General features: G+C 42.6%; 5 protein-coding genes across 11 annotated transcripts; 2 read left to right on the top strand and 3 right to left on the bottom strand.

Annotated features, from left to right (window-relative positions):
• The first annotated feature begins 17,222 nt into the window (after window positions 1-17,222).
• Window positions 17,223-35,045, top strand: APCDD1L (APC down-regulated 1 like). The gene is made up of 4 exons (XM_051803098.1): window positions 17,223-17,590; window positions 29,427-29,556; window positions 30,019-30,577; window positions 32,975-35,045. The coding sequence occupies exons 1-4, from the start codon at window positions 17,554-17,556 to the stop codon at window positions 33,737-33,739; spliced, it is 1,491 nt and encodes a 496-aa protein (XP_051659058.1). The 5' UTR covers window positions 17,223-17,553; the 3' UTR covers window positions 33,740-35,045.
• Window positions 35,046-40,936: 5,891 nt separating this feature from the next.
• VAPB (VAMP associated protein B and C) lies at window positions 40,937-74,358 on the bottom strand. 3 transcript variants are annotated; one of them, XM_051803111.1, is made up of 7 exons: window positions 74,032-74,358; window positions 58,362-58,514; window positions 50,623-50,726; window positions 48,321-48,401; window positions 47,152-47,205; window positions 46,853-46,891; window positions 40,937-44,804 (listed from the first exon to the last, which is right to left on the bottom strand). In XM_051803111.1, exons 1-7 carry the CDS (start codon window positions 74,087-74,089, stop codon window positions 44,646-44,648), a joined length of 648 nt encoding a protein of 215 aa, XP_051659071.1. In that variant the 5' UTR covers window positions 74,090-74,358; the 3' UTR covers window positions 40,937-44,645. The 3 variants fall into 3 exon arrangements, with proteins under 3 accessions (XP_051659071.1, XP_051659072.1, XP_051659070.1); XM_051803112.1 differs by lacking the exon at window positions 46,853-46,891 and having other exon boundaries at window positions 74,032-74,357; XM_051803110.1 differs by lacking the exons at window positions 46,853-46,891; window positions 47,152-47,205 and adding an exon at window positions 46,920-47,096 and having other exon boundaries at window positions 74,032-74,349.
• A 3,519-nt stretch (window positions 74,359-77,877) lies between these two features.
• Window positions 77,878-96,992, bottom strand: RAB22A (RAB22A, member RAS oncogene family). Its single transcript, XM_051803513.1, has 7 exons — window positions 96,813-96,992; window positions 95,007-95,086; window positions 91,153-91,234; window positions 87,631-87,702; window positions 87,411-87,517; window positions 85,487-85,596; window positions 77,878-84,144 (listed from the first exon to the last, which is right to left on the bottom strand). Exons 1-7 carry the CDS (start codon window positions 96,846-96,848, stop codon window positions 84,047-84,049), a joined length of 585 nt encoding a protein of 194 aa, XP_051659473.1. The 5' UTR covers window positions 96,849-96,992; the 3' UTR covers window positions 77,878-84,046.
• Window positions 96,993-97,027: 35 nt separating this feature from the next.
• On the top strand, window positions 97,028-130,381 carry LOC127478204 (serine/threonine-protein phosphatase 4 regulatory subunit 1-like). Of its 5 annotated transcripts, XM_051803508.1 has the most exons (26): window positions 97,028-97,181; window positions 97,281-97,325; window positions 101,829-101,961; window positions 102,281-102,387; window positions 102,981-103,123; window positions 103,633-103,779; window positions 105,361-105,468; window positions 106,617-106,682; window positions 107,311-107,469; window positions 107,955-108,148; window positions 108,481-108,908; window positions 109,584-109,804; window positions 110,700-110,792; window positions 111,300-111,485; window positions 111,760-111,921; window positions 112,527-112,627; window positions 113,712-113,832; window positions 114,532-114,666; window positions 115,393-115,534; window positions 116,268-119,899; window positions 120,009-120,754; window positions 121,801-121,994; window positions 125,100-125,754; window positions 126,563-126,652; window positions 127,645-128,586; window positions 129,974-130,381. In XM_051803508.1, the coding sequence occupies exons 1-20, from the start codon at window positions 97,175-97,177 to the stop codon at window positions 116,420-116,422; spliced, it is 2,853 nt and encodes a 950-aa protein (XP_051659468.1). In that variant the 5' UTR covers window positions 97,028-97,174; the 3' UTR covers window positions 116,423-119,899; window positions 120,009-120,754; window positions 121,801-121,994; window positions 125,100-125,754; window positions 126,563-126,652; window positions 127,645-128,586; window positions 129,974-130,381. The 5 variants fall into 5 exon arrangements, with proteins under 5 accessions (XP_051659468.1, XP_051659470.1, XP_051659469.1 ...); XM_051803510.1 differs by having other exon boundaries at window positions 116,268-120,754; window positions 127,645-127,729; window positions 128,503-130,381; XM_051803509.1 differs by having other exon boundaries at window positions 116,268-120,754; window positions 127,645-127,729; window positions 128,478-130,381.
• Window positions 130,382-131,506: 1,125 nt separating this feature from the next.
• Window positions 131,507-137,334, bottom strand: CUNH20orf85 (chromosome unknown C20orf85 homolog). Its single transcript, XM_051803515.1, has 4 exons — window positions 137,012-137,334; window positions 136,361-136,442; window positions 135,300-135,395; window positions 131,507-133,191 (listed from the first exon to the last, which is right to left on the bottom strand). Exons 1-4 carry the CDS (start codon window positions 137,047-137,049, stop codon window positions 133,057-133,059), a joined length of 351 nt encoding a protein of 116 aa, XP_051659475.1. The 5' UTR covers window positions 137,050-137,334; the 3' UTR covers window positions 131,507-133,056.
• Between the last annotated feature and the right edge of the window lie 5,490 nt (window positions 137,335-142,824).

Here is a 142,824-nt window from a genome sequence, read left to right as displayed (position 1 = left end):
GCAGGTAGTTTCTGGGGATCACTCATCCAGGGACTGGGCATTTGATGCAATTCTTTGACTCTAACAGACTGTCTCTCTCAGACTTCTTCCTCATGTATATCAAGCTTGAAAACACAGCTAATGAAGGCCAGATGGCTGCAGGCTCCTTCTCACACCCATAATATTGATGGGAACATTCTGGAGGGAGTGGGTTCTGCCTGGGTTTGCCTTGTGCCTGACATGATGATAACCATATTTCAGCCTCTGCACTGCTTGGTCTTGACTCGATTCAAATGTTTCCTGCATTTCCAGCAAATGAATGAAGTGCAGCTGAAAATGAAATATGTGCAGCCCTTATTAGAAAAGGTTGTACTCATCACGAATCATCTAAATGCCTCATTTCTGACAGTGGGGAAATCCTTTTATTACTGAGTTTGTTTGGAAAGATTTTGAACAGTTCATTATAAAATTGCATTCATCTCTGCCAGGGTATATAGAAAGAACCAAAGTACAAAATCTGGCCCCACTCAAATCCATGGGATTTGGCATTAAATGGCAGAACTACTGGGCAGAATACTTTGTTCTGGATTAAAGTAGCACATCTTATCTGCTGATGTTACCCAATGAAGTGTGGTCTCCAACACTGCAAAGACCTTGCAATTAGGTTCTGTCTGACTACACTAATTAAGAGGAATAATTAATGCCGAAATATAATCCTCTGGAATGCTGCAGATATCACAGATATTTCACGATTGCACAGGATATTGCACAGGATTAGATACTGTCTCTGTTGGTAAATTCCTCGTGGTTAGTAATCTCGTCTTTTATATTTAGTTTTTAATAAGGAGCTGCCTTCATTCTGAAGCCAGCTCTGTTTAAAGCTGCAAGAAAAAAGTAATTAAATCTGACAGGACTTGCTTTCATGACATATATTGCAGGCTATCTCATGACACGCAGACCTGGTCATATTTTTGTTATAAGGAGCTGATTTATTTTCACCAAGTATCTCTCCTAGAATCAGAGTTTTCCCAAATTCTGTATTTCTTTGGCTAAACAAGCCCCACTGCCTGTCTCTGGCTCCGTGCTCTGCAGCAGTGCTGGCTGCACACCCTGGGTATGTTGACATGTAACTGTTTGAACATTTGACATTTATATGTAGCTGGCATTCGTTTTGTTGCCTTGCAACCATCTGGTTCCAGAAGAAGCTCATAAACTGATCCTGAATCATGCAACCACCAGACAACAAACAGATAGAGCTGTAGGACTCTGACAGCACATTTATCACCCTCCTGTGATAGCTGACACAAACCCTGCACTGCACTGTCTCCTCTGGTCTCCGTCACACAGAATGGCCAGGGCTGCATTTTAAAAAGAGGATTTGATTCTCCACAGCAGTGAGAGTTTTTGTTTTGCCCTGACTGTGGCCCATCCCGCGTGCAGGCTCTCTGTTAGCTCCCAAAAGCTCTGCATGTGCAGCTGGATCCCTGCATCCAGCATATGGGAACAAATCACCCTGAGCTAAAGGGGACTCCAAAGCCCAGACTTTGAGTTGAATTTTTCCAAACTGTGGAAGTACCAGGGGGCAGATTTCAAGTCAGAGCTTTTCATGCTTGTGCATGAAAAGAAAAGGACAAATTTATAGCCCATGCTGATCCTGGTGGTGTTGGCACAGCTCAGGAAAAGGGACTGGCAGTGCTGCCCTTCCCTGGCTCCATCACCCAGGCCAGAGGAAGGCAGAACAAACCAGCCTGTTCTACCAAACAGATACAATTTTGTTCCAAATATTCCTGCCACAAAAGCTATATTCTTCATCATCAAGTATTTTTCTCAGTAGATTAACTGATACATGAATGGAAAGTTTCTAGGAAAAAAGTGCATTCTTTAGAGCGGGGGGAGTGTGGTTGCATTTTTCTTGGCTATGACTAATTTAGGAGGACAGCAGCTCCCCTGTCATTCCATTTGCTTGTCCTCTCCTTTTTATTCCCAGTTCCTAAATCTCTGACACTGGTCTTGTGTCCACAAAGCAGAGAGATCATTTTTCTCAATAAAGAAGAGAACTGAAAAATGCAGGAAGACCAGGTTATTAAATCCAAAGAACTTTTACTCACACATTATGTAATACCAATTTAACAAGAATCTTGCTCTGTAATCAAATACCCATAACTCATCCTATAACTGGAACCTTCTCTTTCCAAATTAAACATTGCTTTTTCTATAATTGGATAATATGAGAGTACTGCAGCAATTTGGGTTAAGACTTTGTTATTGGAATCCATTTTTATTTTCAGCTTCCATAGATGTGTACATAAACACACATTATATACTAATGCAAAGGAATGACTTTTAAATTAAAAAAATCAGTAAATAATAATAGCAGACACTGGAGGGCACCTGCCTCAAATTCTCACCTGTCTAAGTAAGCCAGAAAGCAAAAGTAAGTACTTGAGGTGGCTGAAAATGCTTATTTTTCAATTCCTATTAAAATGTTTTACTAGGACCAAACTGGTTGTGTGAATCTTTAAGATATGTGTGTGTGTGTGTGTGTGTGTGTGAGTGATGGAAGAGGAACCAGACAGGTTCCAACCATCTGAGTGTGCAGCTGAGTGCCCAGGCTGGGAAACCAGGTATGGAGGACCAAGGACAGCCAGGTCAGCACCTACTTTAGTATTTACTCTGTTCACTATCCTTATGTTACCAAAGAAAAATGTAAAAATATGGGCTCTCTATGCTAAGGATTCCACAAACATATAACAAGAGGCCTTTCCTGTGCCAGGGATCCTTATATGTGTATGGACAAGACAGGGAAGGCAGGGAGGGATGCACAGGCAGTTAAGGATGCAAAGCAGGAGCAGAGCTTTGTTATCAAGGTTGCTCTGAACTTGACAGAGGCAGTGATTCCCAGTGCCCTTTAATGGTATTGGCTCTTCAGGTAGGGCTTAAAATCTTATTCTTCAAAACTGTGTCTGTGTAAGGGGTAGATAAAAAGAGAGGCATTGCAAAGAGCCAGGGAGCTGCATCCAAGTCCTTTGCACTATTTTCTACAGCCCACAGGAATGTTTCTGCCTTCTGCACTCCTCCAGGGCATCTGCCTCCTGCTCAGGTCAGCAGATTGAGCAGATTCTGTGCTTTTACTCTTTTACATTCTTTGTTAAAACACTGCAGGTCACAGCATCACTTAATGATGGCCCAGATTGCAAAGGTGTGAAATGCTGATCTATGTAAATGTTCAGAGTCTTGGACAGGAGAACTCTCCCAAACCAAGTCATGAAGAGTGACCTGTTCAGTTGTCTGATACACCCTGTCTCTCCCCAAACCTGAGTTGATTGCATCAATAAATACACTTCAAAAAACAGATTAAAGGGGTCAAAAGGATTTTACAGGAAAAATTTTCTGGAGAAAAAGAAAGACTGTTTCAATGGAAAGACCTTCACAAGATGAGTTATTTGAATGTCAGCTTTATTTTAAACTGCTGATTGATCATTCAAATTCTTCTAGTGCAGCAAAACCCGCGCTTTATTCTGTACACAGACATTGCACCAGAAACCTTATTAAAAAGCCAGTGGAGGATTCCAATCAGCAGGGTCATTTGGTAGACTAAGCTATCTTTAGGGAAAAACATGTTTACTGTGTTAAGATTAAAAGTTCTACGTTAGTGTCTGGGATATTGTCCAGCCCACCGTGGTGATGTGCAGTAGGCCTTGCTTGTGTTTCTGCACAGCATGAAGTGCTCTTTGCTCTCTGTGGAGTCAGGCAGAGCATTTCTGCCTCCACTGAGACCTGACTTCATATATGTTTAAGAAAAGCACTGAAAAATAAATTGGGCAAGTAAATTATTACAATATCTGAGTATCTGCTCCCACATAACCTAAGTAACAGGAGATTTGAGCCTGGCTTTTCTAAGCCAAAGCCTACATTACTCTCGTGCCACAGTTTGGTGCTCCAGCACCTACACTTCCCTCTTTTCTAGTTTTGTCTTCTTCAAGAGATGTTGCACAACTTAATTTAGTCTTTTCATGTAACAGAGCACACAACTGAACCACCTTCACTGGTGTTTTTTCCCCCTCAGGCTGCATTGAGAATATTCTAACACCATGTGTATGGTATTTTTTTTTTCCTGGCCCCTCAATTTACTGAAAAGCTTAGATGAAACTCTTCACAAAGAAATGCACTGAAATTCTTTTCCATGGAGAAATTCTTCCTCTTTAAAAAACAAGTTGAAAGGAAGAAGCTTTGTGAAAATGAAGCTCTGGGAGCTACTCCTATGGCTCCAGCTGTCCTGGGGCTGGCATGTAGAAATATCTGTGAGTAACGTGACAGGTAAGAACATCCAGGATAGAGGAGAATTACCCTGGCCCATTTTCCTCTGATTGCTGAAACTCAGTTCCTCACTAGGAGGAAACCACAGAAATGGGCAGGTTTTATAGTGTTATGCATTAGAATCCTACATAAATGAGCACGTTGTGTAAGCTTTGCTCTGAGAGCCATTATTGTCACTGCCAATATGTCTTAGAAGCTGGGACAGCCCTGGAATGATGGCAGATGATGATTTAAGGCATGACAGCGAGGGGCTCAAGGGGCACCCTGATCCTGAGGGCTGATGGCAGCAGCAACATCCCAAACACACCATGGGCTGGAAAAGCACCACCTCCCAGGGGCACTGCCAGCCAGGGAAAGGGAGGGTGGCTGCAAGCTCCTGCCCGGAGCAGTGCCATGGCACAGGGCTCTCACTGGTGCCATAGGAGCTCTGGCAGCAATGCCTGTTGCTCAGTAACTCCTGGTTGTTGATGGATCTCAGTGATCCCCCTGCAAAGTGCCGAGGGGGTTTTCCGGGGGAGGCTGGCACCGGGATCTCCCTGCGGGCAGTGCAGCTTGTCTGGCATTTAGAAGGACAAATGGTGCAAGAGGATTTCTTGCTGTTTGTCCCTGTGGCATGGAGGTTTCCCCTCCCGCATTTTTGTTTGTATTCCTATTTCTTTTCCAGCTTTATACTGAGGATAAAAAGCTGAATGCTTGTTCAATCTCCAGTAGCAGAATAAAATATCTATTGATGCAAACAAAGAAGTAAGTTCCAGATTTTTTTTAATCAACATTGCAAGAGGCAAAGCTGCAGTAATTTTTAGAAGGGATTTTTTTGGGGGGGTTGGGGGATTTTTTTGTATTTCTTTTTTCATTTGAACCGTCCAACACAAAAGTCATTCTTAGGCAATATTTAAGGAGACCTTTCACTCAAGTTCTGAACACTCTTGGAATGTTTTCAAAGGAGAAAATGAAAGAAAGTCCACTATTAACAGGCAGAGAAATTTTCAGATTACTTTCAGTTTCTTACTTATCTTGGCAGTCCATTAAAATAATTAATCTGCTGTAGTAACAGAGAGATTGATTAGACTGAAAACTTCATTGTTAGGCTGTTCAACATTGTATTTACCACACTTAGCAGCTTTTGATTCATAGTGAAGCATTAACAAAAAAAAAGAGAAAAGTAATTTCTCTGAGGAAGCTTCCATTTTAGTAGCTTTAGTCTAATCACTATAAACAGGAGCTCTGGTTTAATGTAGTTTTCTTGGGATTAGAAGACTTAATTACTGCTTGGAATCAAGCTTTCTAGCCTTGCATGAAGCAACACATTAAAGCTGGGATTTTAAAAGAGCCTAAGGAATATGTCTATCATTAAAATTCGATGACAGTGGCAGCTTAGCTCTCTGCCTCCTTTGAACATCTCAGGGTTCCCTATTAATGAAATAATACCTGTGAAATTTAGAAAATAATATTCATTCTGACCCCCTCTGGATTTTAAATGGCTCTATTGACCCAGTACAAACCCATCCTTCCCTCCCACAAGTCCTTCCTGTGTATTTCCCTGTCCTGTGAACGGTTTTTAGTCCCAGTATTTTTTTTTATTGCAATCTGATGTTTTTTTCAAAGTAGGAAACCTTCAGGGCCACAGTGAGTGGGTTGTCTAACCATTTCCTGAGACACAGGAGTGAGCATCAGCTTTGGCCATGGACCAGTGGCTGTAGAGCATCCCCGAAATGTCTTGTCCACAACATGGAGTGTGTGTGTGTGTGTGTGTGTGTGTTTGAGAGAGCCAGTGAGCCTGGAGGGCCTGAGCTGTGTCTGTGATAAACTCTTATCGGATAATGATAATTTTACACACTTGGTAAGTCACCTGGTGCTCTGGCAGAGGCCCCCAAAAGCAAACCAGCATTCTCCCTAGGCAGTACTACTGCTGACCTCAGAGCAGCCCCTAAGACTGCTCTGCCAAACCCTATGTAATTTGCTTAGACAAAGCTTCTGCACTAGAAGTGGCATTTATCTTTAATTCTTTCTCCCCCCCCCCAGATTTCCACTGGATTCCCATTACAGACAGAAAATTGGCAACTATTCAGATTAAACACCAGAGTGAATTTGCTTGGCTCCAAGGAAGACATTTCTGTGTCGAAAGCTAAATTATGTTGCTGTTTTTCCACCTGTTAATGTGTAGATTATATAATAGAGACATTTTTCAATTTATTTTTTTTCTTCTTGTGATTGCAATGACGTAAAAGATTTGATCTTCACTGCTTCTTCTTTGCTTCAGAGAATAACACAAATGCTTTTGTCAGGAAAGATCCAAAGTAGTATTTGAAACCATAAGGGTTTTGCTCACTGCTTACAGAGACGTTTTTAGTGGTAAATCTTACAGAAATTTTAGTCCAAAGCCATTTTTTAGGTTTAGATCTTTGGCAATACAAGAGCTCAGTCCTAAAATTTGGGTGGTTGTGGCTAGTGCTGTTGGAAACCCAGACATGTGGGTCCTGATTTGTGTTTGTTTTGGGATGCCTCGATTCCAGGGCAGCCAGGCTGTAACATTTTTTGAAACTCCCAACTTCCCCGGGGTAATGTAGTCAGAACATTGGAGGATCAGTCCCAAGACATAATGAAAGGGTGAGTAAAAGCAGTGAGACCCCCAAATCAACGGCCTTGCCTTGGAAGCTGAACACAGGCTGGGCTCTAACCAGTGCCTGATGATGTCCTGCAGAGGACTCCGGCTGCACAGCAGCAGGGATGTCACACACGAGTCCCCTGAAGCAGCTGGGCTTTATATTTTCTGGCTCCTATTGAATATTGCCATGGCAATTTCTGGTTGCTTTTTAATCTCTCCTTAAACAAAGTCATAGTTCTTACACAGTCACCTCTGAGACAGGGAGAGAAATATTTTCCTAACAATTACTGCAGTCAGCTTAGCTGGGCATTTGAAAGTAACAGACACTTAAAAATATACAATAACAGTAATCTTTAAAAAATACTTCATTTAAAAAATATTAGTTGGGAAAAAAAGTCCTTGTTCCCTTTATTCAGCAGGAAATGCCACACAATTATCTTTATTTTCTTACTGTTTGTGGGATGAATTGCAAATCAGTGCTTTAGATTAATTTACCTAGCAGCAATTAACATTTAATTTCCTTTAAAAATATAGAAACAAGATTAAAATGCCCGTTGGGGGTCATTTCTCCTTGATTACAGTTTAGAAGTGACCACAAAAAGTTGATTTTCAATGCACTAATCAAGAAATAAGAGAAGGAAAGCTTATGGTTGATATTCCAGAAGCGAACTCAGAAGTGGCTCAGGAACTGGCTTAGTTTATTTTTGTTATCAGAGAAATAAGTGTCTTGCAGGCACACAGGGGTGAGCACAGCCCACTGAAGCACAGCAGCCTTTCCATGGAGCCCAGAGAGCCTCGGATGGGGCACGGCCAGAGAGATGGGCCAATATTTGTACAGTCGGGACTTTCTATTTCCTCAGATGTCAAAGGAAAGAAGGAATTCCGAAGTGATAACCTGTGATAACTTACCATGATCTGTATTAATATATTATTTATTACTGTGATCATCTCACACAACCCCTGCTGTGACCCTGCAAGTCCTTGTCCTGGAGTTGCCTGGAAAAGGTAAATATTTCTGTGCGTGCCAGAGACCGTTTATCTCAAAGGCTCCGTGGGGAGATTTATGAAGGCCATTGTCTTCTGTTGTCCTTTATTTAGAAGCCTTACAAAGAGAAATAATAAGGAACAACCCTGTAAAAATTCCAGAAGGAAAGATATCACTACAGAGCACAATGATGCATTAAGGAAGGTGGCACTGCCAAGGGTAAAGAACGGCATTTTTCAAGGGAATTTATGGCTACACGCCCACAGCATTTATTTATTTAACAAGAAATAAGAATTTTACACCTTCCTAGTGACCTAGCTAAAAGGATTAAGCAGCATTTATATCCTCCAAGTTTAAAAAGACCTTTAGGGGTGGCTCTGTCCTTGCAGTCCCACTGTGCAGGGCAGGAAGTGCTGATCTCTCACCAATAACCGTGTTTGGCTGACCAGGATATCTCGAGTCAATCCAGGTCAAGTCCACACACGAGCACTCATTGATGGCTGTTTGCTGGTGCTGGTCCTCCTGGTGTGTTGTGACAGGGACAAAAACAGAGCTCAGCCTCAGAGGCAACACAGCTTGTACAGCTCTCAGCATCTAGGACTGGGACCTCTGTACACACAGCAGTTATGGAGTGGACTCATAAAGACGGAGACAGAACCATGACATTTTTATTGCATTTTGACTCTTTGCAGAATGTCTGAATAATTTGGAATCCCGTCCACTAAAAATAATACTCCAGATTGTTCAAAATGCATATGCAGTTGAATAATCAGTTCCTATGTCCAATTATTTGACTTGTGAGTAGATTGGGTAAAACTTGGCATATTTTTTCCACCATATGGTTGTACTAACTTGTTTGAAAGAAAAAAGGACTGAAAATCCACATAAATAACTGTCCCACAGTTTTTCCTGTCTGCCTAATTTTGTCTATTTTCCCCATTAGCAACTGGAGATCTAATAAACTATTGAAGGCTAAAGGCTGATGTAAGTCCCTTTTTAGGGCGGTGATTTCAACAACAGTGTATGAAGAGCTTTTTTTAAACTGGGGAAGAAGAGCAAACAGCTAGAAAAACAAAAATGTAAAGTGCTTATGCAAAAATCTGTCATGGACATCTGGACCACCCTTGTCCAGCTCAGGAAATGTAACACCAGTCATGCTTCTGAGTGAAGAGAATCAATCGCGCTTTCTGTTTTCAGGGGATCAAAGGTCCCCCGTCAGCTCTGCATCCAGGCTGGGTCTTGGTGCAGGTCCTGTCTCCCCTCTGTCCTGCAGCACATCCACGGTGTCACAAGGTGATTCCAGCCTTGGTGTAGCTGTGATTCCTCAAATCCATGAAATCAGGCAGCTGTGCACCGGGATGCTGCAGTGGTGATCCAGAAAAAGGGAAAATCTGGGGCAGGCAGTCACAGAAGTCACCTCTTCTGTGAACTCTTGACTCTTGAGCCCAGCAATATCACTGCTGCTGTAGCACACGTGCAACTCACTGAGATGCTGGGGTTTAAATCTTTCTTCTTTAAATGTAGAGTATCTCTGCTTTGTCCCTAGGATTTTGGGATGTAGGGGTACAGAGCACAGATTTATAATCATCTTATTTTTGGAATACCTAAACTGTCGCTGATGGGATAGACTGTATGGGCTCCAAAGGACTGGTATAACTAAACACAGTTTGATTTAAGATTAGATACTTTTGTAAAAACAAAGCTTTACAAAATATAAGATGAGGGGAAATTTGCCATATTTATAGTTCAAATACCAAAGAAATCTCTCTCCCCAACACTAATGGGTCTAGACATCTGTTTTTCATGCCTAAAATACAAATACTGTAACAGCAAACCAGTTCACAACTGCAGGAATTGAAGCTGTCTAGAAACAAGAATAAAAATTACTTGTCCTCCACAGCAAGCAAAAAGGAGGAAATAAAAACCTCTTGCAATTAGTGGTGGAAAATAAAATTATGTTTTCAAAATTATTACAGCCATAAGTAAGATGGACTCCCTCACCACTGAAGCCACAGGCAAAGCACAGTTTGGAGCACTCTTCATACACTGATCCCAAAATAGCTGGAGCAATTGGGACTTTCGGGGTCTAAACTATCCCATACAACCACATCAGAAAATACCAGGAGAGATCTTTCCCCCCACCACCCCTTCATTCCCTCAGCAGAAGGTTGTACATCAGTCAAAAAGCAATCCCAATCCACCATCACCTACCCAAGGTAACATCCATCTTCTCTCAGATCTTTTCTTTTTGTAATGAACCCTGCTCTCTGCTGACTTAATCCTCACGAGAGTAACTGATTCACAGTTTCAAATGTAACATAGATAACATGAAAAGAATCATCTGTAAAAAAATACATGTGGCCAAATTCCCTGGCTAACCTGGACAACGTTCCTTTAAGTCTAAAGCCTCTATTTGTGCTAAATACCCAGATGTTAACAATCTCTTCTAGAGGCTATTGAATGCAGGAAGGACATGTTTTTAGCAATTAGAAAAATAATAGTGCACTTACACATGGCAATATTTAGCAGAGTTTGTTTGGTTAATAGGTCAGCAGTTTGGGACAGTCGGTGGTTGTTATGGGGCAGCAAGGAGGGTTTGTGCAGTGAGACATCCTGCCAAGCACGCTGAACGCCAGGTACCCATGGGGCACCCTCAGCTGAACGTGTGCCATATAATCCAAGGCATTCAAAAGGCATCCCTCTTTCTCTGACTTCCTTCTGTATTTAAAAAAAAAAAAAAAAAGCTTTGGAAACATTTTGTGACAGGTTTGTACAGCGCCAGGGAAAACGCACACTTATGAACCAGAAAAAACACACCCGGTGCAATAACGTTTTGGGCACATGAGGGTATTCCTCGTGTAAGGCTTGAACTAAACTTCACATCCTTAAATACTTTCTAGGTAGAGCAAGAGCTGAAGGAGTGATTAAGAGCTTTCCTCGTGCTTTCCAGGAGTATGACATGCGAGGGGCTGGTCTCGGGCGGGAGCAGGTGCACGTTAACGTTGCTGCTGGGGCAGACACGTGTCTGCTGCAAGGATTTATGACCAGTTCCTCGCAGTAGCACCAGTTTGGCTGGTGGCCTTTGTAATTTATCTTTGCTGATATCATTATGTGCCGTGAGAACATTTATCTTCCCGAACCTAAAGAGTAAATGATTGTTTTAACGAGGAGAAAACAAGCCTTATTGTAACAGCCCTGGACTAGGGACCACAGAAAGGCTTGGATTTTTTAACACGCTCCAATCTGTTTTAACAGCTGCTTATGGTTACTACAGTCCCTGAACAAAGATAGGGTTATTTTACCTTTCTTTGCTGATGGCCCAAGTTGCCTCTTATTTTCTCTGTCTCTGCAGAATGGTCAAGGCCATGCTTGGAGCCACAGACCTCTGGAGTCAGACAGATCTGTGCAGTTTGCTGCATGCAGCGGTGCCACTGGCACATGGAAACCTCACACCGAAAATTGGATTACATAAAAGGATGTGAAAAAAGAGGCCACATCCAATCTAAATAATCCACCCATTAGTCTTCATGGTGGTTTCCAGTCTTTTTGGATTCATGGACCCCCACGGAGTCCCTGACAATAGACCTGCTTTTCTCGCTTATGTTTTTTTTGCAGAACCTTAGAATTAGTTCGCAGTCACCGCAAGGTCCATGGAAAACATACATAAAATCACACGTCTGAGGTATTTATAAGACACCACCACCTAAATTCCCACAATCCTAATGGGTGAACATTAAAAAACCTCGAGGAGGTTTTATTACTTGCCCAGCAATCAGACTAGATACATTATTAAGGTTCCTTGTTTCTAAGCCATGTGCTGCCTTAAAAAACCAGTTTCAGTACAGACTACACCTGTATCTATAGTAACTTCTCCTCTAGGAAAAGTCAGAGCTAGTGGTGATTTTGCAATTCACCAGAATAAAAGCAATTTCTTTCCAGATTGTTTTACTTCTCCCTTCCTGGGTATGGGCAGAAGCAGAAGAGAACTGGACCTCCTGCTAATTTGAAAAAGCTAAATGCTATAGAGAAGTCAAATGAGATTTTCATTAGAAATCATGGCTTTGGAGGTGTCAAGTGTTGGAGTATGACTGTCCCACCCCTCATGTCACGAGAAAGGAGAATGGAAATTAATGCTGGACTGCTGGGGTTGTGAAGGAAGCAGCATAACCACAGAATCAGCACCATTTTTTTTGAATACAGGCCCAGTTTTGGCTTTGGAACAAGAACTTGGACTCACATGAATTGTGTGAGGGCCTGGCCTTGGATAATCAATGGGTGCTCAGTATCTGGCAGGATCAAGTCCATGGTGAACAAGGAACTTGGCCTGGATTTGAAACACCACTTCTTGTGCTTTCCAACCCCATGGTGTAACCACCAGACCACAGATGTCTTTCCCACTTTCTGCTGTTAAGAAGCAAGCATCAGTTTTCAGGCTTGGAGAAATGTGGTGGACTGAGGGCAGGAAGGATCTGTCATTCATAAAAAAACGTGGGCTAGAATTTCAAGATTTATTTAAATTCTAAATTTCCTTAATGCTGATAGAGTCGGGGGGCAGAAGAAGGTTCTGTCACCCGTGGCTCTCACTGCAGCAGAAAGCTCCCTTCTCGAGCTGCAAGAACTAACGGCACACTTAATTCCTTCACACTTTGGGAAACAGTGGCACCTTGCACAAGATAGAAAGCTGGCTCATTTTTGATTCTTCCTTCTTCCCCAGGCCCCCAAAGCGACCTTGAATTAATGCGCATTCCTGATTAGCACGATGATATAAATCACAGCAAGTTGCTTTCATGTGGAGATGTGAAGCCTGTGCTCCTCAGGGCCCTGCAGTGCACACACTCCCAGCACCGTGTAGTGCAATGACACAAAACAAAGCTGCTTCTGGTGGAACGTGCTACACAAACTGTTGCAATTATCTCCGAGGATGTGGGAACTTTATCTGCTTCAACCCTTTGCTCTCAGACATTATGAAGTTAATTATACGATGTGCCAAGGGGGAGGGAAGGAGAAACCTTGTTAACCTTTTCTTTCTGTGGCTTTCCCCCCTCATTGCATTTACATTGGCCTTGAAGAACTGGGACATTTTGCAGATGGTTTAGGGTCTATAAATTCTTATTTAAATCATCATGAGCCAAGTATAACAGGTAGCAGTCCAGACTTCTCTAGAAAGGACAAACTCCAGCTAAGCATGTAAATAATACTCCAGTGCTTTTTAGTAGATAAATATATACACTGAGCCAGGTGCCCTGGAAGGTTTATTCACATTTTGCTATTGTTGCTCAGTAAAATGCCCTGGGTATGCATTGCATGACTCTGCAATATTTTTTTAAAATACTACTTCTCAGTGAATAGAAAAAACTGCAGGCTAAAGGAGGGTGAGGTTTCCTTCACTGCTCTGCTGTCAGAAAGTGCCCATCTCAGGTAAAGACAACCAAGACTCTGTCTTTATCCACCAAGCCTCAAATGGCTGAGTCCAATCAGGCTGTTGCCAATCATGGAAAAGCAAGAGGAAATTACCTGCTTGAGATCAGGTTGGTGTAAGGGTGATCAAGGAGGGCAATGTTTTCTTTACTAATGGTGAAGAGAGTGGCAACAATACAGCAGAGAATTATCTGTTCTGTGCTGAGCTGAGAGAAAGAGGGTGCTCAGTACTGCCAATTATAGCCAGGAAATGCCCTGAGACAGACACTGATGGCACCTTTTACTTGTCTGAGCAAGACATACCCCCCCATCCCAGTGTCCCTGTGGGGAAGATGCTGCTATCTTCCTTTAAAGGGCCATGTTTTGAGACTTAATGAATAAAGGCTCTGTACATTGGATTTCTGAAGAAGAATCCTCTGCACATATTAACTGTTTTTACTTAAGTGAAAGGAGTAGCATCTGCACCTTATTTTTTTTTTCCTGAGAAATCCAAGAATTTTTTACAGGTTTGTTTATTTCTATCACTTTTTAAAATCTTTTTTCAGTCCCCACCTGCCAACTGTGCATTATGGACCATCTGTTGGTGAGCCTAAGAGTGTTAAATGTATATAGCTCCCTCCAGAGTTTCCCAGTGAGATTCAGTGCAGTTCCATGAGGGACACTTAGGTCTTCTCCCACAAGTCCCCCAGAAGAGGGATATATTATTCAATTCCACCTATTCTTGGCTAAGACCTGACAAAAGAAGCCATAGATTGGAAGTCATTCACAAGCCCTGAGAAAGGTGTTGGTTGTTCCTTTAAAGTCCATCCTGATGCAGAACAACATTTTACAGCTGACCATCCACAGCAGTTGAAATCACCTGAAAGCAGAGTCTGAATGTCAAGAAAGATCTTTTTTAATACTGCACTTTCACTAATACTTTGTAGTAGTCTTGTGCCTAAACCTTGAGGCTGCCCTAGAAAGCTGCTAGGGCATACTAATTCCCATCACCCCATAAAACACACCCCTGAAAATGAAATAGAGTTCAAGTGGTTCTGCAGGGTAAATATTGGTTGCAAATGCACATACTCAGCACTTTCAGGTCACCCAGTATATCCCTTGGTATTACCCCTTGGAGACAGGACTTAGAAGCAGCACTGCTGTGGCTCATGGACATGGCTTTTTGGGGACTCAAGTATCTACTCAGAGGATGCCTTTCTTCAGACAAACAGTATTTTCAGAGCTGTTGGCTGATCAATCTTTGGTTTCCTGGCCTGCTGCCTTCATGTGTGGTTGCCTATCCTTGCTAGTCTGGCAAAGGGAAGAGAAAATATTTGGCCTTTGGGAACTGGACAACTCGTTGCCCTGTATAGCTGACATGAGTGCATGATTCTGAGTTCAAATATTCTGTACCTGTTTTGCACAGGAATGAATATTACACAAGGTGCCAGGCAAGTGAAGCATAGCTAATGTAAAAACACCTTGGTCTGGTTCCCAGTTACCCTGCAGCTGTGTTAGTATTTACAGCACCGTGAGTAAAGTGCCCCTGAATCAGAATAGGAACAACTTTTATTCTCTTTGAATGCATAAATCAGGCCACATATTTCTGCTGGAATTACAGGCCATTTGCAGTCATTTGTCTCCCTCCACGTGCTTTGCCCAGCAGGTAGCCTGTAATTATTTGATAATAAAAATTATAGGCATTTTTTGATTGCTGGTCCTCCGCAGGAGACGAAGATTACCCAGCAATTTTGACACGAGCTGAGAATTTAAGCCTGATGTCCTGGCAGGCTTCCAGGTTGGAAGAGTCGATCGCCTGTCTAAATCCTCCCGGAATTTCTGACAGGCTGTGGCACTCTTCTCATCCTCAGCAGAGGAACAGCTGTGTCTCTGCACTCAGGCAGCTCTGCAGCACGGTGGTGGCAGGAGGAATTCTTCCTCCCTGAAAAAGTGCTCATGACTTGGTTGCTTTGAGAACTGCCTTGGGAGCTGCAGGGATGAAAGAGGCCATAGGAATGAAATCTATCACTGTGCCCTGGGAGTCTGATATGGGATAAAAGCTCCTGATAGTTTAGATATGATTATTAAAATTTCCAAACACCTGTGTAAAAACTACTCTGCTTTGGTTTTATTCCTCCCCTCGAACAGATATTCCAAAAGAAATGAAGGAGATTATCATTAGAGGCTGGAAGTGTCATACAAGAGGTGCATAGCCAAAAAAGAAGTTTGTTAGTGGTAGAAGATTACCTGTTCCATCATTTTTCTCATTTTAAGTTGGCTACACCTGAAAAGAGTAAGTCTTGCTTTGTAAAGGAAATTTCTTGGGAAATTACTCCTTTCTCTCTAGCTTCATTATAAAGGACAACTTTTTTTGCCTGTGCATTTGATAATTTATGAATTTGTAAATATAATAAAACCGCAGTGGTTTGGACATTTACAGAAAATGACTGTTTTGGGGAATTTGAGAATCAAAAAGAGATAAAAACATCAGCTAGAAAAAGGAGTGCCTGCATTACAAATGAACTTTGTTATTTTTTATCTTGGCAAGTATCGTTAAAATTTAATTCTTTATGCACCCATGACAGATAAGTTTGTCCCACTTCGCATTAAAGATGTTATGCATTCATTTTGACAAAGTCATTAAACCCCCTGCACTAAGACCTCACCCCAGCTCTCTGAAGGCCCTGCTCAGCAAATATGGGACTATGGAATTGGGCCTTAACTTCTCCCCACTGCAATCAGCAGGATTACTGCCATGAACTTGGAGACAAGCTTCTTTTTTTACCTAAAGTCTCCTTTAATTCAGTGAAACCCCCAGTTTCACCAGGAAAAGTGAGTGTGCAGGGCTTGTGCTGGGGGCACACGTGTGATGTGATTTCTTTGCCTCACTTGTAAAAAGTGAACCTAGTTTTTAAGCTTGGAAGAATGCATTAAAGTCCATCCCTTAGTGCCAGCATCGGCATGGGGGTTGGCCTGGCAGGGCTGTGGCAGCTCGGCCTCTTCCCTCGCTGCTTCCAGAGGCAGCTGAGCCCTCACGCTGTGGGACACACATTGTTGAACGTGCTCAAGAGGAGTGAACAGGCTGGTTTGTGGTTAGTCACAACACAGAAGAGAAGAAGTGTTTTGTTCCAGACATGTCTGAGTTTAGGTTTGTGCTTCACTTCGTGCTGAGAGCCAGTTCTGAGCCCTTTATCGGCCACAGCTCTGTCGCATGGGCCTGGTTTGGGGAATGGAAGGGGAATGGATGGCATGGGTGAGCACTGCCTGAGGTGGGCGTTCAGAGTCGCCTCCAAAGGATCCCAGACTTTTTCCATGTGAAATATTGAGAGGATTTTTAGGGGATTTAGTCCCATCCTTTTGACAACTCTGGCAGCCGAGGCTGGAGATGAAGGAGGATTTGAGGGAGCCCTGGTCACAGAGGGCAGAAGAGCCAGGCCATGGGGATGTGGAGATGATCCCCTCATGGTGTGGGGATGTGAGAATTATCTCCTCATGGGGTGGGAATAGGGGGATGATCCCCTTATGGTGTGGGGATGTGGGAATGATCCCCTCATGGCATCGCACAAGGAAGAGCTGGCCCGAGCCCCACAGCTGAATCCAAGACCTCGGGGTGCCGGGGTAGTCCCTCAGCCGCAGGTGGGGTCCCTGAGGGAGAAGCGCCTGTCCCGCGGCGGGGGTGCGGGCTCTGCTCTGGGGGTGCGGGCTCTGCTCGGGGGTGCGGGCTCTGCTCTGGGGTGCGGGCTCTGCTCTGGGGGGTGCGGGCTCTGCTCGGGGGTGCGGGCTCTGCTCTGGGGTGCCCGTCCGCGGTCTGCGGTGCCGGGCCGGGGCTGCCCTTCTCCTCCTCCTCCTTTTCCTCTCCTCCTCCTCCTCCTCCCCCGCGTGTGCGGTGCGCGGCCGCATGTGGGGCGCAGGCGGCCGAGTCTCCACCTCTTCTGGCAGCGGGAACCTGTGGCTGCCAAGCTCCATTAAAGCCATCAGCAGCCGGGGGGACGCGCTGCGCGGCGGCGAAGGCGGGGTGGGCTGCGGGGTTTAAGTTTTTTTATTTTTTTTTTTTACTTTATTTTAAAATACATACTTTTTTTTTTTTTTTTCTCTTTTTCCCCCTTTCTCCCTCCGCGAGGCTCGGGCTGAGCAGGACGCCTGCGGGCTGGAGACGCGGTGCCGCCGCCGCGGGCACCGGAGCGCCGGAGGCGGCCCATGGCTGCACCGCCGGGCCCCGCGCCCCGCTGAGCTCCGCGGGCACCTCTGGCCGGGGAACACAGCGGGCACCATGGTCCGGTGCTGGTGGCTCGCGGGGCTGCTCGTAGGTAGGTGCCACCGGCCGCCGGTGCCGTCCCGGGGCGGCAGGAGGGTGGCGGAGCCGGGGTCGTCCCCTCCGAGTGCTCCCCGGCACCTCCCTCGCCCACCCGGGCGCTGCGAAGGGGCAGGAGGGTGCTGGGGGTGTGCAGGGAATTAGGGTGCAAGGGGACGGTGTGGGGAGCGCAGAGGAGCAGCGTGCAAGGAGTGTGAGAGGAGGGTGCGAGGAGAGCGCGGCGGACCGGGAAGGAGGATGCAGGAAAACTGCAAGGGGAGTGCAAAGAGGATGCAAAGAAACGGCAAAGGGACGGTGCGAGAGGGCTGCAAGAAGCGCGCGAGGAGGGGGCAAGTGGACTGCCCGGAGGGCGCAGGGAAGTCGCAGGGCGGGTCTCGGCGGGGCCGGCGCTGGGACGGGGCTCCCGGAGTGTCCTCACCCGGGCAGGAGGCACCTGGTGCTGGGACAGGGCCCCGCTCGCTCGGTCCCTGCCCGGCTCGCCCCCGGTGCCCGCCCGACCCGGGCAGGGTGTCCCCGCCGTGCGCACCCGCGGAGGAGCCGGGAGTGGTCCGGAGCGACCCCCGCGCTGCCCCGCGGCTCCCACCGCCCGCTGCCGGAGGAGGGGACGGGCGGGCAGCGCCCCGGAGGGACCCCGGCGCCCAGGGATGCTGCCCCCGAGCTGTGGGACCGGGAGGGGGGACTGACCCTTCCCGTGCCCCCCTCTGAGTGAGCGCCGGGCGGGGATGCCAGAAGGGCTGGCGGGACGGTGCTGAGCTGCCCAGGGCGGTGCTGGGCTGGGGCTCAGCCTCTGCCTCCCACCTGGGGCTTCCAAAGTGGTGGGGGTCGCTGCCCCCTCCCCAGAAACTCTGCCGGGCATCCCCTCTGCCGCCACAGCTTGCTCCGGTCCGGAGCGCGGTGCGCGGTGAGCGGAGTTTAGGGCAGGAAGGGCTTAGGGGTGATTCTCACTGAGAGTTCGCTATTACCCCCAGGAGGACCCAGCACCTGCCCCGGCAAGGGGTAACCTCATAAGTAGTCTCCTGTTCCAGGGACATGACACTGAGCCCCAGCTGTGCAGACAGACCCTCGGAGCAGCACAGGCTGCATCTTTGTGGCTCCCTTTCAAAAAGGCATCTTTCAACCCCACAGTTCTTGGACCAGTTTCAGAAGAAAAGGTTCTGGCTTAAGAGACCATATGGGAGAACAAAGGCAACTGTGCTGTGAAAAAAGCACAAAATTATTTCTGTTTACAACAAGGAGCAGAGCCTGAGGGAGGCTCCTCCATCCTCAGGCAGTATTTTCCTAAGAAATCCAAAGCAGAACTCAGTATCCCTGGACAGAAGGGGCAGGTGAAAGGAAGGGTGGGAGGATGTCCCTGAGGGCCCTGTGCAGTCTGGACACTGGAAATCCAGGCACCTGGGTTCCTGCTAGCTTCCTTTCTGCCACTTAGTTCACTCCTCTGAGGCTTTGGGCAGCAAAATATCACACTAACCTGCCTCTCCAACTCAGGGCTTAGTTTAATGGTCATTGCAAAACAATCATGTAGTGACAGCTATTGGATGTTACTTGCATAAAGTGTAAAGGACCAAACCAGAGGAAGAAATCTCTGAGCATGGCACTTCTGTAGGGTAACTTTTCTGTTCTCCTTTTGCAGGGTCTTGCCATGTGTTGTTCACAATGATAAGGCTTAACAGGTTGAGAAATGTGTATTCTCTGTGTATTTTATTAGTTCAAGTTGCTCTGCTCTGTTATACTGCACTATGTAAGATTAGTCACTGAAGTCTAATTAGAATACTTTCTTCAATTCCCATACAATTTCTTTTAGTTCAGTCTAACTTAAACCCTCTGCTTCTTGTGTCTGATATCAGTGAGAGAATTTCCAATGATTTCGGTAAGAACAGAAACTGGACCTTAAGACAACTATTTAAAGAGTTAAGTCAGACCCAGAACTCATTAAAATCAAAGCAAGGTTTGCCAGTGACTTCACTGTGAGCAAGACTGGCATTCTGCATTTTGCATAAAGCTGAAAATCAGCATAAGCATGACACCAGTGCATAATTAGTTGTAAAGGCACTTTAGTTAGGTAACTGGATCTGATTTTGGAGTCTCCTCCAGAAAAGAATCGCTCATTCCTGGAAATGTCCCCAGAGACTTGCTGAGTTTTACCTAAGCTTTCATTAAAGTCTTTACATTCCAATAACACCACGCTGATATTTTTCATTTGTAGCTTCTCCAGCACGGTTTTAACATAAAAGATCTATTCTTGCTTCCAATGTTTATTTTTAAGTTTGGAAATGACAGTGTTGAGGTAAGATCACCAGTTGCATTCAGTTATGAGATTAGCAAGAGAACCCCATAAGTGATAGTACTACATTCAATATAGAGATGTGTGTATTTACTCATGCATAAATCTGTAGTTACTATTAAACCAACGTCATTGTCTTTGGTTCAAATGTTTATTTGGGTAATATTTACTTAGCTAATTTATTTTTACCAAGTTGGCGGTTTTTCTTCCTCATTTCTCAAGCTGGCCAAAAAAAATCAACAACTAGCGTGTCATGCCAGATTGTGTGATATGACTCTATTTGTTCTTCCAATAATTATAGGTTAGCCACGTTTCAAAGTATATGGATATAGATAAAAACAGGGCTGAGAAGTAAAAAAAAAAAAGCACAAGTGAAAAAAATATCGTGTGGTTTCTATATTTTCCCCACAAGCACAAATTGTTGAGTAAGGAGATTTTCAAAAGCCAGAAATTGCTGTGAAGAAAACCAAAGCTGCAATCCAATGCTAGGGGAGGCTGCATCTGGCAGAACAAAGTTTGGAAAGAGATTTTGCTTTCAGTGGGATCCTGTGTTTCCCCACAACACAGCATATGTCATCCATAAAGACAATGCTTTCATGGATGAGATACAATCACTGCTAAAATCAACCTCACAATTAGGAAGCACCTATACAATGCTCTTACACAAGTGCTTTGGTTTTCTCACATTTGCTGAGGAAGATAAAGGTGTGAAAGAAGAGAAACTTCCTGATTTTTACGATGTTGTATCTCAGATATAATAATCCCAAGAAAGTGACAGTGAGAACGTGAGAATTTCAATGTGTAACCCTTCTTCTGTAGGCTAACAGTGCTGCCAGAAACTGAAAATATGATTCATAGAACAGCTCCTTCTCTTCCCATCTTAAGTTGTGTAAGATCTGAGGGGTTAGTAATCTGCAATCTGTGGGGTATTTTTCTTTAAGGAGTTAAAAGGTCTTATGCTCTAAAATGCAAAATTAGACAAGTTCTTTTTCTCTATCTGATGTCTATTTGAAATGCCAAAGCTCCAGAGTGTGAAGTGATAAGAGGGTTGAAATCCATCATTATTTTTGAGTTTTAGCAGGGTGATGGTGTGATAATCGTGTCTCTCATATTGATGTTTTCTAATTTTTACTGAATAGCTTATTAAATCATCACAGTTTGAATTCAATTGAAACTGAGAATGCAGCAGAGAAGCTCAGCTCCTGTGGCACTGTTAGATAGACAGTTGGATCAGTGCAACAACAGCTCTTGACTTACAGCTGGTGTGATGGGACATAAATCAGCAGGAGGAGTCTCACCACAGAGTGTTTGAAGAGATTTGCTACAGTTTAGATTTTAAAATAATGCTTTAAACTTGAGTGTACCCATTTAGTCAAGCACTGAAAAAGTCCCCCACGGTTTCTCCTGGGTTAATAAGAAACACTGACAAATGTGTGACATTTTGGCCTTGTCTAACTCAAAGAGTGAGGCCTTTGGAAGCAGGTTTTCACCCTGCACTCTGGGATCAATGTATACACCAAGCTCCCCACTGAGACAATTGGATTCACCTTGTTCACACTCTTACTAAATCCACAAGTGCTGGACATGGCAGGTTACAGCTTGGATCTCCCCCGGTGATACAAAAACACAATGACATGTTATTTTTAAAGCTTTTCGGAGAAAACAAAAATCATTTTTTCCAATTAGACTGCCTGGAAAAGAGAGATAAACCCAAAAACGACAGGAAAGCTTTGCTGCAGAAAAGCTCCCAGGTTTTGTTAGCTTTGAGTAGCACGAGTGCCGTTATTAGATTATGCAGCGCGTAGGTTGAATGTCAACTTTGATTTCAGCATCTGTCGGCAGAGTTTAGGAAAACTGGAACACATCAAGACTTGGCTAATGCTGACAGGCAAAACAGTAGACTGAAATTTCAGGCTATCTAGAAACCACACCCAGACCCCAAAACACATGTTAGGAGTAGCTTTAATTCTGTGCTTCAGCTGAACAAGTAAGACCTTTTTCTGTGGTCACTTGTGGCTCTAAGTTAAACATGTGTGTGTGTTTCTGGTGTGGGCTCTGGATCAGTTTACCACCTTTCTGCAGAGCTTTTTGTTCCTGAGGGTATCTCTGCTATGACTGCTTTGGAATGCCCTTCTCATCCTTGGCTTCTCAGGAGCCAAGTAGCCTCAGCCTATTAGATCCTATTAGATCCTGGTTTTATTACTGTAAACAGTATCCTTGCAGCAGCGCCAAGAGTCCTGTTGTGTTAGGTGTTAAATAAGGAGAGAACAAAAGGATCCTTCCTGCTTTAGTGGGTTTATAACCTCATTTCCTGGATTTAGATTTTCAACGGTGAGCACTTGACATTGCAGGGACCTGCTGGGATTCCCAGCTGTGTCCAGCAGTTTAGTACCTCTTGCAGTTGCTTCTGTCTCTGCACACCTAAATGCCTCATTTCTAGTCCCAGAGGAGCCAGGCAGTGATTTTGATGAGCAGGACAGTGAACAATGTGCTCACACAGGAGAGCAGCTGTCTCCCGTGGGAGTGGGGAGCTGGGATGGCTCCATGGCAGTGGGAGACTGAAAGGCCACTCAGATTATCCCGCCAACTCCCTGCCAAGAGCGGGTTCTTCCCCGCTGAACTCATGCTTTGCTCAATCCCTCAAAATCCTGCCAAGCAAGTGGACTTGCCCTGCCTACAATACTGTGCCTCGAGAAGTTCACCCCACATACGAGCCACATGTTTTTCCTCTCTTCATTCACTCCCAACAGAATCTCTTTATTCGCTGCAAGAAATTCCTTCCCTTCCTTGGTGTTTGTGCTTTGTGAATATTTATAGGCTGTTATCATGTCCATCTAGCTCAGCCAGGCTACATGTGCTCTGCTCTTTTAATCTTGCTTCGTAACCCAATCCCTCCCACCCCCTCACCATTTTTTGTTGTTCTACTCTCAACTCCCTCCAGTTCCAGTTGCTTTGGGTAAATGCTGTATTTATGTTAATATTATGTGGTGGGTGGTCCTCTCTGCGCTCATGGTCCATGTGAGTGATTTAGACGTTTGAAATGAGGTTGACATTTTATAGCCAAGCCATGGCTGATTACTTGTTCCGTTCTTCAAAGCACTCCAGGAGAAAAAAATGCTTAGCCATCACTATTACAAATGGCCACGATAGCCACTAATAAAGTGTCTGGGCAGGGGTGTGAGGGGGTTGCCAAAACCTGCATGGGTGCTCTATGCATTCAGAATGTCAGTGTGGCATTAATTCCACATCCGTGTGCTGTTTCTTCTAATGAGTTTCCAACTCATCTAAATTAAGGAAGATAGATGTAATATATCCATTTGGTCAGAATGTGAATTCCACAATTCTAACAATTTAATTGAGCTGTGATAGTACCCCCCGGGTATTGTTCAGCCTTGGACTGAGTTTGCTTGCTTTTGGTTTTGCAAACAAATGCTTTCCTTCATGTGTTCTCACTGTTCAGGTACCCAGGGGTTTGAGGTCATCTCACTATGGTCTCACCTATCTCACTAAGTTGAAATTCAAACTTTCAGCAGTTTTCAAAGAAAAAAGCTCTAGCATCACCCTTCTTTCCTTCATTTTCTTTTGGGTTTTGGTTATATATTTGCCTGTGCCAAACTTATGTGGCAACACCAATCAAAGTTTAACACAAGCCAAGGTATGTTAGTGTAGGCTGAACCCATTTATTTTTCTCAGTAAGGCTGGGGAATTGCTCAGCTGTTCTCCAGTCTTTTGGCACTGACCAATTTAGCTGTGGAAAAAACAGAGACCCCCATCTTTCCAAGTCTGCAGAACATCTTCTGGGAGGAACATGAAGTGAAATGGCTCCTGCATCTGTCAGGACAGTGTGTTGTGAGTAGATCTCTGTGTAGCTGAAGATGGTGGTGTTTTGGTTACCATGAATTGTAGATCTCTTGGGAAGATGGACTCGCATCCGCCCCTCGTGCTTTCATTTGTCATCACGTGTCCTCTATGCCAGCTCTTACATGTCTTGCTTAGTTCACCACATTTGGGAATATCATGATCTGTAAGGTACCTTCCAACTCAAATAATTCCACGATATTCCCTATCCCATTTCTCCTTGGTATCCCTTCTTTCTCCAAATGGAGTGTTTACTGTCAGTCTGTGGGGGTGGGCAGCTTCTAAATAAGCTGCTGATGCTGTGTTGGTACAGTCACGGGACCTTTCCTGTTTACCCACTCCAGTGAAACTGGGATCAAGCTCTTGAATTTCATTCACAGAGCTAGGCCTGGGTTTTTTGGGGTGAAGAGCCAGAGAGGGCAGTTTTAAGAAGCCATTTTATTCAAATGTAGTTTATACTGAAGAAGATCTTTGAGGCATTTCTCTTTCCTCCACTACCCTACCACAAATCCCATCTGTCTTGTCATCTATTGCTGGACACGACACTTACAAGAGAAACACACGATTCCATGTTTCCAAGAGCAAAATATTTACTTCTCTAGTGCCTTAAAACCCTCCAGGCAACTCACCACAAGTCCTTCACTATTTTAACTGTGGACATGAGACAAATCAGACAACGGTCACAGCCTCAGAACAAAGCTAGGCTGAAGCCATAGACTATGATGTCTGAGCCCACTTGCTATTGTGCTACAAGTATGTGGTGCAAGTATGTTTTGAAAACTTCTCTAAAATCCTGAGCTACTTGGGATTTTGAGTCGGCCGAGTTTCCTCCGAGGATCTGCAGAATTTCATACATGATTATGCTCTGCTGTGCACAGGAAACCCAAGGTGATGCTCTGCAATGATAGTTCCCATACAGCACAGTTACTGTGCCAGCCCAGAAAGCAGAACTGAGAAACATCCAGTGAATTTAAAGCATTTTATAAATAGCATGAACTGAGCACCAGACTGGTGAAACAGCTATATGTGAATATACCCTTTTTACAGACAAATGAGAGAAAGGATGAATAATAGAAATACTTTTCCAGAAGCCAAACAGTACTCCAGTGAAAGCACTGGCATCCTCCCTCAACCACTTGACCACATTCTGGCTCCAGTTCAGGGAGGCATTACTAATCAGGAAAAATGCTCACGTACTGGCTTAATTTCAAGCATATGCTTAAGTTTCACTGAAACCAATTAGACTTAAGCATGTGCTTAAGTCCTCTCCTGAACTGGGTTCAGTTTGCAGATAGGCAAAATGCAAGGTTCTGCTGTGATACAGCTTTCCACCCCCAGTGGGTGTTATTTAAGTTTTATAACTTTATATCATAATATAAAATGTATCTCATTCCACACAGCTGTTCTCTTGGGAATGCCTTATTCTGAATGAATTAAAAGCACCACTAACTTGATCTGCACACAAATGCAAGAAAAATTGATTTGCTAAATACAACCATTTTGTTTGCTTTTAAAAGAATGCTTATTCCTTTAGTGGCTAACCCAAAATCCACTCTACGTGCTCTCAGGAGAGAAAAATGCTAAGGAAACACTGTTTTGCTCTGTTAGTGAAGTCTGTGTGGAAAAGTATAATTCGCTTATGCAGAACATATTGATATGTTCCTTATCGTCCATTTCTTTCCAATCTGAACATTCCTCAGAAAATATCAAAGGTTTTATGTCATCTCTAAATGAAGAAATGTGTAATGCTCCATGACTTCAGGCCCTGATCTTATCCCTGTGAATGGGTGACTAACTGAAACATTAGAATTATAAATGGGAATAATAAATTCTGGCCATAGGAGGCAATAACATGCAACAGATTTAGCAATCTAGCTCTGGAGAAGAGCTGATCTACAGTAACTAACTTGGTGCAAACTGTAATATATGCATTTTCTCCTCCATTTATGAAGAAACAGATGTGTGACTCAACTTTGCTTTTTTCCAAAGTCAATCTGCTTGGAGGAACACAAACAAGATTTGTTTCCAACAAGGAATATTGCAGTATTTCTCTCTTGGTTGATGTTTTATTTCCTTTGAAAGTGAGAAGTGGGTCTGAATCTGGAGCACACAGCCCTTGTGTAGCACAACCCCACTGGCAGGCTCTCATTCCCAGGCTTGGGATCTTTCATCTTAGCTTTACCAAAATTTATTTTGTGGGGAATTTCCACTTCTGTCTTTCCATCATTTGATGCTGTGGGTCCTGTACAAATGAGCACTGGAGTAGCTGGTCAGTATTTGCCACTGTGCTGTCCCAAGGCTTGACCCAGTTTGTGCCGATCGCGGGGATGAGCGGCCGTTCCAGGTCCTGCCATTCCTGGTTGCTGGAGTGTTTGTGCAGCCCCCTTGCTCAGAGACTTTGGGCCAGTCCTTGGGATGCAGCACGCACTGAAAAGCTGGAAAAAGACCCTGTTTTGTCTAGTTTCTGTGCTGAGGAGCTCTCTGGAAACGCTTGTGGTTAATCAATACAGACAGACGGGATAAGAGCGAGGGGAAGAGATCACAGCCGGGGAGTTTTTTAGATTTTCCTATGAATGAGTATTTTTGTCTCAAAGATGAATTGTGAATAATTCCTTCCTCCTGCCCAAGAAGTTAGAGCAGTTAATTTGTGTCTCTCTTAAGACAGAGGAGCTGCTCTGATGTGCTTCACCGGGGGCTGAGTAACAGAGTGACATATGAGTGACAGCCACTTTATGCTGCTCTTGGAATAGAGATGTGCCCTAACTACAGATTTTAGGGCTGGAACTGAAATTTTCCAGCTTGAAAGGATGTTTGGATCTGGTGGGGCTGAGCTGGAGTAATTGAGAGAAAAAAGCAGGCACAAGATTTGGACACAAGCCAATAGGTTTTGGTTTGAGGATGCATCCAGCTTGGAGCCTTGTGTACAATTAAGACAAAATCCCTAGGAATTCCCATCATGTCAAATATTTACATTCTGGAGGCTTTTTTTCCTTTTTTTTTTTTTTTCTTTCCCTGTGGAGTTTGATCCAGATTATAAAAATTCCCTTTTCTATTGAATGTGTCAAAATGCAGTGACTGCACTGCCAAAGTGTCTGTGCTCCCAAACAATGCAGACTTTTAGTGCTTCTGCCAAAAGTAGCACTAAGGGTTCAGTCAGATATTGAAGCTTCTGCTGCAATAAACATACACAGAGCACAGTTAGAGAGTTGAAAAAGGGGTTATATTGTGTATATTCTATAGCTATACACTATGTAGCTATATATTGCACTGACACCTCTGGGGTCATTCTGTGGTTATGGGCAAGAGCAAATCTGACCCTTATGTCCATTGCCTCTAATACAAATATAGTTATTTCAGTTTATTGGATTCTCTAGGATAATAATTTCATGTTTGTTTGAAGTGTGGTTCAGTTTTGGACTGCCCTTGTTCTGATGGCTCTCCAAAAGCTTTGCCAGTAATTGGGCCTCTCAGGGCAGTCAGATGAAACTTGGCACATCCTGCACACGAGTAAAAAAAGAGCCCTGGGAGTAGGGAGCACACGGGATCACAGAGCAAAGTCCTGGCAGAACTGGGATGAGGATGGAGATGCCCAGCTCCTAATGGCTCTACTAAATTGGCACTCATGGGGCAGCCTCACACACACTGCAGCTGCCAAACTAAAGGTTTAGCTAATAGCAACGGGTCTTGTCATCCAATATTTTCCTATTTTCATATGAAGACTCACAAGAACTGCATCTTAGGAAGCACTAGTGCAAGCAGTTGTGAAGGAGTTGGATGTGCCCGCTCTCCATGTCCAGCCCTTAAAGACAGTGAGAACTATAGAATTGTGACTCTGCTCCAAAAAGAGCCCTGAACACTAATAATGTGCCTTTCCCACTGGTTCACTCTAGTGCAGTGCATAGCAAGGTACCAGAAATCCAAGACTGGTTTCCATGGCCTTTGGGCTGCTTCTGGTACTGCTCTGCTGCTTCTCTGGGGGCTTCACTTTCCATGTGTTTACTCTCGTGGTAGTCTCGTGGTTTGTGTGCTTCAGCCTACACAAATACATTTGAAGGATCCTGCTACTGTGACATGTAAACCCTCTGCATATGGTGGTGCCACAGTGGAGTGACTGAATTTGTCCATCAGACAATTATGTGTTACTAGATTGATAACAAAATACTGTTTGAGTGGGAATCCCTCTGCTTTGTCACACATTCTGACTTAAACAGCAGTTTAATTACCAAATTCCCACTTGACTTGGTCTGGGGCTTTGTTTGTGACAAACTTGGATGTGGGAGATCTGTAACAGGCATTTAACCCTGTGTGGAGGATATGTTGATGCCAGGGATGAGAAACTCCTGTCTCAGAACAAATTGGCTATGGAGATCTGGGGAACCTCCCTGGCAGATCCCAGCTGTGATTCTAACCCTGTTTATATTTGTGTTCCATAAGGAGCTCGTGAGCCAGGGAATTCTGCTGACATTGCTCAACGGCTCGTAGTTTGCCCATGGTTTGCAGCAGATCTGTCTGTGCCAGGTTCATCCACAAACACTTGTTAGGAAGGTGATTGCACTCTCCAAACCCTGCATGATCTCACCTGTCCCTTCTCTCACATGCAGTCAGATGGTTTGGGGTTTCTCTTCCCAGTGAAAGGTCTGGTTTAGGCAAATCTCCCTGTAAGGATCACAGGATGGTTCAGGTTATATATCAAGGTACATATGTGGCACACAGGGACTAAGATGAGCAGTTGTTACTCTGTCTTGAGCTTCTGGACTGAGGCACAGGGTGTGCAAACATTTCACATCGTCATTCCGTGGGAAGGGAATATAGATGTTGGATCTTTTGTTCCAGCTGATAGGCAGGCTGGAAATCAACCTGTGTCCTCACATTGGTATGGAGTGAATAAAGGCTGGCTTGAAAATGTCCAGCACACTCCTGGGTAAATTGCAAAGTACAGCTGGAGCAAGCAAACCCTACCTGGGCTCATAAACCCCTGGCTGGGCTGAGCACCACCGGGACCAGGGACTGGGCTCTGCCAGACAGGGCAGTTGTAGGACAGCAGAGAATTGGTGGGGTGTCAGAAGGAGCTTCCCTGAGAGCTCATTCCGTGGTGTTATGAAGAGGCAAATCCCAAATTTCTTAGTGAAGCAAGCCCACGGTGAGCGCCAGAGAGGTTAGCTTAAGTAGAGTGAATAATATATAGGAATATATGTACATGTGTGTGTGTGCATGCAAAGGTCTTCAGGATTTAGCTGAGTGTTCACACATTCCCTAAGCCAATAACATCCGTTGTTATGGGAAATGAGGTAAGTGACAGAATTACTGTCCTTATGGCGGGCGACAGGCGAGGCCAATGTTCCCATGCTGTAATTCCATGTTCCAGTCACTGCCTCAACAATAGCCCGGGAGGGAGAGAGAGAGAAAGAGAACATGAACAAAGAGCGCTCGGTTTTATTTGAAGATTTCGTCTGAAAAACAGTTGGATTCAGATGAAACTCAAGTGGGAAAACCTGAGCGAAAAAGAAAAACCTGTGCCCTGAGCTAAGGGCTGAGAGTTCACCCGTCTGGGGGTGTGTTCTCCGGCCGCTCGGGGCCCTCGGCGGTCGGTGCCGGCCCCGCAGTGCTGACTCCGCTCCCTCTCCCTCTTTCCCTGTCCCTGTCCCTGTCCCTGTCCCCGTCCCTGTCCCTGTCCCTTCCCTGTCCCTCGCAGCCTGCGCGGCCGCGGAGCCGCCCCTGCGCTGGGAGCCGCGGTGCCGGCAGCAGCTCCGCCACCTGCAGGACGGCGCCAGGATCGCAGCGCGGCTGCCGCCCCGCCTGGAGGGCCGATGGGTCTCCACCGGGTAAGGCACCCCCGCACCCCGGGCAGGCACCCCCCAACCCTGGGAAGGCACCCCTGGAACCCCGGGAACGCTCCCCCAGACCCTGACAATACGCCCCTGATCACTGGAAACGTGTCCCTAAAGCCCCGGGTAAAGCACCACCAAACCCTGACCCCAGCAAGGCATCCCCCTAACCCCCCTGGAAAGGTGACCCTAAAACCCTGGGAGGACACCCAGTTCTCCTGGGAATGCGCCCCCAGCCCCTGCCAGGCCTCCCGCCCCAGCCCAAGACAGGTCCTGTATCCAGCACTCTCACATTTTGGTGGCAGATGCCCATTAAAATCACCCAAGAGTGGCCACCAGGTGTGGGAGGCTCTTGCCCACGGTGCTGCTCCCGGCCCTGTGCTGTCCCCTGTCCCCCCACGGCCCGGGGAGGGATCTCACCCCGCGCACCCCGACGGCTCAGGACGGCCTTTCCTGCAGGTGTGAGGTGCGGCCGGGGCCCGAGTTCCTCACCCGCTCCTACCTGTTCTACGCCAACCGGCTCTTCAAGGCCTTCCAGTTCTACTACTGGGACCCCTCGTGCCGCGACCCCTCCTACACGCTGGTCATCAAGGGCAAGCTGCGGCTCCGCCAGGCCTCCTGGATCACCCGCGGCGCCACCGAGGCCGACTACCACCTGCACAAGGTCGGCATCGTGTTCCACAGCCAGAGGGCCATGCGGGAGGTGGCCTCCTGGATCAACCAGACCTCCGGGCAGGGCTGCGGGGGGTTCCTGCCCCCGGGGCGCGCCTGGGCCCCCGGAGCCCTCTACGAACTGCTGAGCGCCAAGACGGAGCACGACTGCACGGCCGCCCTGGGCTTTGCCATGCACGAGCTGAGCCTGGTGCGGGTGGAGAAGCACTACCAGCCCTTGCTGCAGCCGGGGCAGAGCGGGAGCCAGCTGGTGGAGGAGCTGTACCTGGGGGACATCCACACGGACTGGGTGGAGAGGCTCCACTACCGCCCCACCGGTTACCAGCGACCCCTGCAGAGCGCCGTGGTAAGGATGGGGCCTTTACATGGTCCCCTCACCGGGTCACAGGCTTTGCCAGCGTTTATTTCCTTGCTGTTTGAGTAGTGCCTGCTGCACTTTGCCCCCCTGTCCTAAGGACACGAGGGTGAGGCAGTGTGGGGCTGCTGGTGCATGTTCCCGGGTGCTCTGCAGCACGTGGGGTTCACCCTCTCCCTTCCTGACAGAGTGGGACTGGAGTGGGTGAAAGCTCAGCAAAACCAACACAGGGAACGAGCCTGCATTGGCGTGGGCCTGGAGTTAACAGCCTTGCTTTGGCTCCATGTTTTCCTAGGAAATGCTGTTTCCTATTTTGCCACACCGAAATCCATGGAGGCTTCGGGCTGCACGTCGTTAGAGCTGCCTGCTCTGTCCTTCATCTTCCTGCCCTCTCCTTCCCTCCTTGGGGGGTGCTCAGGGGGAGAGGAGCGAGGCAGCACCATCTGCCAGTAACTCATCAGTCCCCGGTGTAACGCCATTAGCAGAGGCAGTTGCCCCCAATACAATTATGTTATTACACAGAAATCAAACTTCCGTTCTGATGTACGTAAAACTGAGCAGGAGACTTGCTGGCCTTTTATTCTATTTTATTTTATATTTTACAGCAGGTCAGTTTATTCCCAGGAAAGCACCTTTCCATCTGAATCACAACTGATCAATTCAGAAATGATTGAGCAGTGAGATGGGATGAAAAAACCCTCTCTGAACTTTACCAGATAGAATGGAAATAACTGGGAAAAAAACTATTTTGGGGCAACATTTCCCCAACATTTCCCTGAACTGCACCAACTGAACTCTGAAAAACACAGAGCAACACCCCTCTCCCTCTCAAAAGCAACATTCTCAAATTGGTTAAACTTGTGTTATCTCGGGCCAAAACCATATATATGAGCAAAACCAGATGGTAAACATAAACACTTTTAAAAGTTAATTTAAAACCAAACCTAAAGATACTGAAATTCACTCTCTGAAAGTAGCCCTGTAATTAATCAGGCAACAGCTCTCCAATGGACCCACACATGATGTCACCACTTGGCGATAATTAGAAGCTGCCATATATTAGAAATAACTTCACACAACTGGTTTAAGCAAGTAAGATTTTTGGCTCCATGTCTGTAGTGATAATTTTATTGAGCACAGAATTTTTACTTCTTTTTATTTTCTCTGAATTGACATCCATTTGCCTTTGCTGGTGAGTTACACAGCTATGTTAGGAATTATTTTTTAACTCTCTTTACGAAAATACCACTCTTTTTCCCTTAAATTTATATCTGTTTTAAAGAAACCCATTCTCCCCAAATTACCTTTCATTATCAAAGAATTTCCTGCCTAAGGAGAGCATATATATTTGCCAACTTCTGGGATTATTTAGCCATAATGTACTGTGTACTGTCAGCACTCATTAACGTGACAGTAGCAGTAAAGCAAGCTGAAAATGACTAAATTACAGTAGACTCCAATCAACTTGCATGTAAATTACCCACCCTACAGTTAACTACTGAGTTATTTAACCTTCTTGCCTATGACAGTTCAGTAAAGATTAGCTCGTGTTCTAGAAAATTATATAATGTTCAAACCCTGCTTATTTAAAAATAAATCAGTTGTGATATATGAAGTATAAGAAAAAATTCCAGGCTACAAAAAACCCCTGCTGGCAGCGGATCAGGGGCAGGGCTGGTTTGACTCAGAGCTCTGCAGGCAGCACAGGAGGGGGAGCCAAGGTCAGGGCCTCCTTCTGCAGTGGGTCCTTTTCTTCTCCCATTCTGGCTGCTGGGAAAGCCCTCTGTCCTTCTCCCTCCCCACCTGCCCCATCCTGGTCCTCACACACAGCCCTGGATGTGGGAGCACGGGCAGGAATGGGGTGAAGGAGAAGCAGAACACGCCGGGATTTTGGCTGTCCTGGAGAGGCTCCTTCACCGCGGTGCAGCACAGGCACAGGAGCCTCCCCACGGGAAGGTTTCACAGCCTTTTCCATTGCCAAAAACACTGTGTCATTGTTCTGAACCGGTGCAGAAACGCCGTGGTGGAGCTGACACCTCCCAGCACCCCCATCCTCACCCAGCTTGCCCTGGAAAAGTGGTGGGATGTCCCGGGGGAGCGTTCCCTGCCCTGGCAGCAGCTCTGCCCTGCCCTGCCCTCCTCCCTCGGCCTGTCCTCAGCGGCCCTGCACGGGGCAGCCGCAGGACACAGCCCTCTGTCCTTCAGCTACCAGAATAGCAAAGAGCCAGGGCAGCGCTTTATCTCACTTAATCTGCTCGGATGCCTCGTGCCGGGCTCCCTGCAGTGCAGCACCCTGGTGTGGACCGGGGGAGTTCGAGCTTTTGGAATATTCTGAAAGGGTTTTTTTTTTGCCTATCAGTTTACAGAGTCGTTTTTTGTCTCCTGCAGCACCACGTGCACCCTTGCCCAGCCTGTGGGATTATATACAGGGCTGATGAGCACCACCCACCCATCCTCCCCGCCGGAGCCCAGCTGCCCATGCAGCTCAGCGGCAGCTGGGTGAGCACCCACTGCGAGGTCCGACCCGCCGTGCTCTTCCTCACCAGGTACTTCATATTCCACGGGAACAACCACACCTGGGAAGGGTATTACTATCACTACTCAGACCCGCTCTGCAAACAGCCCACCTTCACCATCTACGCCTCTGGGCACTACTCCCAAGGCATCCCCTCCTCCAAGGTGCGGGGCGGCACCGAGCTGGCTTTCAAAGTCACCCAGGCTCGGGTGACGCCGATGGACCAGGTGACGGTGATGATGCTCAACTCCTCAGAACCTGGAAGCTGTGGGCTGGCGAGCTCCTGGAGCGCTGGGGTGGAGCAGGATATAACAGCCACGAATGGCTGCTTGGCTCTGGGCATCAAGCTGCCCCACACCGAGTACGAACTCTTCAAAACGGAGCAGGACACGCGGGAGCGGAGCCTCCTGTACATCGGGGAGAGACCCACGGACGGGTCCAGCCCCGACAGCCCAGACAAGCGACCCACGTCCTACCAGGCCCCTCTGGTTCAGTGTGCTGGAGCCTCAGAGGAATTCCCCAGCTATGTTAGTCTAAAATACCTGGGAAGAAAGGATGCTAATGGGAAGGAAGCACTAAAACCTTTGCCTGTGGCCTTTTTATTGTTCATAGCACTTCTGTTTTTAAGATGGGACTAGTTATCCATTCAGGTACAGCACAGAATCCAGATAAATCTTGGTGCTAGCGTGATTTTTATATCCTTCAAATGAGCACATCTGGAATCAGTTTTTCTCAGATTTGGAAACACTTTTTTAAAAACACCCAGTAGTGAACGAAGCCAAGAAGATATGCCTGACTCCACACTGTTTGTCCCGTGGCTTTATTGCCTAATCTCCCCTCTTTGCGTGCAAATTTAATGTAGTAACACGGATGTGCTGCACATTGCAAGGGATAATTCAGCAACATGGGGGGGGGGGAGTGACATCAATTAAAATTGCTGCTTTGAGCTTTTGACATTGCTAAGATTTAATCAAGAGCTTGATTCCGATGTAATTCAAACATCCGAAGTGTCGGCTGCTGAGTTTCTTTGAGGTTAAGTTCCCTCCCATCATACTCCTTTTTGCTGTTCATGCAAATTTAATCTGCAGAGTCAGTCAGCAATAAACAGTCAGCAAGTGTTCTTGAGAAGGGCACGGTTCACGTGCCTTTAGCAGTTCACAGATACTTTCTGCACTTTTCCTGTGTGTGTCACACACACACAGGGGTGCAACGTGCAGTGTCCCACTCAGGGCTGCCCAGAACAGCCCTCCCGGAGCGTTACCTCGGCTGCTACGCCTGACCCTCGTCAGAGAAGATTATGGTAAATGGAAAATGCTTCCTGTGCACAACAGCTCCAGCCTCTAGCATTCCCTGGCTGCAGCACTGCATCCTTGCTGCGTTGTTCTGCCTCTCCAGTGCAGTCCTGACTGCTGCTCACCAGGCACCCTGGGAAGGAAAAGATTCCTCACAAGTCTTGTCAGGCCGGGTATTTTCACTGCCTCCTTTTCAGTCAGTGTACTGGCACATCAATTGTTAATCCAGCTCTCCTCTCAAAGTGTCCCTTCCAGCCTCTTTCCTGTACAGATGTTTTATAAATCTGCCTCTGGTGAACAATGGGCTGGGGAGATGCTCAGATCAGACAGCACAGTCAGGTCAAACTGATTCCTACTGACAAGAAGGACAAACTAAAAAATTATATTCCCTGTCTGCTGCAGCTAAGAAGCATATAACTTCCTTGGAGAAGCCCTCCTCCAGCAGCTAAATCCTCTCCAAATAAGCCTATATATCTTACCCACAAAGGATATTTTGTTAAAGCAGCTATGCAATAGCCACCTTCTTAATGCTGTATTTACGAACTTGCAGCTTGTACTTAGATAAATTATGGGGTTTATAACACAAAAATACTTTGGGGGGACCTGTACATTAATAATTCAAATGAGATGCTTATTAAATGCATACAGTTGTGACATAAATGTTGTCAGCATGTTCACGTGTTCCAGGCATGATCAAATATTAATCATGCACAATAACACACTTCTAAGATGACACACAAAAGGGCCAGGCTTGGCTGCCTTGCCTTGGGTTCCTTCCCCAGCCTGAGGAGGAGCCTTCTCCAGGGATTAGTTCAGCAGGCAAATCCTCCCTGTGTCCAAGGGTGGTTGTGCTTTGTTGCACAGAGATCCACAGGTAAACGTGTGAGGGAGTGAATGTTGGAGAAGGTGGTGTCTCCTTTGGGATGCTCCCGTTAGGATGCTGTGCACTGGGGCAGCACAGCTGCAATCTCCTGTCAGCCACACACGTGGCACAACTTCTCCTTCAGCAGTTTCCCACCCTGGTGCTCCAGTGGCCACTCCTGCAGCCCAGGGAAAGCTTCCTGGGACTCACAGCAGCAAAGGTACCTGTTTCTGCAGGACCCACTCCATGGCAGGAACAGGGAACAGCTCTGTGCTGCCTTTGGAGGGTGGATGGAGGAGGGGGAAGGCAATTCCTGGCCAACACTTACCCCCAGGAATGAGATTTGTGTGCAGGTGCTTCTTTTTTTTCATAGCACAGAAACAAATGAAGTGTTCGGGTGCCACATGGCATAAAAGCTCAAGTCCACACAGGTCCTTTTCAGGTGGGGATGGGATTAACATGATATAAAACGTTACAAGACAACATCACACACTTATGCAACAGCAACAAGGCCTTGAGAAAGCTCTGCCCTGCCCTGCAGCAGCTCAGGCACCACTGGCTCCAGCAGCACCAGCTCCACAACTCTGACTGAACTTCCCTAGGGAAACCTCATCAGGAGCCTCTTTGTCCTGTTTCCCCCCTCCTCCCCCCTTAAGGATACTTCTGAGAGGAAAAAAAAGCCATGAAAGACCTATTTGCATAAATATCATAACTTTTATTGTTCTGTTCACAGTTTTTGAAGACACATTCCTAAATTACACAGTTATTCTCTCAAGAATTTGTGCCTTTTCCCAATTTGAATTTGCCTGGCTTCCACTGCCAGTCGGTGATTCTTGTGTTGCTCTTTTTATGCTCAGAGAGCTGCAGTGTTCAGTGTTTTCTCCCTGTGAAGGTATTTGTGCACTGTAATCAAGACAGCCTCAACTTTGGTAGAAAAGCTCAGCCAACTGAGTTTTCTCTCTCACCCTCTCTAAGGCATTTTCACACTCCACCAGTAATTTCTGCATCTCTTCTTTTTTGATTCCATTCCAATTACCCAGCTTCTCTTTTAAAATGTAAATATCCAAACTGCATCCAAAATTCCCAGCTCTCACAGCTGAGACATACAGAAGGATAATCACTTACAGCTAACAGTAATTAAAACAAGAACATATTCGTATTCATTTGTCTTTTACCCTGGGACTGCACTGGGAATGTACATGGAGCTGTTATTCATTCTGGTCCTGGTAGGGATATTTTTGCCACGTTACTATTTTATCAGTAGTGGTTTTGTATGTTTTCATCAGTGATCTGGAACCACTGAATCTGCCAGGTCCCCACAGAATCCCCCTGAGCATCCCCATTTCACTGTGGTTCCCTTTGAACTTCAGCAACGTGTGATTGTCAGGAAACATGGAGCTTTGCAGGGGCCCAGGCAGACTCTAACCCCAAAGAGAACTGAAAACCAAAGAGAATGAGAGGACTTGGATCACACTCCTTCAGAACATCCATGTCCTTTTCCATCCCTTCCCAGGGCTGTCACTCTGGCTGTCCTGTCCCGCTCACCACCCTCAGCAGCAGCCCCGAGACTCCTCCCTTACAAACACTGAGCCAGGGCTTCAAGGCCTGCCTGTTATTTGAAATACTGAGCATTGCTAGGGAAGGACATCACCTTTCCAGTCCTCTGACATCATCTCCAGGTTTTACCACCTGCACCTATTAACAGTCCTTATCCTACAGCAAAGACTTCCCCTGAACTCCAGCTCTTCATCGCCCTCTCTGAGCACTCCAACCCACATGGTTTGCTTTCCCTTTGGCTAGTGCTTTCCTTATTCATTTTCTGCACTCTCTAACTCCCATTTTGAATGGACTGCTGTCTGCTTCCCTTTTTCTCATTTGTTTTATATTAGTTTCCATCTAATTTTTCCCTTCATTTCACCACTGAAGCAGGATGGGCAGTTAGCCAAAGCTGTTCCCCTTCTTGACTGCAAAATTATTGGGTTTTTGGCCATTTAATACCTTTCACTTAGAAAACTGCCAATTCTAATTCAGTTTTCCATCTAATTTCTTCCCCACTACCAAATCTGATATGAAATTTGCTCAGCTATGCCCTTTTGAAGCAGCAATTACATTTATTAGAAGCTCACATGGTTCTGTGCTGAGCTCCACTGTAATCAGGATTCCAGCTTGAGTTCTGTGATTCATTTATCTTTATCTGACATACACAAGACAAAACCAAATAACTTCATCTTTCATGTCTAACACTGCATTAAAAAAACCAGGTCTAAGACATAGACCACAAGCATTAATCATGATTACTGGCTTCTTTTCAACTACCAAACAAATAAATACCCTTTTATTGTTCCTGTGAAGAAAACCCAAGCTAACACGTGCTGGCAGGTTTGTACCAGCTGGAAGTTGATGGTAACAGGCACACGTGTCTTAGGAAACTCTCCTCCATTCACTTCTTTTGGAATACGTTCCAAAAGTTTAATCATTTTTTAACAACTCCAAAAAGCAAAGAAAAATAAAATAATTTCCAAACAGTCTCAATACATTTTCTGCCTTCCTGTACTGAGCCTGAGCCTTCAGTACCTTCTTTAACACCACGAGCTCAGACAAGCTGCCTTTCCAATTTTCTGCTTCTTTAGCAGGTGCAAAAGTTTAAAGCAGGAGCCAAGTTTGCCAGACAAACACAGTCCTGACAATCTCTTCACAGCTCAATTAACAGCAACTTATTTTTCCAATTAACCACCCTCATGCCCCTCTCTTTAAAATACCTCTGAATGCATTTTTGCATTGCTGATTTCCCAAACAATTCTTAAACTGAAACAAAACACACAAAAAAGTTTCAAAACATTTTTGGATACATTAACAGCATTGAGCTACTACTTCATTTGATAAACAATCCAGATGGAATATAAAAAGCCTGTTGCATACTATAAATAAATATACTGCCCTGGAACAGCAGGAAGAAGCTGGAGACAGAAAGGAGATGGGTGACAAGACTCATTGCTCCAAACTCTACACAGAGTGAAGAGGAAGGAGGCACAAATTTGATCACAGAGGAAGCAGAAGGTGAGTGGTTATCCAGGATGGGAAAAGGCATCCAGGAGCAGTGAGACATCCATGTCTCTGCCAGGCAGCCCAGGTGCAGCCACAGTGCTCTGGGGGCCAGAAGTCTGGGACAGGCAGGCAGGGAAAAGCAACACTGGCAGGGTGATGGGAAGAAAAACCCAGATGGCAAACAAGCAGGCAGCAGGGAAGGAAAGCCAGTTAAAGATGCTCAGCTGAACGTGGATTTCTCTGCCAAGGAGCAGGGAAGGAACGAGGATGAGCTGGCCTGAACCAAAGCGCTGAGGGAGGGAGTGGAGTGAGATTTGACAGCTCAGGCAGAACAGATCAGAAAGGAGGATGGGTAGCAGTCTCCAGCCTTCACAGAAATGCTCTTTTGGGCTCAAAACTGAAGCAAAGATTCCTGGCTCCAATCACATTTGTGTGTGGCCTCCCAGTGAAATGTGGAAATGAAAATTGCTGCTTCAGCTCCAAGTTACACATCGGGAGCTCGGGTCAGGAACGAGTGTCCACACACAGAACACAAAGGATTCCCTCCTGACACGCACGTGGGTTACACCCAGTTCCACATTTTAAGTTCCACTTTTAAAAATCTAATTATACTTAAGAGAGCCTCTATATGGCCAGGCACACAAAGCTGGGAGTTTTAGACAACTTCTGAGCAGCCTCATCTCACTTTTTGACCAGGTACTGACCAGATACTGCACTGTACTCACACAGAGTGGCCAAACTACCAGTGCACAAACCTGGTTCTGCCATTTCCTAATTCCTGAGTGCTTGACTTTGTAGAGCCTTAATAAAGGTCTTTTAGAAGTAGCTCTGTGTGGATAATTGTGTGTAGAAAATTTGCCAACTCAAACATGAGGGAGTTCAAGAGGCTTTTCTAATCTTGTGAGTTTATCCACTAAAGAAAAAGATTTGATTAAAAAAATGTACAGCTAAACTGGGAACAATACTTCACTACGGGCTGTTCCTCATAGGCACTTCGAAATCTTAAAAAAACTCCCCACAAAATTAGGAACTTATTAAATCAGAATGAAATGTACCGATGTAGAAACATAAACAGAAATGCCAGATGGATAATGTCAACTTGTAATAGGCAGCTTCAATTAATTCTTCTTAATTCATTTGTTTTCTTAACTTCTTTTGTTTTGCCATCTGGAAAAGGCCATTTTCTAATGACAGATCACAGGAGAAAAGATCCAAAGTTCAAGTTTGCTTCAAGGAAAAGCAGCTTTGTTTCTGTGCTCGCAGGCCCCGCGTTCCTTTTGTACTTCCACTCACACAGAGGCTTCGGGACAAACTTAGGCCTGGGCTGGGAGGCAAAGAGATCTGTGTGGAAGTTTAGGAAAGGTTTCAAAAAGTTTTACTCTCCAAGTACAAACATGAAAGTAGTTCTTTAGCAGGAAATGAAGCCACAGGGAGCAGTGGAGTGAATGACAGGCCCATGGTCACTTTGGAAGTGTGCAGGTCTGTGCTCACTAGAATAGGATGTGCAAGAGACTCCTGGCTGGCTCTTACTTGGGTTATTTTAAAAGTAATCTTCAATTATCCAGTAAAAAAAAAATCAACCCATTAATAAAACAAACAAATTTTATAGCTGAGCAGTGGAAACACACAATTACTTTGTTCTCTGAAGCTTATCAAAATAAAAGTGAGGAGCAGCACAATGAGAAGTGTCACTGTTGCACTGACACACATTAGACAAAGTGATCAGAATACATGGAGCTGTCAGAGTAATATAAAAACTTAATTGGACATGGTTAAAGGATCAGCATTGCCCTGCTAGAACAATAAATCCCATGATTTATCTAACTGTAACAGATGATTTATACCAGCACTGGATCCCCCTGTCAGCTCTTCACGAAGCTGAGCTTGAGAACAAGGTTTCACTGTACAAACAAATAGCATTGCTCAGTGTGTCCTTTTGTCTCTAAAATGCCTAAACACTGCTTTGTACAGATATTTTCTAATTAGTAAATTAGGTTTGCAGACATGTGTCTGATTCCAAAGAACAGTCACCTACACAGACGGTACTGAACTAGTCTCACTCTACACATGACCTTCTGCTTGTATTAGTGTTTCTGACTTCAAAAACAAAAGCTCAAATACATACACTGAACTCCACTCACCACCTGTCCCATCTCAACTTGCTCACTTGAGGATTTGGGCAGTGGATGCTCAGCCATTCCCAATCCATGGAACAGCAGCTCTCCAGGCCTCCTCGCTGCTGTGCAGTCCTAGTGCAGCTGTGACCCAGCCACAACAAACAGGAGGTTCAGAGTGTTCTTTTACACGGGTTTTCATTTCAAACAGAGGGATTTTTGGCTGTGTTTTTTTCTCAGTTCCTTTAGATGGAAAGCAGAACACAGGACATGGCATTTCAGGTCACCATGCACAGCAAGAGAAGCATTGTTTCTAAAGTTAAGAGTACTACAGTTAAGTCACTACTGTGCCTGGGAATTAAGGACGTTCCAATTAAGAGAAAATTAATTTTTTGAAGAAAAGGGATGATAGTTTTCTTCCAGTGGGGAATTGCAGCCTCAAGTATCTTGAGAGGTGAATGATCCACTCTGTGCACACCACGATGCAAACACGCTGACAAGAACTGCAAGTTCACATGTGCAGAGAATAGAAACCCTTCCGAGTTTATTGGTGACAAGAAACTCTATAGTGATTTGCAAAGTGAAGTTCCAACTTTATCCCACTAACAGCATTTCAGGAGGAAAAAGTCACATGGAATACCACCATCAAGCTATTACAATCCTGTATTTTTAGAAAATGACATTATGGTACATCAATCCCCCTCAACATGACAGACATGGCATGATCTTGTTCTCCAACCCCAAGGGCTATTCCACAGTAACCTGAGTTGGGTTCTGGCTCCCACATGTTCCAGCTGTGCAGTCACAGCTGACAACTGCCAATGCACAGCAATACTTACAATCATTCATGCACAGAGTATTTGCCTTAAGATGTGGATAACTACATAAAAATAGTAGAAACCATTTTCCACTCGTTTCCCAGCACTAGGCTTCAAGATATTTTGTACACCTATTCATATCAAATTTGCCCGAGGAGTGCACCAAGCAGCCTCTACTGGCTCTTAAAAAAATTAACAATAAATGTATGTGCAAGTGGTCATCTTAAAGTAACAGCAAGGACAATAACTAGATTAGCAATAACTTGATTTCTACTATCATGTATCAATCACAGTTTTCTAACATCTGTTGTTGTGTGAGGACCCCAGACAATAATCTTATTTAGAAACCCTGTGTTTCATGCATAACTTCCCAAGATGTACAATGTCCTCCAGAATATGAATACTTAATGAAAACATTTGCTCTGGTGTTGTCATGGAAGGAAAGACTTACAAAAGGTCTGGGTGATTTAAGAACATCTATCCAATATATTTTTGCACTGTATCTACAGACTGGCCTTTTATGAAGAAAAGAAGTACTTAACATTTCTTTCTACTGCCTATGACAGAAGGGTTTGGTCAGACAGACAGGCAGTGGGGATCCCACTGATCAGCTATTTTATTTTAAGCTCAGCAAAAGCAAAGTATCACCCAGACAATTCAGGGCTGTCCGAAATGGTGAGGGAAGACCTCAGAATTTTGTTAAATTCCAAAAGATAAGCTGTTAAATTCAGAGTCTTGTTTAGGACTGACGATGTGGGTCAGCCCCAACTGCAGTTACAGTCTTTACCAACAGATCCTCTGCTGGTCTCCTTGATCACAAGTTTTTAGGGAATCTGGCAAAGCATGAGAGTGTTTTCTGGGACCTCTTTATAATCCTGGAGTGCAAAACACCAGGACAACTTTGCTCATGGATGATTTAAAGTTCCAGGCTGTCAGAGATCACTAAGAAGTGACCACTGAACACTGGAGGAGGACACACGTGCTGCTGCCTTTGCCCTGTGCCTCCTCACAGTGTGTGTACAATTTACCTGAATATTAATACACATTTACTCACAGTAGACCAGCTCAAAGCTTTGATCCTCTCCCCTTTACTCTGAAAAGACAGTGATTTCTTTTTTTAACCAACCTTTTTTTTTAGTCTGTTTTTCAGCAGAAAGGGCCCTCAAAAACCCCTGTTTTTTTAAAGCAAATCATGAATTCAGCTTTTCTTACAAGAGTGAGATCAAGATACAGTCTCTGAAAAAAAACTACTTCACAGCTCAGTAAAGGTTTTCTCAAATACATTCTTCAAAGTCACAGAAACTAATTTTGCAACATCACTTACAACCTTGTCTTTCTGAAAAGGCTCTTTTACAGTGTTTCATTTAAAAGTTTTCTTTACTCATCCTGTCCAAAAAGTATCTTTGTCTTGATAAGTTCTGCCCAATGTGTCCCACTGAACTCACTGCTTCCTTCTTCCCAGCTCACTCCCACCTTCCCTGCCCTTTGCAGGAAGGCTGCACTAGCTCTGTCCCTTCCCTCCTGAGCAGAGAAGCCACTAGCACTTTAAAATGCTAAAAATACACCTCTCCTTTTCTGCTCAATCTTCTACAAGTACTTCCAGAGTCGTGTTCACAGGCTGAACACACCGGTTATAGTTTTTTTCCACCTATTTTCTTATTAAGCCTCAAGTAAAATTTCACTTATTTGCACTTGCAAAGAAGGAAACCCTTGAGACACAAGTGGGACAAACATAAAGGTCAAGGAGTGCAGCAGACAGGCTGCAGCCCCAACAGCTTTCTCATGGAATCACAGCAATAAGGAAGGAATGACAGAAGTCACTTTAAAAGGCTTATCTTAATCATGAAATACTCACAAAAAATTTTGTCACCACTGTTTTTCGGGTCTACCATTTAAGAAGATATGTGAATTCACCTCCTCCAAAACTATTTCACCTACTGAATCCATCATGTTAAAGCACACTGAGTTCATACACCTTGTGCTAAAAGGAAGCTTAGAAACAAAATTACCTTCACCTTAATCTGAATGTGCTATCAGGTGTCTTTTAACTGCTGAACCCAACTAACCTGGAAAGTGGGATGTTACCTTGTACCTCAGCAGCCAACAGGGTTACTCTGAACAACACTTTTGTGTACCAGACTCGTGCTGGGGTGGTTTGGATTGATCTTAAAATTAGTCTGGAAAAAAAAAAAATAATCACCCTGAAACAAAGTTTCCTTATACCATAAACAAAGCTGACAAGAAAACACTGTTTCCTCCCCACCTCTAAAACTGTGAGAACAGGACAAAAGTAACAAAGGAAACATTAATTTGGGGGCTTTATTTAATTTTTCTTTTCTTTTTCTTTTTTTTTTTTTTTTTAAGATGCTACATAGTCAAACAGGATTGGTCTTTTACGGCATAGGACTAGTTTACTACTGATATTTTTTTTTCCCCTAGATAGACTTATTTACATACAAAACCAAGTTTCCTGACCACTGTTTTCCCCAATGCTCAGATGATCAAAACTCCCACCAATTGTGTAGTGCCCAAAACACCAGGAGGCAGAAGAATCTTGCACCACTACAGCAGCAAATTTTTAGTTCTAGTCACTGGCTTTAAACAGGTGCCTTTTCACACCACGTAGGATTAGTCGATTTTGTGACAGGAAGGAAACATGAGATGAAATACATTAAATAAGTCAAATATGCATTAAACATCTCCGAATAACATTTTTAATTCAACTAAATGAACCAACAGCAGTGTAGCTTGGTCCCTTGGTGAGAACAAGGCATCGCCCCTTATCCCAAGCGCGTCCCACCGGCAGCACGAGCCCCTGGGTGCTGCCCAGCACACTCAGCGTGCCCACACACGACTCTTTGCAGCTTCTCACTACTCAGTAAGTGCCAAAGGAACTGGGAACTTGCACAGAGCTGAAGACACCGACAGAAAACTGTTAAATTTATGAGCAGAATGGTGGATTAACGTATTTTACAGAAGTTATCAACACCTCCTGCCTAACCCAGCTCCAAACATCCCGAGGGCCAGCTCCAGCACTGGAGGAAGAGGTTGGTTTTTTTTTTTTCTAGTTTTCCTTTTTTTTTTCTTTTTTTTTTTTAAAAAGAGGTAATCCAGCAACATGTACCAGGGTCTAAGAATGTTTAAAATGACATATACAATATTCCATTGTAGTGTTAAATCAGGATTTTCTCCCCCCCTTCATCACTGAAGCGTATTCTCTTTCATTCATTCGCTCATCGTACATTTTAAACTTTCTAGATTATGTTACATAGTATTTGTGCAGGGGTAATTTAAAGGCAAGACCTGTGAGATGTCATACATTAATTTTTTTTTTTAAACATTGTTATGAATAAATTTAATCCAATGATATGGCAGAACCATCAAACCAATTTACAATTTCCAGCATGCTGCCTCTACAAGGCTATTTTTCCTATAATTACACCAAAGACAAAGAACAAAACCACCAAAGCAAGTAGTCTGGAGCTGAGCCCTTCATCCTTGACAGCAGCTGCAGAAGGAGAGATTGGGTTGTTTGGTTGGGGTACCTTCCTCATCCGCAGTCCATCTTCTTCCTAAAGGGAGATATATTGATTAATTAATGAAAAAAGCTTTAAACATTCACCCTTTACCATACTTATTTAGGTGGGTGTTACACAATAGGTGAAAGGTAATTTACAGCTAATTTAGAGCTCTAGTTCCTAAATAATCTTGAGAAGGGAAGGCTAGTGAGGTAGGAGAGGAATTCTGTATCTACTTGAGTGGTAGAGCAAAAGCCACAAGCTAAGGAAACAGGGGAAGAATGGGGAAGCCATTCCTGTCCAAAGTCTAGAGACAGCTTCAGAACTTCAACAGGAATGATGGAGGGGATGGCCTGAAGATGCTTTTCTTGCCCTGTAAGCACATAAAGTGCTCCTGGGGAAAACATTTTTCAATATAACTAAGATAAAGTTGCATATTTTTCACAACCTAAGGCAATTACACTCATCATTCCCCCAGTCAGATGTCAGATATCACAAGCAAATTTTCCCAGCCTTTGAAGGGAAATCTATTTCCCCCATCACACTATTGCTGACATTTTGACATGTAACTAATGGCAATAATTAGGATATTTTCTTGGTACGAGCTTGACAGCTCACTTGATTGAAAGATGAATGAGACGAGAGATAAAACAATGTAACACCACCAAATATTATCATTTCAAGTGGAGATGATGCTCCCCACCTAAAGTGTTGTGCAGCACACCTAAGTGTTAGCACACTCCAGTCCACACACACACACTCAGAGCACTTCAGGAGAGGGTAAAAGGAGCCTTTTGTGACCTAATTTGTGTCCAGCTGAAGCAAGTGTTAGACTTTTTAATGTGATACAATATTACAGTGCAAAAGTATAAGATACTGAAGCAAAAGCCTCCAGACTATACATAAAAAACCACTCAAAATTGGAATAAAAGTTACTGCAGCCTTTAAAACTGTAGATAAGTGAAATTCAAAAGGCTCAGGGTATGTCAGTGTTTCTTGCTTTTGAATTTAAAGGGACACCTGAACATTCTGGATAACTTATTTATTAATTAATTTATTTATTTACTCATTAAGTCACAGGCCACCTGATACCCCACTGCTGCTCTAAGTCTGGACAGGGACAACCATCTTCTGTAAATAAATAAAATGTTGTTTACATATATAGTAATTTCACTGCTAGAAACAACAAGTTTCCATTTGAAATATTTTAACTTCCTCCTGACTGACACTGACAGCACCTGGGAGCTGGCAGTGATTTAGCACTGCTTTCTGATGTTTTACAGATGTTTCTGCACTCCACAAAGGGGACAAAGAGCTCACCAGTTCAGGATGTTACTGTGAGACATCAGCTCAATTCTAGATAGCTCCTGTAGAGTGTTTATTCAAGACTGACTTGCAAAAAAATTAACTAAAATCATACAGTACTTATAGTAATGAGTTGCTGGCAAAACAAGAACACAAGGAGAAGTTAAGGGCACGTTACTGTTGTACTATGTGTGTTATTTCTGTGCAAAACAAAACTGGTTTAAAGTATTTCTTCATGCATCAGCCAGAGCTGACAGAACAGAATTCCTTCAGCTGGGCTGCAATAGTCACAAAATCTAAATGTTCATTGGTGCTGATATCTATGGAACCAGACACTTAAAACTAATGAAACTGCTGCAAAAAGAGCTTTTCAGCATAGTGGTAAAGGCTGCTCAACTGCTCAACTTCCCAGCGATGTGCTGGATATGACAGGGAGCACATTTCCCATTAATCTGTCTTAATTTGGCCTTTTCAATGGCTTATTACAGGTGCAATCATTAAAACACTCAGTATTTGCACAACACTGCCCTCAAGCTCCCATAGGTTTTGGGAGAACAGGGCCAAACCCAACACTGAATTAATTCACACTGAGAAAATTAGGTGGGAAAAGAAAAAAAGAGGGGGAATTCATTACTCCAGGTTGCCTTCAATCAGCTTCTCTGACTGCATCACTTGTACCTCCTTTCAAAGGAACCACTGATTTCAGCACCTTTCCACAGTTTATAGAGAGAAAACTTAAGTTATCTTTTACTTTATAGACAATATTCAGATATTGTGCTACGGTCAGGGAACCAAACCTTTAAGTTGAAAGCTTCTTTTTCAGGAAAGGGGTAAATCTGAAAAGAAAACAACACATATCTTTACCTTAAACTGTTTATTCTCCTCCCGTAACCTCTGAACTTCTACTTGAAGCCTCTTATAGTCTTCCATTACTTTCTTAACTTCAGTGTCATCCAAAGAAGAACTTATTGATTTAGACATTACAGAGGAATCTGTCTTTGTTGCAGTTGTGGATACAATTTTATTTATTTCTATGTCATGCTGTTAAAAAAGGACAGAGTGATTTTTGGTTAGTTATTAACACCACACCACACACCTGATATTTAGGAGGAGGATCAGGTAAAATTGTCTGTGCACACCTGAAACGTGCCTGTATCAAAAGAAATAAACATTTTTCTTTCTGTAACCTTTAGTGCTCTCACAGAAAACACCAATCAGCAATAAGTGCAGACAGAATGACCTCGACTTTCCAGTCCCTGCATACACAGAAAAGGAAATATCCTCAGTCCAGGTCTCACAATATGAATGGGAACTTGCTCCCAGTCTGCCCATGGGATATCAGTGATCTCCTCACCTTTTCCTCACCAGCAGCTACTCCAGGAACCAGGATCCTGCTGCAGTTCTCTCTCTCCTCCCTCCTCACCCCTGGCTGTCACCTCTCCTTCTTTCTGTGGCACTGTGGGGAGGGTGGAACTTGCAACCCAAGGTAGGGAACAAGCTGCAGAGCTCCAAACCCTCCTCTCCCTCCTGCTTTTGGATCCTCTCCATGCTCTGCACTTTGGAAAGGGCCCTCATAAAACCAAACCAGTCTCTCCCCACCCAAACAATAAATAATCCCAATTACAAGCTGTCCAGTGCAAGGTAGAACAATTGTGCCTTTAGCACCTGCATATTAGGAAACATTTCTCAGTTTATTCAAACCATTATCAGTTCTACACTGGACACTACACAGTTCCCTTAGAAATTAATGTGTTCATTACCCTAACAAAAAAGGATCCTGCAATATTACAGCTGCTAATTGCAATATAATCCCAAACTGCATTTGTGTTTTCCTCACCAGCTTTCTACCAATTTACTTGCTAAAATCAGCATTTGTCCCACAGAAGCAAAGGGGAGCATTGGTCAGACAAATAATATTGCTGCTATATTCAGTATAAACTCTGAGCTTTACAACCATCAATCAGCATCTTTATATTTATTTTAAATATTTTTTATCCTGTGATTTTTCACTAAATGAAAACAGATTGACTCAGACTGCTCTGTGCTACTGTTGCACTTACACTGTTCAAATCAGCTGCCAGCTACGTTAAGGATTAACAAGACTTCAAACAGTTTATACTGTGTTTTTAAAGGGTGATGCCATCCAGGCAGTGAAACAGAGGGTTCTGTCCTTTGCTTATAGAGCTGTCTGCATAAACATGCCATATTACAGGATTTACTGTGGTATTAAGTTAAATCACTCCATATGCATCTGAAAATACTCACAGGCTTATCATTTTCTGCTGGTAGCTCGAACACACACCTAAGTTTCGAATCCATGAGTTCTTCTGGTTTTGCTTCTTTCCACTGGAATAATTTAATATTAATTTAGTATTAAACATATCAATATAATAAGGCAGATGGAAAATGCAGTGTATTATGCAAACAAATCACATCATTTTACTCAGGGAAAAAAAACCCACAGGTGTTTATCATGTTCCATTAGCCACATACAGGATGAAAAATGAAATCAAATATGTGACTGATTGGCATCGTGAAAACAGACCAGACACTGTGAAGCAAATCATTCTAAATAGTCTGAAACCTCCACAGGTAATTTATGAGGACTGGGAGCTGTGTCAGAGTAATTAGCAGAGATAGGGGGAGCTGTGGGCCCGGTTAAAAAAACACAAGGAAAAAGGAGGGGTGAATTCAAAGGAAGGGAAAGATAACAAAAACCCAAATCAATCACAGCGTTAGTTCTGAAGTCTTTGCCCAGCTGAGTTCCTATTCAAACTTTTCAAATTTCACATGAGCTTTTTTTTCCTAATTGTTATAAACTACAGGACTGTTCTTTCCCCTCCTTGTTTTCCACCTCCTTATTTTTCAGCATCGGTGTCTGACCGATAACAGATGTGCTACACACAGAGAGAGATAATTCCCCTCTCACCTTCTCTCCCCTTCAGCTAGGGAGTGTACCATAAACAAGCTTCCTTGCAATATTTTTAATAGGGATTAACAGTAATAAATCTTTGCTCAGTATCAGCTGTGACTCTGAAGTGAAGAGATTTATTCCCAGCAGTGATACACAGCAAGAAGTGTCCACACTCATATCCTGCAGTTCTCACGTGCTTCTCTTCACTGGGACCACACTTCTGGTGGCTTGGTATTCCCAGCATATCTCAAGTAGGTGTCAAATTATGGCCAACCCCATGCAATCTGAAGGAGTATTTAACTCATCCTAAATAGCTGAATCCTACTCCAGCTCTTCTGGGGCTGGAGTCAGAATTCTATTTCGAGCTCCTTGGCTGCCTGGGAAGTGTTGAAAGCTTTACAGTCCTCCCGTAGCTGGGCTCACCTGTTCATCCAGAATGGGAAGAGCTTTGGAGAGTGGGAACAGAACCGAGAACTGAACAAAGTGTTACAGGAAAAGAAATTGTATCGGGTCTGGAGAGCTCTGGAAAATTGAAAGGCCCATCTAGGTACTAAAAACATTCTCTGCTGGCAGAATAACATTTGTCATGGTATAAAGTAACTCATAAAAATTAAAGAGTTCGAAAGAAAGGCAGACTGGCTTATCTTTCTAGTGATGCAGATTTTATTACTATAGCTGTTTCTCCCACTGGATCTTATTTTGAGACCATTAAACAAATATAGTTCCATAAATCTCTTTCAGAAGAGAAATTATTAACCCTGCAGAGTGCCCCAGCCTTAAAAAGCTATTCAGAAGAAGACCCATCTTGTAAAGACTACTGTAAAAAAGCCATGATATGTACCCTGAGCTTTTCTGGGGTTACTTCTTTAAGTAACACACATACACAAACACACACAAGTCCCACACTTCAGGTAATGGCCATTTCCCTTTTTATATGGTGTCCTCAACAGCTACCCTGTGCTCTCCCAAAGTTTCCTTGTGCCTTCTTGTGGCAGCAGATGCTGCTGTTAAAGGAAAGGCAGCAGCTGACATAATGGTTTGTTCCTTTCCAGGTTGCCCTCCTGTAGCCTGATATCTTCTTTCTATGTCTTTTGTCTTTCTTTGCTTCTGCTGCTCCCATTTTTAATCCACGGGACAAAATCTACAAGGACCTTTCATTTGCCAAAGCCACAGCAGACATAGGCAGGGATAAAGAAAAATACACCACTTGTAAATCACCCTCTTGTCTCTTGCTGGGAAAAGTAGCTGCCCAGGGGAAGACTTGAGACTGAGAGTAGATGCATAAAATATAAAAGATGGTACAGACTTAGAACATATTCTACGTATTCTTAGAATATATAGTTCAAGTTGGCCTTTCTAAAAAAGGCTATATTGCAAAAAAACTACAACTAGTTGTTTTGTGGCTTGGCATCCCATTCCTGACAGCAGCTTCCCAAGGAAGCAACCACGACGCCAACTGTCTCTTTCAGTGCAATATTGCTGGGGCTCAAAATAAACAGAAAACACCTTGAAATCCACGGAGATGGAAATCTGGGAAAGCTTTCAAGGATCATCCCAGTGTGGACTGACAACAGCCCTCAGGCAACGCAGTAAAAGGACTTACAGAATTATACAGTTAGAAAGAAATCTATTTAAATTAATATCAATACTTACTACTGCTTCCATATCTGAAGTATCAGCTGGAGCAAACATAGACTGAACCATAAACTTGTGTTTACTTTTCTCATTAGGGTCATAGTCAAAAGGCTGTAGCATCACTGCAAGAAAAAGCCCCAAAACACATCACATTAATATTGCTCTGATGCAGAGTCATGCACTGATGATACAGGTACCAGAGTTCACAAATCAAACATTGAAATGGGTTCAAGTTGTACATCCTTGTGACCAAAGTAGCAGCTGAGATCAGGAATGTCACTTTAAACCAAAATTCTGAAAGAAGGTAAGAGAAACAGACTCCTCCAGCCTGTCTAGACTTCTGTCTGAGAATTCTGGAATTGCTGATCACTCTACAATATTCTGTACACAACTGTGGCAGGATAACAATAGTAATTTATAGTAAATAGGATAATTTACATATCCTCTGGGACAGAGGGAAAAATTTTCAAAGGCAGCATCTTTTTGTCTTCCTCCACCCTCGGGGCAGAAGTAACAAGCCTTTGGATGAGCTGTACACACAGTACTGCTGATGGTCCCTGAGCAAAGCTACAGAGGCAAAGGCAAACCTTGTAAACCTCCAGGTTCCAGGCTCAGGATGGAAATTTCCTCTACAAAGTTTAAGAGCCTCACGGTGTCTTTTGTATCAAGCACAAGTGTTTCACTTCCAAAAATAAGTCACTGAACGTTTGTTACCAATTTATAGCTGGAAGTTAATGGTTAAATGTGATGTAAACTTTGCCTCTGAAAGGTATACAAAGAATGTATTTCTCTCCATTTAAAAATCAAAAGCATTCCAGAATTTACTTATGCAGAAAATGACTGTGTTCAGGGGCAGAGGAAGGAACAGCAGGTTTAGGGGTGTGGGGTTTTATTCCATTTTTTACATAGTATTAGGAGTTTCCATGTCTTTTCTTTTAGGGTAAAGACATGTTGAAGGGGAACAGTGAAGTATTTAATTTACATGGAATATTCTTTAATCACAGTGGTCACATTTGCAAATGACACCTGGATATTCAGCTATTGTGACATTAACAAACATGGGTTTGGCTTCAACACGAGATAGAACGTGTGAAAACAAGCAACAGAGTTTACACAAACATGTTATTAGATATTGCAAAAAGCCACCAACTCCCTCAAATAAAATGAAGCTTCTAAATACTGTCATTACTGCTAACACAAAAAATGATATAAAAATTCACATTTTTATGACCAGTGAGCTCAATTCAGTCCCTCAATTCAATCACTGAAAAGAGAAGCAGTTCAAGAATTAGGATTACTTTCAAGTACTGGTGCTATTAACATTATGTGCCCAGATTCATATGCACTAATTGCAGGGGTTTTTTTGTATAAAAGCAATATCCAAAGATCCCATCTATTGCAAATGCAGGCAAGTCAAAGCAATTTGCCTCCCTCAATGAGCAGAGGATGTTATGGCTGTGCCATCTTTATTATGCACACAATCTGTGGCCATCAACAACCACATGCCTTTTAAAGCCCGGAGAGAAGGAAGACAGTAAATTCCCTCAGATGAGGTGCTTTAAAAATTATTATACATTTTTAACTCACCTTGCAGTAATTGAACACTAGTCCAAAATAAGTGTTTGCAAATTAAACAGGGGACTTTTAAAACTATTTTCCCAGCAGAAGTGAGTGCACTGTGAGAACACATATATTTCAACAGGCTGAAAAGCAGCAGCATATTTTTCTTCACTGTAGTAGACACTTGAATTATTTCAAATCTACATAATGTGCAAGATCCAACTGGAGAGTCAAAACTATCCACTGTTTATGGAACTTGTACAGATTGTGGTTTTGTCAGCCCACTTTGCTGAGTAGATCCATAAGCTCATCTGAAAATCAGGATTCCCCAAGTGACAGAGCTGAATCCGTCCTGGAACGCTGCTCTGAGCTCCATTCACTGCATCACAAGAGCAAGAGAGGGCTCGACAGTACAAACCTTGTTAGCACTTGTATTTTTAGATCAATACATGAAAGCCACATTGACACAAATTATTCAGCAAATGTCTTGTAAGCCAGATGGGAAGCTCAAAAATACGTACTTTGTTCCAGAGGAAACTGAATCATTTCAATATTTATTTGCGTGCTACTGGGGCTTTCTGTGAAAGAGCAGCTCCATGAAAGTGCCCTAATTGCTGGAGAATTTGCTACTGGGAATGTGGCTCCTTTGTTTTGAATGGAAACCACATACTTTATGCAAAAGCTACGTGAAAAGTGTGTTCCTACAAAATGCCTCCTCACATCACTCATCTCATCTGGTCAGAAGCTTCTGCTTTCATCAGAATCCAGAGTTTTAAGAAGCAAAATTATTCATATGATCTTCAAGTTTACTAGCACCAGCATCCATCAGGTAGAGACATGTATTTCAAACACTTTCTCACCTGTTCCCCCCCAGCTGAAGCACCAGCAGTGTTCCACCCTGAGCAAAAACTGCACAGTCACTGAGATCAATGGAATGGAGAGAAGTTGTATTTGTGAGCCCACTTGTCTCTCTCAAAATTCAAACATGAAGGACTGACCTACTGTACATCCTGAAGTGTTTCTAAAGCAATGGACACCAGCTTTCTCACACACCCCTGCCATACCCCTCATCTATCTGTACATAGCCAGGAAAGGCACTGACCACCCACTATCCTCTTTTTTTTCCCCTAGAACAGTTTACTGGTAAAGTTAGTGACAATGTCAGAAGCATTAAGCTCTTCTGGTTTTCCTAGGGTAAATCTGCTTTCTCAAGGAACAGAGGAAATCTGAAGCAAGGAACATGGAAGGAGGCAAAATTCTACCTCTAACACCTGCTGGGATCTACCTTTCCCTTCCAGGAGCAGAAGGAACAGAAAAGTCTCCCAGCTCAGATGGTCAGCAACCTTCCTCTAGTTTCCATCTAAATTTATTAATGGCCTGTTTACTTGGTCCTGGACCAGTACTGCCCTTCTGCTTAAATATCAGAGAAGGGGAAGAGGCATTTACTTCTGGTGCACTCCAAGACATCAATCACAGCAACTCTTGGCCTTCTGGCACACTCAGTGAGCCAGACTCAGTGGGTCCTCCCTGGGCCAGGCTCCCCATTCATTCTCTGCACCTGTTCTGGCACAAACTCCTCTATATGAGCTACTCTAATTATACACCCAGGAAATTCTACTAGTGCCTTGCACAACAGCATTTCTACCCTCTTCTCTCTTCCATTATCAGCCTGTTTGCTACATATTTGCCTGCAAATGTAGATGTGTGATACTGCATTTGCCTTATTCACAGCCACATTATGTCAGCATCTCGCTCACCCCAGTCAGGCCCCTCTGTTTAACAAGCTTGCAATTATAGCAGGAGTACTTTATTCTCCAAGTATGTGATTTTGCAGTTTTTTCTAATGAAACTCATCCTTTGTTTGTCTCACTTTAGCCTTCAAGGACACCTAGTTCTGCTGCATAACTTCCCAACTTTACATCATCATCAGGGTTTTTAGTGCTCTCTTTGTGCCAGAATTACTTGTAAAAGCATTAAACAAGATTAGTACCAAGAATCATTCTCAAGAAACGTCACTAGTAACTTCCTGCTATTACATTTCCATCCACCACATCACTGTTCACTCTCCAGCAGCTCATTCAACACTCTGTGAATCTATTTTTCTTTTCCAGCTTTACTGATCATTTTCCCAAATGACACTGCATGCAATTCTTCATGGTCTGGATGGATCAAATCTACCACATTTATGTCACCTTTCCATAAAATACCCCAACCAGGGGCAAGTCTCAAGTTCATTGTGCAATTTGATCAGCTCTGCCAGAGGTGAGGAAGGACACTGCAACTACAGAAATGGGCAGAATCCACGACACCCTCCATGTTTGTTCCACGTTTACATAAACAAACATAAAATTTCAGTAAATATTTCAATAATACTAAAAAATGTTGAATTGGTGAAGACCAAGATGGAATCTTTTAAAGCAAGGAGGCACAACCAACCCAAAACTTGGTAGTGGCTACAGGGTCCCGGGAGGTCCATGGGAAGAAGGCACAGCAGAGATGCTGCTGAGGGAAAGTTTGGGAATGCAGCAGTGGATGAGGGAACAGGGCAGCCCCCCTGTGACTGCAGAGCACAGGGCTGAGCTCCATCCCTGCTGAAGGCAATGCCAGCTGCCTTTTCCAAGTCAGGCAAGCTCACAAAAGAGTACAAATTCCTCCCGAGGATATTCCACAGCGACCCAAGGCCAACATCAGCTTCTCTCCGTGTTCAGGCAGTGTGTTCAGACTGCTCTCTTCAGCAGGACACTGTCACAGATGGTTCCTTCTGCACTTCCTCTCTCCCCCCTCACACACCTCACCAGCATCTGCTGAGGGTTTTTTCCACTTTTCCTTTGTAATCCACTCATGATTTAGATTTCAACCTCTCAGAAAAAAAAAAAATCAGGTATCTCTGTAGAAATCCCACGTGTCTACCAAAAAGGGAATGTGTGCAAATGCCCTTCTTTGCCCAGCATTTCTGAGCACATGCAGAGCCATCAGCTGACAGCACACACACATACGCTCCCCGACAGTTACATAAACTGAGCTGTTAAAATTACATGCCATTATATAACAGGTGAAAACACGGGCTCCAAACCTGCCAGCACAGCGAGCAGCACATGCTGACAGGGCCTGAAATGCTGGGATTTAGGAAAAGCTGTGATTTGGCATAAGAAGCCAGTATTTGAGACTCCACTAGAATAAAGTAAGCTTTATTCCTCTAGCATTCTGTGTGTTTTAAACGAGCCATTATATTAGTACCATATAAGGTGGAATAATGTTCGAACTGCTGCCTCTGTCTCAGGGCAGAATATCTTCTCATATACTTACATCAAATTAGTACAGATTTAGTTTCACAGGAGTGTAACAAAGGCATCTGGTTACTACAGTGCAAGGAGATGAGGCTGCCCCAAATTCAGCTGCAGTCAGTAACATTCTGAGAAACTAATAAATCATTCCAGAGCTTCATGCCACCACAGGCACTGATTTTTTGGAGAGATAAACCAGTGCAATCAGTGACTCTGGCAAAGCCAGTCAGCAATTTCCAAGAGGACAGATTGCATATAGTAAATACAGCCCAATTAGTTTAAGTGTCCAGAAGTTACTACTGAATTAACTACATTCTAATAATTTCTCATCAGTAGTATTTTCACTAGGTCTGGAAGAATTCAAGTCCTATTTATTCAAGTCCTATTTTTATGCCCTGTTCAAAACTTAAATTACATGACTGAAAAATAACTGATTCAGAGGCAAAGAAACAAATTCTATTTATTTTTCACTTCATTAACTCCAAAATCACTCCTCTGTTCTCAAGCAACATTACTCCAAAGCAAAGGTTAAACACATCTCCCCCCTCTCTGTGAACCTGAAAACAATTTTGTTCTCTAAGTTAATGGGAGTCCCCTCTTTGATCCCTATCCAAGGGATCCCATCTGCTGATTAGAACCAAAGACACTGCCAACTTCAAGTCCAAATTTAGGTCCCATGCATGGTTTGAAGGACCTACCAGAACTGCCATATATACAGCTCTATTAAACTCCAGTTTAGAATGTTGTAGGAAATAAAAATTAACACTTGTAAACCCAAAATTCTGTAACATCTACCTATAAATTTACCTCAATATATTACCTGAAGAACAATGAATGTGTACTGTTTGCATTTTAAAATATAATGCTAATGTAAAGGACTGGCAATTTAGGACCACCATTTATTACTGAAATTATTATCAGCATGAAAATATTAGAACACACATGTGAGTTTGTGATTAAATACACCACAGCCATTTTCAAAACTAACCAAATCATAAATCACTATAAATAAAGTCACCAGAAAAGGGAAAATTGTAAAGCTATGTAAGCAAGAGGAAAGCACAGCTCAGGGTTAGCACGGCAGTCTCATAATGGGATACTTTAAGTCTTGGACCAGATCCACACTATCTGCTGTGCCACTGGGAAGAGTGAGGCTGCAAAGGCAAGTTGCTGGTAGCATAACATGAGATGGGTCCTACAAACACCCTCCTGTACTGTATTTGCTCAAGGTGGAGCAAAGGGACACTGTGAGCAGAGGTTTAAGAAAACACTCAACGCTGAGATCAAGACGACATTAAAAAGCCTGGTAAGAGCCTGCAAAGGAAGCAGGCTTTTAATTCTGAAAGTTCATCTGCAAGATGAAAAGCAACCACATCTTTATAGCATGAAGATAATTTGTAGCTAGAAACCATGCTAATTTTCATTATCATTTCATTGATTTCAATGCATTTGATATGCTTGCCTGCAGCTAGGAGAGATGACAGACAGCTTTACTTGGGAATTGTCCCGACTTTTAAAAATCTCTATTTCTCTCTAGAGAGCTTTTTCATTTACATATTAGTCATTTCAGAGCTCACTGGGTACGTGCTGGCCTTCTCCTGAAGCAGAAGTGCTTTGCCTGCCCCACCTGTAGCTTCCCAGTGCAATTGAGGCATGATCCTGCAGCCCTTTGCATGCTTAATTTGACACAGAAATCCCAATGACAACAGATCAATGAGTGTGCAAATGTGGGCATGTCCAGGAAGACCTACAGGATTAGACTTGCTTAATGTTACAGTGCAAAGTATTTTTGGGAGCAATTTTTACTTTGTTGAAGCAAGCTCACCAAGGGCGAGGTGTTAAAATATTTTACATTTTATTAAGTAAAAAACCTGAAGTCTTGATTTGTACGAGTTGATTTTTTTTCAAGTAAAAAGCAGTGGGTTTAGCTCCCCAACTTTTTTATTCCAGGCTAGGAAAGGTTGCTAAGACACTAATAGCAAACTCTATAACCTATCAGTAATTTTTCTTATCAAGCTAACATTAAATTCTTTTAAAAATAGTAAAGCAAATCTGCATATTTATAGAAATTATTTTCTTACCTAAAAAGTCAGACCTCATTCATGCAATATGCTACTACTGTGTGCTTTGGTAGAATTCTTTATTAAAAACATGGATGAGAGAAGTCATTGAGAAAATACTGTTTTCAGGCATGTATCATCAGTGAGTTAATAATATGCAGACATTCTGTTCATGGGAATACTCAGCTCTTTATGCTTTCAAAGTAAGCCACTCCTTTGTTTTTTCCATTACCAAACTTAGGCAAGTCAAGAGCTACTGACTCATTAGAGAAAATCATTAACTTTTCCTATGGAACAGCAAAGATTTAGTCATTTGACATTTTTAACACCAAAAGATACTGAATCTTCAGGGAACACAAACATGGATTGAAAGTAAACGTTTTCATTGTTGGTTATATCAAGGCAGTTTGGCAACAGCCAACACCAGTCTAAACCAGTGGCTGCAGTCCACCCAGATTTATTCTTCCCTTGATGTGCTCACCCAAGCACTTGTTTGACCCCATGGTGAGCTGGTTCAGGAAGTTAAGCTGGCAAAAAACTAACTACAAAAATAATCCCACAGGGAGGGCAGGGCTGCAGCAGCACTGCTTTGGATAGGCTGGCTGAGGCTCTTAATGAGCCATATAAATCATTTATGTATTTCTGCCCTTTTCCTCTCCAAAACATGATGTAAAACCAAGCCTACTGCTGCTAGACCAGGAATAAGGGAAGTCAGGCTATGTGAAATGGCTGCTTCTCCAGGAAAACACGACTTATTGGGTTCAACAAAATACCTTCAGGCTGCAAAGCATTCCCAGCAATTGATTAAAAGAAGCTACTTTCAAATCACCAAAAAACTGCTTGAATGGCTTACCAGAAACATTAATTGATGTTCCTGCATCGATAATTCCACTGTTGGGCCTTACACAGTATCTACGTGGTGCTGTGGTCTTAACTTTGAAGCAAACATTTCTGTCTGTGGGGTTGCCGAGCTTCAGGTTTGTAGTGACAACATCTGTGAAAGGACCTGGGGAGGAGAGAGAGAGAAGCAAGACTTGAAATCACACAGAAAGCACTTTTCAAGCAGAGGCTAAGCAGGCTCTAAATCTCTGTTCACAAATCTTATAAAGTAATTAGATGTCCAATTTCCATCTGCGGCACGTCCAGATAATCGCGCACGCAAAGCCGGCGCCCCGGCCCTGCTGCAGCTCCAGCCCAACAGCTGAAATGATCATTAACTGCCAGACAAAAGGGGGAAATCGTTCACACATTGTGCCAACACCACAACATGGCATTCAGAGGATGCCAAATTCCCTGCTGCATCGCAGATCCTCCATCCCAGCGAAGCCAGGCTAACAGAGACACCACATACACCCACGCTGGAGGTGAGAAATTGTGAGCAAATACAGTTTGTTAACTAGGCAGGGAATGATAACAAAGGGGCTACTATAGATCCACCTGCATGTGAAGCTGTACCTCCAGAGAACCAGGAATCCACCAGGTATTTCAGAATGCCACACCAAAACCAACAAAACAAGCATTTAGGACACATTTCCTTTTCCCTAGCACATTTGTTTTTTGGGGTTTTTTTTTGTAATAACTCTCCTGGCTACTAGAAATTATAAACCAGAAGAAATAAAATAGCCTACCTCACCCAGGGCAGGAAATAACCACGTGGAAACAGGGAAATTTTTAGACGCTGAGAGCACTGCCAAAGATTTCCATATTAGCAAAGCCAGAATCAAACCATTGTCAAGTTCTGCAGCACCAAGTGCAGGCAAATCCATTTCTCCCAGGTTCACTACGTAATTGGAACTGCCCAAATCCCTCAGGTTAGAGGAAAGGCTCGTTACTGATTTCCCACAAGACACTGATAAATCAGGCAGCACACAACTATAGCGTTTTACAGATGGTAAAGAAGTAAAATTAAAAGAAATATAACCACACTTTGATCAAATGTCTTCTGCATAGAAGGGATTAATTTGATGCCTGAATAAAATATCTTCATCTGTCCTCAGGAGTAAAAGCAAATTGGTCAAAAAAAAAAGCATCAAACTTTTCCTTATAGTAATGACAGCCTTAAAATTGAAAAGGGGGGAATGACGATGAAAATAGAAATACTGGCAGGCAACATTTCACCATCCTCCTCCCAAAGCATGGTTGACTTAAGGTAATTTAAGTGTGATACTTTTTCTACAAATTTATCACACAAATTTGTCTCCCAAGATGACATTTCATACAGCTGTAGCAGTACCTCAGTCCTGCAACCTTTATCCTCAGTTTGTTTAAATGAATTATAGAAGGGGAAAACCCCAAAACAATCACACACACAAAACTCTCCCACCAGACAACAATGTAGGACCATTCCTGCCTGTGCTCTGAACAGACCAGCTTTGCACTTACAATGCAACCTGGGAGCTAAAAAAATTGAAGCAATAAAATTTTCAGATCCCGTGGCAAAGATTTCACTAAACCTGTGCCTGGTGAAACACTGATGTGAAAGGGAATGAAACACAGCTGTCAAATTTTCTCTGTGTTCTGCATGCAGAGAGAGACTTGAAGCTCATGGAAAATAACTGGGCAGAAGCAGCCACGAGTTGTTAAAGAAGTTAAACAAGCCAAACTATCAGAAAAATCCAGCAACATTCAGGTGTGTAAAGACAGTGGCAGATCTTCAAAACAGCTCTATCTGGGAGAAGCCTCAACATCTCAGAAGAAATTACAGGATGCCTAAGCATTAAGGATGTGTCTTTACCAAAAACTTACAGCTTGAGCTATTCCAGCACAGAGGGAGGGTGGGCTGAGCAAAGCCCTGCATATGCAGCTGCATCCTCAGCAGTGCTTTCCTGCTCTGCGTGCTGGGATAGATTTCCTGGGGGAAATACCATTTTTTATTTGGCTGATCCATGAAGGCTTGTGGGATTTGTGTGCCCCAGCAAAGAGCTGCTGTTTGAAACAGTAATACGACAACAATTCTGTGTGTAAAATAATTTCCAAATGGAGTTACTTATTGCTAACAGAGATCATACCAAAATATCTGGCAGCAAAACCTTCCGGCAGACGGAATTAATTTCTTCTTGTCTGCTTGATGTTTGCTCTTCTGTTCTGTCCACTAAGCTTTAAACAGCTTCTTTAGCTCCATTTTCCCCCAGTTACAGGTTTTACAGATCAGCCAGCACAACTGTACTGGAAGGCTGACATCTGCTTCCAGCAAACCTGTGTGAGGCACAACTCCTCAGGCACTGCTGGCCAAACACTGCAGCAAAGCAAAACACAGCAGACAAACACAGGATTAACGTGCCATTGTAGGTGTTGTGAAGTGTGTAAAAAAATAAATAGGCAACAGAGTATTAACTCAGGGGTAATTGGGGCATGGCAGTGAAATATTATCAGCTTGGCTGGCCCTGCCTTTGGAGAGCAAGGCCCATGGACTGCCAAGTCGGGCTGAAATGAAACCCTGATAGCCTGTTGTTAGATTACTATAGCCAAGGCTACACATTTTTTGGGGGGGTTGAAGTTTGTGGGAGAACTATCTCAGGATAAACACAAGCTAATTCTTTACTGGAGATACACCTCTGCTTTCCAACATCTGGATGTGAGCACAGCAGATAAGGCTGGAGTGGGTATTAACAGTCCTACAGGACACACATCTACCCTGGAGCTTCATTTTCCAGTGCAAGGTATCAGGAATTCTGCATTCATACACAGATACAGCAAGATAAAATGCTCTACACTTCTTCCTGATCACTTTGTCCTCACTACAGTTTATACAAGTCTATGCAACACCTGGACAGTGCCTGTACCCCCAAGGTGGGCTGGGAGGGCAGTTCAGTCAGACTGGTGCATCTGGATGGTACTTGGGTAAAAGCAAGTGAGGACTGACTCTTACTCTGTTCCTAACCAGAAGCTGGGTTAAAACCACAACTCTCACTTCATTATTTTGTTTTGAATGTTTTTTCTATTGCTCATAATATTCCTAAATAAGTGAAACTCATACTAAGGCAGGGTGCTTTCCAAATGACAATTTGCACTTTAAAATCAGCCCAACTGGTTTTCCTCACGTGTTTTTTTCAAGAGATCATGAGAAAAATGCCACTGGTGTCATCCCAAGGACAAAGTTATGGGAAACAGGGTCTGTACATGCATCATCTGACACAGGGTTGTCACGGGAGCGAGCTGTCTACAAGGAAGAATGTAGTAAACTGAATTTGGTGGTGAAAGTCTGAAATATTCCACAAGGGCTTGATGACTTTTTCTTGCCAAAATAAAGTCAACTTGTGTTAATGCAAACTGGGCATCAAGTGATATGCAAAGTAGCAGAATTACTGAAAGGAATGGAAACATCACCTCCTAGACTCATGAAACAACAGTAAGAGGTAGCATGGTTTTTCACTTTTCAGAAGGGTTAGTGTCAAACTACAGCTGTGGCTTTCCACCCCAGGAGCTACACATCCAATCCTTCCCATGTGAAGATCACAGCTTTACCTCAGAATCAGCCACACTCCATCTCCTATTCAAACCCCAGTGCTGTATCAATCTTTCCTAGGAGTGCCATTCTGCAGTGCACTGTGTTATAATACCCCACATCATTTCAGTAATGACACAAAAGTCTGGGAATTAGGTCAAAAGAACATGGTGTCAACTCTATTTAAATTTGCAATAAAAATTGCCCATAATTGTACCAGCAAATCCAGGCTGATAACTTTTTGATCAGCACAGTACTCACTGTGAGATTCTTGCTCCTCACAGAAACCACGTTCCCCAGTACATTTGTACTGAACCTTAATACAACCATTCTCACCTCAACCAAAATTCCATGCTTTAACACAGTAAATAAACAGTCCTCATACTGTCTGGCATGTGAAAGAAGTTAGCACAAGTATCAGCAGGGGGAAAGCTTTGATGGCACAGGTTGGGCAGGAACATTCAGACCCACCGGGGACAGTCCTTGGCAGATTTGTACCTGCAAATACTACAACATCTTTATAATTAACTACACACATCAGGTGGGCCACAGTCCCAGGGTTGCTTTATTCCTGCATGAGTCCATCTCACTGCTGCCAGGGAGGTGTTCTGACCTCTCATCTTCCCACCTGCCTGTGCAGGCTGCACAGTGTGTGCCCAGAGCCGAGCCAGGGAGCTGCCGGGGCTGCAAATTAATCCACTTACCAGGCAGGGAGCGAGGGAGGGGGCAGTGGGGAAGAGAAGAGGGAGAATCAGTTTTCAGCCAGATCAAGCAGCACTCAGACCTGGCATCAGGCAAACTGCATCCTCCTGCTCAGCATTCTGCCAAATTAAGGCAGCAAGGTCTCACAGTTAGCAGGTTAAAGCCAGCAAGCACATCCAGCCATAGGCACTGCAGTCACACTCGTGCTGGCATAGCTGTTGGAAGTAATTAAGGCACATGCATTATTTCTGTGGGCAAATTCTCATCTGTTTAAAGCCAGGCATCCCCTAAAAAATTTAGTGAACTTTTCAGAGAAAAGCCTTGCAGGATTACTTGACAGAATTGTAGCCATGTTCAACTGGCACCCGTTGACCCACAAGACTAAGGGTAAATTCTCATCCAGCTGCCCATGCTCCTCCCAGAGTGTTTTAGATGCACTTTCAGCATCTTTCCTTAAAGAACTTTTGCCACTCCAGCTCACCACAGACACGTACCCTAGAGCAAGGTAATTGGAAACAGCCAGAAATACAGGCAGAGCTTCTAGTGAGATAACCTCTCTTGTACTTCCTTTGTGGGGAGCAGTGGAATGCAATAATAGGAGGGGAAGGATGTATTTCACCATGGTTTAATCCCACTGATGTGTCAGAGGAAATTCATTAACCACCTGACACATTAATCAGCCATAGAAAGGTAACCAAGGAATCTTTATTAAGGGAGATGGTGGAAACCAGGGAAGGGGAAACCTAAACTCTTTTGTGACTATTCTCAAGAGCCCAAATCCCACACCTGACTAGGAGATGTCCATCCACATGGAGCAATAACTCACTCGGTGAAAAGGGCCACACTGACCCTTCATGTGCAAGTGGAGAGGGTGGGGCTGAATGTGATACTTGAGGCTCCCTTCCCAAAACAGCCATCTCTCCATCTGACTGTTTCTGTCTTTCTACTTGCCACTTTTCTCATCTTCACATCTGAGTTGCTCCTTTACTGTGCCTCTGACAGTACCAAGTGATTTCACTTTATTTCCTCAATTTCTCCCATTTCATTTCTCTGGATGTCTATCAGCATTAGAGAGACAGGCAAAATAAAACCACTAGTGATGTGCAAGAGGGCTCAATAACAGGTGAAGAACTTGACTTACTGTTTGCTTCTTTTTAAAGTTATATATAAAGCTGATGACCTTTGACGATAAACACTAAGATGAAAAGAGCTGAAATGTCAAGCAAGACATCTTGAGCTATCAGCCAGGTGCCTGTGAATCAAGAACATCCAGGATCCAATCAAACTCTCCCACCATCTTACTTGTCTTTAGACAAATCACTTAAGGGCTTGATCTTCTGCTATTAAGAGCCTTAAGAGTTGACAGCAACTCCAAAACAGAAGCAGGTTTGGACCCTTATAGTTTCCCTCTCTGTAAAGTCAGGAGAATACTTACCTAATTACACAGAATCTTGTGAAGATTAGTGTTTTAAAAAGTACTGTGTGCCAAGTTTTAATCATCATCATCATCTGGCTCTGGAGACATTCATAATTAAGGGAGCATCCGCAACTTTGGAAATCGAAGAAGTCAAAAAATGAGAAGAGCCTGTGTTGCACAAACATCTGATTTCACAAGCAACTCACTGAGAGGGCTCCAACAACTCCAAATTTGGTAATTATTTTTAAGACAAATCCTTGTGTAAACCCCTTGCCAACCTTTCAAGCTCAGCTGAGATTTTAGAAGGAATTAGTTGGAACCCCCCACCCCCGTGGAATCAATGGCTTTACTCCCAGCACCCATCTCCTCACCTGAGAGAGCACCCAAAGGGAAGTGGTTGCTTCCACTTCTGCTGTGTCAAGCAGTAGATACCCTGATGAAAAATACATTACAAAAATAGAAGCAACATCCAAATCACTCCCCATGCAATAGCTGATGCAGTGGAGCGATTTTTTTAAGAAGTGTGTAATCAATAAAGTGACCTAAGAGGGAGAAAAAACCCAAGATGCAGAAATCCAACAAAATTACATGATCCAGATGCCAAAGCTGGAGCAAGGTTGGCAGTAAGTTATTCCATTTGGATGGATTAATCAGTGTCCTTCTCTGGCCTTTTTTGGCATAAATTATTTTTCTGAGTGTGCCTCATGCTTAATGAGGAAAAAAACCCAAACCCCCAACAAACATGAGACTGAAGACTATTTTCAGGGTATCTATTAGCACATAATTTTTGTCACCTTTATCCCTCTGAGGATCATTAACAGTCTGACTTCACAGTTTTAAGAACTGAGAGGCCACACATAAGCTTGCCAAGAGAAACACAGGAATATGTCCTTCACGTAATTTTGGTACCAGTGTCATTTGTTTTTTCCCAGCTGATCCCTTTAGAGTTTTATTACACCCAAACATGACTTACAGCGAACTTAATCACACAACACGAAATGTTTTCTCCCCATCCTAAACTGCAAACACATTTCTGCACACGGCTGCACAAACAAGAGCCTGAGAGCAGCCCTGGTGAGCTTTTAGAGGTGTATCTCTGTTTCAACTGTGCTTTCAGAGCCTTTTAGCAGCGAACAGATCGTATTACTGGGCTCACAAATATCAGTGCACCAGCCCTCGCCAGGTATGAAAACAGCTCAGAATATGTTTCGGTGGCCATGATGTACCAGAGCCACTCACAGTAAAACTCTTTCCTGTCCGTGGCTGAAGCCTCATCCCCAGGATTTCAGGACACTGGAACAAAGCCCAGGGAGAAGTGGGGATGCAGCACTGGAGAGCAGCAGGATGATGGATGGGCTGATGTGCAAAACTCCCTGGCAAAAACACTGCTGAAGAGCCTGAAGTCAATGTAAAGTGTCTCTCTGGAAGAAGCATCACGACTTTAATCACCAACCCAAACCACACTTTTTCTTGCAAAGTAATTTTTCCTGGTCTAATTTTCATCACTAATCTCCATTTCAAATGCACATCAAAATGTAAGGGAAGGAGCAACTTAACTACTCTAATTTTATGCTCACATATACTCTTCAAATAGACAAATGTGATGTGCAACTTAAATAGCAAATGAGCAAATATTTTAAGTGCAAAACTATGCACAAATCGGAAATACCAGAAGAAATAAGCAAAATTAGAGATTTTTGGGATGCACAAAGAGCAGCTGCTTTTCTAATAAGTTTAAAAAAAACCCAAACCACATTAAATAGGCAGTGGGATACTATTCATAGCTCCAAATAAGGAAGGAAACCTGAATTTAGCAAGATATATTTCAGGGGAGCCACTTGAAAACCATCCTATTAACTGTATTTTCAGGATCAAAGGAGAAAACCCCAAACCAAATCAGATATTTAGTCAGAAGCAGTGATAAAACTTTATCTGAAAAAACAATGCCTCACATCTTTTACAGTCTGGCATAGAACAAATGTCAAGTGGTGTTCTTCAAACCTAAACTTCTGTCTTTTCCAATCTAAACAATTCCATGATTCAGCGATCATCTGCACCACTGTATGACACCAGTAAACACAGTGTAAAACCAGCTGTATAAAAATAAAGGGAAAAAAAATAAATCTTCCTGCCCTTACATCTTTGGTCCTACTCTGGTTAAAATGTAGGAAGGCCAGAAGAGGAGACACTACAAACCAGAGGAAAGGCAAATATTTTGAGAGGATTCAAAATAAATTGTTAATTCCCATCTCACAAGAAGCAGCAGTTGCAAATATCAACATCCAACACACATGAAACTGCACAAGGGAGAGGGTGAACTGCTGGGAGAAACACTGGAAGCACCAATAAGGATAATAAGGATGAAGTAACTGGTTCCATGGAAAGGAGCAGTCTTGAGAAAAACAAAGAAGTGCCATTTTTTTTTCTTAAAGAATGACACAGTCATTTGACATGCCTTCTAGAAGCACAACTAATTTGAATTAGGCCTTTTAAACTGCTTTCAAAAACATAAGATTTGGCTCCATAGTGATCCCCACACCTACATGATTTTATAATCTGCATCCTAAGTAACTGGATCACCAGGCAAACCTCCCCCTTCTCTATTTTTCCACCAGTCGTGGAAACCAACCAAGAAAACAGGATTAAATTTAGAATGATAAAATCTTTAATCCATGCACCATGGTATGAGGGACTTCGTTTACAGCTCGGAGAACTAGACACGAAAGAAGTTTAGTAAAGAGATTATTTTCATGAAGTATTTATAATAACGTGGGATAAGTACTGCAGGCAGCAGCAGAACCCAAACTGTACAAATGTTTTTGAGGCCAGAAGAATTACAGATGAAGTAAGCAATTCTCAGAACTGCTCTAAAACAGAAAGGACAGACTCTCTCAGCTCTAGGTCTGGACTGTCTTGCTGGTGTAAACACGGAATCACTTCGATCCATGTGCATTTTAACCCTGCACTGAATTCAACATGGAAATGGTGATTTGCTCTGCACACATTTTCAGTGACAGCAAGACTGTGACAGCTGTTCCAGACCGATGGTACAAACCCCTCCTTAGGAAAGGTTGCCCAGCAGGCCAAGTTTTAAATTCAACAACATCCCAGACATCTCAGAAAACATCCTATATGCCCCCACTGACACTAGGGCTACAAAGCAGGTCTGAAAGCATTTTTATGTCGAATAAATACTGGGTCAAACTCCAGAGGAAGAGATTTAGCATGAGTCTGGCCCCCAGCTTAGATAGACTGGTACTTAAATATTCATATCTGTACGTAAAATAGGCTTCCTTTCTGCCTCTGGTCATGACACAGGAAGACAATGAAAGGAGCCTTCAATGTTCCTCCTGGTAGGAACTGCCACAGCAGTGCCAGAGTCCCTCATCCAGAGAGGTCTAACTGGGAAGAGTTCCTGACCTAATCAGGGAGGATTTACTTCGAGAAAAAAAGCCAAACAAACAACCTGCAGCAGCAGGATGATAATGTTAAAGCTCACGTTCCTTACAAACACAAAGATGAAATTTAAGCCTGAAACGACAGCTGTGACCACAAACAGAACTGTTGCAAACACCATCAATAAAGCTTTCAAAGGCAAGCAGCCACAGTGACAGGGAAAGTAAAAAAAGGCTGTTATTGTACTGACTATGAAATGCATTCAGTAGTTATTAGCTGTTCCCAGCAGGCAGCAAATACAAGACCAATATGGTAACAAGATAGTAGAAAATGAGTGTGACTGCAAGATGAGGGCAGAATTAGCAAGGGTCATTTGATTCCTGCACCCTCAGCTGGGCAGAAAGCTGTGTTAGGGGCCCTCAGAAACAAGACAAACCCTCACTCGCCCAGTTTTCTACAAAAATTGCATTATAACATATGCAGAAGTTGCTCATTTGATTCCAAACTCATTTGATGCAATCAATACCTTCCAGAACTGGCTGCATACAACAAATTAAGCTGCTTTTAAAATTGGGTATTTGTTCATGGATGTAAGCTGACCTGAGCTCATGAAGTTGGATCATTTGCTATGGTGATGATGCTTTTTTTCCAGCTGAGTTTCAAAACAGATTTGACAATCTATTTAAAGGTTTGTACTTGAATTCTTACAGTCCTAATTCTGAATTAGAGAGCAATTAAACAAAATTCACTCTTGTATTCAGAGGCAGCTGACCAATTTTAAAAGAAATAAAGCACTGCATGACTACATAAGCTTTTAATTTATAAAACCTGTGCAGTGAGGAAAAAAATAGGTTATAATTTATTTTCCAGTGAGAAGGAACTATCAGAAACTCCTGTGGCAAATTCCTACTCCATATTCCTCTTTCACGGGTGATAGGACATTGCACATGCAGGGGAGCAGCTGGGAAATACAATTTACTGCTAAGCACCAGTGTGAACCTGCATCCACTCTGATACATTAACTGTGCCTCTGTTTTGCCATGACAGCCACGTTCCCAGGGCTTGAGACAGCCACTTCTTAGATGTGTACTTTCAATATAATTTGTTATCAGTCCTATCTTCTGAAGTGATGAATAGAGGTCACATCCCATCAGCCACTGGCAATCCGCCATCCTGATGAGCTTTAAATAACAAACTCAACAAACTTTTTCATGTCTCATTGCAATGGTTCCACAGCTCAAAGTGAGCTGAAAATCCATGCACAAACATGGATTCCCAAGGAACAGGAAGTTATGAATATGTGTGTCCCTTCCCTTACAGTAAAGGCAAGCAGCTGGTCATACTTAAAACACAAAATCACATAAAACCAAGAGAAACAATGGCCAAATAACAAATTTTATCACTGCATTAGGTCTTTCCCTGAAACAGTAATACTTTGATCCCATTAATGCTCGTAACTGCATCTGGAATTCTCAAAATCTATGCAGTACAAAATTATTCAAAAGTCCTTAACCCATAAATCACATTGGCCAAAGCCTTCAAGCAGATTGTGGTATTTTTGGAAATAGTCTTGGGAGACCTAAATACATTAATTAAATTTAACAGAAGATACAGTTAAACCTCCTTGACTGCTTCACACATCTCAGTTGTTATTTGGTGCTCCAGCCATCCTACTCCAAGTTTCTGTTAGTCCCCACATGCACAATTCCTGTCCCCTTTCCCAGTGGAGCTGTTAGTGCACAGGACAGCAGCAGAATAAGGAAGCTCAAAAGAAGCATAATCTTCAACTTATTCCACCTTTCAAAAAAATGAGATGTGTTGTAAGACACTCCCAGTGCATCACTATTGTGCTTTTGCCTCCAGGTATTTTCCTTCAAATACCTCTCTTTTAAAGTGAAGGGTCTATGCAAAGCACTGAAGTAATTATAAAACTAATGGAGCACGTGAAATCAGAATAATTCAGTATACAAATAAACTAACACTTAATAGAATAAGTTTTTGATTTTACCTAAGCTGCAAGAAAAGTGAGCATAGCATGAACTGCACCAGAGAAGGACTGATTTTGTTTGGTAATCGGGTTACATTTTGGGTTAGATTTGTTTAGATTTAGGAAGTTGCCTTTTATTTAAATACTCTTTTTAAGCCTATAACTTGATAATCAAATTCGAATATGTAGAGAGATGCAAAGGTTTAGTCGTATTTAATGCAGTAACAATGATTTTACTCAGAATCAGGACAGATAGAGGGAAGCATGGGCTGCTACATTTTTCAGCAGAAAAGTAGAGAGCCAATGGCACAGCAGTCTTCAAAGAGTAAAGAAATCCTAGCACTGACTGCCATTCTGCTGTCAATAAATACCAGGAGGGCTCTAAGAGTTTAAAGAAAACAGTATGTAAATTTTCAGCTTAAAAGATGCATATTTATTACACTAAACAGGTAACTTCTTACAACACTGTCAGTATTTTACATTCTAAAACATGGCCTGTTCCTGTGGCAGTGACTAGAAATCCCCATTTATCCAGTACAGAACAGAATGAGAGTCAAATCCCTCCCAATACCTTCAGTGCAGGAGTGGTTCAATCATCTCTGATGGATCAGGACAGGGTGGAGGCAGAACTATATGGCCCAGCAGCAACGTGTGACCAAGTCCTCAACCCCTGCTCTGAGACTTGGCAACTGCAGGCTCAGTGAACACTGATCTTACATCCCAAACATTACTGGACTGCTGGATTGAAGAGCCTTCCCCTGGTATCTGGTAGGAATGGGACATTCCTGTGGGATCCAGGAGGTTTTGCACACTTGCACTGCAATGTCCAGCTCTCCCCTTTGTACAGCCTGATCTGCAGGAGCTCAGATGTCTCGGCAGGGAGTGGCAGCCACCCAGCCACGGTACTGCAGGTTACACAAACTGCATGGGGCTAAATACTAAATATTGAACACTTACACTGTTGCAGATACGCTGTTGGACCGAGCATATCACACAGGCCAAGGCCACACCTTTGGGCTGCAGCTCTGAGGTACCCAGGGGATGCACTTGAGCCAGTGACAGGTGACAGCTTGGAACCAACTCTAGGCTCCAGGCCAAGTCTGAATCCCTCCTATTAGGACTGCAGAGGATTGGCTGTTCTGATGTATTATTGTGCCCTTTGCAGAAAGCAAAGCTACACAGTGACATTTTGCATAGGTGTGAAATCACGAACTGGGGACAGGAACCTGCATTTCCAACTGGCAGTGACTCGCAGAGTTTTGCGAGGCACTAATCCCTGTTTGGCAGTACTGCCGTGAGCCACTTGGGGAGCACGGACAGAGTGCTGAGTCATAAGTCCAGCCTAACCTGGAGCAAACCTCCAAAAACGCTCCTGAAACGCCCCTGAGCCTACAGCCCCTCTGTTCTGTGCGACCCCTCCTGAACAGCCCTGCCCAGACACCATGCCTGCAAAGAGTCCAGCGGCACCTCAAACACCACTGACCCAGGTATGTTTTGAAACAGGCTATATTTTAACAGAATTTTACTTGCTGACATTAAACAGCTGATCTCTATTCCCGATGGGCTGAAGGGACAGGCTGGCCTGCCCTCCTGTGAGGTGCAGGAGGCAATGCCTGCAGCACGAGCGTGGCACTAACGCTGTATCACACAGCACCAGGCAACAGGGGCCACAATTCAACATATCCCTGTCCAAGTTTAAATCTAGCAATTCCTAAAGTCAGAGCCTTGAATGTTGCAGTAAGTTCTTGGCAGATTGTTTGACTTTATCTCTTAGCTTAAAAAAGAAAAAAGAAGAAAAAAAAAGGGGAAACATAAACGTAAATGTCATGTATAACAACGGTGTTTGTCACCCTTTGTTACCAATAAAGTCTGAGATGTAAACCTTTAGTTGGATGATTTCTCCCCTGGGCTGCAGATCTACAACAACCAAGAAGTGAAGGAAGCCACTGAAGGCAGTGAAGCTCCTGTTTCACATGGCATCAAAGCCCAGGGAAACGGGCACCTCCAGGCACCTAATGGTGTCCAGCCTCCCACGACTCGCAGCTGCATTTCAGCACAGCACATGCTGCTGCTATTTTGGAGCGGGTGTGCTATGGTGGAGGAGATGCAAGGCGGGAGGAAAGACAACCCCTGCTCATGTTCACATGCTGTGAAAAAAAAAAAATTTCCAGCATGAAAAACTCCTTTGATATTTTTTTTCAAACAAGACACAAGCACGGTATTTTGAAACAGACCTCCAGCCGAATTTAGAAGGTTTGCTGCAAACCAAGGGGCTAAAAAAGCTGCTTTAAAAAGGTCTTCAACCCTTTACAAGTGAAAGCGGAGGCCAAGAGAGAGATGGTTGCAACCCCACAGTGACTGGGACGTGTCAGAGAAGAAATCCTCATTCACTTATTCCCAACATCCTCCCTCTAGGTTTTATATTGAAGAGCTACACAGAGCACTCAAACAGCACGAGCCGTAACAATTTTCTGCCTTTTCTACCTGTCTGCATTTTGATTAAGCCATTTATCCATTTCCAGAGTTTGAGACACTTGGTTCACAGCCCTATCTCATTTTCCTACATTAAGCAGGAGACCTTTCAGTGCACACCATGAGGAAGCACACCCAGACCAGTCAGCAGCTCCATGACCTCTGCCAGTCTGGATCTACTCGCAGGGGACCAAGCAGTGCTCTGGAAATAAAAGCAACTATTCTCTAAGGTGACAAAACCATTTCAGCCCTACCACCAGGCAGTGTGTCATCACAAAGTCAGTAGGACAAGAAATGCTTAGAGCAGAATTTACTTCATGAATACTTCAACTTGGGCTCTCCTGAACGAAGGACAGCGGTCAGCCCTGCTTGCTAGAAAGGACTGTAAGGCAGAGGTATTGCCAAAGCATATGAATGCTGCCCACAGCATTCTGAATGTTCTGTCTGAACATTAATATTTAAATGTACTTTGAAACTAAGCCATTTAATAGGTGCAGTTGGTCAAGTAACATTTTATGCTATAAGAAGTATACGTTGCTGGCTAAATATCTGGCAACCAAAGTCACTATGGTTGGTTGATTTAACTTCAATGGCTACTGGTTGTTTAGCCCAGAACCTCAACTGAAAGAAAGGCAGCCTGACAAACTATCTTTATTTCAAGAAAAAAACAGAGTCTGACTGGATCTATACCTACCTGTGCTGAACTGAAAGAAGAAAAACAAGCCCTGAACCACAATTACGTCTCATTAGCCAAGTCAGTGCCAATTAGGGCCCCGCTTTTTGCCCACCTGAACTTGGATTTGCTTGTTTGCTGAAAGCAGCTTTATCCAGAACAAGAGCTGATTTTCATCTGCTCATACTTAACACAAAGAATGTCAAAACAACAATAGTTTCCTTCTTAAGCATGTTTGATACTGCTGCCATAACAACTTCAGCTTACAACAAAGATATATTCATTCCACCCAGTGTTTATTAACATGCTGTTTGATAAACCCATTTCATAATATTAGTTCAAATATATTTACTAATAAAAACTGGTACAGACCTCTCCTATTTTTGAAAATGTACATGAAAGCTCTTTTTTAAAGGAGTATTGTTTTTGCCGGAAGCCAACAAATGAATCCCTATTTTTAAAAAATAGCATGTTTGCCAGAAAATAAAGCAAAGCCATAAAACACCTCTGACTCTGGTCGCATAAATAAACTTGCTGAATGCTTATTTGTAATCCCAGAATATTGTATTACAGCCCTGCTGTCACGCTGCAAGACAGGAATTTCAGCGCCAGCGAAAGCCCAAACCCATTCAAGACTTTTATTTAGAAAAAGGATGGATTTTCACGCAGGCAGATTATTTATCCAAATAGGTCGCTGAATTATAATAACAATAATAATAAGCACAAAAAGGCAGGAAGTGCTGCCCAGCACCTGGCCAGAGGCTGGAGAGAGACAAGGTTGAAACAACCCCACAGTGACTGGGACATGTTAAAGAAGAAATCCTCATTCACCACCTTATTCCCAACATCCTCCCTCCCTCTGATTTTATATTGAGCAGCTACACAGCGCACTTAAACAGCATCAGGGGCAGCAATTTCCTGCTCTTTCCTTTTGGCTGAGCCCTTTACCCATTCCCAGGGTTTGTGACAGTGGGTTCCCAGTCCCACCGCTGTCCTACATGGAGCACCAGATCCCTCGGCCGGGGCCGCTCACACCCCCCGGGCAGGGCAGCGGGTGCCCGGGGAACCCCCCGGTCCGGGCGCTCCCCCGGGGGGTCCCCGCCCTGCCGGGCGCTGCCCGGGGAAGGTCAGCGCGGGGGGAGCGGGTGTTCCCTGCGCAGGCGGCGGCCGGGACCCCCCCGCGCCGTGTCCCCGGCCCGCCCTGGGCGCTGCCGCAGCCGCCCGCGGAGCCAGGGGGGGCGGCCCGGGGGGACCCCCGCGGGGCTGAGGGGGCCCGGCGGGGCGAGGGCGCGGCGCTGAAGGACATTTTATCTGCCGGCGGTGCCCGGCCCCCGGAAAATGGCTGCCGGGGAGCGGGGCCGGAGCGCGGCCGCGCCGCCCGCCCGGCGCGGGGAGCGGCGGCGAGCGGGGGATGGCGGCGGCCGCCTCCTACCTTTGAATTTGAGCTCGTGCTGCGGTTCGAGGCTGAGGACCTGCTCCGCTTTCGCCATGTTCCTCCTCCTCGGCGGTGGCGGCACCAGGCGGAGAGAGGAAGGGACGGGGAGGGAGGGGAAGGAAGAGGGGAGGGAGGAAGGGAGGGAGGAGGGAAGGCGGGCGGGGGGCGCGCCCGGCTGGTTGTTCGCCCCTCGGCCGGGCACTGATTCACCCTCCGCGGGGGTTCTGGTTCACCCTGGCCCGGCTGCTCGTTTTCTCCCTGTGCCGGCGGCGGAGCGGGGACAGCGGGCGGCGCGGTGGGGCGGCGGCTCCGGCGCACACGCTGCCCGGGCAGGGCGGGCGGAGGGCGGGACGATGCAGCACCGAGGGGCCCGCGGAGAGGCTGCGGCGGCGGCTGACGTGGGGCCCGGCCCCGCCGTGAGGGGACGCGGGGGAGGCTCCGCGCCTCCGCTCCCGGGCGCTGCTTCCCAGCTGCGGGAGCCTTGCGGGGAGAAAGGGGTCTAATTGGTGTTTAATCGCCGCTGGAAATGGTGATTTGTACTCGAATCCTCTTGTAGCCGAGAAGCAGCGTTACTGTAGGCCTGTGTGCCGTGTGGCCTCGGGGCTGCAGGGACAGCCCTCGGGCACATCGCCGGCCCTGCCTGGCTTCCAGCGCCTTCGGCCAGGCACAGGCAGGGGAAGGGAAGCGCTCCCGGGAGAAGGAGGAGCTCCCGGAGCTCCAGAAGCTGCTCCGTGCGGGGACAGCCCGGGGCAGGTCCGGGTGAGGGACCAGGGCAGCCCTGGGAACGGGCATCAAGGCACAGGAAATTATCTCTTTTTAATAAATAAAACCAGAATTTCACGTCGTCTCAGCGATTTTAAGACATCCTCCCTCCCTTTTCTTAACTGCATTTGGGTTTTTCCTTAGGGCTTTTGTTTGTTTGGTTTGAGGTGTTTTTTGGTTGTTGTGTTTTGGGGATTGTTTCATTTGCATTTAGTTTTGTTTGGCTTTTACTCCAGTGGTTTAAAATATTTTGTTTTAAATTTACAACTTGGTTTATTGATAGCCTTAGGCCAGTGTAATTACAGTAACAGTTTGCTTTTTTTTCCCCTCCCCTCTCTTCTCAGGTTGTTTTAAACATTTGAAAAGTTCCTAAGAGTTTATGAAGCGTTGCTGTAACCTGTCAGAGGCAGGAGTTTGGGGTGCCCGTGGTACCAGCAGAAACATGCTGGTTTAAAAACTGGTAATTTCTATACATCAAGAAGTATTCATTAGGCAACTGACCTTTATATATTATAAACAGGACTTCTGGAGGAGATGCCATTTGCAGAGATAAAAAGCTTCCAAAGAACAGCAATTCAAAGTATCCAGTTATGTTGGATCCTAATCAGGGCTGATGAGCAAACAGATGAGAGGTGAATAAAAATATATTAAGATTAACACCCCTGAGCAGGACAGTGACCTACACTGAGCACATCTGCAGTGTTTACATCTCAGCCTTCAGCTGCTCCTGTCCATGACAATCCCTGGTTTTCAGCTCATCTGCTTCACCACCTCCCATCCCATTTCATCTTTTTTGTTCCAAGATGTCTTTCATTCCATGCCAAACCAAACCAAACCAAACCCATACATGTGTTTAGTATAAGTCTTGGTTTTGCATAATACAAGTGAAACCTGTGAACTTCTTCCAGCCAGGAGAGCAGGACCAATTTTTAGAAGCTTCAGCAATGCAGGGAATTACACTCAAACACTGCTCTTCTTCCCTAAATTCCTTCTCTGTTGGAGAAAGGATGGTCACACAACAGGATAGAGGAGTGCATTTTCTTTTCCAGGTCCTTGCTATTCTATTTTGCTTAGTTAATTAGATTTGGAGCCTTGGATGTTCTTGGCTTATTATTTTTGCTACTTGAAGGGGGTTAATTTTTAGCCTAAACTACAGGTTATGTCATAACATTTTAGTTCTCAAGTCAGGAGAGAATTGACTTCAGTTATATTTTGGAGTAGAGCTTTCTTGGCTCATATTGTGGAAAGGTTATCTTCTTTCACCTAATCTCTTAGGTTTTAGGTCATAGACAGATTCTCTCTCTGAGCCAGGCATTCTTAGACCAGTAATTAGTAGAAAAGACAAGCTTTATACATATCTGCAAGTTAATTGCAAGCTAACGGTGAGGAATAAGAGAGAAAGCTTTACACAACATATAGTCACACATAATAAAAACCCCTAAATAAACAACTATTAAGTGTTCTGCCCAGACCTTTCCGAGTTCTACTTTTCCTGAAAGAAGTACAAAGAACACCCTGAAGCGTTTGATGATCCACATCTTAAAGGGTTGGCCAGGATGTATCATCTTACCATAATTGGCACTTACCTGCTTGTGTTTGAAGGACTCGCCCACGTTTTCATCCAGGGTGAAGTTTTTATAAAGCGCAGCATTGTTTAAGCTGAAAATTTATGAAGGCCAGTGAATGTCAGGTTTTTGTTACATGTAAATAATGTGTGTACATTTAGTGTTGTGCAGATCAGGTTCACTGAAATAGGTGTGCATGGAGGTCACCTGCAACACTTGTTACCCAGCCAGCACTCACTGTAACAATGCAGCCACAAGAAGACAACTTGTTGCCCTGGTGGGTTCCTGATTAACAGGAGAAAGTCGGGCTGAACACGGCAGGGAAATGCTGGAGAGCATCAGAAAGCTTTGCACTGCAACAATCTTGAAGAACAGTTTTACCTGCTAAAAAACTTCTACCTTAAAAGCTATGAAACACTTGATCCAAGTAAAACATTCTCCTTGTGTGTGTGCAAATCTGGTGGTTAGCATTTCCCTAGATTCCCTATGCAAACACATGCAAATGTGTCTTTCTCTCTATTTTAGCACATTCCTCGTGTCTACCTTTCTTACGCTCTCTTTGGCACATTCATGCCACCTTATACAAACACATTTGACACTCTTCAAAAAGCAGTTTGCACACATCTAAGAGGGAACTTCAAACCAGCAGGTAACAGTAATTTTAAATTATTCCAAGTCTGTTAAAAAGATGACTGTGTGTGTTTCCTGCATAGGAAATGCAGTCACTTGCTTAGTAAAAACTTGTATCCAACACTTTCAGGTGAAACAGCAGTTCAGAAACAGGACTTTTTTGTTTACTTAGCTTTTGAAGGCTGTTATTAACTCAACACGTTCGACCTGCATCACAGATTGCAACAACAAAAGCACATCTTTTAAGCATCACATAAGACAAACGAGGTAACTGTAGCCAACTCCCTATTTTTGGGCTCCACATAACCACCAGAGCAGTGGTTTAAAAAAAAGCAAACTCTCAACCAGCTGGCTGTATTACCAACTGAGAAGGATCCCTTCCCAGCACGACAGGCCCCCATGACACTGCACAGATATTCAGAGCACTTTCCGGTTTTGATTGACAGAAACCTGGCCCAAGCAGCCGAGAATTTTACATTTCATGCAGCCTAAGGTAAAAAGCAATGTATTAAATAACTTGGCCCTGGCAGAATTTGTCAGGCCTTGCCCTGGCTGACAGGACTGTGTGTGGCCTGCAGTTTCTCAGACATGATGCTGCAAAGAAAGGAAGTGCTCCACAAAAGCTGCATTCTCTCTGCTGTTGCCCCCCATCCCTTCTTTGCACAAGACTGTCTCCTGCCTTTGTCTGTGTATACATAAACCAGGGAAAAGCTCCAGTCTCTGAACGACCAGTAGTCAGTACTTTTGGAAAAGAGCTATCTGAATAGTTTCTAAATGCTATTTTAAAAGCTATTACTGACATTCCTCTTCTATAACCCTATTGCTATAGAGACTATCTTTTAAGATGTTGAGAATTTTGGAAGCATTTATAAACAAAGCCAGCACATTTATAAACAAAGCTTTTTATTAATAAAATGTTTACACCTTTCCTTTTTTTTTTTTTTTGCACAATACATCAGACTGGTAGTGATTTAGCATGTTATTACACTATAAAAGTTTATTATGAATGCTTAGGCTGAAAAGGCTGTTTACATTATGTCAAATCAACATTTCTTTATTTGCATTCTATGCACTATATGGGAGTGTAACAATTCAAACAAAAAGGAGAGAACAAAAGCCTGGTTTTCCTCATTAGCATCTACAAACCAACAATACAGACAAACCTGTACACGCTCTCAGGACCAGCCCAAGAGAAGACTAAAAAAAGTCTCAAAACATTCATAAGCTTGGGAATTCATCACTACAATATTTCACCACTAGTAATCTGACTACACTTCATGCAGTGAAGCAATGGCTGGAAATTTGTGCAGTTTACAGTGCTGCAAACGCTCTGTAATTTTGAGCGGCTTCAGTTTGTTTCAGTAAGAGAGAATATAATAAGAAGGCACAGACCTTTCAACCCTTGTAACAGGTTAACTCAATCCCAGACTGAAAAGGCAGAATGTTCTTACGAGGGACAAGAATTGCTGATACCAAGGTTAACCTTCACACCTAATTTTACAGGCAAACATTTATTACACTGCAAGAGCTATCTGCATATCAGGGGATTTTTGTGTCCTGAACACACAAATGCAAAGTTTCTCATTGAGAAGAAACCTTCTTTTTTTTTTTTTTAATTCATTGTACTCAGTGGGGGGGGTAAAAGTGGGAAGATAGCCAAGAAGTCTTAAGTGTCTTGCAGCTCCAGAAATGTGATCCATTTCTGTGCCTTAAATCAATTAATTCACCGTCACAATGTCACTGCTGGACACACAATATTCAGGAAGTACAAAAAAGGAAGTTCAAATACAGAAGAGTTTACATTGTGTTACTAGAGCCTTACAATAACTTGCTCCTTCAGGTGAATGTGCTTTTAGCCTTCATTATGTGGTAAAAATACAGTTGTGGTGCAGCTCTGAGCTGCTGTAACAGTTTCCTAAAGCTGTACTAATGAATTTCTACTTTGCTTACAAATATTTGCTGTTGTAGCAGATACTTCCAGAACCTTTGTGGCAAAAAAGACACTCGCCAAAACTATTCCTGTCTAAACCCCACAAGGAAACAAAGAACAAATTGCCAAGAAAACATAATGGATTTAATAGGAAATACATATTGTAACATGAGTAGAAGTGAGGCAAGACAGTAGCAGTGAATCTACCAAGGTGTCAGAGTTACAGCATGTCCAAGTGCAACAACTGGATGGAGTATCACACCCACACAGGAGGAGTGGTCTGTGCCCTTCAACATTGGGAAAAAAAGTAGCAGTTGGTTTGTTCCATAATACTTCTGTGAAAACATCAATAGAAACAAAGCAAAGGAAACCCCGACCTTCTTAAAAGAACACCTTTACAAAGGTAATTAGCTCCTTGAATAAAATTTATAGTAGTGTTTAAGCAAAAATTGAAGAACATCAACTTGCAGGATGATGTAACAGGAACAGCAAAATTGTTTCTTCTAAGAAGTCCTGACTCTAGACTGAGAAGAGTCATCCTACTGCCTTGATTTTCCATGTAAAATAGAAAGCACCAAATAACTCTGAGCCATTAGAACTCTTTAAAGTATTTCTGAATAGCTGTTTATGGCATGTACACTCTTGACAACACTATGTTAAAAATTCAGGGGTGAGGGGAAATGGGAGGGGGAAGGAGGAAAAAGCTGACCCTAGGATCATTTTGACATGTCAGAGGCTAAGAGCATCAGTATTCTTGGATTTCAGGATAGTCTTGTATCCCTTAAAAGATTTGTTATCTGTGACACTTCATGGACAAAGTCTGGTAATGTTTGTTTGATTTTTTCCAAGTCATGAATGTTTGACTGTAGCTGAGCAAGAAATGCTCAGCATTCAGACTTTTGAGACCTCCAGAATATCACAAGGGATGTTTCAGAAACACTGGTGTCAGAAGGCCTCAATAATGTTAGGGAATTATGTTTTGGCACCTGAATTTTGTAGGATATACAAAGATGTAGTTTCAAGCACATTCCTTTTGACAAGCTGGAGCCATAAGACTCAAAGGAAAGCTAACATGACTTTTTTAATATTAGAACCTGTGTTTCCACCTGACATTAGTATTTCACACCAACATCTTATTTCTGTAAATCTTCTGTCAACTACCATTACTAGTGATCTATTACTAGGGATGGGATCTGAACATAAAACATTAACAGTTTTCTTCAGAGAATTTTGTGCAGACTTTTTTAGAGGCTTAATTCCAAGCACACAATTCTCCTGCTTCAAGTAACTGACTCGTGGGGTATAAACAATCCCAGGTCTCTGTAAAACCACTTCCTGCCAGGAAAGTTAAGAAAGTTTGTCCTGCTCTCTTGTCCATGGACAGAAAAGCCTCTTTTTTTCTAGAGGTTGAAAGTGTTCACAAGAGATACATGAAGCCTTTTTAGGAACTGAACAGGCAGTATAGAATTGAAGTCAGTGAATGATGCAGGCTCTCCTCGTGTTTGAGATGATTTTTCCCTGCTTGTCTGTAGCTATTGCTGCTGTGAGGGAGGTTCACTCAGTGAGGCTCCACTGTTCTGACAGCTTCTGTCCTGTCCAGCAGCAATTCCCAAGACAGTCTTTGCAGATTGCTGACACAGCACACCACAAATAGACTACAACACCCTTAATACACACTAAAGACTGTTCCACAAGCAAGTCATTCAAACATCACTGCTACAGCTTCCTTTTCCAACTAATACTACTTTATACTGGAACTTAACACTAATTTTGAGGAATAATTTAAGCTTAACAGCGTAACAAAAAAAGTGTTGCTGAGGCCAACTTCTAAACCATCCAAGATATCCACCCTGAATTACTTCTTGATAATTAAATGAAGCTTTAACCACAAATGTAGCTCTCCCTCAATCAGGTTAAAGGATTAGACTTCCAAATCAGTAAGCAGGCACTGTCTCCTCTCCTCTTACTCTTTTCCCAAGCAAATAAATAATCTTTCTTGAGCAGGCCAGTGGCATTAAATGTAAAGCAACACATCAAAGACTCAAGTCTGCATAAAACATCCTTCTAAACCATTAACTGTCTGATCCTGCAACACTTAAAGGAAGGGTCTCACTGATGTCAGCAGGGTCTGAAGAGCAGTGATTTGTTTTGTTTCAACACGGACCTAAGAACAAAGTCTTTACCTTCTTGGCAACAGCAAAAGGTGTTAGAATTGTCTTAGAGCTTTTCAAAGCACCTGTAACAATTTTCAGTAGTAGGATTACTAGACGTTCATGTTATTAAATGTAAGTTTCCAGATTTTGCCTTCTTGGGCATTTAGTTGTGCCAGTTTTCAGGATGGATAAAAAATATCCTACAAAATTACCTACAGCACAGATCAGGAGCCTGGCAAGGCAGCCAAGTGGCTGTTGTAATTTAGAGGGTTGGATGAAGACACCTCCCGAAACTTGGGGAGCACATTCAAGTTGCTCCAAAGCTTAAGAACTAAATATTTACCAAATTATATTTTTGTTCAAATCTGTAACTTGCACGTGAAAGAATGGTAGTGGTGTTGTTTAGAAGTTGAAACAGTTATATTTTGTCAGTAAAAAAACTACTCTGGATCAATGCTATGACATGCACCTCGCTACATTTTTACATACACAATACTTTACCATTCCAGACTTGTTTTGCAGGAGTTAATCTGTGCCATGTGCTCTGGGAAGATGCTGCTGGAGCAGGGAAGTTGAACCAGATGACCCACTGTGCTCCCTTCCAACCTGACCCATTCTGTGATTGTGGAATTCCCTTTGAGAGCACCTGAAAGTTTGGTCTCTCTGATGAGCTCCACTCATTAAGCAGAAAGATATGGTGGAATAAAAATGTCAATCCTGAGCTTTTTTAACAACTTCTTCACAGAAAAAAGTTACTAAAAAATTTAGCTGGAACAGTTGATAATCAGCTCTCCAAACACTCAAATACTAATGTATCACCAAATAGAGAAGCTATGTTAGGACAAAATAAAATCAATTCCAGCAAGCCTAGTGCAAGATGAAAGCAGATGACCTGACAAATTATTAATACAAAAGAAACCATTCTTCTCCAAGAAAAATGAAGCAATCAACATGTGCATCTCATCCAGGGAAGACTATTGCAGCTTCCAGCTGGGGCCAATGGATCAATAAACAGTTCTCTTGACTCAGAACTTACATCAACCGTCTGTCAGTTTAAACAGGCAAGAGTTAAAGAGCAGCCTCCCTCCAGGGTTTGTAGTTTAGACAATCTCAAACACTGGCTATTTCCATCTTTTCATTAACTGCAGTAATTCAGGATCAGAACTGCAAAAGGATAGGGAGTATGCAAGGAAGTTGTACTTTTTGGGCGTGTGGCAAAGAAGGCATCATTGGCAGTGCAGGCAGGGTAAGCAAAAGGCATGACAGAAATGTAGTCACCAAATTTCATCAAACATACTGACCCTTTCAGAAACCTCACTGCAACAGTTTGCCTGTTTTGCTCCAGAACAGCTCTCCGGGAATTGTCACGGATACAAACTAATCTGAACTACGAGTCCTTTCATTTCTTACAAACTTTCTTACATTTCCTTCAGAGAAAATACTTGAGATGATAGAAAACCAGATTAAAAACAAAGAATAAGCATCATCAACACGACCTCATTTTGATACTAAAGCTAAACAGCATATTTTAGTATATACTCAAGTCTATTAAGCTCTTCTTCTTCAAAAGTATAAAAGTTTCTCACTAGTGCTGGTAAGAAACAAAAAGTAAAAATAAATAAAATAGCACAAACAGGTATGGTCAACCTATGGTTTAATTGAAAGCCTACTAAAACCAATACAGAATAAGCTAAACACTGAATTGCTAAAACCCCTCACAGATGAAAAACCCCAGGAACCAAGTGGTAACGATCTACGTTACCACGTGTCTTAAGGTTACTTCCTATTTGTATTTTTGTGCCCAAAATAGGAAAGACTGGGTGCACCCCAGATGAAAGCTTGTTCAACAGACAGTCCTCATGCTGCACTGACAGCATTCTCTATTGGCCCTTTCAGATGTGATTGAAAGAGAGAGAATTTCATCTGCCTCTGGATGAACTCACAGTGACAATACCTAAAATGCAGGAAAAAAACCTGATGGAGAGTCCCCAAGGGTTTATCCATAGGTGTGGAATGGAAGGAGTGTAGAAGATTGCATTATTTTTTACCATTTTTACATAATTTATAATACTTTAAACACTGGTCTCATAAATATACTATGAACACTTTACACATGCCAAGAAATTAAAAGCTTTCCCCAAAAACCTGTAGGTCTCATCAGAACCACTGGCAGCATCTGTTTACAGCATCTGTTTTTAGTCAGTAACCACTTAATTTAGTCAGAACTACAGGTAGGTTTTCTTCAACCAACATCTTAATATTAAAAAACTTTTGAGAACAAAAAGATGCCTATGAGCATATCATTTTGCCTTAAAGTGATTACAGTCAGCATGAAAGAAAGATTGTCTGTGGTTTAATATCTGTTGCTTGTGTCCCCACCCCCAGAGCATATCATCTTTAAATAAAAAGTGCAAATGGGATTTGGGGACTGGATGGACTGATTTACCTACTATTTATCTTCAGCTGCTTATTCTGTAGCCATCTCACACCACTGTCCCACCACACTTTGGATTAGCTACACTTAAATTTAAAATAAGGCTCACTGAAGAAAAGGAAGAAATGACATCTAACTTCCAGACTCCTCCCACCCTGATGTCCCACAAAAGTGCTCATTTCCCTTTTTACCAAAAAAAAAAAAAAACAAACAAAAACAAACCTCCTCAAACCTTGATTAGAAAACTATTAAACCTTTCAGTTCTACCACCCATAAAGTCACCTTCCTGTCAGGCAAGGCCAAAAAAAGTGATGACGGATTCCCTTTGAACGCGAGAGACGCCCCACGGCATCGCGGCTGCAGTCCTGTCTGCCAGCGTGCGGCTGTCGGATGAGCTGGTCCCTTTTTTTGGGGGGGACCCCGGGCGTATGAACACCAGCAGATAAAGATCTAAGACTGAGAATACAAACCCAACGTGAACTATGAACTTCCAAGACCACCTACTGTAGGAACAAGTTTGACTTTCTAAGGGGGTCGGTCAACAGCAGCTGCGCTTCGTCACCGATGGCTGTCTCCGCAGTTTGAAGCCCTTCCCGCTGGACGGGGGGTTGGTGTCGGTCGATGGAATTCTGCGACCTACAAGGAAGCAGGAAAGGAAATTTAGAGCAAATGTTATACTTGAGATGAATTCTAAGCACTCAGTGTATATTTTGTGTACAAAGATGCGCCTTCAATTAGCTGTATGACATTAGGGATGACATCCCTGCCTAAGAGGATGGCAGCAGGAGTCTCCATCGTGTCTGTCAGAGGTACAGCTGCACAAAGGAGGAGCACAGGCAGTTTGGAGCTCATTTAGCAGCATTTACTCTTCAGGCTCATCTAGACCTGGCCAGCTGAGCTGTAAAAGCACTCAGAGCACACACTCTGCAGGATGCAATGCCATCTGGAATATCTTCATTGAGAACTCCCATCCTGACCCATATTTCCACAGATCGCCCGCACCGGGCTTAGCACCGAGGTGCTTGTGGAGAGAGCAGCTTTAGTCATCTCATCAGTCTTCAAAAGGGACTACTCCTGGTTGAGTATTCCTTTCTGAGAAGGATTTATGACTTTTTTTTCCCCCCTGTGATTTATTCAAGATCAATTTTAGAGAGCAGCTATTAAGTCAGTAAATCAGGAAGCCAATCTACAGCACATACTTTTTACATCAGCTTCAATATATTCAGCTGTTTAGAAAGACCTATTTTTTTTCCTAAGTCTAACATTTCTGTACTTAGCCCTCTTTTCACAGGCAGGCTGATGTACCTGCACATTGGTGTTGCTACTTGCCACATATGCCCCAAATAATATTGCATGGAATTCACTTTGGAATACTGTCTGCTTTTTATTCATAAGCATAAAAAGTATCATTGTTGTCCCCACCACAAATGAGACAGAAAAGATTTGCAATTTAATATAAAAAAGCCCCAAGATACACAAAAATACTTGTGAAAAATCTACATGCAATAGTTGCTATTTCTCATGCAATAATTTGGCATTTATGAATTCTTCTGTTTTTAAAAATGCACTTTTTTAGACCAAGTACAAACACTTAAGAGCGAGAACTCAATTCCTTTTCTCCAATGTATAAAGTCTGGATCTTCCTCATGCCTTTTCCTTTCCCCTCCATGACCTTGGAAGTGCTAATTGAAACATTCAGTAACAGACATAGTAAGATGAGACTGAATTCTGACATGAGTGCCCTGCTTGCTATTTATCCAACAGCATCACAGTAGGCTTAAAATCTCTAGAAGGAATATTTAGAGGTCATTAGATGACCAAAAATTCATGCAGCTCATTTTGCAGTCTGTATTCATGTCTGATTGTAAAAAATTTAGGTCAGTATACTCATACCTCAATAGCACAAAAGTAATAAAGAAATCAAATTTCTACTTGAACTTGTTGCAGAAGAAAGTATATTAACTGTTTCAATACTTACTAATTTCTATAAAGAGTTCATTAATGTTTATTGCATTTTTCGCACTTGTCTCTACAAATATTGCATGAATGGAATCTGCATAGTCTTTAGCATCTTTTTCCATGACTTCTCTGGAAAAACAAAGCAAAGAAAAAACCATGAGTGCAAAACCCCCCTCATTATTCAAAACCTTAAGGGATAGATTAGGCTTTTAAGTGTCTCCTGTAAAGGGTATTTTCTATTTTACCTGTTTGGCATCACAGTGCTCCCTCATGCTGAAGTTGATGCTCATTCTTTACTCTGTGCTGTCTCCCTGCCTTGAGGTTTGAGCACAATCCTAAACTAAGCAAGGCCTTAATCCATCTGACAACACTGCAGAGGTTTTGTCTTGAGCGCTCTCAGTGCAGTCTGCAATCAATTGTTCTGGGCTGTGTTACTCACACACTCACCAGCTTTAGATGTGCTGACACGATCCTAAAGCATCAATTCCAAAGATCTGGAGTGTTTCCTACAACTGGTTACAAACCCAAGTATCTCCCAACACTGCACAAATCATTAGGGCAGCATTTACTTTGCATGAAGATGTAGCTATAAAGAGGAACATCTTTACACTGAGTACACAACCACAGAGCCCAGCAGTGGAATAGTTATTCTGCACCCCAAAGTAGGCAAGTTGATAATGAAGTAAGTTCCTTAAACAACTTGAAAAAACCAAGCCCTAATAGGTGCAGAGAGGTCTGGACTATATGTTGCATCACTTGACATACAGTTTCTACAAAACACAGGCTACTTTCAGTAATGAGAAACTTTAGAATATCAAGAGCACACACTGATCAGTGACTCAAATATTGCCTCTGACTAAAGTACAAGGAGTCTTGCTCATTAGCTTGAATAGTAATGTTTACATAAATCATGATTGCCACCTAAGCACCAAGAAATGAGTGTGAATCTGAACACTGTTCCAAGTAGTTTTAAGCTGTATGTCCTTCAAGAGACATGTTACTTGTAACAGAAGTTACTAGAGCTCACTAGATGACTGCTATATATTAACAATTTGTAAAACTATTCCAAGAACCCCCCTTGCAGTGGTTCTTTAAACACAGAACCATCTGTCTCCTTTGAGACACCAGCTGTGGTACCTTTTCCAATGAAATCTAAACCCAAGAAGTTTACACACACCTTCTTTCTGAACTCTGGCTTATTAAACCAGGACATCAATAAAAAAAGCCTTCTTTTGTTTTTAGTACATGCCTTCTTGAAAGTTTGGCTGTTCATAAAATTTCTCAAGAGCTTTTCCCGCTCCCTGCAACTATTTTGGCCACAGCCAATTCCACTCCAATATTTGAGCAGGGAAGGAAGGCACCTGAACAAGCAAGTCAGAAAAACCTACACAATGCTTTCCAACAGGCTTGATATTTTTCCTAACAAAATGAGGTGCTACAGACTGACAGGGGCACTTCTTACAGAGTGAGGTAAACAGCTTCTATTACACTATAGTTTCACAGGCAGTTTAGGTTTGTGTAACTTGGCACTGCCACCAGAAAAGGTAATCCTGTCTCCCAGTAAACTGCTCATTCCTAACCCTGCTATCCCCACACTGTTATGCCAGTGAGTGTTCATGGTGTGAGAAAGATAAATACACTTGGATGGGTTCTCTTTTTATTTTTTTTAAGGGGTTAGTTTTAATCTGGATCCATTTTACAGTCCCATTTACTGCCAATCACACATCTACTCACAGCAGCACTGGGGAGGAAGTGGGCAAGACCATCCAAGGGCAGCCTAACCACATCTTCTGACAGTAGAAACAGCTCAAATCCCCTGTGAAACTACAGTGCTAGAGCAAAACAGCTTAAATTGTTCTGTAGCTTTCAGCTGCTCTGAAATCCTCAAACATTTAGCACTATGGGCTTCAGGGAAAACCTCCAACCTGACAACAGTTATTTACCTCACATCATTGAGATCACACTTATTTCCTGCAATAGCTACAACAATGTTGGGAGGTCCATGCTGGCGAAGCTCTTTAACCCAGTTCTTTAATGTTGAGAATGTTTCCTGATGGGGAAAAAAAAAAAACAAAACCAGAAGCAATTAAGAGTCAGAACTGGCCCATGACACAGAAAAAACAAAACAGAAATTGTAACGCTGGATAAGGATAAATTTCTTACCTCTTTTGTGATGTCATACACTATAATGGCTGCTGCTGAGCCTCTGTAATACATGGGGGCTAAAGCACGGAACTGAAAAGACAGACAGACAGACAGCATGAACCTCACCTTCCCCTGACCTGCAGGATTTCAGTACCATTATCAGTGCTGTTGAAAACTGTACTTTAAAGGTCACATGAGTGGAAAACCTTTCTTTACAATCACAGTGACTCTGTGCAGCAGAGCACATCGGGGCCCAGCAAGGCATTGTTCTCCAAAGGGCAACCAGGAGCTGTTTGGGCTCAGCAGCACACCTACTGCAAAGAGCAGGAATCAAACCTGAGCTTGTTTTGACTAGATTAGAATCTCTCACCTGACAGACTGTCAATTGTACACAAACTCAACGCTCAACTTTAAACACCAAACAAGGAGAAAAATAGAGCAAGAAGCAAGTTCAATTTTGACTAAGACAAAAATGTCAAGAAAATTAATATATATTAATGCTGATGTGAAATGGTCAGAAGTTAGTGTCAAGCTCTAGCCCCATGGATCAGTCCCAGAACTCTCAAATGCTAGAAATGCTGGTTTCTTCATAATCTAACTTAAGGTTTTAAAGATTTCACTTCAGTTTTTCTCTCAAAAGTTAGAAGCATGTTTAAAACTAAAAACTGCAAAAGGCCACAACTGTGTGACCTGTTGCAAGTAGAGCTTTAAGGAACAACACTAGGCAGTAAAAGGCTGCAGTAATTTTCTTGTTATTTTCAGAATTGAATCTACAGCAGGTCTATTTGGATGGTAGGCCATTTGCAGGGTACAAACCAGGCCTGTATCCTTGACCTGAGAGAGTGTTATGAATCCAGGACTGAAAAAAGTCATAAACCACATGATCAAGTTGCATCAAAAGTATCAATGAAACATTCTTATAAACACTGTGATATTCTGCCAACTTAAAAAAAACCCAAGACAACTAATCCAGCAACCAAAACCCTCCATCAGAGTACAGAGTGAACTGCATATATTGCTTCCATATAAGCACATTTAGAACTTTTGTGCATCTTGTTACTCAGGGTAAAAATAATGAATTGGATACAGTTTTTCATAAAGGCTTATTCAGTTCTAATAAAATATCAATTTCCTTTTGCTTAGTGCAGTTCAACTGAGAGCAATATTATAAATCATAAAAATCTTGCTATAAAGCAGAATTCCAGACCATTTACATTTGGCTCTCAAATTCTGTTTTGAAAATAGGATTTTGAACACAAAGTTCAGAATATAAAAATATTTAATAGTGAGAAAGGGAAACATGGGCAGGCATTCAGTTCATTGGGACATAATCCCTCTCTTCCTCCTAAGCACTAAAATGTAAAGGGAAACATATTTGGTAAACCACCACTTGGACTGGTTGCAACCTGGCTTTTTGATTATTTGACCATTTACATTGGGAATAAACCAACTTTCACTTGCTGATTTTGTATTACTCTCATTTCCTGTCTGCTAACACTTAGATACTTTTTTCCACCTTAAGAGCAGTCGGCAGATAAAATATATTAACAAAACAGATGTTACCAGGAACAGTGAATTTTCCTTTTGCAATATTTCCAAAGACTTCAGCTTGCCCTCCAGCCTCCAATTCATGTTCTGACAGAATTGTTAAGGCTACATAATGTAATTATCCAGAGAAACTCAAAACTGTTAAGAAGGCAAAAATCCTAATTGCTGTAAGTAACCTCCTATCAGTTTGAGTCAGTGTAGAAGAAAGGAGGGAAGAAATAAGGTGTGTGTTTAGGGCAATGAGGTGTGTGAAGTGAATTAATGCCCATTCCCACCTCTGAGAACAAGGGAGTGCCCAGGGCAGTGTAGCACTAGTTGCTGCTGGGCTTTTGAAATGGGAAATAGCAAATGCTCCTCAAGAAGCCAGGACTGTGAATTCTGTGCATTCCTCATCACAGCTCAGCAGAGATATCCTAGTTCCAAGAATGGTGTGGATGTTTCTGGTATTCCAGATCACCAGGGAGGAGATCCCTTCCATAATTTATTGTCAGATGTGTTGCATGACCAGAAAACTCTGGTACAGATTTCAGGGCAAGGTGGGTATGCAGCCCATTTGTGACTGGCAGTGAGTGACAGTGCTGTCCTGTTCTGGACAAAGAAATACCTGTGAAGATACTGCATCATATCAAACTAAATATCCTTGCTCACATTCCCTGGTTATATTGGGGTTATATTCCTTGGTTATATTGGGGTCTCACAGTAAGTTCTCTCAGGTATGGAACATGAGCTTCACAGTTATCACAGCTCTTGGGTCAGAGCCCTGTAAGACCTTTCCTTTTTTTGATTTTAATAAAGATATCGTTCAACTTGTACAGAAGAAAATTAAAGAGGTATCACTCAGTCTAAAAATAGACAGAGACAAGGAACATGCTGGTCATGTACAGAGATGCTTCCTCAGATTGCAGTGTGCTGAATCCAAACCACCGTGTCAACTTGTTCCTTGCAGACACAGTGGACAGGATGGAATTGCTGATATGTAATGGATGTTTCCTGCCAAGCTGTGGCAGGCATGTTTATAAAGCTTTCCAGTTAAGAGTACCAACCTCTCAAAATTCAGACTCTACCTCTCAGAATATCACATTTCAGCCTCAACATTCCCAAATGGGCTAGGATGTTCACTTAAGACAAACTATTTACAGCCAATGCTGACTGACTGCTAGTAATGGAAGGACTTGAGATATTTTTGATAACATGGATACTCTTGGACATATTCCTGGGAAACATCCCTGACAACATAAGTTTGCTTTATATGGTGCTGTTGGAAGGAAATGAATTGTCATTCAAAATCTACAGCACTGAAATGCAACACAAATATCCTTGAGTTACTTTCTAGCCACCAAGGCTGTTATCAAGCTAAAAAGCTGGAAAGGTAGTTCCACCAGGAACCCAAAAGTGACTCTGCATTGACTGAGCCTTTACAAGGTGTTTTGTTTGTTTGTTCCTATTGAGGGGTTGTTTGTTTGGGCTCTGTTTCTCAAGCCAATCCTGAAAAATAGTAAAGCTGCATTTGCCAGCTGTTATCCTGAAATAATGACCCAATCTTTGTTACAGTTAACTCACAGCCTAAATAAACTCATCAGGAGTAACTGGCACCTGCCAGTAGTTAACTTGCAGTCAACAAACTGCAAGAATAAGCACTGTTAATACAGCTGCTGTGATTTCTACCACTGTTACTAGTAATCCATAAACAAGCAAGTTCACTAGCAAAGCTGCCCTTTAAAATTCCAAGTAAAAACCCTGCAAATTAATTAACTGGGTTTTCATTTAACTAGTCATTTTCTTGAGAGCTGTTATTGCCTCCTCTCAGAACTGTGCATGCTGCAAAGATCAAACCCCCAAACTACCAAACTGAAATTTAAATTACAAACCAGATTCCTCTGACATGGCTTCTAACACCATCAGATTTGATTAGTATTGTGACTGCAGGGGCAGAGTTGAAAAGCAACCCAAACTCTGGCCACAGCTTTCATCACAGGTATTGACTCTACGTACCCGCTCCTGTCCAGCTGTATCCCAAATCAGGAATTTATGCAGCTCATTCTGATACTGTACAGTCTTGGTCATAAATGAGGCTCTGGAAAAAAAATACAGTTCATGTATACATCCTTAGAACATTCATTACCACCATGAGCTTCCAGAGAGGTTCACGTTCCAATAAAAGTGCCTTCCCCACACATACCCACACAAACTGATGGAGAGTTTCAGATAAAAACCACTGAAATTAATGAGGATGAAATTTCCCTTCTGAGCCTGAAATTCAACTAACAAAACGCAACATGAATGCCAGTTATAAGCTTTAATTATTAACAAGCTTTTGATAAAACCACGTGTATCACCCAAAGAACCCAGAAAGGTCAGCTTTTTAACAATATTCTCCCTAAATGAAAGAATCATCACAGCAAATCCCTTCAGTGTACACTGGAAACCTCCAGGGGGAAAGAGGTCAAATCCTTCCCTTTGTATCAGCTTTTTCTATCTCTGTACTAACATTCAGGTAAATGTTGGTATGTCCATACTTGGGAAAAAAATATGGGAGATTTGTATCACCACTGGTATGGGAGATTTGTATCACTACTGGTAGGTGTTAAGAGGACAGAGAAATCAATAATGAGTAACCTGCTTGCTGTCTGCACTCAGTGCAGCTCCCAAACCCTGTCTGTCATTATATACTTAGTTTGCAGAGGCTCTTGGACTTGCACAAGACAAAAAAAAAAAATCTTTCCTATTCTCCAGCTGCTTCTCCCCTCGCCCAAATTCTAGATCTTTTACAGTAAAATACTGCAAAGTACTTTGTGGTTTACTTGATCTGCTTTAGATGAATCAGTGTATTTCCCATAAGAACACAAATTCAGAGAATTAGTCTTTTACAAGAGGGAGTTCTTTGCTATATCTATTACCTGTAGGCACATTTTTTACTAGAAAAGCCACACAGTAAATTCAAATCCTTGTAAAACTGGAACTATAGGTGACATAGTTATTTTAAGCACATGAGATCCTACACTGTGATCCTGAACACCTTTTATATGATTAATGCTTGTCACTTGAAAATACTGCAGACTTCCAAACTTGCTTTCCTGTCAGTTTTGGACAGGATTCTGAAGGTACTGGAGCCTCTTCCAGCACCCCAGCTGTACTTGCTGTACAGTCAGACTCAGTAGGAGCCTTTCAGCATGATCAACAACATTAAATGCCCAAGACTCAAGTTTATCTTGGATCTGAAGTACCACCAGGGCACAGATTTTAATGATGTTCCTGACACTTCTGTATTCAGTATAACTGGAGTCTTTGGACATGTTTCAATGCTATAGGAGGACAAATAACTAGCTATGTTTAAAAAAAAAGGGAAAGGGAGCAGTTACACAATGCTTCCAACTGTTTGGAGGTAACTTTCTCCCCATTCCTTAAGCCCAGCTCATTTGCCAAATAGTACATCAAGTCTCCAAAGTTGATTAGTCTTTTAAGAAGCCAAATATAAGGTTGCAGAACCCCTGCGAAGGAAGGGCCTAATTGCAATGCATTTCAACACCATTAACTAGTTGATGTATTTCTGCACTGAGTAAAGAAAAACAAAGTGATAGGAGCATCTCTTGTAAAGCACAGCAGAAACTTCCACTTCCTTAGGATTGCTGCAAAATAAGCACCATATCCGAATTCTGTGGCCGACATGGAAACAGTTTCCTAAATCACTGATTCTCACTGAATTTATCTTACTTGGTTCCATAAACCAAAACATGCCTGTACAGTCAATATGAACTGAACAGCTGTGTTTCTGTAATTCACATCACAACTAAACATCCCAAGTGGTAGCTGAAAACAGAGGTTAAATGTTGCTTGAAATTCTTTGCCAATTGGGTCAACGAAAGCCTCCAAATGAGTTATCCCTGATGACTTTTAGTAGGGATAATGCCTGGTTTGTTACTACATTTCCTTGCTGCTTCTCCCAGCCAAGAGGGCTCTGTAACTACCTGAACAAGATGTACCTGAAAGCAGTTTGATACTCATAATTCTTTTTTGATGCTATAATGAAAGACTAGGTATTCTGCAGTACCTAGAGACAGATACTGGTTAAATATGTCCTCAACACCCTGAGAAGACAAAAGTTGCAGAATTCTGACAGGACTTTTACAGCTGCTCATGTCTGAACTTTTGTGATGAATATTCACAACAACAATGTGTGAGTGCTCAGATAGTTCTGAGAGGAATGAAAACAGAACAGGAAACAAGATTGTATCTCACGTCATGAACTCAAACATGTATCCCATGAAGTCAAAATATTTTCAGCTTTAGTTTTGTAAGGTGCTCAAAACTCCTCTCTAATCCTTAGTTTGTTCTTTCCACCTACTAGTCTCAAACAGGAAATAAAAGCAAGGTCCAAAATAAATTTCAAAGTTAATCTGCTTAAAATTTTGAGTCTGTGTATCTTATTGGAGCTTCACACAACCCCTGCATTTGGGCAGGTTTAGATTCATTTATAATACTGTAGCAAACTACCAAGTCCTCAGACAAGGGAATGATTTTAAGACTGGAAGAAGATAGATTTTGAGTCTGTCACTTCAATCAAGTGTACTAATCTCAGTACTGTCATTAAACCAGTGAAGGAAAATTCTCTTGTACACACCAGTCTCCTCACCACAATGGCTAACACCTTCCAACAGCACCTGAACTCCCTCCACAGTGACAGACATTCCCCTGGGAAGACACATGCAAGGGATTTCTTTGGATTCCTGCCTTCAAACACGGAGGTGCTACATTGCAGGGAGGAGAATAAAAGGAGAAAACAAAATCAACCCACACACCAGGCAGAAAATCACCAGATCAAAACAAACTGACTCCAGAGGAAAGACAACAAGATTTGATGAAGTTCATTCCAAAAGCTGCTGCTGTTAACAGGGAAATTTAAACAAAAGCATGCTTCCCACAGAACATCTTGCAAGTCCATACCAGTATTTACACTCAAAAAGTGTGTGGAGGGGGAGTGTAAGGGGAAAGAGAGAGAGAGATCATGGGGAGCCCAATTTTTCAGAAGGACAGGATACACAGCTGATCTTTATCAGCAGGATCTCTTCTGGTCAGAGCTGCAGGAGAGCCTGTGTGACACCTGAGACAGGAAGCTGCACACACTCCTGGGCATCAAGCAAAGTGTGTCCTCCCCTAAGCCAAGGACTGCTTCTGATCAAAGCAGCCCATAAGGCACTTGAAAAGCAAAAAGAAAGACAGCAAAAGAAATAAAAAGGTCCAGCTACTTCCTACTGCCCTTCCTTCCACCCATTTGAAGATTTGAGCTCAGTAATGTTGCTGCTGTGAGGCTCAGCTTTTAAACACCCTCCTTACCTGTGAGACCAACTGCATGAACAGTTTCACCAGTTACTTTTGTGTGTGCATTGCACACAGATGTGTAACATTGGAAGTAATTCAGGGAGAGATCTACAACCTAAATTATTATGTTAACCACCTTCAAAACCCAGGACACTTGTAATTGTACTTGAGTATTTAAAAAAAAAAATTAAAAGCCGTGTAGTTGCATAATAATTAGAAGTTGCAATTTAAAGGTAGTGCATAAGAAAAGAGTGTTGTCCCTTTAGCAAAAGCATCTGTAGTGTAATTTATTCACTGTTAGCTTAGATAAACAATAAAAAATGGGTCCAGATCTTACAGATGAACATGTGAGCTTCACAAGTGCTGAGAACACTCCTACGTGTCCTAAGGCAGCTCAGGAGCTTCACTAAGGCTGCAGTCATGTTTATTGCCACATTTAGCTGCCACACACGGAGAATCCTCGAGCAATCTATTCAGATAATTTCATTTTATTCATGAATAAATCACATCTGCTTTATTCAGTTTCTTACCCTATGGTTGGGTTGATGTTGGGATCAAAGCTATCTTCCACAAATCTCCACACGATACTTGATTTGCCCACACCAGTGTCCTAAAAAAAGAACAGAAACAGTTGAAAGTGACATTAGTTACTATAAACAGATGATATTTTGTCCTCAGATCTTGCAGTACATGGTGATAATACATTCCTCCCGAGAATCTCAGAGAAATTAGATGATGAAATACTTCAAATGTTATATTCATTTGGTAGAAAAAGGAAAGGCCTGTGACAAGTCACAGTTTTCTAAACAAAATTGCTGTGACTTTTCATGAAGGACTATAAAAATCTGCATTCACACTTATTATTTATTATTCAAACTTTTCCAAAGTTATGGAAAACTTGCAATTGAACAGCAGCAGGGAAAGACCACTATTAGTAAAATACACAGCAGCTGAGTATGGCTTGGCAGGATGGAGGACCAATGGAGCACATGGAATTATACAAGTGTGACACATGCATTTAACCTCTGACTAATGCTGTCCCACCCTGCTTAATGAAAGACTTGAAATTTCTTCTGTGACACACCTGAAACATGTTACTAATGCAACTCTACAAATGGTAGGAGAGGAAACATAACATGAAAATTCTGGGTCGTGTATGTTTTTGCACCACTGATTCCATGGTGAAAAAAACAGATATATAGAAGTCATATCTAGAACCGAAATTACTCAGTAAACTCTTCTCAGTAGATGGACATCTTAAATTGTAATGTAATTAATACATCTGAAGACCAACTTCTTGCTTTATATCTCCAGAGTCATCAAAATTTTAATGAAAAAAAACCCTGAGGAAGTGCTTCACTGAAAATGAAGTTGTACGTTATTCGTACGGTTTTTTGAATCTTCTGAATATTGCAGTAAATTTGGGTGCAGTACGTATGACTCAGTTTACCCTGCCAAGCTGTTTTCCTCTCGAGGAAAAGCATATTATCCCAGTTCTTCTAAAAAACCAAGATTTTATATTGTTTGCAGTCTCATTAAGCAGAGCAAACCTTAAACAGAGAAATACAGATGTGGCTCCCGGCTCTGGGAGTTCCAGTTTTCCTGGGCGCTTATTCTCCTCTTCTTACGTGACAAAAGGCTTCTCAGGTCGGGTGGACACAAACAGCAGTTACCCCAAATGCTTTCATAACGCGAAGGGCACACAAACACATAATTTTCCCCTCTGAAGGTCAACGTGGCCACTTAGAAGCAGAAAACTCTTGCCCGATTCTGTTCAACGCAGGGTTTCAATGCAGGTGGTGGCACCTCCACCTGCTCAACGAGAGGCTCCCTGCCTAAACCAAGACTAAATTCACAGCCCTGAATTCTTTGAACTTCTGCTTCAGTTTGCACCGCGACTCCTTCTTCCCCTACCTGCAAGGCTTCCAAGCCTCCGTATGTCCTTAAAATAAAAGTTTAGGCCCCTCCCTCTCTCCCACCACTTTGATTTCAGGTGCTTCTATTTACCTTGCGAGCTCCAAGCCCGGAACACCTTATGAGGAAGAGGGAAGCATACACTGGATGTTCGTGCTTCCTCTCTCCTTTTTAAAAGGAGAACGCGGGGGAAAAAAGGACCGATATTGACGGCTGGCAAACGCCTCCCTTGAGGAGGGGAAGGCCCGCTCCCCTCAGAGGAACGGGGCGAGGGGCACCCTCCGCCCGGGGAGCGGATCCCCGCGGCCGGAGCCTCTCCGGGCTCTGACAGAGGCTCCCCACCATCACTGCGGAGGCTCCCCGGGCTCTGACAGAGCCTCTCCCTCCCGCTCCCACCCTCCCTTCCGCCGCCCCACACTTACCCCCAGAAGGCAAACTTTGAGCTCCCTCAGCGCCATGGCCGGGCGGGCTGCGCCTTCAGCGAGCGCCTGAGACGCGGCCCAGCTCGATCATCGCGGCCGCCCCGCGCCCGCCCCGGTTACCCGCGCCCCGCGCTCCTCCTCAGGCTGCGCGGCCGCGCCGCCATCTTGGGCGGCCGCCGGAATCCCCGCCCGCGCCCCCCGCCCCACTCTTCTTCTCCTCAGGCGCTGAGGGGCCGCCCGACCCCCGGCAGCCGCGGCTCGTTCAACCCGGTGGCGTTTCGGGGCTGACCCGGCGGCAGGAAGCGCCGGCGGCTCCTCCCTGTGCCCTCCCGCTCCTCCTCCTCGCCCATGTCCATTCCAAGATGGCCGGTAAGTGGGGCCGGCGGGCGGGCGGGCGGCTCAGCCGGGGCTGCCCCGTCCCTCCGAAACCAACCCCCCTGGTATCTCTCTTCTGTTTTTCGTTTGTAGGGATCCCTTTGTATTTTGTGGATTTGCAGGATGACTTAGATGATTGTGAGTAACTGTTTTTTTTATTTTTCCGCTCCCCGTTCAGGCCCCCGCTCCCGCCCCGGGGGTCTTCCTGCTGCCCTCTTTCCCTCTCCGCATTTTCACCCCGGTGAGGGCGAGGGGAGGATGTTGAGGCAGTTCTAGCAGGTGAAGGTGTACAGGGCGTTGGGACCATCCCCGCTGGTTCCAGGGGCCGCTGGGCTCGGTGTAAAGAGCAGCTCCGGCAGCTCCGCGATGAGCCTGGACAGGCGCACGGGTGGCTCGGGGGAGCAGCCCCGCTCCTGTGGTCGGTGGGAATTAAGGACTTGACTTTCCGAGGCTGTAGAGGCTGCTGAGGACGCGTGTTCCGCTGTTCTGCATCCCCGGGATGTGCTGCGAGCGCGCCTCGGGATAAAAGGGAACAACAATCGCCGTGTGTGCTGCGGTTGGGTCGCACAAAGCCGTGGTTTTGGGCTCAGAACCCTGTCGTGGGTCCCAGGGCAGGGAACAGCTCCACCCCAAGCCGGTGTAGCCCAGGGCTGTGTTACAGAGGAGTCGGACACCTGTCAGACCTGGGCACGGCTTGGTAAGCGCTGTGATTTGAGGAGATAAAGCCTTGACTAACGATGATACGAACTTGTATGGCTTTAGAAAGCAGCTTTCTTTGTGGGGTGCTTTCATTGGCACTTCGGATGCTGGATTGACTTTTCTATTAAAAAGAAACGAAGAATGATACTTGTGTGTGTTTCTTGTGAGAAACTGTATATGTTTATCACAAGACCGTTATTGTTTAATAGTGCTTGAAAACGTGTAGCAGATTTATTAAGACGATGGTCTTCAGAACACCAGGGGAAATGCTGGGACACAAGTGGGATCCCAAGTCTTCCATTGGGAAGATGTGCAGGGACGTTGCCTCTGTGGGAGGAGGTGCCTCTGTGGGATTCTGTTAGTTGTTGCTCTCAGTCTTTGAGGTTTAAAGTGCAAACAGCAGAAATAAACTTGAACTTAGTAGTGGTTCTGTTATGGGTTTTGGCCTTGGACCAGGGGTGCCCATCCCTAGAAGTGTTTGTTCTGTATTAGTGCTCAGTCTTTGGCTGTTTTGTTGAGACTGTGATACATTTGCCTGGTAAATTGATTAAAAAGTTTGATGCTTCTAAGGCAAAACTCCAGTTAATAAAAATGTCCAGATAAAGAAGTTTTTGCCATAAGTGGTAATTAATAAGAGAAATTATCGGTTTTAGCATGAGCATATAAATAAATGTGCCTTTTAGAGCATTATTAAAGTCTTATTTTATGATTTAAAATACTCTTTGATTAAGTTAACTAATTTGATAACACAGAATTATGGAATCAAAAGCTGTTGTCTCTGTGTTGTAGCAGAGTTCAGGGGTCCCATGTGAGATATTGTTGTGCTAATCAGTGACTTAGATTAGCAAAGAGTTCATGATGTGTTTTAGGGAAACCTCAGTGAAATATGTCACTGGAACTGGACTTTTACTTTCTTAACTAAATTGGTGAAAGTGTCATGCACGCTGAAGATTGAGACAGAGTCTGGAGGATCACTCTGAATGTGGCAAAAGGCTGTAGTAAAATCTGCCTAAATTCAAGTGCAGTTTGAAGCTTGTTTTCTCTAAGATGAGATAATGGATCATCTGGAAAAATAATTAGCTTATTTATACCCTTTGAACATTTAAAAAGAAAGTATTTAAAGAATTTGGTTTTCCTTCTACAAACACCAGGAGGGAAAATGACCTCCTTGAGCTCATTAAATCATTGCACTCTGCACTGGTATTTACTGGTTTGTGTTGTGAAATGTGAATAGTGGCACTGGGAGATGACATTGAGTTGCATCTTGTGACCCTGAGTTTCTTACAGGCTCTAAGCAGCTTTTGAGTCTGGGGCACACTGAGACACAATGAACTCGAGTTCAGCTCTGGGTACTGGCACATTTATTCCTCCTCAGAGGTGGACAGATTTCAAGCTTACTTGTTTAATATAGTTAAATAGGAAAATACTGAATGTTAGATTTAGCTGTGAAAGAACGTTAGACAAGAATGCTAGTTCATTATTTGTGATTTACTTCATAGTACTCTGGTGTATTCTGAAACCTGTAAGTACCTATGGCTTCTTTTTTTTATGGAAAAAGAAAAAATTCCTGAGAGAAGACAAAATGGATTCTGCCATGATTATTCCTTACTTGTGTGTAGTGAGAGTGTGTGGAAAAAATTTCAGGTATTTAACTCTCCATCTTGAGCATAAGTAATAGTGCTCTGTTTTCTCTCTACCCTTGGAAGCACTGGTATGTGCTTAGGTGATTTAAATGAATAATAGAGCTACTTCATGTAGTAAAATTAAACATGTTCATCATGTTTACAAAACTAGTCCCAGGTGTGGTATAGCAGTCAAAGTTAGAATTGGGATTTATTTCATTGTCATTTGAATTGGTAGAAATTCTGAAATATTCAAAGCGAACTAATAAAAGCCTTTATTTTTAAAGTGTTTCTAATTGGGGACAGGTGGGAGCCAGGTGGAGTTAATGACAAGTATATTGCTCCTAATTGTTTTCTTGAGCCCTAATAAATCTTTCTTTGTATAGCAGGTGACTAGGCTCAAAAATTAGCTAGTGAGTGTTCAGTCTGTGTGCATTTTAAAATACATTTGTTGTAAGTGTAGCTATAAGGATGATGAGAGTCGAGTGTGGATGTGGAGGGTTTGTTGCAACCTCAGAAAGGAAATCTGCAATCCCACAGACACTGTAACTTCCCCTGAGCTGTCACGGATACAGAGGTTTCTTTTGAAGCAGCAAATGTGGATGTTCAGGTGCTGTGATTGGGGAAGTCCTGGAGCAGATGGATCCCAGATGGATCCCTGCACTGGAAATTGTTTACACTGGTGCAGAGAAATGTTTTGAACCTGACAGGCCCTTCTTTAAGGAGCAGTGGGGTGGAAATAAGGGCATCAGTGCAATACCTCATCACCATACAAAGCCATGAGTAATTAGCAGCTGTTTCTGGTCATGTAGCTGTGGGTTCACTGGTAGTGCCTGTGTGTACATTTGGGATTTGAACACTTACTCTAAGCCCACAGTTTTCTGCTGTTGGAACCCCACTGAGCTTGTTGAGCACGTTGTCTGCACGAGCAGCAGAATTTGGAATTGCTCTGGTCTTTAACTCACCTGGGTTCTGTGGAGACCTTAAACCAATCTGATTTTTATGTTTTTCCCCCTGAGGACCCAGGTATAACATCTTGCTCCAAGTATGTTCAGATAATTTCCTCTCTAAATGAGTCTTATTTCTGAGGATGTTTTGACTCATGTTAAACAGTTGGAGAGTTTTATATATGAAATAAGAATTTTTCTATTGGAAAAAAGAGGGATTTTTAACATTAAAAGTGATTTATAATGGGTATTACTGTAGTTTAGAGCCAAAGGATTTGGCTTGTTGTCTTCAGTGGTTGTCACTCTCAGCACATGTGCTGGTTTGCAATACTTCATGCATGTGAGAAGCTGTGTTGGCACAATTTGCATTTATTTAAGTATGATCACAGTTGCTCTGTTTGTGTGAAAGAAGTGTGCATAGTTCTAGGAGGGGACAACTGTAAACCCAGAGCAGGAATATCAGCTACTCCAGTGCCCCTCTTTCCATGGAGTTGGTTGCTGTACATGTTCCTGTATCCATGGCTGGAATGAGAGCACTGGTGTGATGCCAGCATGTTATTTCACTGTCTCTGTTTTAAGGATGAAGGATTAAAATAAGTCTGACAGCACAGTTATCCCATTCCATTTCCTTCTCACAGTTTTACCTTCTGCCTGTAATCTGTAATTGTTACTGGATTAGGGGACTCTTGGACTTGGTGAGGCAAATTTAATACTTGGGTAAAAGTCTAAAGCTGCAAATACAAAAAAGGTTTAGAACAGAGTATGCTTGTGTGGAAAAGTCTGTAGTTGATGGATCTGCAGCAGGAAGCCCCCAGCATATTCCCAAGTATGGTGAAGGTGAAGTTTTTCCCAAAGCTACCGGTCTGATTTAAATATGTGCAACTCAGTAACTACAGTGAGAAAAATGTCCCCTGGGAAGCTGGAAAAAGACATAGGAATTTGCTATTTTAAAGCAATACAGTTTGAGAGTTGCTACAACTGTTAAAATTTCAGTTCCTTTTAATGGGACTTATTTTCTCTTTGAATTTGTGGGTCAGTTTGTGGCAATTGTGTGAGCTGAGCCCTCTTAACTCAAAATGCACGTGGTTACTGCACTCAGAGGGCAAAGTCAAGTGTGTTTAAAGCCAAGGATTTTGACAGTTGAATTAAATATCAAAGCTTAAATTTACAGAGCTATGTGCAAGTGTTGCACTCAACTTCATTAGATACAATTTAAGATTTTTTGGTTTTGGAAAGCTGTTTCCAGTGATGTTCTCAAATACTCTTGAAGAAATAGTTACTGCTATCATGTATTCCATTGTAACATCTCTTGCTGACTCTTGGGCTTTGTTTTTTTTTTTTTTTTTTGTCTGTTACTTTTCTTGTCTTTCAAGTTGGATTTGAAGATTATGGGCCAGACTGTGATAGCATGAGGATAACAGCATTCCTGGATATCCCTGGACAGGATAACTTAACTCCACTGGCTCGTCTAGAAAAATACGCCTTCAGCGATAATGTCTTTAACAGGTAAGGGTGCAACAGCCACACCTGGTGATAACTGAGTGCACTGAGGAGGTTAAGGTGTCACTGTGTCTTTTATTAATCTCCCAAGCACATGCATATTATTATTTCTATTTGAATAACTTTTGTATAACATTTCCATGAAAAGAGGTTTTCGTTCTTGGTTATCTGAATAAGTTCTCTTGATTCCATCTTTCTTTGGTTGGGATGTAGAACGGTCAGAGGTCTTTTTAAGGTGCCCATTTACATTGGATAAGTTCCCCTGGTGTCCCATCTACATGTTTTTGGCTGGATATTATGGCAATTAATGTTGTTCACTCCACAGGCAAATTATTGCCAGAGGTCTTCTGGATGTCTTTCGAGATTTCAGTAACAATGAAGAAGACTTCCTGACTGTAATGGAAATAGTGGTCAGGCTCTCTGAAGATGCAGGTTTGAAAGCTTTGTTTTGCTTGGGTTTTTTTAATTTTTGTAGTTTATTTTACATAAGCTGCAATATAGAAAGTACTGATATTCAATTTTGAGAGGCAAAGAGTGAACTAAGGGAACTAAATCATCCAACAACAATGTCTGTCAATGAAAAGAAGATCAATTTTTCTCTGCTTTTGAACTATGTTGTGTGGTAGATAAGATGTTAAATGAAAGGTTCTTACTTAGAATAGGGCCTGAAGTGATATTTTTCAAGAAATTTATTACATCTGACTGTGTGGTGTAGGTGGCACAGAGCAGCTGTGTGTTTTAATACCTCATGTGCATGTATTTGTGGTGACTGGGTTTTCCAGCTAGTGCCCTCATTTTATCTGATTTCTTTGGGAACTAATGCCAAGTGTCTGAACTGTGATGATGTATGTAAGGCTATTCCATTTTATTTAGTTTTCCTTGAAGGACAGGCAATCTGTGATGCCCTTTCTAGATTATTTTCATTTTCCTCTATTGCAAAAACAAAAAGAAAACCGCTACTTTTTCCTTAAGGTACCTGATCTTAATTTCATACTTACTAATGTAGTTTTGCCTTTTATTTCTAGAGCCAACTGTACGTACAGAGCTGATGGAACAGATCCCTCCCATTGCCATTTTCCTGCAGGAAAGCAGACCAAATTTCCCAACAGCATTTTTCGAATACCTTATGCCCATAGTAGTGAGATACCTCACAGATGTTAACAATCAGGTAGGAAAAGCAGACAACATGAGTTGAGTTGTTGGAAAATTCTGTGTGGTTCAGTGCATTGGAGGCATGGGAAATTCCATGCTGATTGACACCTGGCTTTTATGCAGTGCTCTGTTTACTGGTGTCAGCACATTTTTCTGTGAGGTCTGATTTTTTTCTTTTTTTTTTTAAATACTTTCCTTGGGAGATAATGGGAAACTTATAGCATTGACTCAGCAGCACAGGGATGGGGTCTGTTACAGGAGTCATAACTTGCAAGTCCTGCTTTATGCTTCATCTTTTGGCTTCTCATCAGAATATGATGAAATGTCATCTAATGGTTATATTAAACTGTAGTCTTTATTACTGATTCCTCATGGTCATAAAACTGAGACTCTTTTTATGGGTCTGCTTTGTTGTTTTTTTAACTTGTACCTATGTGTTCATTGAAAAAATGGTTTTTTTGTGGTTCTTGTATCAGTAAATGTTGGTTTTCTGGTGACAAACTGGTTTTGTGTTCCTGTGTACAGGTTAGAAAGGCAGGTCAGGAGGCACTGCTGATACTGCTGGAACAGGACCTTGTGGCTCAGAGTGACATTGAAAACAAGGTGTGTCCCATCCTGCTGGACCTCTCTGCCCCTGACAGTGATGATGAGTACAAGGTGGAAGCTGTGAATGTAAGTTTATAACATTAAATTGTAATGGTAATTAAGATGAGGTCCAGGAATAATACTGCCATTAAATAAACAATCAAACTTTTTGTGTTTATTCTTTAAGATATTTGGATTTTTAGTTTAACACGACAAGTCTTTAATTTTTGTTCTGAATTCTTGAAAACACAGAGAGACCATTTTTATACCTCAGCATGCTAAATGATGTCAAAATGGTACCTGAATAACTTTAAAATACAATCACTCCTTGGCAGCCTTGTTTTAATTCTTCTTAAGATTTGTTTTATTCCCCAGCAGCTTCTTTGCATTTGCTCCACCAGGTTTCACAGTAACGCTGTAGATGTGTCAGTGATGACCTCTCTGAGTTCTGAAGTGTTATGAAAAAAACATTGCCTGGTGACTTTATGGAAATCAGTTGACTCCACAGAAAAGTGCTGGTGTGTAATTACATTTCAGCATGGATATCTGACACTTGACCTGTAAAATATTTTACCAGCTAGATTTTCCTCTTCCTTGTTTGGGAGTTGGGAATTGCTTAGGCAGTTTTCCAGGATGACATCTGAGCACCAGATGCCTTTTAGGAGTTGGAAAATTTGTAAGAAAGTCCTTGAATGGTGTTTTCCTTCGTTCTTATTTAACATTCTGTTAAAAAGGCAAACATTTATTCCTAGAAAGGAATAAAGTTTATTTTTTGTGAAGGTAGAAAGCTCCAACATGTTTTGAAAAATAAAAATAGATGAGTACTGTTAATCTGACAACACCTGTGTAAGCATTAAACTCCTGTTGCTGTGAGCAGAGCAGTTGAGTAGGAAGGTGCATGGGAGCCCCTTGCTTTTTCCTGTTACAAATACAAGAATTACAGAAACTTATCCCAGAAATTGAGAACTGAAAGAAAACACAGAGTCCAAAGCACCTGATTTTTCACAGCAGAAACATGGTTTGTAATGGTAGTGAAAATGTTACTAACTTCCTTTAACCTGTGCACTGTTAACTCCTGAAGTTCCTGAGGATCAGTCCTGTACAGTGTGCATTAGCTCACATATATACCTCGTTTTTCTTGCACTCCCTTTTCTCTCCTGTTGTATGGCAAACTTGTGTTTTATTTTGGTGTCTGAACCTATAAAGAGCTGGGACTGTGCACATTTTTAAGTATCTGAACAATCCTGCTAGAGCCCAATGTCTTCCTTGCATGCTGAAGTATGAGATATTTCTAATGTGCCTGAAGAGTGTGGGCTTTATAAGTGCAATGGGATTTTTGTCTTCTCTACAAAATCCCAGTGTATGCCTCATTGTAAACACCTTGAAAACAAATACATTGATGGAAGTCTATTTAATGAGATAAAAGCCAATGAATTACATGCAGAAATGTTGTGTTCAGGCACAGTGGCATAGAATGATTTAAAATAAAAACTATAGTTGTCTTTCCTGTGAAACAGGTGTATAAAAACACGAATAACGTGTAACAGTTAAATCTATCTGACTTTTGCTGTCTTGCTCTCTGAGGTAATTTTTAGGAGGAATATTTGGCTGTGTGTACAAGCTGTATAATTTTCTTCTCCTTCCACACATCCCTTTCCTGTTTTTCAGATAATCTGTAAAATGGCCTCCATGTTGAGCAGAACAACAGTTGAGCACATGCTACTTCCTCGTTTCTGTGAACTGTGCAGTGATGGCAAATTGTTTCAAGTCCGAAAGGTTGGTGTGTTTCCAACTCTTAAACTACCTAAAAGTGAAACTTGCATGTTGCTGTTCAAATCCCTCCCTAAATAATTTAGTCATTACTTTAGCTGATGAACTCTGAAAGCATCTGGAAGAGCAGTTTTTATTTATTGGCACGGTTATAGCTTCTGTGGTGCAGTAAAGAAATGGATAACAGACCTTGGTGAATAGCTTTGGTCCAGCAGTTAAACTGGTCTTGCACATTTAATAGTTTTGCACAAGTTTTTTTTTAAAGCTGCTGTGAGTGGTTATAGGATGCAAACAAATTACCTCATCTCTACCATCTCGTTTAAACCAGAAATTCAAAAATAACAGACATTTGAGACATCCTTCCTTTAATTTTTTTTTTTTAAATCTATTGCTATTGAAAAGAGAAATCCCAGAAGTATAATACATTAATTCATGTTTGAGTACAAAAGGAAACTTGTAGCATAAGAAGTCTTAAAATATTTGAGTAGACTTAAGGGTCACGCAGAGCTCCAGCTTGGTCTGTAACATAAGCTGCACTTGTTGGAATTCGAGCTGCATTATAGCCTTGTAAATAAGCACATAAAGTGAATAGAATGAGTATTAACACAGTCCTATCTTAATTGAGTTCAGATTTTGGCAACATCTTTTTCCAGCATGAGGGGATGTCCCTTTTGCCTTAATTAGAGCTTCTCTGATGGCCTGGAAATGGCACTAACTTGAGCTCTTGATTAAACTTTGCCTCAGCAAAGTACTTAAGCCACCTTGAGCCAGGATAGTTCTGTCAGTACACCTAAGTCCTGACCCTGGTATCATGTGTTCCCCTGCTTTGGGTTTGACAGCTGCTGCTCAAAGTAATTTAAACTTTCAGGCAGGCTCATTGTCCCTTCTGTGGTTACTGAGGTGGATGATGCTCTTCATGCAGAAACCTTTGTCACAATTGATTTCCAAAGCATGTGGTGTGTGGACACTGCATGGAACAAGTCTTTGTTTGGGATGAGTTAATGTTACACACTGTAGTTAGAGGGCTGAAATTTGAATAGTCCCAACATGTGCAGTTGTTTTGTGGGATAAATAATCCATGGGGAAGTTGATGATAATAAAACTACTGCCCTTGAAAGAGACACAGTGTTGTTAATGGCTTTTTTATTTCTTAGATTTGTGCAGCTAATTTTGGTGACATTTGTAATGCAGTTGGGCAAGAAGCCACAGAAAGACTGCTGGTATGTAAAACCAAATCAATTTACAAGACTTGTATTTCTCAGTTCAAAAAGTTTAATAATGTGCTCTTTTATTGTCTTGTCTATAAATTATTTAGCATGCATGCTTTTTTTTAGTTGATTAGGTTAAGGCCTTGGTTGCAATTATATAGCAAAACTGGGAATGAAGAGAGTTGCAAAGTTCTTGTTTTGCAAAACATGTTTAAAAGTGTAATTGACAGCAGATATTTTTATATACATACATATTTTTATGTATGTATATATACATTTTATATACATATAGATTTTTATATATGTACATACACACTTCAGAATTACTGACTCACTCTTTTTTTCCCAAAACTAGATAATCAATCAAGTCATGATTTCAGGAAAAATAGGCCATTAATAATTCATTCTATTCTTCCTTATTACATATAATTATACATAAAATCCTAATGGATTAAATGGGAGACAACTAGGGTTTTTTCCCAACTCCTTCAATTAGTGTATGTATTTAACCTGTCCCTCTTTCTTCTGTTCTTCACTTTGTTCTCTTGAGTTGTGTTTGTGTCCAGTTTTCAAATACCATGATATTGCTGCAGACTGTGTTTAGCCTTTAATTAGTCTTGGTTTTGCTGATTTTTGGCAGATTCCCAAGTTCTTTGAGCTCTGTTCTGACAGTGTCTGGGGGATGAGGAAGGCCTGTGCTGAGTGCTTCATGGCAGTGTCCTACACCACGTCCCCAGAGGTTCGCAGGAGCAAACTGTCCCCCCTGTTCATCAGCCTCATCAGTGACACCTGCAGATGGGTGAGTAACTCACCCTGGAATTGGTGCATCTTCCCAGACACATCCTGGGAAATAATGGGCAAGTCAGAAGTATGCTGAAGAACATTTGCTGAGATTGGAGTCTAATGCACTAAAAACTAATCTTTTCTATTAAGACAGATCTTATTTTTCCTCTCTCATTACTTTTAAAGAACCCTGTTCATAGAAATTCTAACTGTAAATACACTTCTGAGAGAAGGTTGCTTGTGTTAAATAGATTGAAGTAGACAGGGATGTCCTTCAAATTGATAACTTTTAAAATATTTCTGTACAGTGATTGTAGTTACATGATTGATATTCTAACACCCTTTGCTTAGGTGGCACTTATTTGGTACTTGGTTGTATTTTGTATTAAATGAAGCTGTTACAGTAAGAACCAATTGGTTCTTCCTAAAAAATTGCACCAGATTTTCATTTTTCAACTCTTTGGGAGCTGATGAAGCCTGACTGTTCTTGCACCCCCCCAGGTTCGTCAGGCTGCTTTTCAGTCTCTTGGCCCATTTATTTCTACCTTTGCAAACCCTTCAAGTGCTGGGCTTTACATTCGAGAAGATGGGACACTGAGTATCCGACCACCAGCACAAGATGGGAATTCCAATTCCTGTCAGCCAAGCAACAATGTCACTTTAATGTCCTCCAGTGCAAATGCTACATTGTCCAGGTAAATCGTGGGAAAACGGGTGGTGTAGTGGAAGGGATTAAAAGAAGTTAATTGGTTTTGTTGCTTGTCAAGGCTAAAGATCTCAACTTGAGAATATAGTTCTAGGAAAAAAGAAGTGAGATCACACATTTGAGTGTAGCCAGTTTATTGAAAAATTCACTTTGCCTTCACCAGAGGGTAAAGGGAAAACTGGTGCAGTAAAGCATAGTGGTAACATAAATTCTGTCTTTCTGTAGAGAAAAGCTTCTGTTGTTGCTGGTGTCTTTTATGAATTATTTCACTGAAAACCTGCTGTTACAGAGTATTTCAGTAAATGTGTGTGTCTGTTACAGCTCAGAACAACCAATGGAAATCAAACCAGAAGCACCAACTGAGGAGATTTCAGCAGAAGTGAACCCAAAGCTCTCTGAGAACCTGAATAAAGACACACGGGAAGAAGGTTCAGATTGTTGTGCCAGTCCTGGAGAAGATGTGTCTTGCCTGTCTCAGGGTGGCAGAGCTGGTGCTGGTGTCCCTGAGGTCCCCAAGGACAGCAGTATCCCTGGAATGCCCTCCAGGTGTGGCGAGGACGTGTTCAACACGTTCCTGTACTGGCGCCCTCCTCTGCCTGACATCACTCGGGAGCTGGAGCTGTTCCAGTTCAAGACTGAGAAGCACAACGAGAGCTGTTCTGTGCCATGCAATAACTGTGTTGCTAGTAGTGAAATAAAAAAGGTTCTAGAAAGCTTACAAGAACACATAGATGATCCAGATGTTCAAGGTGAGACTCTGTAGTAGTAAAATCATGTTTTCTCTGAGCAGGTTTTCTCCTGGCCTTTACAAAACCCCTGACTGCTTTTTAATTGACCTTCCTTGAGCACTAAATTATAGTAGAAAGTTATGCAACAGCCTTTTTCATAAGACCTGAGGTATTTCTAGAACAGCTGGGGAAGTGTTCCTGGCTTCTGTTGGCATGAGAAATAAATTGATCTAACTACAAAAGGGTTGTTAAAGAGACAAGAGCTTGTTAAAGACAGTTTTAACAGATTCCAAATACTGTAGGTACTGTGGTTTTAGTGACAGTACTGCCTGTGATCAGCTGAATTCATCTAATACTTGGCTGAGAATGGCCTTAATTCCAAGTTATCCCTCCATAGCCACCCAATATAGGCCCGTTGTGGAACACATTGAAGTGATAATGGCCTGGTGGTGGGGTCTGAGGGTGTTTCCTGGACCAAATCCATCTTTGTCATCCATAGTCTACTCAGTTTCTTGTTTCACCAAGTCTCTTGAGTGCTCCAGAGTAAGAGGCCTTTTCTTTCCAAGAGCAAATGTTTGTGAACACACCATTTCTGTGCAACTCATACTGGGCTTCTTTTTTCAGATGAATTAACTACAAGTTTAATGCTTTTAAATGCAGAAGGGAGACTAAACAGTCGTTGTTTGTGTTATACAGCTCAGGTCCAAGTGTTGTCTGCTGCTCTCAGAGCTGCTCAGTTTGATTCTGTTGGTGACTGTGAGACCAAAAAAATGGAAGAAAGCAGTGGCAAAACCATTTCAGATGAAGCAGCTGTTTCAGATGCTGCCTGCACCCAGGTGCAGGAGGACAGTCCCTCATCCCCTGCCTCCCAGGAGAACATCAGTGACCAGTCAGTCACCAGTCTGCTGAAAAGCACAGTAAGTAACTTTTGTGCTCCATGTCTGAAAGGAATTCCTGCCTGCACGAGTCCTGGGTGGGTTTGTGTAGTCCCTGACATAACTGACCCACTTCTGATCCAAAGCCCTTGAACATTACTAGGCCACAGCTATCACATTCTACTTACTCTGATTAAAAAAGAAAAGCCAGTGAGGGCTGTCATTTCTGTTTGCACCCAGATGACCCAGGAGTTAGTTTGGCAGGAGTCTTGCAGGATTTTTCCTGATCAAATGTAGCAAGTACAGTCTCACCTCTTCCTGTAATGGATCTAATTTTAGTCTTTTATCTCTAGACAGGAGGCTGAATCAGGTGGTGACACACACGCAGTTCCTGGTTACTATTTGTTGATTACAACATACAATTAGGAGTAAAAGGAATTGTTGGCACAGTATTTAATCATGCTGGAGCTAAGGGTGAAATAAAAAGACAAGCAGCTTGTCCGTGAACAAAAATGTAAAATACTGTGTGAACTTCGGAGATTTGTGTGGTTTTGTTCTTTTAAACTTTTAGTTCTTTTGAAGCTTTTTGTTGATATTTAGGGAGAAGAATTCCCAAATGACAGATTTGGGAATTTTCATCATTTTGTCCTAAAATACCTTGAAATAATTTTATTTTTTTTTAATTATGATCAGAATTAGATTAAATCTAACTCCTGCTGCCCTTGTTGCTGCCATGGTCTGTAGTGTTTGCCTCGGTGTACAACTCTGTTGTCTCTTTGTATTTGCATAAACACACTGAACAAGGCTCTGCCTGTGCAAGGCTCTGCCTGCAAAAGGCTTTGCTGATCTGAGCTGCATTGTCCAGCTGTGTAGCTTTGAAATATCCCAAACAGCACCAAGTCTCATTCATTTCTCTACCTAGTATCTCCTTTTCCAGGATTCAGAGGAACAACACAGAGGAACCAGTGTATTTTTAAGGAAAGAGCAAGAAAATAATCCACCATTTGAAGATGACAAGTCAAAATTCCAGGTGATTAAAATAGCATCTAATGGCTTTAGTGCAGTGCTGGATACAGTTCATCTTACCCCTAATGCAATGATGTGCAAGGGATCAGTTGCAGAATGTGAAGGAATGCTCTGGGATTTGAGGGGAACCCTATTTTAAACGAGAAAATTAGAAACATTGTGTTGCCTTTTTGGTGCCTTAGAGGCAACCTGTGCAGCCAAGGCAGGCACTGACTGTGCTGTGTTGTCACTGATTTACTCTTTGTCTTCAGCAAAGAAGAAACTTTCAGCTTGGTTGATGCAGTGTGTTGATAAAGTATTAATGACTGTTCCTTGCTGACTGCTCTGTCCCAAAGAGAGGAGAAAAAGTGTTGGGGTCGTGCCCTTGGGGAAGGTGCCCCACCCAGGGGTGCCTTGCTATGCTTTGTTTGCTGCTGACGGGTTGGGAGCAAGAGAACTGGAGCACAACAGGTGTATTGTCTTTCTGCCCTTGAATTCCCACGTGTGTCACTGATTCCCTGTCTCTCTCCAGGATATCATCCCTCAGCCCTTACTGGACCAGTACCTGTCCATGACTGACCCAGCTCGAGCCCAGACTGTGGACACGGAGATCGCCAAGCACTGCGCCTACAGCCTGCCCGGGGTGGCCCTGACACTGGGCAGGCAGAACTGGCACTGCCTCAAGGACACCTACGAGACACTGGCCTCAGATGTACAGGTAAAGAAAAAGAAGGTTTGTAGTGATGAATCAGAAGTTTGAGGAACTTTTTTGTTCGCTTTGCTGCACTGAAGTTATTATAAGATCATATAATTTCTTGTAAGGGATTAAATATGCACTAAAAATGCAAAATTTAAGACTTAAATCAGACTTGGTACTGCTGTGTAACCAGCCCTGTTTGTTGTGCTCTGTCGATCCCCACACAGGTGTAGTTCAAAAGCCTGTGTGTTTTGGTTTGGTGCCTGATGTAGTTGCCTTGTTGCCCTGTTTGCAGTGGAAGGTACGTCGGACACTGGCTTTCTCCATCCACGAGCTGGCAGTGATCCTGGGGGATCAACTGACAGCTGCTGATCTGGTGCCAATTTTCAATGGATTCCTGAAAGACCTGGATGAAGTGCGTATCGGTGTCCTCAAACATCTGTATGACTTCCTGAAGGTAGGAAAGTGCAATTAATTTCTTCATGTACATTTTTTTCTGACTCCATTATATTAGGAGTCTTCTAATGAGCTCTGCATGTATCAGGATCTAATTAATGTTTAGTTTTGTACAAAGCTGCCATTTTGTGTGTGTCTCTATTCCTTTTTTAATGTGCCTCACTTCTCTTTTGTCTCATAACCCAACAAAACATCAAAACTGAAAACCCTTTGTAAATGTGGTTGCAAATGCTGCTGGCTGTTGTAAAGGAATTAGTATTTTGGGCAGTCCAACTGGAAAGTTGGCCCAGTAGCAATTTATGTTTGGGACTGGGAGAGAAGAGAGCAGATCCTGGTGGGTAATACACACAAATCCTTAGTTTTTGGTGCCCTGAGATGGTGCTTTGATGGGTGTCCTTGCCAAAGGAGTGACTTACTGTGCTTTTTTGGATGTCAGTCTTGTGTGTCCAGGCACTCAGCTGACTGCACAGTTTAAGGAAGCACCTTTTCAATGATCACTTGCTTTCAAGAAGGAAAATACACATAGGTGTGAACAGAGCAGCACACCAGAGAACTGCAAGTATTGAGTTTTCCCAGTTTTTTACACTAGTCATGTTTCTCCTTTAGCTACTTCATGCAGACAAAAGGCGAGAGTATCTTTACCAGCTTCAGGAATTTGTGGTGACTGATAACAGCAGGAACTGGAGGTTTCGTTACGAGCTGGCAGAGTATGTAATCTTATTAACTTCTGGGTTTTAATCTGTATTACTAACTTGGAAATAGGCAATTACATTCAGAAGTTAACACCTCTGTTTGGGAGCTAAAATTTAAACCATTCTTTAGTAGTGAACTCAGTTTAAAAACCACTGGCTGTTAGGGTTGTTTTGGGGGAGCTGGGAGTGTTTGGGTTTTTTGGTTTGGTTTTTTTTTTTTGTGTGTGTGGTTTTTCCGTGGTTTTTTTGTTTGTTTGTTTTGTTTTGTTCAAGTTGTGTTGTAATCAAGTGTGATTGAAAGTTAAATGTCTGTGATTACACTAAAATGGAGATCTGATTCACTGACAGCTAATGAAATATGACAATCTGATAGATACTATTCAGTGAGGTCTCAGAATTTATTTAGTTCAAGACTCCCCTGCAAAAATCCGTGAAATGTATGGAAACAGTAATTTTTCTCGTATGTGAGAAAGAAAAAACAGTTCTTAAAAAGTAAGTTGGTTAATTTGGTACTTCTAAATGGCTATATAATGAAGGTAGAACAACATCCCACAGTTCTTTCTCTACAAGCCCTGTTGATATTTGCAGCACCTTCGTAGGAATAGTTTGGGACTCAAGTGTGACCTTCACGGTCGAGGTGTTGGTGTGTTTGGGCTGTTGAGGCCTCGCTGTCCCTCTGTAGTTTGGCACAACAAACAAGGACTTTCCACAGCAGTGCCCTGACCCCTAGTGGGGACCTGCTGCTGTTCTGTGCTGGCAGTGCTGTGGCTGCAGTGAGTCCTGTGAGCTTCTGAGGTACAAATTATTATCTGAAAGGCAGATTTCTACACTGAGGCAAATAGTCAGTTTTCACTTTGCAAGAACGTACAGGTTTGAAGTTGCAAAAGAAACTTCTTGTTTTACTTATATACATGTAGTTTGGGTAACAGTTTCTCTTGGACCCCCTGATGGATTGAAGTGTGTGAAGAGAAGAACAAACTGCTCAGGGGCTCTGTAGTGACTCTGGTACCTTAGTGCTCCTTCCCCACATGGAACAGATGCTGAATTGGAGCAGGCTGGTGCTGCAGTGGGAGAGTTAATGATTTCCTTTGTGTCCCAGGCAGCTGATCCTGATCCTGGAGCTCTACAACCCCAACGATGTCTATGACTACCTAAGACACATTGCACTGACTCTCTGCTCTGATAAAGTCTCAGAAGTTCGGTGGATCTCCTTCAAACTGGTAGGGGATTGAGTTCACTTCCTGGCAGGAGAGCAGGAAAATGATCCTGGAGAGGGGTATCTGCAATCACTGTTTTTTCAGACAAGTAGGGTGAATTGAGACATGTTGTAATAAATATGGTGAACAGTACAGAAAAGAGTGAAATTAAAAGTTTAAAAAATATTTTGAGTTGTCCCCCTGCCACAGATATTAAAATCTTCCTCTGTGGTTGTATGTGAATGATAAATCTTTTCACCTGAATGAAAGCCAGCATGGATAACATTTGGAAGAGCTTCCTCCAGTTCTGGGGGAAAAAACCACAACAAAACACAGAACAACCAACTACTGATCTTTCCTCAAAGGTGATTTAATTTGTTATGAAGTTCATGACAATGCCATCGTCCCATAGATGTCCTGAAGGAGTAGAAATATTCCTTCAATCTCTTCCTTTTCTTCATGGCACCCTGTAAAGGGGCATTATTTTACTGCTGGTTTTAGTTCTGGTGGTTTTTGGTTCAGGTGAACAAACAGCTTTTCTAAAGCTTGGGCTTTTTCCAGAATAAGCACAGGAATTTATTAAAACCTACAAGCACAGCTGACAGCGCTGTGTTTGGTGTCCCCTTGTAGAATTCAAATGAAATTATGGGGTTTTTTTTAACTCTAAGGGCTGCAACTGAAGTCTCATCTCTTTGTTCCTTTTCCCCTTGCTTTGCCCCCCAGGTTGTAGCAATCCTACAGAAGTTCTACACAAACAGTGCAAATGCTCTGGGGTTAAATTTCATCAATGAACTTGTCGTGCGGTTCCGTCACAGCTCCAAGTGGGTTGGAAGACAAGCCTTTGCCTTCATTTGTCAGGTTGGAATGTTCTCTCTCTGTTTCTGTGTGTACTGTTTCATTTGGAGCTGGTTTGGGCTTTAGCAGCAATGTGGGGAAAAAGTAGAATTTGGACTCCCAATTTGTTTTGTCATTTTTGGGCTCTGATTTTGTGGGTTGACACGACTGGTCCAGCTAAAGCTGTGTCTTTGTCTGGGGCTGTGCCTCCAGCTGTAGTAGCTGAGCCTTGGACTTCTGGTATCCCAGTGGCAAAGTCAAGAATTAAGTCCCAAACTGAGATACATTTTTTTTTTTTTTTTTTTTTTTTTTAATATTTGGCCATGCAAGGATAAAGGGTGACAAGAGCTCTTTAAATTACCAATGGGTGCTACATGCCAGGAACTATTTCCCTCTTTATTGACATTTACCCACCCCCTCCAAACCAAAAATGCTTAATTCAGTAGCAATGAGGAGCAAGGGTTAAATGTTCAAAGGCAAAAGGGTGATGACAGCCAAGAGAGAAACATTTTCTAAAATATACTTGAAAGAAATTTGCTGTTGTTGGATCATCTTTGACTGAACTTTGGAACAGTAAGACATGTTATCAGAACAGGAGTTCAAAGGCTGTGCTTATTTCACCAACACAGGGTAGGGTGTAATTGTTCAGAGTTTTTTTTAATAGGCAAAATTAAGGACAGGATGGAAAGAAATGGCACATAGTGTATTTTTAACACAAATCTTGCTTTCCTGTGCTGTGTCTGTCCCTAGGCTGTGGTGGAGGAGGAGTGTATGCCCGTGGACCAATTTGTGGAGCACTTACTGCCCAGTCTCCTGAGCCTTGCCTCAGACCCCGTGCCCAACGTCAGGGTCCTGCTTGCCAAGGCTCTCAGGCAGACACTGCTGGAGAAAGGTGTGCTCATGAATTTCTTTGGAAAGGCCCAACATCTCGGGAATGCTGCTTTTCCTCTGCTCACTTCATTGCAAGGCTCTTAACCAGGATCATACCTTGTACTCTGGGATAGTGCGTTTAACTTTGGACTAGAGAGTGTAGATTTAGGAATTTTAGGAGCGGCTTTGCAGCCTTGGAATATGGGATGATTATCCCTAGAGGGCCTAGAAGTGGCTTTGTTAATCCAGCAGGACCCACTTGGGGGCACTGTGGCCTCGCCAGCAGCGGCCGAGGCAGCTGCAGGGTTTGGGATCCATCGTGCTGCAGTTTCCTGTGTTACAATTCCTTAAAAATTACAGAAAAAAGGCAGCTGATCCCTGATTATTCAAAGGAAGATGCACAGAAATCTCCTCTCCTATCTTTTTTGCAAAATAAAGTATGGAGAAGCTTTTGGATTGCACTGTACAGTGGCAGGTTCCTGAACCTGCTTTTGCTCAGAGACACTTCTGTTTAGGGCTCAGCAAAAAGAATTTATCTTAGAAGTATTTAAGTACCTTAGAAGATGAGTCAGAAGCAGCATATTTCTCCTTCTCTGTCAACTTCCTTGGCTTCCTGTAGTTTCTGTAAGGAGACTATAAATTGGATAAGCTGCCCCAGATGTTTTTTGCATCCTCTGGATTTCTGCACTACCTATGCCCTAGAGTTTGTTCTTTTGGATTTGATTAAAATTGTCTTTTTTCTTCCCTTATTCTAGCTTATTTTAAAAGTGTTGGCAATCCTCATCTAGAAGCTGCAGAAGAGACCATTCTGGCCCTGCAATCTGACAGAGATCAAGACGTGTCTTTCTTTGCCACCATAAAACTAAAACAGGGTAACATGGACAATATTACCATTGAAAAACAAAACTAACAAGTTGTTCTGCAGCAGGGGCTGAACAGCAGGACAGTTGTTCACTTTGTGGTCATGTTGGTGTGAGTAAAGTGGGCAGATAAGGTGGATTCTGTTACCTGTTTGAGCAGGAAATGTTCCTGTCTTCATTTCATGACCTCGTTTCCTCTGCCCCGCTGTTTGATTCCCATGAGTAATCCCTCTGGTTTTCCCTCTGTAAATGTGGGTGATAACTCTGATCTCACCTGCAGTTCAGTATTATCTGTAAAGTCTTACACCACACTCAGTGTTTCAGTGTTAATTGGAATTCACATTTCATTTTTTAACAAAACATTTCCAGTAGCACAAGGCTGCTACAAGCTTAAAATGGTTTCTGAATCCTAAAACCTGATTATAACAAACTTCCCTGAAGCTCTTCCTTCTTCACTTATACTGTGGTTTTTGTATTGTTTCAGCTATTGCATTTATTTGAAAAAAGTGTATATATGTGAATAGTTTTGAATTGTAACAAAAAATTAATGATCTGAATTCTGTATCAGTGGAAAAAGCTCATAAAACATTTCATTTTTTAAAGTAGTTACACTGCTAGAATTAGGGCATGGGTCATTTTTACTTAATATAATGTGATATTTTTCAAAGCACAGAGAGCTCAAGATTCTTTGTATATTGTGACATTTCCATTAATTTGTTCCTTCTGAGCTACACTCTTACAGGTGTTAACAGTCATAACAACAGCCCTGTTATTTCTTGACCACCCTCACAGGTCAGTTGGTGTTACTGCTGACTCTCCTGGGGTAGGGAGACTGTAGATTTCCCAAGTGGAAAGTTCCTCATTCTGCCCCAGCAAAGGTCACTTGAGGGATTCAGTTCCTGCAACACATCCTGTGTCTGTACAGGAGTGTTACAGAAGGTTACAGGCTTCAGTTTGTTTGTTTTACTCACCTGGTTTAACAAATACCTTTCAACCTGCCCAAGTGTTTAAATCCCAAACAGCTTTTCCTGAGAAACAGAGGACCTCTAAATTCTGAAAACACCCAGATCAGAAGTGTTCCAGGGAAAGGTGTGACACAGTTTGCTCTGTAACTTCTGTGGATTGTTTGGGAAGGTTTGGGGCAAACCCCAAATGAAGGTTACTGAAGATAAGGTGAGGCAGGATGTCTTCTGTGTCCTGAGACAGGGGCTTTGGAAGAAAGGAAAAATACACAGATGGAGCAGAGTTGTGTTGGGAAAACTGAGTAACTTCAGACAGTTGGAAAAATGATAAAACCAATACTTTTGCTGGGCCCTGTCTTCTCCTGGGTCCCAAATCTGCAATAATGTGCAGCCTGGGGGGGGAAAAAAAAAGCCATTTTTATAGTGGGGATTGAAACTATCCTGTTTCAAAACTAATGCTTGAATACTAAAGAAATGGCTCCACGTGGTGACAGTTCCTGGCTGAGGAGGGTCCTTTCTCCTGCACAGACCTGTGTAAGTGTCTCCCCTCAGAGTTCACGTGGGGAAGGTTGTTACAGCAGTGACTGTTTTGGTTGGGTTTGAGTGGGGCTTGTCTGCAATACAAGTAGGTTTCTCAGCTGGGTTCTGTGTTTTGGGAGGGCTCAGTTTTGGGTAAGTTAACTGCTCATGTATTATATGATCTGTACAGTATTTGTAACAAGTGATTACCTTGTGAGATCACAAACTGCTCTTGGGGAGCTGCAGGCAGAACTATACCACTGCTACTGCAGCAAACAGTGTAAACTCTGTAAACTCTTTAATGTTCTACATTTAATTTTTTACAGGTTTTTTTTATAATTTAAAACAAATACTTCTTCAGTACAGACTTTTTATGATTGCTATTTCTTAACAAAAAGACCCCTCAAGTTAATTTTTTCTAGTTCTAATATCTTTTTCTAATGCTGGCATTATACTGGTATTTTCTAACAGTTCAGATTTTCTAAGGCCTTTCTGACAAGGTTTGACTTCTGTTTTTTATTATCAGTTCATTAAATCTCTCAGCACTGAACAGATTTTTTTTTTTTAAAGTGTGTGTATATGTAAGTATGTTTGAAATACACTGTATATAAATTAAATACCTTGAACATAACCCAACCCAGGTTTCTGTTTGTCGGATCACCTTAAGTAGTTTCCTTGACTTGCAATAATCCACTGGAAAACACAAGCTTCCATATGTTTTAGCATGTTTGGTTAGTGTTCACTGGGAGTTTTTAACTAGAATGTGTGTAAAGGGTAAGCCACCAGCCATAAAAGTTCACTAAAAGGCTAAACAAAGCTCCTTGTTTTTAACAATATTCTGGTACCTCTCTGGCTCCCAAATTCCTGTCAGTTTTGAACCATATGATTTCAGTGGAGTGTTTTAAAACCTCCTTTTACAACTTTACACTTGCATGTACTAATGGGGGCCATCACAGTTCTGGGGTGGGTTTTTTGTAGACTGTGCAGGTCTGTTAAACAGATTTACCCTCTACAAGTTTGTCTTTTTGGTTGAGTTTTGAACTAGAGGTGGTTTCAGCATGACTAAGGCTGCACTTTATGTCTTGTACAGGACAAATGTGTGCAATGGGTACAGGGGGGTGTTCATGGAGTTCTCTGGGCTCTTCAGTGATGCAAAGAGATGCGTTTGAAAAGCCACATGGAGCAAAGGTAGAATTTCACAACAGCAGGAAGAATAGAGCTCTCCATTTCCAGCTAAGGAACGTGACAGTAACAGTGGTGGGTGCAATATTGCTTGGATGCTGTAGGAAATGGTCAGGCCCTTGTGATCCAAAGGATTCCAGCCCCCTGGTGTCACTGGCCCCCCCGTGGCATCGCTCGGCTGTGTCTGTGCACGGGGCTGTTTAGAACCCGGTTAAGTGGGGACACTCTGGAAGTGTCTCTTGTTTGTCAGAGTAAAGAATCTATGTAACTTTCTATTTGTATTTATCTCAATAAATCTGTGACTGTTTTATAAACCAACTTGTGGTAACCGGCTTTTGTCATGGGTGAGATGGGAGTGTATTCCGTGGGTTAATGAAACATCTCTCAGGTGTCTGACCAAGGCTGAATGTGGAATTTTTCATACTGAGCAGTAGAAAAAAATCCATTAGATATCCAGAGGTGTGAATTAGCTCTCCCTGTACTTTTTCCTTGAAGTGAGCGTGCCAAAAGTGCTTCAACTTATCCTGATGGCTGGAAAATACTTGCATTATTTTAATTCAGCTGTCTGCCATTTTACATTTCACTTTCTCAACAAGATACTTAATCCAGGTGGTTTTGTACAGATAGGAGAAACAACACAAAGTATGCATAAAATCCTTTTTCTTGGTTATCTTAAAACACCATTAGAAGGTTGAGGTTGTCTGTTCTTGGGTGTTCCTGTGAGGCCAAGGGACTTGTCTATGTTATGAGAATCAGAGGCAGAAACTGTTTCATATCCCTGTGTATTAAATGTTCTCCCTACCAGGTGTAAAGCAGGAAACAGAAGGATGTGCCCCAAGAACAAAGGGTTCTTTGAAACAAAAGGTGTGTTGGCATAAGAGCCCCACAGAAAGATTGGTGACACTATTTTTTTTTTTTCAAATAACTCCCCCTCTTTATTTTTAAGAAATAACCATTCAGCTTCCACTTACAGCTGAGAAAACCACTGTGGAAGATGCTGCCCAACATGGAAATGGTTTTGCAGGAGGAACAGCAGCATGAGCACCTGACAATTGCTCCTAAGAGACCTCTCAGCAACACTGCAGAACTGATGTTTGAGTTTATTACCAAAAAAAGCTCTTCCTGGGAAGGAATGTGGTACAGAACTGTTTGCTCAGGTAGCCTGGGTTTAGGAGCTGTCTCTGGAATCGAGGCCCAAAGTCTTGGCTGCCTACTGTGGAGTCTGGGCTCACGTGGCCAGTGCTGTGTGTCCTCTTACCCCAAAAGCTCAGGTCAGCTTCCAGTACATTTAAGAGAAGGTCAAGGACTGCAAAAAGGAACAACTTCTGGATGATTTTGTGGCACTTAATAGCTACAGGTGAAAGGAAAAGCCAAAATAATGTCCACTCCAAGGGGCGGCTAAGAGTAAATATCATTAGAGAGTAGAGAATCAAGCTGGGGCAGAGTAACAGGAGACAAGCAGGGATGATGTAGCTGATCCAGGGGGATTTATGTAGTGTGCAAACACCCCTTGGTTGATAACCTAAAAAGAATGGCACTAAAAGGTCTGTGTTTATTCTGCAGAGCCCACCTGGGAATTACTGAGGACTTCATGGGCACCACACAGAGTTCCTGGGAGCAGAGCAGAGCAAGGGACGGGTGGTGCTCAGAGCTGCCCTGGAACTGGCTGTGGCCAGCACAGAAGTCGCGTGGGAAGTGCCAAGTTTCTCCTGAGACATGGTAATGCTCTTGGAACAATCCTCCTCTGGCACAGCAAACCCCCTTCTTGCTTCCCAGGCTGCAGAATTGCCCCTAAACAGCATCGTGTATTTGGTGTTTGAGGTGGGGAGTGTGTTCAGCACAGCAGTGCTGAGATGGACTTGGAGACAGAAATAACTGAGATCTTTTACAATGAGCCATTTATTGATGGGATTTCCCTTCCTGTGGGGGTATATAACTTGTTAGCTCAGGGAATTTTTGAGCAGAAAGAAAGAGAAGCTTGTTGTTGTACCTGTTCCATATTTATCAATAGACACCAGTGGTACAGAACACTGGCAATCCTTACATTCACTTCTTAAAGCGACCCAAATGGACATAAATTGTTAAATGCCGGAGCACTTACAGCTTGTAAAACCCAACAGACATCAGGAAACTGGTGCTGATTGGGCTCTTACATGTTGTTTTCCTCTTGCTTAGGAAAGAGAATTGTAGTCAGCTTGCAATCTCCCTGACATTGTTCATAAAGGAAGCAGACAAAAAGTACCAATGAAACAGAAGGGCTGCAATTTAGTTAATTTATGCAAAACACAATCAGCATTCAAACTGGGAGTTACCAAGCAGTTATGTATTGATAGAAAAGCCAAAATATTCTCTGTGCATAACTTGTGAAATGTTAAAACAGAATTTCAGGAGACTCCTGGAACTCCCATAACTATAGGCCAGAGAAGATGCAGCAGTGAATTCTATCACTGCCAAATTCCCGAGGAGTGCAGAGGCATTGATTTAATCCCTTACACCTCAGGCTGGACCAGCTCTGCTGGGACACAGGAGCTGGTAGCAGTAAGGAAAAACAAACAGCTTTTTCAGGAGAGGGATTAGAAGGGAGGGTGATTGCTTATAAAAGATGGTTGCAAAGAATCTCTGCTGGGGAGAGGGAAGAGCAGTGAGGAGGGAGTAAAGGGCAGAGAAATGGGAGGAACTGCAGGTGGGGAACATCATTCTGAGGGTGGTCTGTCTAGAGCACAATCTCTGCAGCAGAAGATTGCCTTCATTTCTGGACTTTGCAGTGTTCCTGAGTTGTGACCACAGCATTCAAAGGCAGCCAGAATCCGGCAGGGAGCTGTGCCTGAGGATCCTGCTGACCAGGAACGTTTAGAGAGGAAGGTGGTTTGCAGAGGAGAGCCAAAAGCTATTAATTTTCTCCTGTGCTTCCAGCAGCCCGTTTGGGTTGGTTTGATGCCTAAGCCAGGCTGCAATTGAGGTCAGTGCTTTGGTTTCCCTTTAAGCTCCAGTTCTCTATACACTGTTCTGTTTGCACCATTTGCTTGACATGACTGTCTGCTCTGGGTTGATGGTGTTTTTCTAGAATTCCTGTGTGAACAGAAGCTAATAAAGGAACTGTCAACTCAGAAAGCCCCTCTTAAAATACAGTTCTACTGGCTTGGGGTAAGAAATGCACAGATCCCTTGGCCAAACCTCCTCCATGGAATTTGTAATCCTATTGCAATTCCTTTGGTTTCCAGTAGCCAAACAAACCCTGGGGTCAAGCAGAAGTCAAGGTATAAAAATGGATGGCTCTGAGCCTCCTTACCTGTTAGCTGCCATGTGTTAGAGGGATGATGTGGACTGCAGCAGTTCTGTTCCCTCTCCTGGTGAGTGTTTGGGTGCATAATTCAAATGTGTGTGTGTGTTTGAATTCCAGCTTTCATTGATTGAATTGGTCTCTGATAATAAACAGTATAAATAAATCAGGTGGGAGTTAAAGCATTGGAGAGGGGAAGATTAAATTCAGTGCAGTGACCTCGAGGAGAATGTAATTTCAAAAGTGCCTTAAATATGCTGATGGCATAAAATAAGGCTGAGGAAGTTGGAGGGGCAGGAGAGTCGGGGAGAGAGGAATAAAACAAAATTATTTGGATTTATCAGGATTACAGGCAGATATGGTTTATGCAGTTTATTGTAGGGGAGTGTCAGTCACGAGGCCAGGGACCAAAAGTGATCGGAGAGCAGTGGGAATGAGGGCGGTGTGGATATGGATCCGAGCATGTGCAGCACCAGGGGAAGGCTCTTCCTGGGAGCAAACCAAGCAAAGCAGGGAGGAGGATGGGGGGATACAGCCATGCCAGCAGGAATTACAGGGACAGTCAGGCCTTGTCTGTTGATGTAAAAAATGCAGGAATCCTCTCAGGCTGGTTTGATGAAGCAAAAACATTCTGGCTGTTGCAGACGAAAAGAGGAGAATCCAGCTTTTGATGTTACAGGAAACATGATCTGTAACTGAGCTGCCTAATAGTTCATAGTTAGTTCATCACACTGACTTCAGACTAGAAAAATAAAAAAATGCTTTGTTTTGGACTGATGAGCACCCTGACAGCCACAGGAAAGCAAAGAAATTGGTGAATCCTTCCAGTTGGCTCATGTAGAGGTAGATCCTGTGGGTTTGAAAGTACTTGTTTTCTTCTGGTTTTCTTTCCTTCTTTTTAGTTGTTTTAATTTTTTAAATATTTGATTTGTCCCTTAAATTGTAACCTTTTTTTCAGTTGTGGCCAAGTAGCTTTTGAAACCCAGTCAAAGGCAGAAGCACTAAAAGGAGAGCTCTGTGCATGGAAGTCCATCCATGTCCTTGCAGCTTCTGTTGTTCTGTCAGATACCATATTAACTGTCCTTGTTTAAAAGTGCTTTCTCTACCTTGACCCATATCTCTAAATGTCACTTTTATACATCTTTTCCTCAGAAGAAATTAGATATTTGAAAATATAATCTTCCTGTCTTACCTTTTAGCACCCCAATTTATGTCCAGAAAGATTCCCAATAGTTGATAATTTCCAGTATCTTAACACCTAGGGCATAGCAATAACACACAGACTTCTCTTTTCCTTTGAGTCCTCCCTGCTTGGTGCTGCATCACATGAAATCCATTACTGTTTGGAAGCCACAGCTTCAGTTTGCCATAGCTGAGTAAGACAGTGAGGAGCTACAGGGAAAACTGAACTGGGAAGGGCAGAAGCGAAAGCAAGTCACAAACAACTTAATTTCCTACCTAATCCTCGTGTCATATCAGAATTCAATCACAGGGACTGGTGAAAGAATCCTTGGGGAAGCAAGAGATGCACTTGGAATTTTCCCTTTTCTGAGTGTCTTCAGGGTTTTGTGGCCTCTCACTGATGTGCTGCCCAGCTGAGTGTCCCTGCCCAGGATTCTGGGAGCAGGCTGGATGTGCTCTGAAATGTTCTCTACCCCCACCAGACACGGATCTTCCTGTGGCTGCTTCTCTTGTTCCAACAGTGGTGACAGAAGGCTGACCTCCACGTTCCTGTTATCCCTCAGTTCTCCACAGCAAACAGTCAGCAGTAGCTGGAATCTGCATCCTTGGAGTTCTGTTGTCAGTTTGGGCTGTTGTCACACACTTAGCTAATACCCTCCAGTAATTTTATTTCTTATTCACATGCACACTTAATGTCCTTCATCATTAGACTGAAAAATGTTAACCTTGTCATAGTTAGTGACTGGAAGCAGAAAAGTCCTTTTAATTCTCAGGGGAATGAATTCTAATTTTCTGCTTGTCAGAAAGTGACATTTTACATATTTTTCTCTTTTTTTCCTTCACCAGTTTAGTGCTAAATTTAAATGTGTGTGTCATAGGAACAGACCTTTAGTCTGTGCTAAACACCCCAAAAGCCTTGGCAGGTGTCCAGTGCATGAGAGCCTTGACCAAGAGCTGCTGCTAAAGCTCATTTGATGCACTGCAGAGAAGGGGAGGTGAGGCTGGGAAGTTGGAGATAAGGGGTTATCTCAGAGGGCACATTAACATTGCATGTCAGGATGCATTTTTTTTTTTTCCCCTAGAAAATATGGATGGATGAAAAGCAGCTCATCTGGAATAAAATGTCCAGTGAAGAAACAAATTATGTTAATCAAGCAGACTAGTATTAGTATTTGTCATAAAGATGTGACACCTTCTATTTAATGTCACAAACTACTGGGAGCCTTTGAAAAATGTACTGGTGGGAAGGAAAGTTCTCTGCAGATACTGAGTTCACTGTTCTATGAAAGGGAATAACTTGTCTTGAAAATTAGATGGCATTTATGGCAAAGAGAAATAATCCTCCCACAGATTACAGCTGTTCACTGCATTGTTGTGCTGGTGGTCTTACCTCATCAGTGGATATTTTATAAGGATCTTTCCTTTTTTTCTTTTTATTTTTTTTTTTTTTGATACATTTCCATAAGCCTGTTCTGAGGAGGACATTGTGTGCTGGGAGCTGGGTGTATTTTGAGAAAGGGACACCACTACAAAGAACTCTTGAGTCTAAATTGCAAAGATGGGTGAAGTAAAAATGAGGGATGGTTATTTTGCTTTTTACAGATGGGAGCTGAAGCAGAGGAGGTGACTGTTGTGGCCAAAGTCACCCTGGGAGTCCGTGGAATTGCATCCTGATCTTTGAAGTACAGTTCCAGTGTTTTACCAGATATTGTCTCTCTGTTCCCTTGCTGATGAATGTGGACTTAATATGCACATGTGTGATGAGCCAAACATGTTCTGCATGTGTTGAGCCAAATTCTGACCTGAGGCCATGAGGGGAGGGCTCCCTGGGCTGGCCAGGAGCGTTTGCAGGGCTGGGCTCAGCCCAAGGACTGCACAGTGCTGGCATTTCTAAAGCCCCTCCTGGGCTGAACTTTGCTCCCCCTGCCTGTTTGGTGTTTGAGCCAACTCGGGGTTCTTGGGAATTCTGGAGAAGTGCTGGCAGGGTGCTGGGTGAGGCACTGCCTGGCTCCTTGTCCGACCTCTTGCACTGCCTGCACACCAGATGCTGATTAATGATTAGCATGTAACTAATTTATAAATCAATGCCACAAACAAATAAACCATCCATTACAGTGGCTTGCCAAGTCTCTCCCTTCTGGGAGAGAAGGGAGACTTGCAGGCATTCCCCCCTTCTCTGTACAAAGGTGCCTCTGGACTGTGCCGTCTCGACACCTGGCAGATCTGCTGTGTGGATGAGATTCATTGTATTCCACAGGTAATTCAACATGTGCTGGGGAAAAAATGGACGTTTTTGGGTTAGTTTTGTTCTATACAGGGGAGGGTGAGTGGTCAGCATAGTCAGTGTGGGCTCAGGAGGAACAAGTCCAGTGTTGTGTGTTCCTGTAAGGCCCTGGCGTCTGGCCCTGAAGGGCTTCATCCACACTGACTAATTTCTGACAACAGCCTTTGAAGTGTAGAGATAAGATCTGATTGCCCAGGCTCCCTCTGTAGCTTTGTGGAGAAAGCAAGGATCCTGTGGGGTATCATTTAAAGGTCTGAATTTGGACTCCAGTCCTGAATCATGATCAGAGCTTAAAATTAATCCACATGGCACATCAGACATCACTGACCTGAGCCTGTCTGAGCCAAAATCAAGCACCAAATTGAGTCACTGTGTTGTCACCATCAGGCTGTCAGAAACACAGAAACTTCTGTGCCTCTGGCCTTATTTTTCAAAAATAAAAACCATTGGAAGGTGTTGTGATGTGTTATGTAATACAGCTAATTAATGCCCTTGTAACAACTAACCAGAGCATTCAGACAGAATTCAGAGGTGGTTTCTGAATCTGTTCAAGCACCTCCAAATCCAGAATGAGACAAGGGAGGAAATAAATTCCTGATGGGCATGAATGATTTTTCCATTCTTCTTACACAGAAACTGTGTATGTACTTCTGTGCAGTTCTTGGGGCATGATTTATATATTGCAATAAATAACAAGTGAATGTGTGCATAATTTAAAGGGACAATAAAGAAAAGCAGATGATTTAATTGAATTGTGTATAATAAAGCTGTAATTTTTCAGGGAAGGCTGAGGTCAACCAGGTGACCAAACTGACCTATTGGAACCCGAGGGACAGGACAAGCTCTGCAGTCTGGCTGTCACTGGGGACTGGTCAGTAGGCAAAGGCTTACATGGCAGTGCTGTGTATTTATCTACTTCTCCTCTCCACATAAAAGTTGTGTAAATGATCTGCCTCACTGGGTTTGGAGATGCTTTTACATATCCCTGACCATTATCATTACTGGGCTCCAGGACAGCTCCAGCACCAGTGCCAAACACACACGTGAGAGGAATGAAAAACATATTCCAAATAATGGCAGTATTTATGTGATTTGGTGTCTTCTGTGTTTCACAAAGCCTCAGGAGCTGATGGGCACACAGCAGTGCAGGGTCTGGCTGCCCAGCAGAACCAGCCTGGTACTGCTGACAGGTAATGACAGAGCAGCAGTGACTCCAACAGTGTGAATGAAAGGTGAATTAAAAGCAGATTAAGTGCAAAATATACTTCCTATATGCACGCAGGCCACTTTAATTGTGATTTATTGAGTATGAAGAAGATTGTTTCCTCTCAAGTTAAGTGCTGGCCCAAGGTGAAGAAGTTAGTCTCAAGCTGTCCATTGCTAGTGCCTATCCCAGTGAAATGCTGATTTTTCTCAGCACTCTTACTGAAAAAAAAACTAGAAGGGCAAACAAACACGGTGAAAGACCTGTTTTGGTCAGACCTGTGGTGAGAGCTGGTGAAAGTTTTCTCATTTCCACATAAATAACTCAAATTATTATGGATTATTATGGATTCTCTCTTCTTGGAGAACAAAATAATAAACACTGTCCCTCCGTGCTCCCTCACCAGCCTGTCAGTTGTATCTTGGCTTCTCCTGAGAGACTGTAAATATGTGGGGTTTGTTCATTAGCAGTATAATGTTAAGATAGAAGCTGTAATGCACGTGAGGGGAGCACAAGAAATTACTTCAGCTTTCATTGAAACAAAGGACGTGACTGTGCTCTGGCAATAGGAGCATAATGGCTGTTTAATTTTTCCAGACAGGGACTGGAGCTCACTGGGGTTTTTTTGGGCTCTTGTTTTGTTTTTGTTTTTGCTCCAGCTTTTAAGGATGAGAATGTTGTGTCTGACGCGTGTCAGCAAGCAAAGGAGACTCACTAGCAGAGCTGGGTCCGTCTTGCTCCCCGGTGAGGAATAAAAGCATGAACCGTCTCTCACTTCGGGAGGAGAAGGGGGGGCTGTTTCCAGGCTGCGGGAAGTGCGAAGGCATTGTCAGGTTTGGGTCAGGCGGAGCCGGGGCTGTGCTGAGCTCTCAGCAGGACCCATCAGCCGGGTGTCACTCGGCAGCCTGGAGGCATCTCCGGGAAAAGCCAAGACAGAAGTGTGGGGGGCGAAGCTGCCGTGTCTTGTGGTGGTGCAAGACTGTTCTCTGTAACAATGATCTTTGTGGAAAGCAGGCACAAAAATGGATAAAAGAATAAAGAGCCTTTATCAAGGAAGCAGAGAAAGAAAATGGCCACTTCTACACTCCCCACAGTTAAATGCTAAATAATGCTGTTATCAGAGCTGTTGTGCCCACATTTAATCCCAGCCTGGTACCTGCAAGGCCTGATCCTGCCCTCAGCTGCATCCAGGGAATCTGGTGTCAGTGGGGCCGCTGCACTGAAAAGGATGGGTAGGGAATGAAGAACTCTGTTCTGTTTAGTTCTTCATGGTTGCATCTGGTTTTGTGCTTTGAAGTTCTCAGATTTATTTCAATCTTCAGGTTTATTTTCACTTCTTTAGGGAAGCAGATAAAGCAGGGAGGGGGAAATATGAGGGACGGGGCCAAATTCAAAGTGGAGTCACTTGGGCAACATGAAAAACCTGCAACCCCAAGGTGTAATTTCCATTGGTAAAACCATGTTGAACCAACTAATTGCTTCAAAATTACAGCCAGATTTCAACTTTGTAACTGCAGAGTGCAGCTCACCTAAACCAGGACAAGGGTATCACATGAGGGAGCTTGGAAGAGAACCTCTGGAGCTGCCTCACAGGAAAAATGGTAAAACTGCATTTCCCTTATTGTCAGGCATTTCCTGGACTCCAGATTTATTGATTTAATCCCTTTTCTCCTTTCTGAAACAATCAAATATATACAAATTTAAAATTCCCTAAAACAGTAGCTTGCCTCCACATTGCAATGGACATTGAACAGCAATAGATTTAAGGTCCTTTGGCAATGTCAAGTGGGTGAACTCAGTTTTTGCCTGCATTTGATTGAAAATTTGGATAGTTGTTTTCCCAACGTTCCTGATTTTGTTTTCCATTTAGCTCTCAGTACTTTAGTCCTTGCTGTGTATGACAGAGCAGACTGAGGGCCATGTTTTGTTCACTGGCAACCCGACCAGTTTCAGAGCACAACAGTATCATTTTCCAGCACAGTTAAATTTATTACAGCGTGGTCCTGTGAAATGGTCTGACATGCTTTCAACTATCCAAATAACAGTTTGCTGGGATGTGGAAACCACAGGAGTCAGGAAGAAGGTAGTAGTCTGTGAGTGGGTCTTGTCTGTCTTGCTACAGGGACATGGTTACCTGGAGAAGAAAACACAACATGTTTAGGACCCAGTGCAAGAAGTGCCCTGGGCTGGGATTCACTTGGGGCAGCATTTCTGGTCAGGTTGTCACTGACCCCGTTAGACTAATGTTTGTCACTTTGGTACTTTGTAGAATGTGGAAGAAACCACAATGAATCCTTCACTAAAGGGGGAAATAACGGGAAATAACGTGTGTGAATGGGGAGCCTCAGGTCTCTGAAAAGGGTTTTTAAAATCCTCTGTTTTGTAAGGCAAACAGCCTCAGAACTGGAGTTACTTCAGGCTGACAGAGCAGCCAATAGCAGGAACTGGAGACAGGAATTTGGGCTGGGAGTTAGGAGTGCAATGGGGATCATTAGGACAGTCACAGCATGTAAGTGGAGAAATGTAGAAATGTCTCTTGAAGAACAGTGATTATTTTCCAAGCACTCACCTTGTACAGACACTGCATCACTTGCCTGTGCACATCCTGTGGTTGCTTTTCATTTGGGTTCTTTCAAAATGTACAGCAACACTGCATTCTGAGAGCTACTTATTCAGAATCACCATTTCAACTATCATCTAATCAAAAATCTTTATTCTCTGATGCAAAATGCATTTTAAACAAATAACAATCGTTCAACTCTTGAGTTCCTGGTAAAATATCTTATTTAATGAATTTATAAATAGCAAGTGCCAGTTCTATGCCAATTCTAACAGCACAGAAAAGAACACGCTGTGAAGGAAAACACACCAGGTTTTTGTTATCCAATTTTGTTGTTTGTAATATAAATGCTTGTGAGAAAGATAATTCTGATTTCATAGTTCTTTAGCTTAAATATGTTGTCATTTAAGCCTCTACTCTTATTCCAGCAGGAAGCCAGGAAAGCACCTGCAGGCACACAGCCATGGGGGCAGGAGCTGTGCCGGACCTGTTTCCATGCCTTGCTGTGGGGACTGGGGATCAAATCCAGTCACATTTTTGTGTGTGCAGTTCTGAAAGCACCATCCAGAGTAAAAGGAGTCTGTTGTCAAAGAAGCAGTTCATCTGAAAACAACACTCCAAAGCCAAGCTGGCTTCAGCTCCCTGACAAAGTTCAGTCAGCTAAGGAGGAGTTGCTGTGCAGCCCCCTGTGCTCACCAAGAGCTGCCCAAGAGACACCAAATGAAAGCTGGGTTGAAGCACAGGAGACATCTGAATATACTGGCACCTTGTTTGCACATTTTGGTTTTGGGTCTATGATTTTTATACAGAATTAAAATTTTCTTGACTTTTGCTGCGTTTCTGAAGTTGTTTCATTTCATTTTGAAGCATTTGCTGGTGTGTGCACTGAGTTTACTAACACTGTCCTGACCCTGGAGATGGTGTGATATTTTATGGTGTGCAGTGACATTTATGTGCCCAACTTGGCTCCCATAAACAGGTTAATTTCCACAAATTAAAGGCCAGGTTTGAAACATTACAAGGTGATGTAACAAATTCTGTATTGGCCTCTAGGATTCTCAGTGGGGCTGATGACTGGGCAGTCCTTTGTCAGCTGCAAATCTACAACTTCTACACAATTTTTTCAGGTATAATGGTAAAACCAAAAGTGCTGAGAAAAGAAATATTGAGGTTTATAGTTTCACATAACATCAAAACATTGAATACATGGAGCACTTACCAACTGACATATTTAAGCTAGAGGAATGAGTTCCAATTTGAGACAATACTCCTTGCATGTCCCAAATTAGGCTGTATCAAAGTATGTCCTGAAGTAAAGGTACCTTAAAATGGCAGAATGTATAATAAAGACCCCCTTATTAGTACAGAGTTAATATTCAGACATCAGGAATAAGATTCAGAAATCTTCAACTGAAGATGCTGGACAAAGAATTTATTTTGGTTTTCAAAATCTAACCACGGTTCATTTGGATTTCTCTTCACACAAACATCCACTGGATATCAGGTGCCAGCTTTGGTTATTTAATACAACTCTTGGAAAACCAGTGGTCTTGAAGTTCCCCTTTCATTTGGCCTGAATTAATGTAATTTTGTTGTTACTAAATTACATACCAATCATTATTATACCTGTTTATATAAAGCAGACAATAAGAGGATCTTAGGACCTTAAAATAAACTGAAGAACCACATGATTAAAATAAGCAAGAGATACAAACCTGGCAATGACAAGAAAGCACACTGATCTAAAATACTGTTCTTACAATGATCTTGGCTGTTCAAAGAACAGTTTAAACAGGTTATAGTTAGTAGCTAAACTGCAATTTAGGTTAAATTTCCAGAGTCTGATTCCAAGTTATTCTTTATTCTGTTTTTTAAGTAATGTGTCTGAAGTTACTCCTGCTATGTGTTCTCATTCTTGGGTAATCCTTCCAAAGGATATGAGTCACTTCTCCATTATTTGTAAAGAATATGGAAAAAGTAAAATATTATTATTTTGTGGGCATTTGGAACTGGATTAAAAAAAAAAAAAAGGTGGGATGTTGATCATTGTGAGTCATTTCTTGGGAAGAAGGGAAGAACAAACACTGGCTGCTGACTTACTGCTATGATAGCCAAGCACTTAGTGCTGACTCAAGAGGTAGCTATTGATGGCTGGAGAACACAATGGAGATCCTGCAGCAGGATTAAAAAGCAACATCTTTCCTCTTTAAGTAATAAGGAGTTAGAAGAAGCTGCCTGTGTTGACTTTTTGGAGGCTCCTTTTTGTTTAAGCGACCTTCTAGTTTAAACATGTTGGCCAGTTAGAATTACATCCTGCTGCAATGGAGTCTCCTCCGAGTTTCCAAAAATCCTGGCAAACCTGCAGGGAACGAAGTGCAAGACTGATCTCCACAGCACGGGGGAGCTACACCAGTAACTCCCAGTGCAATCCTCTGCTGTTCCCGAGTATTGACCTGTCCTGGCTGGGACAAATATTGGTACACACAAAACTGAAGTGACATAAATGCCTTGTAACCCATTTGCATTCTGATCAACTAATTGAAAAAAACCCTGTTTTGATATCAAAACTGATTTTTCAAAGTGACTTCGTGTCACTGTGGCCCTTGCACACTTTGTTTGTGTACTGGGAACTACTCAATTACTTATGTGTGTAACTACACAGAATACCTGCAAAGAGCACACAATACAAACCCAGTGTATTTTATAATTATGACTTAACTACACTTATGGTTTGTGTGCTTTTTTCAAGCTCCAGTGGGGACACTGTGATGAAGTCTAATAATTGTTTTTTTCTGCAGGTGTTTTTTGTTTGTTTGCTGTGTTTTGTTTTTTAATGAGGAAAGCTTCCTTCCAAATGCAAGGATGCAGTCCCATGGCAGCCTGAGCTGACTGAAGTCATGCCTGACACCCTCCTCTGCATCTTCTCATCCTCTCTGTACAGAAGAGATGGTTTTGTGCCAGCACAGGCACCTGAGAACTCAACAGTGGGCCAGGTCAGTGCTCATGGAAAATGAATTCTAAACACAGATTCCAGCAGTGGTAAGTGATGAATTGGGAATGAGCAGTACAGTTGGATTGTCAGGAACACAGTAGTCTGTATTTATATTTGAAGAATGCTGTGAAACTGAGTAGGAGTAGAGGATCTCATGGAGAAACAATTATAAAAATTTGCTCTGTCATTCCAACTTCCAATAAGTATTTTTAAATTATAGTCTTATTAATGCAAATAAAAATAGTACCTGCTTTGTGATCTTTATCTGAGTGTATTCATTGTTATTTTGAAGTAAACCTGAAGCCGAGTTAACACCTTGGATGCCACAGGTTTAAATAATCACTAACAAGCAAAATGCTCCATGAAAATACATTTACCAAAATGATTGTGGATGTTTACATAAATCACGTGGAAAGCATAAATATTCAACAGTCCACCAGTCCACTGTGGGATGTGTAGCCAGGACTGCAAATGGATCTGTGTGCCTAATCCTTGGTTCCTGTCAGTGGGGCCCCGGGGTCAGTTCAGGCTCCTGCAGAGGGCTCCTTTGCAGCTCCGGATCTGATGGTCGATCTCCAGCTCCAGCCCTGGCACAGCTGATCTCCAGCCAATGAATCCCTGCGTAGTTTTAGGCACTGGAGGAGATGGAAGCACCTAAAATAAAAGGACCATGTAAAAGTGAATGATGGAAGGGTTTGTGATGGTAACTGCTGTCAGGCGACATCAGCTTTTGTGCTGTCGTGTGGATGGAAATGAGGATTTATAAAAAATAGTGGTTCCAAATGTAATTTGCTGAGTTAATATCTTGAAAACATTGACATTAATGAAAGGAAACAAAAATTTTGAAAGACAGCCCAGGTGCATGCAAGTTTGATTTATAACACATGATAGTTTATAATTTAATTAGAATAATTTAGGTGCTGTTCTACAGCAAGACACAGGGAAAGAGAGAACTACAAGGGCCAAATTCCAACAAAGCAACTACCTTTCATTTACCACCTTCTAAAACCAAAAAGCAAATTATTGTTTAGTAGTGTATGTTAGCATTTTTTTTTTAAAGTTTGGTACAATCCTAAGGGCTTTAGTGGTTTTATATTCTTAGGAGAAGAATTTTATCTTTGTCTTTAGCTTTTTCCCATACAGAATAATCATCATCATTATCATCATCACCTTTAAAACTAATTAACTTCTCCAAACAGGAGAAATAGTGTTTTCTAGTTGCTGTTATATATTTGGTAGCAGTGCAGCCACGGAATAATAACTTTATAACCAAATGCTAAAGATGTTTCTGACCAAGCTGGCTATTGCATCAAGAACTACTTACTCATTCCACCTTCTTTCTACTTGAAAAGATGGGTAAGCAGCAAGTTAATCTGCAACTAATCTAGCTAAGGAGGAAACCAAACAAAAGCCAGCAGTGTCTGTTCAGTGACTGCTGTGCTTACTTTGGCTGAATCATCTCTGTTGGGCACGTTCTATCATTTTAACATCTGGGGACTCAGTAGAGCAATACACAGCAAGAGAACAATGTTTCAGTTCTCTTGCCAGAGTTGCTTCACTTTGTTCTTTGGCCAAGATTAGAAAACGTTTATGATATTGAGGTGGAGCAGTTCCTCAAAAAAGATAATTTTTTATGGCCAAAAGTGCCACCCACCGAGCAGGATAATGAAGGGAATCATGTCCCACTTTCGATCTGGGGGAAGGGACAATGAAAAAGCTTTTACTAGTCTGACCTAGAGAGGAGAAGAGGGATGACTATTACCACCGCGAAGGTAAATGTGCAGAAAGACACATAGTTCTGAAAAAGGAGGTGAGAAACTTCACTCTGAACATGTAAAGAGTGACCCAAACACAGCTAGCCCTGATGTTCCTCCAAATGCCGAGGTAATGAAGCTCTGATCCCTGTTTCAATGTGCCCCAGGCTCTGCCCGGTGCTTGAGCAGCTCAGCTGGGTGACTGTCAACACCCCAACCCCTCACTGCTGAAACGGGACTGAAACTGTAACTTCACTAAAATTCGTGTTTGAGAGTCTACAAACTGAACAATAAGTAGCACTGATGGCAGAAATGATGCCATTTCATTGCTTTGCCACACTCAGCACTAGCACTTAATTTTTGTTTCAGTTTAATCTCAGTAAAAGCTTTTACAACTTCCTTGCTTTATCTTCCCACCCTTGGAATCCTTTGAAAGAAAGCTGGTTCAGCAAGTAAGAATTTCCAGTCTCCTTTGTTTCCTTAATCTTCTCTAAGTGGACTAACCTTTTTTGTTAGCACCTCCTTACCCTTCTATGAATATATTCCTCTCCCAGTGTCACTGCTTTAGCTGCCTGTATAGTTACCCCATTCATTGGTGATTCTCACAGGGTATATTTAGAAATTAAACCTTCACATTCTACTGTCCTTTCCAGCTGTTTGATAACGTCAAGGCACCAAACATATAAATCATATAATATAAAATCAAATAACTATTACTTTGCTCGTTAGAACTGGCTTCCTATTAATTTGTGCCACTAAAGAGGACAGTGGCATTGTCTGTGCCAACAAGAAGACTCTCTTAAATAAAGGTAGAAAAATTACAACCATATCCAAAGGGCAATTCTTTGTCTTAAACAAATGCTTTTAAAGCATTGCTCGGGTTGCAAATGCAGTTTACTCTGACCTTTAGTTAAAGACCCACCTCTACAAGACAACTGGGTTTTAGAGGTTGTGTGATTTCTTACAAGAGATATTGTTGTATTACAATTTAAAATGTAATTTTCTAACCTTAATGTATTTTTCCACAGGTGTCACAGGGCGAATCCGCATGTGTTCTGGAAGCTCTATCTTGGGCTTTGCATCTTTTTTTTCATCTCCTATCAACTAAAACCGAAACATAATTAAATTTTGGACTCTATATATTTTGAAATTTACTGTTCTTTGTGTTATCCACACCATTCCCCTCGTTGCAGCTGAACTTCCTGTTCTTTCCATCTCAAGCTCTTATTTCAGTGCTTTGGAAATTACTGGATTTTTTTTTTTGTTTCAGAAGGTGATGTAATTCTGAATTTCGGGTGGAAGGCTAAATATTGCTGCTACATCATGGGTCCAGAAAGAGCTAGAAATACATCTTATATATGTATATATGTCTTATATGACTACAAAGCAAAGATTAATAGATGCTAAATACACATATTCACCAATAGCAACTGTGCAAAGCTGTTCTGTGTCACAGACCACAGTCACCCAGGATGGATAATGAAACCATGAGGACCAGGTTTCAAAAGTGCTAATTTGGATGCCTACAGGGATTTTCTAAAACTCCTAGAGCAGATTACTTCTACACTTATAACCATGCAGGGGCTGCATCAATCCTGTCCTTTAGCAATGAAGTACTGTGATTCCAAATGGAACATTATGTGCTACTATATTCTAATAACATCACTGAGAAGAGACATCGCTCCAAATATTTTCGTTTGTTGTAAATTCCCCCACTGACAATTTAATTAGCTGGAACCTTTTCCCCTAGATTTTTAAACTACCATATGGATAGACAAAGGGGAAATATTTTCCTGTCAGTGTGCATCTAGTACTTGTTAACACTACTAGGAGTCATGTTTCTCAAGAGAAATATATCAGAATATGCACAGCATATAAATTACCACTTGCTGTTATTTTATTCAGAGGAAAACTGAGTATTTGAACCCAGTGCAGTTGTTACCTCGGATCCCAGCTTAGCAAAGCACACTCAGTACATTTCTAGTCTTCAGAGCTCTCCTAATTCTGTGTCCAGATAAATCTGTGTGCAGTTAGATTTCATGTGTTGCTTACGTGCCATTCAATTTTACCTCCTCAAGAGGTGTTTTCAAGAACCCCCATTTGTCAGACCATCTTTTTGCAGCATCTCCTTCCTTTTCGACGCATTTTTTCCTGAAACCAACCAAGAAATATTAAAGATTACTTTGAAAACGCTCATTGAAAACCAAAAACCCGATGCACAAAGCCAACTACTAATACTACAAAGCACAGCGGTTTAGCAGGAAGCTTTAGATATTTACCTTGAAAATAGCTTTTACCTTATTACCTTAACTTACAACACCAAGTTTATGTGCTAGTTACCATTGTCTGACTCAGAGGTAACAGGAAAACATTTTCCATAGGTTTGAAACAGCGCCTGTGAACGCAGTGTGTGAGGAAGTGGAGGAGGATGAAAAATAAGCTGCAATGTTCTTTCATTTACTGTGGACTGATTCGATGCCCCACACGCGGCGGGGAATGGAAGCTCTAAAAATCTCGATTTTTTTACCAAGGCGCGCTTGTGAAAGCGGGCACAGTCTTCAAACACACGTGAACTCATGAACAACCCCTTCAGCCCGCGCCTCAGCGGGGCCGCGGGGAGGGCAAGGCGGCGGCGGGAGGAGGAGTAGAGGGGAGCAGCGGCGGCGGGAGGAGGAGTGGAGGGGAGCAGCGGCGGCTCCAGGGCGGGCTGGGGCCGTTACCAGTAGTTGTCCCGCGCTATGAAGTTGCCGGGCTCCATCGGGGCTCCGCTCGCGCCGCCCGGGGGCTGAGGGGCAGCGGCGGCGGGGGCGGTGCCCGTGTGGGCGGTCACAACATGGCGGGAGGGGCGGGCGCTGCCGGGGGCGGCTACAAAATGGCGGGGAGCGCGCGAGCGCTCCGCGAAGGGTGGGGTGCCTCTGGCGTTGCTCCTTTGTCCTTCGGCCGCTCCCCTGTGACAACACGGCCGTATCTCAGGGGAAAAAGTATCGGTTCCCCGCGCCGTGTTTTGTTGAGGCACCTCAGGAAACCGCGGGAAGCGCGCTTGGTGTTTTCGGTAATTTTTTTTTTTTTTTTTTTTGCACCTCTTTTTTTGGGAGGAGGTGTCTTTTTTTTTTTTTTGTGCGCCTTTTTTTTTTTTTATGCGCCTTTGGTTTTTTTTTTTTGTTTTGTTTTGGATTTTTTGTTTTGTTTTGGTTTATTTGTTTTGTTTTGGTTTTTGTTTTGGATTTTTTGTTTTGTTTTGGTTTGGTTGTTTTGTTTTGTTTTGGGTTTTTTGTTTTGGTTTGGTTTTGTTTTTGTTTTGGTTTTTTTGTTTGGTTTTTTTGTTGGTTTTGTTTTTTAACCGTTAGTAGGAAAACACGTTTGTGTTAAGCTGGTGCAAAGTTTTTTAATCCTTTGAAGTGGACATGAGGAATAGTTGAAGGATGCTGGTTTTTATTTTGTTAATCAGCTTGTCAACATGCCCAATGCTCAGAGCATATGTGCTATGATGGGTGTTTGCTCCTGCTCCCCAGTTTTTTATTCCTGGTTCCTCTTGATACACACCAACACTATCTTTTGGTAATTGCAGTGGGACACAACACCAATCCTGTGACATACAGTGTCTTTCTGATCTCTTTTTCTGGTAAATGTTCTTTATGAGCTACATGCCTCCAATAGAAGTTCTGAGAAAGACCTCAACACGCTTTATGGGTTCTATGTGACAATCCAAAAAATATTTACAGCTTGTAAAGAGTCCACTGTGTTCCAATACATTAATATTTTTGGCTCTCCATCAATTTTTTGGTAATCTTAATTTCTTGCAGTTCTTTATAAACCATTTCAACAATGAGTGCAGCCAACTGGCTCTTTGCCCTTGTGGATTTAAATAGTTCCCTGACCTCTTTCTTTCTGTCTGGAGATTGACTTGTGCAAACACACTGTAAATAGTTAATGGGGCTCTCTAACACCATGGGCAGTTATTATCCTTATTACAAAATAAATTCAGAAAGGTTTGGACTTAAGATGAGTGGTTTATAGGCAGTGTGTTTGAATGCTTAATTACTAGCTTTTTTTTTTGTAGAGTGAAGGATCTAAAGGCCTTAAATACTTAAGTATGAGAAGACTATATACATTTATTAGTCATTACTCTATTTGAGTAAGAGGAGAATAAAAACTCCTTCAGTAGTCCTAAAATAGCAATTAATACTGCTCTTCTGGGTCTCTAAAATCATTAAAGTATCAACAAACGGAGTATTTCACTTACATGCCATTTCTTGATTCTCTAATTGATAATTAGACTAGCAATTAAATCATCTGAGTCTTGTATCACACCCATAAATGCTTACTCATTGTCCTACTTAATTAACTCCTGCTGCTTAGTCACATTTATCTCAGGAGCCCTCTTATTGCACTGATGCTTTCTGTGAAAAAAGTAATTTGTTAATGAAACAATCAAATTTGTAGCTTACTGTGTCAGGGCTTAAACTGCAGTAGCATTTGTCAAGAAAGATGAAACTTCCTACTCAAACACTGTGAAAATAGAACTTTAGAATGTTCAAGCTTTTCTCTTTTCTGTACTTAATTATTTCTCAGATGAGAGAATGTAGTAAATGAGTAGTTTTAGATCCTAAGTTCTTATGAGCAGAGGGCAATATTAGAATTGCACTTGCACTATGAGAAAAAAGTGAAATAGGATTTTAATGAGCTAATAACGATACTGAATGACAGGAATATGGGTCCCTTGAGATTCCAAAATCATTTGCTGGAAGTCTGGATCTTGTAGCTACAAACAGCAGCGTTTGTCATCACCTGACAAATGTTGAAGAAGATACTCCATCACTTAATGTATCATGTTTAAATAGAATAAAGTCTCAATGCTTGGTGCTTCAGATCGATGACCCCTTCCAACTCAGAATATTCTGTGATTCATGAATCCTAGATCTTCTAAGATGGGTAAATTCTAATCTGGATGTTGCCATAAATGCTGAAATTCTAATGTTTCCAGTTAGGAATAGCCAATTATTCAGCAGCTCAGTAGTGCTGCTCTTCTTTCAGAACTTACAACTGTTCTTCCAGAATTTACAACCTGTCTAGAACTTGAGAGCAGTGGCAAACAATGTGCATTAACCCAAATGCAGTTTTCTGTTCAGCTGTACAAATGCTTCCAGCAGCACATAATGAGGCAGTGCACGAGGCTCCCGATTTTTCCAGAGCTTCAGGATGTTGTGTTGACACAAATACAGGTGGTACTGCTCTGTGAAATAGGTCAGGGGACCAAACTGACTTAAACAGACTGTGCAGAAGGAGAAAGTCAGCTCAGTGTTTTTATGTTTTTCACAGAACAGCTCCACGAGCAGTTGTGCTTCTGCAATCAAGGCAGCAGACAGAACGGAGACAGGAAAAGGTGATGCCTGAGCTGAAGTGAACAACTCAGGGTAGGTGGATATCTTTAAACTTCTCCTGCTGCAAAAGACTGATGCAACTGTGGCTTTGTTGATGTTCGGAGTCTTCAAGATCTGAGTTAATTTTTGGTTTCTGGAAATCTCATGTCTGCCCTGATAGGAAAATGTTAAGGTTTTTTTATATTGCTTGTTTATGGAGAAAAGAGTCCAGATGAGCATGCAAAAGCTTTCTATGGGATACTCTGAAATGATTGTAGGAAACAAACCTGTTGTCTTTTGAGTTCTTTGTAAATGTTTGTAAGAGTTGTTTGTTTGTGATTATCTCCCACTGAATATGCTGAGATTTACTTCTAGAGCAGCCTTAGCCAGGTAAGGACTCTCTCAGCTTTGGGTAGACCCAGGTGTGAAGTGCATGAAAGTGCTTGGGAGATTCTTCATCCAACTTTGTCCTCAGCCCGTGTTGTAACACTGTTACTTACCATGAGTTGTAGTAACTGCCATTGGGAAATGGGAAAGCAACACTGCCAATGAGAAAGTGTGACCGTTTTTCTCCTTAGTGATGTAAAAGCTTGCAGGTTGAGAAGAATTTGTCACTAAATGAGGCTTTGAATTGTGTACTTGTTATCTGAACGGTTGTGAAACAAACTAGCGACTGTAAAGGTCTGGCAGAACAGAAACACACTTTCTTATGGAGAGATGGGTGTTATGGACCCAGTAATTCTTTCTTCGTGGGAGCAGCTCTAGCACAGGGGGCTGTGCAGCTTCTCTAGCGCTGGTTCCTGCTGGGAGAGATGTTTGAATGCTGGTTTCTGTGGGGTAGTTCAGACAGGGCGGTGTCCCACGTGTGTGTGCACCATGAATAGCACACACGTGCTTGCGATTTGGGGAATTATCCCAGAGCTGTGTGTCTAACAGGTGTGTGACCAGTAATTCCCAAACCTTCCTGCGGTGCTCCAGCTTTCGCTGGATGTCTGGCAGCTCTGCCGAGGCCACCGGCAGTGCTCTGACGAGGCTGCTGGCTGGGAAAGTAGAACAAATGCTCCACGCTGATGGGCGATAACAGCAGGGAGGGCGGGGGGATGTTGATGTCCCCGAGGAAACCCGCAGAGCACCGGTCCCTGTTCCCTGTTCGTGTTCCTGAAGGCCTGCACTTCACACTCTGAGCATTGCCCTCCTCACAGATTTTCCTTCAGCTACACTGAACTTGTGTCTTCCCCTCCACGGCACTTCTGAGAATGAAGCTGTTTGCTGAGGGGTCTATATTTCCATTTGTGTATCTCTGCTGAGGCTCTTGCATTGAAAATGTTTACCAAAAATATTAATTAGTACTGGGACTTCTATGCTTGCTGGTCTGTGATTTGCAATATTGGGTGTGGAATCTGATAGAGGAGGTTGTGAGCATAACTTCAGTGGCTTTTGCTTTTAAATAGTATTTCAGACATAGGCAGCCTGAGACTGCCTTGTTATGGTTACTGTGATTTAAGCAACAAAACCCCATTGACACTATAAGCTCAGGCTTCATTCAAAAAACCTACTAAAGTCTATCACATCAAGAATTTGTTAATATGTTAATTGGAGTTCCTGAATTTCCATTTATGGAAGGAACCCAATGGCTTGGTTAGAATCATATGTTGTGGCAAAATTTAGAACTGTCATCTTATTGTGGTTGTACTTACCCAGTGGCTTTTGAAACAGTGAGGGTATGTCTGTTTTCTCAACAGTAATGTGTTCCTTTTTTTCCTCCATAAAATGACGCAGCTACAGCTTTATGCACATTTCTCTGGACTTTGTTTGGGTTTGAGCTTTATGCTAAACCTGATGGATACACTTACATTTCTGTTGTACCTGGTGGAATAAATATACATGCCCTCCAAACGAAATTATTTCTTCTGCTGCCATGGAGACCTTTGTCACCTTCAAACTGGAGCAGATGTTTGTATTAAAATCCTTTAGTAACTGGTGTTGTCTCTGAGCACAACTCCCCAGCCCTGGTTGCAGAGAGCTGGCAGAATGCTGCCCTACTGCAGTTTCCAAGAATATGGCCCCACTTGTAGGCTGCTCAGGGTAAAAATATCTTGTAAATGCCAGTGTGCAACACTTAACAGAATTCTCCTGCTGCTCTGTGCTGAAGTACCTAGGCACAATATGAATTAAAGATGAAGGAAAAGGACACAATTTTAAATTTTTGTTGCGTTGTATACACTGAAATAAAACTCTTCATGGTCTGTGAAAGTATTTTTTGTTTCAATACAGTGCATATTTCAAATCAGAAAGCGTCTCCTTTTTTCCTTTTGCCTGAAAGGCAGGGGGTCTAGGACATTTTAATAGCTTTCATATCCTACTCTGCAAATATATTATTGCAGCACAATAGTTTCTTTGCATGAGAATTGCTTAAATGATTCAAAAAGGATTGAAAAATATATTTCAAGTTTTAATTTTATGCACAGAACATTAATGAGCAGTGCCCCTTAGAGACTTGCTGTCAGTTTAACATATTCACAATAATCTCAACACAGATGTTATTCCATCTAAATCCTTTTAGAGGGAAGAAACCAGTAATTTTTCCTTGAAGAATGTCAGAAAATATGTTATTGTTGAAATTACATTTTGATCCCAGAATGCTATGTGAAAAATCATTGCTAGGAAGAATAAGTAGCACATTGTTTCTGAGGTAAAATGCTTGTGAAAGTTTTTTGAGCCTCCTGTAAATTTTAAACCAAGTCAATGTTCTGTTAGTCTCATGCAATTTTGCTTCCCTTGAGGGCGATTGCAGGTGATGATGGAATATCAGCATCTAATTGTATTCTAATTTGAGAGTATTTGCTATAAGTTCAGATTTCTCTATTTGTAGCTGTAATGTGATGAAATGATTGTCTCTTTTAGATACATTTCCCTGTGCATTCTCTGAGTGCATAAATCAGAATACTTGCTAGAAAGAAAGTCCATACTTGCAGTAACAGTTTTTGTTGAAAAATGCTTTAAGCTCTCTCCCTGTTGTGTGTTCTGTGATATGCCTGTATTTACTTTATTTGGTGCTCTCACATTGTGCTCTGCCTGTCTGAGCACAGCTCAGGCAGTGAAATGATGCTGAAACAATAAAAGGGGCAAGGTTGTAAATATTATGTTGAGAAATACTGGAGGAACTCTTTCTG

Source organism: Manacus candei, unplaced genomic scaffold, assembly GCF_025592945.1.
Source record: "Manacus candei isolate 608988 ecotype Guabito, Panama unplaced genomic scaffold, ASM2559294v1 h1tg000057l, whole genome shotgun sequence".
Classification (NCBI taxonomy): Eukaryota; Metazoa; Chordata; class Aves; order Passeriformes; family Pipridae; genus Manacus; species Manacus candei.
Note: the sequence above shows the minus strand (reverse complement) of the source record. Positions and strands in the feature narration are given on the sequence as shown.

Coding starts and splice junctions, on each gene's coding strand:
- VAPB (XM_051803110.1), bottom strand. CDS start 74,089: ATGGCGAAAGCGGAGCAGGTCCTCAGCCTCGAACCGCAGCACGAGCTC. Junction 58,515..74,031: donor GCACGAGCTCAAATTCAAAG/GTAGGAGGCGGC, acceptor TCTCCTCCCCAG/GTCCTTTCACAGATGTTGTC. Junction 44,805..46,919: donor AGGAGAATAAACAGTTTAAG/GTAAAGATATGT, acceptor ATCTCCCTTTAG/GAAGAAGATGGACTGCGGAT.
- LOC127478204 (XM_051803508.1), top strand. Junction 107,470..107,954: donor TCAGTGACACCTGCAGATGG/GTGAGTAACTCA, acceptor GCACCCCCCCAG/GTTCGTCAGGCTGCTTTTCA. Junction 108,909..109,583: donor AGATGATCCAGATGTTCAAG/GTGAGACTCTGT, acceptor TGTGTTATACAG/CTCAGGTCCAAGTGTTGTCT.
- APCDD1L (XM_051803098.1), top strand. CDS start 17,554: ATGGTCCGGTGCTGGTGGCTCGCGGGGCTGCTCGTAG. Junction 17,591..29,426: donor GCTCGCGGGGCTGCTCGTAG/GTAGGTGCCACC, acceptor TGTCCCTCGCAG/CCTGCGCGGCCGCGGAGCCG. Junction 30,578..32,974: donor GACCCCTGCAGAGCGCCGTG/GTAAGGATGGGG, acceptor TGTCTCCTGCAG/CACCACGTGCACCCTTGCCC.
- RAB22A (XM_051803513.1), bottom strand. CDS start 96,848: ATGGCGCTGAGGGAGCTCAAAGTTTGCCTTCTGGGG. Junction 95,087..96,812: donor TCAAAGTTTGCCTTCTGGGG/GTAAGTGTGGGG, acceptor TTCTTTTTTTAG/GACACTGGTGTGGGCAAATC. Junction 85,597..87,410: donor TGTGATCTCAATGATGTGAG/GTAAATAACTGT, acceptor TTGTTTTTCCAG/AGAAGTCATGGAAAAAGATG.
- CUNH20orf85 (XM_051803515.1), bottom strand. CDS start 137,049: ATGGAGCCCGGCAACTTCATAGCGCGGGACAACTACTG. Junction 136,443..137,011: donor ATAGCGCGGGACAACTACTG/GTAACGGCCCCA, acceptor GGTTGGTTTCAG/GAAAAAATGCGTCGAAAAGG. Junction 133,192..135,299: donor CTGTGGAAAAATACATTAAG/GTTAGAAAATTA, acceptor CTTTTATTTTAG/GTGCTTCCATCTCCTCCAGT.